This window comes from Colias eurytheme, chromosome 22, assembly GCF_061535395.1.
Source record: "Colias eurytheme isolate Ceu_HAF_F1 chromosome 22, ilColEury1 Martin Lab GWU primary, whole genome shotgun sequence".
In the NCBI taxonomy this organism is placed as follows: domain Eukaryota; kingdom Metazoa; phylum Arthropoda; class Insecta; order Lepidoptera; family Pieridae; genus Colias; species Colias eurytheme.
The window spans coordinates 5253880-5398058 of NC_143001.1; the positions used below are offsets into that span (position 1 = coordinate 5253880).

The window sequence follows — 144179 nt, forward strand, 5'->3', positions numbered from 1 at the left end:
ATAGGTATAAGATAAATCATGAAATCTTGGGTGTAAATATAAATGTCAAGTGTGTAATTAATTGATTAGATAGTATTTTTCTTATTTTTGTGTGCACGTAGAAATAAAAAATCTCTGTAAATTAGTCCGTCTTTATCGATGTGCGGTCATTGATTTGTACTTGTATCTATTGAGATCTACTTATTAGAATTACTGTATAATTTTCCGCATTCCCTTAGTCGTATATAGTGTATGGGACGACAAAAGAGACTATCTTATGTGCACAACTGTTTAAAATTCAAGTCAATAAGTCACTGCTGGCAATCGTGCGCTATTGTATGGAAAATATGTTAATTATATACAGGTGAAAATAGACTTTAATGTCTTGTAAATTGTCCCAAATTACTGTGACAAGGTTTATGTTTATTAACAAGTGTATGTTCAGGGTTATACTTTCCGCTGCATTTGGTCTATTTCAACTTTCAATTCACGAATTCGGTTTGATCTCAATGTTGTTACTGTTCCGTCTTAGAATTCTAGTACTTAACTATATATGTATTTGATTACGTAAAAAGTTTTTTTCACTAGCTACTAACTAATCTGTTTTAGACATATCAAATTTTCTAAGACCAATTTTATCCCAAACTAGTTTATATCAATTTTAAGTTATAAGCTTTGTTTTTCTGAGGAATGCAAACATATTGAATTTGCGTATATTTTTACGAAGATAATACCACTCATAATACGAATTAGGTATTTTTCTTGTCTCACACAAAATAAACAATGAAATCAGTAACCAACTTGTAATTGTTAGTTACTTTATGTAATAAATAAATGAATAACTAAAGCAGAAATACTATGAAATAATAATAGAATAAATTTAAATTATATTAGCAATTCCTCTCCCCATTTTCATGCAGAATTTTGATAAACAGCAACTCCGTCTTGACATAATCGTGCACTGCTTTGCCGCGCTTTCGACATCCAATCACAAGTTAGTATGGCAGCGGCTGTCAAGTTGTGCGCGTGATTTTAAAATATGTTGCGCAGAACGACAAACGTTAATAAAATATCGTGAACTTTTACAGTCTTTCGTCAAATAATAAGTGAAGTGTTGTGATTTGTGTTTAAGTAATTAAATCTTAGGTAATTTTAATTTTAATTTTTATTGTTTTAAGATAAACTTTAGGTATGCTCATATCTCGATTCAAGAAAAGACTTCGTTTCGACATACCCGTAAACTAGCTTTTGGTGATAACACAATATGTGTTACTAAGTTTGCAAAACTCAGAACATTGTAGGATAAAGACGAAACTATTTCAAAGAAAATGTAGAGTTTTTGCTCTCATAAAAATTAATAATTTTGAATTACAATTTCAATGCTGTAACTTTATAAAATTTATTGTATTGAATACATAAAAGTTTCTGTAATAGCTAGGTATAATATTATTATTATGGTTTAATATTATTTACAATGGAACAAAACCGCAAATAGGCTTTCATCTGAAAATTTGGGTCAAACCACTAGATTTATAAAATTACCTGTCTAGGCTCTAAGCTCTTTCATAAATCGTTTATAGTATTATTTAAATTCTGAATGAAGAAATTTATAAGCTTCTGTAATAGCCTAACTAGTTACCATTTAAATATATACTTACCTATTTATCAAAAGTAAGTTTATCTGGTAGCAGGTAGAGCCTACAAGGTAGGCTCTACGCTTTATGATACTATGTGAGTTGTGACCTAAGTAGGTAATCATTTAATTGAACACATTTTTAAATTAATCGAAATGATTTATTGATATTATATTAACATGACTCTACATTCTTGTCTCTTTTAAATATAAAAATTATAACACAAAAAAAACGCAATGAAAACCCCGTAGTTTTTAAGAACTTCCACTATAAAGAACCAAATTTTAAGTAATTTCAACAAAAAAGATATCAATGAGATATAGCTACTATATTTACGTCAATTTCTTGTGATACCAATTTTCAAAGTCATTAAAACACCCCATAATTACTGATCATTAAATGACGAGCAGTGGCGGCCTTAGGGGGTGGCGAACGGGGCAATCGCCCGGGGCCTCGCTCTTGCAGGGGCCTCGCGCAACAAGCAACAGCCCACCCAAGCAAATTTAAAAAAATGAAAATGTGTGCGTGTACTGAGTATGTTCATGCGTGTGTATGAAGGAAACGACGATATTATCTCGGTGCTGAAATACATAATAGAAAACAAATTAACTGAAGTTTACCCCACTATCGAAATAGTCCTGAGAATTATTGCCACCACACCTGTGATAGTTGCGTCTGCTGAAAGGAGTTTTTCGAGGCTTAAAATTATTAAAGCATATTTGAGGAATTCGATGACACAAGATCGGCTTTCAGCCCTTGCTATTCTTTCAATCGAAAGTGACGTAGCTCATTCGTTGGATTATTGTGCTTGAATTAAAGATTTTAGCCTTAGGAAAAGCCGCAAACGTCAATTTTAAAATTTATCATCTCTGTATTTGTTAAATTGTATAAATATGTATTTGTATAAATATACAGGGTGTCCCAAAAAGAAGTGATATACTGAAGCTAGGAGGTAGAGGACCTAGAGGGCTATCCGAATCATCCCCATGTATGTTATGCGATTTTTCGTATTTTCGGAGTTATGACATTTTTTTCAATTTTTCATCTATCGCTGAGTACGATGAGATTTTTATTTATGGTGACGTCAATTATTGCGAAAGATGCTTGATTTTTTTTGTGTGCTAAGCTGAAAGATAGGCCAATTCAGTATGGCAACATTTACTATCGTTAGATCTTTGAATGGAATAAAAAAAGAATTAAATTCCAAGAAAGATAAAATTACCCAGTATGTTCACCACTTCAAGGGCCCGTAAAAAAATAAAATCACATAAAAAAAGTTTTCCGTTTGGCTTTTAAAAACTTGCTCTATCTATCAGGTAGCTACCCTGAAAATTTAATTTTATTATTCAGAAGGCTTCAATCGAAAAATTGAAATCTAAATTTGGTAAGTGCAAAAATTGAATTAACATGATGATTAATAAAAACAAATAAAAAACCAATGAAAAGGTGTTTAATTACCAGAAATTTTTAAAATGACGCCGCTGTTGCTCAGTGCAAGTGCGACATCACCGTAAAAAGTTGTCTTTTAAATGTCTGAATGCCCTTTTATCGTTTCTAATGGTTTCTTCTGCTACTATGAATTTCCGGGTTATTTCGTCCAAATTGTGGCAGTCTCTCGTCTTTGTAGTATCCCCACGGAAAAAAATCAATAGGGTTTATGTCCGGGGACCGTGGAGGCCAGGCTAAAGGGCAAAGATAACTTGAAAGATGGATTGGTCGTTGCAGCCTGCGCATGCGCCGGTGACGCCTGCCTTAAAGCCTGGCCTCCACGGTCCCTCTACCTAAACCCCATTGATTTGTATCAATGGGGATACCAAAAAGACCTCGGCTACTTGAGAGAATGCCACAATTTGGAAGAAATAACCCGGAAATAATAAAAATGATAAAAGGGCATTCAGACATTTAAAAGACAACTTTTTACGGTGATGTCGCACTTGCATTGAGCAACAGCGGGATTATTTAAAAAAAATCTGGTAATTAAACACCTATTTATTGGTTTTAATGATCATCATGTTAATAAAATTTTTGCACTTACCATATTTAGATTTCAATTTTTCGATTGAAGCCTTCTGAATAATAAAATGAAATTTTCAGGGTAGCTACCTGATAGATAGAGCAAGTTTTTAAAAGCCAAATGGAAAACTTTTTTTATGTGACTTTATTTTTTTATGGGCCCTTGAAGTTGTGAACATACTGGGTAATTTCATATTTCTTGGCATTTAATTCTTTTTTTATTCCATTCGAAGATCTAACGATAGTAAATGTTACCATACTGAATTGGCCTCTCTTTCAGCTTAGCACACATAAAAAATCAAGCATCTAGCGCAATAATTCACGTCACCATAAATAAAAATCTCATCGTACTCAGCGATAGATGAAAAATTGGAAAAATGTCATAACTCCGAAAATACGAAAAATCGCATAACATACATGGGGGTGATTCGGATAGCCCTCTAGGTCCTCTACCTCCCAGCTTCCGTTCATCACTACTTTTTGGGACACCCTGTATAAATATTTTAAAACTCAAATTTTATTCATTTGTATAACTTTATCATTTCTCCTCAAATATGACAAATACCTAAACCAAACAACCAGACCTACTTTCGCATCACATAGTTACATTTCACAAAGAGCAAAGGGCCTCGCAAAGGGCCTGCCGCCCGGAGCCTCGCAATGGGTAAGGCCGCCGCTGATGACGAGGTATATTTTCTACTTACTTATGTATTTTTAACCGAGTTTTTTGCGCATCTAATTCTTATTACAACTTATAGCTTCTTGGAAACCTTCAACGAACCAAAATAAAAACAAAAGGCTGAAATCTTATGTTTTATATTATGTTGGAAAAATTAATCTACCTGCTCATCACATTTGGGCTTTAAATATCTACTAATATGTACTTTAGTTTTGTTCGGTTTAACACGTTGATGTAAGAAACCACTGCTTCGAATTGAAAATTTGTTTTTCTATCGAATAGCTAGGCAGCCATTTACCTCGGAAGGTAGAGCCAAAATCATTAACTCAGAAAAATTTTGCAAAAATGGTATATTCCCTTGCAGAGACGAAGTTGCGTGGTCAGCTTGTATAAAACTGTAAAAGAATTGTTACATACTGTATTTACTATATAAGCGGAGTGAATCGGTAAATACTAAATATACAGTGAGTTGTTACAATGTGGAATGTCGAGCAATCATGATTTATTATCTTTACCGCAAGAATCGAACGCAGGTATTAACTAATAATGGATTCACCCGTGAAATATCCTTATTACATGACTAGACTAGCTGTGTACATGGTTTTACCTGCGAACAAAACCGTGAGTAATTTTTATCCCCTATTTGATATTTTCCTTTGGGGTTTGGTATTTGGAAAAAAAAACGTGTTAGCCGAGCACACGCGTCAGAAGTGGAATTTCTTTGGCAAGTTTTAAATTGCCAAAGCAGTTGACGTGACGATGAAGTGAAATGTGACGGTATTACCATGACACGACCTCGAAATTTTACTCTCAACTCGCCTGAAAAACTTTTACTCCAAAAATTATAAAGTAGGTACATAGGAGGTGTGTAATATTCCCTGTGTTCAGTGTATATTAATTTGACCATATTTTGACATAGCTTCTCAAAATTTTTCATTCAAATCAATGATTTGGTTAAACATATATGTATAAATACCGTCAGTTACTAGATTTTTAAATTATCTTTTTTACCAACAAATTTTTATGTTCTTTAGCAAACTTAAGCAACACTTCCCATGTACTTGAACATTCTCTTTCATTAAGAATTATTAACACAAAAATATCAAACGTAATATAAATTAACTAGTTAAGTACGAATATTAGGTAATATTCGTAACTATAAAAAAATAATTTATTGCTTTGAAATTCATATACAAGAATAGTTGTTCTGTGCTTATGTGCACATTGCGAAACTTCTAATATCCAGGATAAAGCGTATTAGAATAAATTAAAGACCATTAAACTCGGTTTCATTTCTGTTACCGGTTACTTATACTTAATTCAATTATAATTACTAGGCCGTAAAATTATATATTATAACGTATGTAAAAACATTTCATAAATATGGCTAGCTTTAGGCTCTAGCTTTTCTCTGCATACGATATATAGATAAATAAGTATAATCACAGACTAATAATAATATACTACGTATACAAGTATAATGGACCAAATTTTCTTGTAATTTTTGGCAACACAAACATCTTGAAGCTCATTTGATTTTACTCTATTTCATTCAAAGACTAATATGTAAAAAAATACTATCACAAGACTAGGTACCTACATATTTACTGAGTATCATCTAGCTATATTTTTATTCTAGACTGTCTATGTAGATAATAATATATAATAATTGATATAAGATAACGATAGTCAATAGTTGCCTGCTATTAACCAACCTTATATTTAGCAAAGAGAATTAATAAAAATGCTTTGGAACACAAAACCTTTTAAACGTTCATTTAATTGAAGTATTAATGAGCTTCATAAAACCTAACACCATTGTATTCACGTATCTTAATTAATTCAAATAAGAAAGAAAGAAATGATCGGAACCAAACGATTGTTCGTATTTTTTGCAGTGTGAGAGTTCGATTTTATAATGAACTAGGAAATTTTCTCGTAGGTGGCCAATTGAGAAAGTAATTTTGTTTTGTTTTATGGCATCGGCATTTCTATGATTCTAAAACTCAGTTCTTGAACAAAATACTATGAATGTATCTAAAAATTATAAGAAATAGTCATAATATAAGACTTAATAGGGTCTATTATATATTTTTTGTTTATTATTGTTATATTTTGCTTGTTACAAAATTTGATAACAATGTATTTCTGCAAGGTCACTATCGTACCTAATACCCTCGATAGTTATGACATAACTTAGTTTGCATATTAAAATATAACGACTTGTATTTACACTATACATGATTTTCAACATAAGCTAGCCTATGCAAACTAAAATAGCTTTCTTGTGGAGATAATATTCTTTAAATTGAAAAATAATACAGAGAAAATTAATACAATAGTAGTGTTCAAGCAGCTTTACAAACCTTTCAATTAGACTCCTTTAGAAGCGCTTTTGAGTTGTCATATTTAGAAGCTAGAAAAGAGTAACCACGAATTCTGAAAACAGTGTAAAGAGAAGTATCAGCAAAACACTTATTCATTTGATATCTCATCAACATTATACAATTTTTCTGCTTATTATTAGTCGATAATATTCCCTAAATTAACCTTCTAACACACTGCTCATACGGTTAGAATAATTATACACCTTCACTTGATGTGTCCTTTTGATTCGTCACTGCCTTCACTTCGCACCTGTAAAAAACCATAACGAAGACATCACTATAATTGAAAAACATTTAATATTTACATAACAAGTTACATAAACAATCATTGTTTGACCTGAGAATGTTCGGCATTGAGCAAAACAGACGAAATGAGGGTAATTCGTTCGTGTTAGTTTGTAGGTCGTGGAATGTTTTAGCATTTACCAGTAAATACTATGTAAAGCGATTTCTTTGAATTAGTTTACAACTAGATGGTTAAGTGCAGGATTTCGAAGAACTATATGATCTTAAAAGAGCAGAGATTGTATGTTCTATGGCTCGAATTTTTAAAGTGAGTTAAATAGTCTCTATTGAAGCTTTTAGAAGAGATAATGGCAGCAGTATGGCATTGTTAATTACAAAAGTCATTATTCTTTCTATAACAAATTAACACTTTCTTTCCATTTATCCTATTAATGTAATAATGCCGAAAGTTTGTGATGTGTGTTATATCAAAATTTCCAAATCGGGTTTTACGCTAAGACATTTTTACTTGGATTAACTATACTCGAAAGAAGTCGCGTGCAGCAGTTGAAGTGAACCTTAAATTTTGTCTAAATATAATATAACCTATACTAATCGGTACCTATATATAAGATTATGAAAACATCGCGTGGTTTGTGTTGTGTAATTTATTATGAGTTCGAGTACCTATTTATATACAAAGCGTTTAATCACATATCTCTCCTTGAACCGATGTATTAATATTCAAAGGTTTTTATTTTAATGATTGTTTTGTTATGAATCGATGATTCATTATAAATGAATGGTGTTAATGATTCAGAGATATTAATTTGCGTCAAACGATACCCAAAGCCAGGGATGGCTGTTAAGTTGAAATAGTATATCAAATTATGGTCCTATTAAATCCCAGATAGGTAGTTAAGTCTCCTTTGATCTTCCAGACCAGAGCTTTTAAGGTACTTTTCTCCACTGTTTAATCGAATAAATTAATTCTCGGGTCTTTTTAGTAACAACTTAAAATTAAAGAGGAATCTCAGACGGCAGACCACATTATACCTTTGCTTTCTGTCTCATGGTCTGAGGTCTCTATTTGGCTAAAATATCCATATTATTGATACTTATGAACGAACAGTCTTTTTAATCTATAGATCTATACATAACTTCAGTCTCCACCTTTCTAATTGTGTCCTCAAATATGAGACAACACATCTGTGACTAATCTTTGCGGATGCTTATGGATATTTGTCGTTATACGCTTACCAACTTCCTCGTCTTTACCTTCTAAACGTTCTTATTATAGCTATCTCTAGCACATATTAGAAAATACTTGACTCTAGTAGGCTGTTGAGGCAAGAAGTTAAATACCTATCTAACTATAACAATTTAGTAATCTGTGCCTATGGCATTTTTCGTCTTGCTCATTGTGTATTTTATTATGTTGTTTTCTTAGGAAATGTGCTTTTTTAAATTGTACTTTATTCTATAACTTTCTTTATTTTGTCCGTATCTAATCAACTAAATATTAAAAAAACACAACTGAAATATAGTAGTGTCACCACACACCCATATCAACAAAAATTTTAGGATCTAGATTACATTTGTCCACCTGAATAAATGTGTTAACAAATAATCAAATAGCATACATATACGAATTCGTAAAAAAAACTAGTTTCTCTAGTTTTGCAAGACAAATTATTTAGTTAGTCAACCCGTGGGTCGAATGACCCTTTTTTCCTACCGTTTGTGAAATACTTAAGGTCATATTGCAGATATTTATCCATAACTAAACATATAATAAAATCGTAGGAAAGTCTAAACTGTATATTGAATATATTTTTAAAAGAACACTTGGGGCGTGATATCGAGGCCATAAATATAGAATTTTTGTCTGTTTGTTTGTCCGGGCTAAACTAAAAAAGTTCTGCATGAATTTTATTAAAATTTTCTATGAATATAACTAACAGCTGGTCGGGTCAACATATAGGTTATAATATATCATCACACAAGGCCGATAGGAGCGGAGCAATGCGGGTAAAACCGCGGGACCTAGTAAGACTTAAGAGTCAATAAAATATGTGTGTTTACTATAATTTCTACGTAAGTCAAGCAAAGTGGAATGCAAGCCTATCCTTGAATGATTTCATTTCTGATTTAGCTACATTGGTATTTAAACTTTCAAGAAACGTTATGTAGGAAGCACAGATCACAGAAACTAAAGGGTAAGAAGTTTGTGTTTCTCAGAACTTAAATACCTACCTAAGTGATTTTCCTTGTTGTAATGGTATACTTCATACATCATTTATATTATGTGATCATAATAAGTTGATGAAGATGTCAAGCAATTATTGATTAAAAAATATGAAGGGATCTCTATCTATGAGGCCATAAGGGAATTATTTTATTATCCATATTAGCATGATATTAGGGCGTAGCTGGTTGTCTTCTACCTATTTTATTTAATTTTGCCTCGGTGCCTCCATGTATGTATCGATTTCTAATTTATATGATACCTACATGTAAAGTATACGTATGGCTATCGTTTTAAAATATTATAATAATTATTATTCACATACCTACATGGATTTTATTTTTAGATTCATATGTCTATAAATAAACTATGAGAATCACATTATGTATCGGGGTATCTTAGGTATGCAATATTTTTCTGGTTTTATTTTTCAATGGAACGAACCAAAGACCGGTATTCCATGCAATGCCCTTATTCGCATATGAGTATAAATATTTTTATGAGGTTGTTAACTTTTATGTTTTTTACGCATGCGTAGTTTCTTTTTTTTCATATGCGTAGGTATCGTAGAAGCCAACGTAGAAGGCAGAAGCATATTATCACAGACTAATAATAATATAGGTACTAGATATTATGGTACTGTTTGCTTACGTTCTTAGTTTAGACTATTGTATTCTAGTAGGTAATATGTACTATTACTAATAACATTGTAAAGCTGAAGTGTTTGTTTGTTTGAACGCGCTTATCTCGGGAACTACTGGTCCGATTTGAAAATTTTTTTCGGTGTTAGATAGCCCATTTATCCCATATATATATTAGCCCATATATATAGAAGGCTATACGCTATATATCATCTCGCTAAGACGAACAGGAGCGGAGCACATGTCTAATATACAGAACTTAATATGTTAACAATTGCTTTCGTCCTTTCTATACTAAAACACTTTATTTTACGAAATACACATTGGACATTCAACAAACGATAAAAGTCCATTTTTTATTGTTATTTCATCGAGAATTGCATTGATTTCGTAAACATATTAAGACAAGCAACATGCATTATACATGTACATACATATGTAAATTTCTCGAGGCAATGTACACAGTATTTGCATACACTGCTATCTATAACGCTACATGCCCGCATATGCTATCTTGATATCGATAATATTACGGTTTCTAAATTATAACCAGCGTATTATGTTGCCACTGCTGGAACACAGGTCTCTTACGAGGGTGCAGGTGCAGGTCCACCTCGCTGGCCAGTTGTGGATAGGCAGATATCACATGTCTTCGAATTTTGGATTCGTATTTCGTTGACACGTCACATCGGTTTCCTCAAGATGTTTTCCTTCACCTCTCACGTGAGTAGATAAATTGAAAATTTATCAGTTTATTTCCTGCACGCTTGGCCTGGGGCTGGAACCCAAAACTTATCGATTTGAAGTCCGAGGTCCTCACGACTGAGCCACCACTATACGTGAATGACGAGAGAAATATAATTAAAATGAACGCATCTAAAATTATTTTATGTTAGTTTTTTTTTTTTTTTGTGTGTGGTGTCTCTCAAGGTTAGCCAGAAGGGCTTCTACATTTTAACGCGGACGCGGGGGTGAACTGAAGGTTCACCCTGGTAGCGACATGCACAAGGGCGTCCCCCCTTGACGGGGACCACGAACCTCGGCTTGAGCTGTCGCTCTCAATGGAGCCAGAAGGGCCCTTATCGGACGGGTTATGTTAGTAGGTAGTATAACTATATATAGGACTTAATTTGCTACTACGTGCGAACCTTTCGAATAATCTTCAATAATAGGCGTGAAATAAGAATTCGGATAAATAAGACACTTAATATTATAGGCATATTTTAATAAGAAACTACTGTTACCCGTGAATAATCGAAAAGCAACACTACCGCTATATAATACATGGATAGACTTAGTATAAATTATTTTGATCTCGAAATAACCTGTAATTACGTGTTGTTTGAATCTTATAAACCCCTCTCATTTTCTTTGGATGTACCTATTTCGTATGGCTTGAGATTACTCGCGCTCGTTATTTTGAATGTCATTTTTCCATCCTTACCTTCTGCACGGTCATATAAGATAGTACCTGATGCCTGATGGCTGATGCCCCCGCATAATTAAGGTAATCAAAAAAGACGATTAGGAATAGGATTAGATCCAAGAGATTGCAGATGTAGTACACTACTTTTAAACGCCGATTTAAAAGATGAGCTTCCTCAATGCAAATGTGTTCCTATTCCACCAGTACAATTATAACAGCAGTCAGGAAGTAATTAATAAATAAGTAACAATTAAAGAACGCCATTCAAGAAAATAAATATAAACTGAAATGTATCGTGATAAAACGTAACGAGATTCGAAAGAGAAACAAGAACTGTTATTTAACGTTGATTTCTTCCGTGTGTTGCGTTCAACAGAATATAATCAATTCGCTGGTATGTTACATTTATCTGTAGTTTACCTAATTAAAAGTGTAATTGGAGCGGGACAGAAAAGCTACTTTGTTGGTTTGTAGCAAAATCATGCCCTTACCAGGACTTCTTTTAATTTTGCAGATAGGTAGATACGTATAATACTTACCTTTTAGGTAATTTTTAATGAACACTTTAATTTTAGCATCGGGCTTTTTATTGCAATCAAAATACGTCACCTTAATCCCAGATATTTAATCAACAATACTTAATTGTAACTACTAAATTTTGTCTTAATTCTAAAATGCAAACCAAGGAAACTCTCTGTAGATAGGTAGAGCCTGAAATAGATATAATGCCGGATAAATCGGTGTCAAATGTATCAACAGCTGTTAGAATCAAAACAGTATTAATAACAGCTATAAAACCATAACCCACACATAACCAAAAGCAAGAACCATCACCATCGCCTAATTCTAATCATGCTCCCGACTCCATAATAATTCAATCACGTACGCAGTATGCCATAGCGACTACGGAAGTATGTCTAACTGTAAAGCATACGTTTTTGTAAACTGTGTGTCACAAATGGGGGTTTGTACCTTGTATCCAGGTTAGGTTGAAAGTGTTTTAATGTTTTTTACGGTAACCTATTAAAAACTCGAATTTCTATTACCCGAATCTTAAAATCCCGAAAACGGTTGTTAGAACTTTTAAAAGACAGATGTTATGAATGACAACTTTTTAAAATTCCTTTTTTAATTTCCCAGATGAATCAATTTCCAGATACACCAAAACCAGATTTTTAAAAAGTATTTTTTTGTTTCCCGTATTCTCATAATCCAGATATAGTTATACCAGATTCTCAGAATACTTTTTTTTGTTTCCCATCGTACCATTTTCCAAATAAACTATTACCAACTTTTCATAATCTTTTTATTTGGTTCCCATATAATCGTATAGCAGATAAACTATTGCCAGATTTTCATAATCTCTTTATTTGGTTCCCATACAATCGTGATTATACCTTTTACTATTGCCTGAAAATAAACATTACCAGTAAGTAAATTGTTTTACTTGCCCATTATAGAAAGGTTTAAGTGTCAAATTCGACTCAGTAGGTTAGGTTAGGTTTGAACTGTGACCTCCCATGCCAGAACCGACTCGCTATTGTTTCACTTGCCCATTACAGAAAGGTTTAAGTGTCAAATTCGACTCAGTAGGTTAGGTTAGGTTTGAACTGTGACCTCCCATGCACGAGCCGAGCGAGCGAAGCGAGCGTGCCGCGGCAGCGGCCGGCGAGTGCCAGAACCGACTCGCTATTGTTTCACTTGCCCATTACAGAAAGGTTTAAGTGTCAAATTCGACTCAGTAGGTTAGGTTAGGTTTGAACTGTGACCTCCCATGCACGAGCCGAGCGAGCGAAGCGAGCGTGCCGCGGCAGCGGCCGGCGAGTGCCAGAACCGACTCGCTATTGTTTCACTTGCCCATTACAGAAAGGTTTAAGTGTCAAATTCGACTCAGTAGGTTAGGTTAGGTTTGAACTGTGACCTCCCATGCACGAGCCGAGCGAGCGAAGCGAGCGTGCCGCGGCAGCGGCCGGCGAGTGCCAGAACCGACTCGCTATTGTTTCACTTGCCCATTACAGAAAGGTTAAAGTGTTAAAATCTATTCAGAAGGTTAGGTTAGGTTCGTGCTGCGACCCCCTGGAAGGATTTCGTTTTTCTGGATATCATTTATTTGAATTTCAAAAATCTGGACATTGTTTGTCTGGATATCAATCAACTGTATTTCAAAAATTTGTGTTTTAAAAATCTGGCTTTCGTGCATATGGATTACGGTCATCTGGATTTTGTGCATTTAGATTTCGTATGTCTGGAACTCATTCGTCTGGATTGTAAAACGTCGTACAAATGAAGAAATGGGCAAATGAAATTCGGAGTTGCGATTATATGGCAAACAAAACTTCGAAATTTTAAAATTCGGGGTTATGAAAAAATGTCCAAACGTTTTCTGGATTATGATATTCGGAATATTAAAATTCGAGATTAAGATAGGTAACCGTTTTTTACATGATGGTATTGAAAGCGAAGTCATGAGACTTGTATTTGTATGCCACTCTTAAGTACATGTAGCTGACGTATTTTTCTCTTACGAAATAATTAAAACTCGATCGAAAATGTTTATAAAGCAATAATGATAAAAAAATCAATCAAAATACTAAAATAATTTTACCTAGTAGGTACGTATCTCTAGTCTCTTCATCTAATGAACAAATCCTCCAAAAAGTGGATTTTCTATCGCGCACCCTACTAGTAAAGTAAACATATAGTGAAGACCATTGTACTTATTTAATTAATTTATTTATTCATTGGATTTAATAAATTTTTAATTTTTAATAAAGTCAGAAGTCAGACTAGCTTTACTAATTTTTAAATGTAACATGACCGTGACCCGTAATCAAAATATCAAAATGTTAATCTTCCTAATAATCTACGTTATTCGAGCAGACTTAAAAACACCATGCAGTATATATTATCTGTGCTTAAACCTATAATAGTACTTACAGCTAAGTGGTAACCGTTTCCTAGTTTGCTTTACGAGGAAGTAATATTGAGAAAGTAAACGATTGAACTTGTAGCTTTTACTCTCTACATTAGGTAAGTATTCTTTGTCTCAAATAGGCAATTATCCGTTTACAGTTTAGTTCAGAAATGCTATGAATACTAATAAGATGCTTTTTCGTGTTGTGTAACTTTTTGAAATGGCACACAAATAAAAATACATACTTAAGAAATATGGACATATGGAAATTCCGAGATAGACAGACTGCTTTTAAGTTTTAAGGATGAAAACTTAACTTGAAGATATGGTAATAGTACCTAGATACTCGTATAATATTATGTTATTATCTTTGGTAATGGGATAGTAAATATGTATTAAGGCTTGTATACATTTTGCAATTCGTCTTATAGACGCTGAGTTAGATGTTATGGTGTTACCTAATGATGTTCTTTGTCCATAATATTCTAACATACAGATAGGAATAAAAACATATGGTTATAATATGTATTTCTTTTTCATCATAACATTATTTTGATAATCCTACTTTAAACTGCGGAAACAATGAAATTAACATTGACCGAATTTTCAAGGTGGATTTGCCGGTGTTCAGATTGACATGCCAAATTTTAACGGACCTTCAAGGTTACTAAAATATACTTGGTACTAGGAAAATTAAATATTTTTTCTAACATGTTTTTTTAACGTTTAATGTGTACTTTGAGTGACGATTTGTTTTATTATGAAAACGGGACTTTCAAAACTTGATTATAATATTCTTAGAATAAACTAACTTCTAGAATCTAGGATATCTCCTATTTATTTTCAACTTCTTAAAATCCGAAAGATTATATCTTATATACGTAACTGGTATTTGTATGTTTGCTGCTCTTCACGTAAAAAGGATTGAATCGATTATCTGATAAGGAAATAGGTTGAAGCTTGAAATGAGACTTTATTTACAACTAGAACCACGAACAATTTCACAGGCTGAAAATGAGTAACCATAATGTCCTTAGTACGTAGTAGTTTAAGGTCCTATCATATACAGTAGGTGCTATCATATCATATACCTATCATAATATATTTAGGTAGGTTTCTACTGTCTATGCTATCTAATAAATATGAGTACCTAGCTGTGAGATGTCTATAGCCTACTATCTAAAACTACCTTCTCCAATCTTGTCAATTATCTTAACTGTATTTTATACCTACTTACGTTTTGGTATAATTATTAATTCGCTAAAAATGCATTCATTCATATATTCCTCTTAGTTTTGTTTCCCAGCATTCCGGTTATCTTCGCCCTTGAGAATAGTGTCCACATAAAATGGTTTATTTTTGCTTTTCTTGCACTGACTTAACAGGTTCATGAGTGCTCGAAGACGGTATTGTAACTGTAAGAAAACATTGTTAAAGTATCGTTTACATATTAAAAATATTAGGACCTATAAGTCTATAAGCAAAAACAAGTAAAAAAAAAATACTAATTATGTGTCTAAGCTAAGAAATAATCAAAGTATTTTTCAACGAATTCGATCGCAAACTAATTCCTTGCTTGAATGCCGATTATGACCATTTAATTTCTAGACTTTTCTGACTGATTTCTCTCACACTCATCACACTTGTACAAACATACCTACTCATTCCACACTCAGTTATATACAAAGTAGGTTATTTTTAACCGTCGGTAATAATAAATAGGTTAAGTATGCATTTCTGTTATAATAGAGTCGACCACACTTATTTTAAGGTAAAAACACGTCAAAGTAACATTAAAAAAAGTAGGTAAAGATAGTATTGAACTTCATAGTAATTTTATACTAAACACATTGTAGTAAATTTTTTTCTTAGTAAATAGCTGTAAAACAAAAAGCTAACGTCTTCATTCTCACACGTTAATAACACGCATCTAATTATATCATCGCGCCAAGTAAACTGTTTTGTAATAGATTAATTGATACAGATTTGCATAAATACCACAGCAATTGCTAACAATGTAAAACATTCACATACTTAGTTCCCATGTCAGGGCTTTTGCATGGAGTCATTGACGAGGAAGAACTATAGGCAAATTGTAGGGGTTATTAACATTGATGGGTTAGAGGCATCGATCTATAATGTAGAAAGTCTATAGACTATGGAAGCCTTCAAGACAAGAGCGTTTGTCATTAAAAGGCCGGCAAAGCACCTGTAATACCACCAGGCACCACCAGTGTTATTAGTGTTTAAGGACGGTGGTGACCACTTAATATAAGGAACCACCTTACAGGGAGATATGCATGCTATGCCATAGTACTGGATTTGATAACTTTCTTGGATCACTTTCTCCAAAATCTTTTAGCCTGATTATTTAGAAGTCTGATAGATTTGCGACGTGACCGTGACCTATCCATCTATCAAAGACACTCTACAATTGTTTAATTTAACAACTTATAGCATATTAATATCAAAATTGATTAAAATCTGACCTAATTAGATAGTGAATAAACAAAAAAAATTGTTTCATTAACTATTAACTCTACATTCCCACTGAAAACCATTCAACTTGTCTAGTTTCGAAACGCATTAACAAACAAGTTTTTTTGATCACTTGTTGCGTGTTTTATTTTGCAAACATAATTCGGAACATTGTCAAAGAATTGTATCAAGTTAAGTTTTTATAATTGAATGTTCATTAGTGATACAAGAATAGCAGCAGTTGCCTACGCTTAAACGTATTAACGAACACGTTTGTTGCAGGTATCGCAAACAGCGAACTCAATATAAAATAACTACTACTACGACCTTACCTACATATAACTAAAACTTTCAACTTTGACATCTTCTTTTCTATCCTTATCGAAAAGATGTAGATTGGAAACGATAGAACCGAAACAAAGTCCAGTAAAAAAGCAAGTGTTTTAAGTCCATGCATTGAAGGAAAATCTTTGATAGATAAGAAACTGAAAAATCAAGACGAAACAACATCAAGAACGTGATACATATCTAAGTACATGAATTGACGAATCCTGGCTTCAATAACTAACTAGAAAACCAAGGAATAAATGCAATGGATAGTATTGTCATCAATCATTAGCTGCATACAGTTGTGAATGAAGAAATAGCCAAAATGTCTACTAGTAATGATCTAAGTGATGTTGAAGAGATGCCTAAACTCCGTATGAAGCCTGCTGTAAACAGTATATTCTGTTGTAGTGTGACTGCCGCCTCTGGCTTCATTGCTGCGTATGCTCTTGTAAGTATAACACTTGATAATTAATTTGACTAGTTGTTGGTTTTGCTCATGAGGTAAAGGAAATTCCGATGGGAATTTGATATTTAACTGCGTAAAATAGTAGCCACTCACTATCTATCACTTTCTAGCCTCCCGTCTACCTCCAGACATAAAAGAAAGAAAGAAAATATAAAGCAAGAAAATACGTTATATGCAATAATAATTAATACAGTTGAAAAACTAAACTCATGAAATTAATGTATTGCCACTGATCCTTGATAAGTGTAAACTGTCTGTTATAAGTGGGTCAAAATCGAGTCTAAAGAAGTCGGTTAAACCTACAGATGAAGCTAATAAAAGCGTGTTTAAAAATAATTAGAGATCCAGAAATAAATTATTAACAAAAAAAATCGCCGCACATAACCCAGCATGTTTAAATTTGATCTTCAAACCTACTATCACAGCTCACTATACTACTATCAAACAATGTGTGAAATAGAAGGGGCCTAGCCGGTCCACTAAGGCCAAGTTATCTCACGGCATGACGAAACCAGCTACTGGGTCGGTATGCATTGAGTCGTAATGGATAATGAATTAATGTAGTTACTTGCATTATGTTCATTTCTAGGTTAGCGACTTGGCTGGGTAGATGTAGTTTTAATTGTTGAGTTTAATAAGATGTTGGCAATGATTAATTAGATTTTAATAGATGTTTTCTTAATTATGTAAAACGTCTCGTTTACGTCGTTTATAATTTTTACAGTCTTTAAAATAGGAGGATGTTTCTGAACGTTGACTGATGTCGTTTATGAACCGATTCGTAAGGTGATCATGATAAGGAAAGCAGGATCAACAATTCTAACAATAGAAAAATAATTTATTATGTATTATTTTTTCTAAATATAGAAAATCATGTCAAGTGGAAGTCGGTGACCAAATCAAGAAAAAAAATATAATTTGAAGTCTCGACCTCGAGGCTCGACCGGAGATATTATGTAAAATTACAACTTTAACTTTAGCTTCCTTTTTATGATGTCGCAGTTGCCAGTCGGTGACATAATACGTAGAAAATCAATTAGATAGACAGATTGCAAAAATCCTTTGTCTTTAATTTAAGAAAGTCATGTGTAAAAAAATGACCTTTGCCCTTTAAAAAAACATTGCAAAAGTGCAGTATTTCTCAACTTCACTATTTATCAATAGTTAAACGTATCATGTATTTTGGTACAAGATATATCACTTTGAAAGTGTTATATGTTGTGTTATGTAACATTTGTGTCAAAAGCTCTTAACCGGTTTATTTGGAACCGATTCTGAGGTCCACTTATGAATAGTGTTAATGTTAAATGAGTCATCTGATAAGCAATACAATGAGATGAGGCGTAGCAAACTTTTTTTGTTATAGTACACTTTTTGTTACAACCACACACACAAACACATATCTGTATTCTGTAGTACTCGGTCGTGTACAAAGTAACTAGTAAGTTCAAATACACATACACATACATACAGTCAAAATATTATCTGCGTGTACCGTTAATAGGAAACGTTGAGTTAGTTCACTTGTATCATAATCATTTATTAAGATAATATCTTCTAATATCTTCTTATTCACTTAATTTTGATAATTGATCAATAGTAGCTGAATAGTGGTAAAAAACGTTGCAAAACCGGAAAAAAAATCATTTTTGCTGCATGTTTTTTTTTCAATAAGCTAAATTAACATGCTATGACTAATAATTTATTTATTTTAATTAAATTTCCAGGTGTCCTACGCAATAGCTTTGATCTACGAAATAGTATGGGTGGTGGAGTCACAAAGCGGGCTGCCCATAGCATCCGCTCTTCTTATGATATGTTACTGCGTGGTTATCGCTGCTACAGTTGTTTTGGTGCATGGACTTATATCTGTAAGTATTAAATCTTGATAGAAAGGATGTGACGTAATGAATAGATAATATGGTAGCTGCAGGTAGAGGACGATGTGGCAGTTAAGAAAAATATATTTTGTGTATCGTAAGTCTCAGAATTCGAGATATTGGACATTTTCGAAAATTAAAAATAATTACACTCCACACTATAATACGTTTTCCTGTGTTAATCTTTTTCTTCTTTGTTCTATACTGTACTGTACTGTACTGGTCATTCATATTCTCATTGATTGGTCGATGTTTCCAGAAAAACAATACGTATCTATTGGCGTGGTTGATATCTGTCATCTTGGTGCTGATACCGGAGTGCGCTCTAGTCTTCTATATGTCGATCAGTCATTGGGTAAGTATTAGGTACTTATCTTTTTTCCTTCTTTTTTTTATTAAAACTTTGGCATAAAGAATATATCTATGTAAAGAAATTCTTACTGAGGATCTTTTGTTAATACTACACTTCCGTCCATAAAATGGGGTGCTACAAAAAGTGCATTGAGCAACTATTTAAGAGTAAAGTTATTTAAAAATCTACGTGTTATCTCGGTTTTAAAAGTATATATTTGAGCACATTTGGACTATCCGTTGTAATGAAATAATAATATTTACCATCATCATCAGCCTTGGGCTTCCACCATGCTGGTCAAGTGCGTATTGGCAGATTTCTCATTTCACATGTCGTTTTCTCACGATATTTTCCTTCACCGTTTAAAATAATATAATTTTTCCATTTCAGGGTCTTCAAGGTGTATACGGAGGAGCGGAATTAGCGTGTTATGTCGCTCGATTACCTGCCATAGTGTGCGGTGTGGTGTTGGTACAATCTGCGTACGCGCTGCGAGAAGCCAGGTAAATTACTATCACTACCATCAGTATAAAACAAAGTCGCTGTCTGTCCGTAACGGATTTTTTTTCATTCTGTTTTCGCGAATGGATAGCGTGGTTCTAGGTTTAAGTATATAATTTGTTAAGTTTTAGAAAATATAGGCGACGCCGTTCGTGAAAAACTTATGAATAAAATTTTCAGAAACATTGATGTAGGTACTATAAATAACTTGACTCACAATTGCTTATTATAAAGTCGTCCAAATATCCTATCGGCATTGTATAAAACAATTCATTAAATTTAACACCTTAATTCCAGGCAGTTAAGTTCAAAGTCAAGCGCTAGATATGAAGCACAATTGGGTAAAATGTTTATTTTGATTTTCAGGAAAGCAGAATATGGTACAGGTATGGGAGTGGGTGGTAGCGAATTCGACGCCAGCCATTACATTCCTGAACCTACGCCTGCTTTCACTAATGAAGGATTTATGCCTGATAATGGTGGGTGGACATTTTTTGTACTTATTTATTTTTATTGGTGCAATAAAAAAAAATAATTATTCACAAACCATATACCTAAACATATTTTTTTGATTACAATTACCAAGCTTCTAATCAAGCTTACTTTTTTGAGTATTGTAAAAGCCGAAATACGTTAAGGATAACAATAAGTTCGAATCGAATGATCATCAATTTTTTCTCATTTTAAACACATCTTTATGCAATGATATTTTATACTCGAACACAATGCATTATTTTTTAAATTACAGGCAAATCCGGCTCAATGCCTGACCTCAGGCGCCATCTAGCGTCCCGCCAATCGCACATGGGCTACATGATGGCCCAACCTCCACCAGCGTATTGGCAGCACTTGGCCGATCGGCAATACGCGGTCAGCCTCCGACTCCCCAAACATTACCCACCACCACAAGCATTTGGCACATGGGTTGGCCCACGCACTGGCCCATATGACAAACGTCGGCACTCCATAGTTGGCGCTTTTGACGAATACCCGACGAAATATGACTATGACGATAGAATGGAGTGTAAAAGTGAGATATCTTACCCGTATAGACAATATTATGACCCTAGAATGTTTCCTCCAGACTATGAAAGATATTATCAAGCTCAAGACGCGTATGGTGTTAATTTATTAAGACATGATCCTTATCATTTTAATAATAGAGATAGAGATAGGTCGTTCTATGCTGTGAGAAACAGTCATACATCTGTTGGTAATGAATCTGATGATCTGACTAAATATAAGGACGTTGCTTTATAAGAAATAAAATCTATTTTTGATGGATGACTTCGTCTAAAATAATAAACATTGTACATAATAAACGTTGTGTTGTTGAATGAAACAAGCATGTATTGGAATAAAGTATTCATTTGAATTTTGAATGTAGAGGCTCAACTAAACTGTATTTTTACAATTTTTGATAACCAATGTTTGTGTTTTCACTATGCAACATTACTACATGGTGGGTGGATATGCGTGGAATTCGTCGTCATTTCGACAGTTAAGTACAAACACAACTCTTAAAAACAACTGAATACGCATTACGTCAAGTAAAAAGTTTTTTTTTAATTTTGTTAAAACAAGAGTTCTTTTTAGGGTTCCGTACCTCAAAAGGAAAAAAACGGAACCCTTATAGGATCACTTTGTTGTCCGTCCGTCCGTCTGTCAAGACCCTTTTTCTCAGGAACGCGTGGAGGTATGAAGCTGAAATTTATATCAATTACTCAGGTCTACTGTCCCTTGAAGCTGTGAAAAAATCAAACTTCTAAGCCAACGCAATCAAAAGATACAGCCGTTTATGCCGCAAATTTTCGACACTTGCAAGGGAATCAAAACCTACAGGGTGCTTCCCGTGAACTCAGAATCTTGAAATTTGGTACGAAGCAACGTCTTATAGCATAGATAAAGGAAAAATTACGAAAACCATAAATTTTTAGTTACATCACATAATATATTTACTTACTACCCATTTCCTCATAAACGCGTAGAGGTATTAAATTGAAATTCATACCAAATACTCAGGTCTATAATACCTTTAAGCTGTAACAAAATCAACTTTGTAAACCTTGCAGGTTTGTACGGAACCCTCGGTGCGCGAGTCCGACTCGCACTTGGCCGGTTTTTTATTTAATTTTGTTACACAAATCTTCTTATATATAAAAATGAATCGCAAAATGTGTTGGTAAGCGCATAACTCGAGAACGGCTGAACCGATTTCGATAATTCTTTTTTTATTATATTCCTTGAAGAACGAGGATGGTTCTTATGTAGAGAAAACGTAAACATGTACCACGGGCGAAGCCGGGGCGGACCGCTAGTATTTTAATAAATATTTTAACATCACAACACATTCTGGGAAGACAAAATACTATAACCAAACCTTAAAAAAATGTAAAACGATAAAATACCATGACTAAAATCGAAATATCCCACCAAAACAGTGAGGAACGGTTTAAAAATTTCCGATTGGTTATATTATAATTATCGATGGACAAATAATAGCCCAAAAGCTCTCTTTAGTTATATCATATTTGATAAATTAATTAAAATTGCATAGATGAGCGAAGATACATTTGAAATATTGACTAATTCCAGAGTATTTAAAAAAATGGAACAGTCACAGTACCATAGATAATTAAAGATCTCTTATCTATGGCTATTACATCTGTAATAGTGTGTAGTTACGTGTAGACTTTAACATTGTAAGATATTTAGTATGTAACATTAGTTATTTAAAACATTCCGTCCAGTGTTGTGACTACATTTAACTGTAATGGTGCTTTTCAATTTTATAGTTAAGTGATACAAAGTTTTATTAAAAGATGTCGGCGAGAACTAAACTCAATTTAGTTATCAATTCAGTCTACTAATTCAATCAGTATTAACAATTCTCTGGTTGCGTAAAAATAATAAGGATGGAATATTCATTGTTTGTTTCTTAGTTTCTTGTCATTACAAGAAAGACAGAGACAACTCAATTATGATATGAATAAATAGACATCCTGTTTTATAATTTACTTTACAAAGAGAGTCTCGGTACCTACCCTCTGTTTTTTTTCTACTGACTGACGCGACAAAATATCTTCAAATGCAAATCCCATGTACACAGGCAGATAAGATACCTTGATTTTCTGTATCGTCGTTTAGTCCTAGTACAGCTAGAATAACTAGAATGCAACTAAATTGAGTTAAGTGTTGCTAGAAAACGCATAAAAGTACCAAACCTTTGTTAAGGTGTAGAATAAGATTTTATAACCTTTATTATAACATAAATAATGTAAATATACATAAAACTAGGATAGAACGAAATACAAGACATAATTTGCACAATGAATTTAAAATTTGATGCAGGTTATGTTTTGTTAAAATTTTCATAAATGGAGAACAATATGAAAAATCCTTATAATAATATAGTCTCAAGCATAATAATTTGAAGCAGGTTTTCAGAGGATTTCACAGAAAATTAATAGCCTATACCGGCTTTGTAGTACTTATGTAATAAGTTAATAGTGACAAGTTTGTATTTCTGATGATATTATTCTCTGTTTACGAATATTAAAGTAAACAATTATATATATTTAGTTACGTAATTTAGTTAAGTTACCTAACAACCAAAGTATTGTTATATTTCACATAAAATTTTCAGTCACTACTTAAGGATGCAAATAATAAAATATTTTTTATAAATAGGTACCTACCTATGTGTTTTATTTCATTTTTTATATTTCCGTTACCTAATTCCTACTCCAGTAATATATAAAAATAAAGTTTTTTTTATACAATGAAAATATAGGAAATAATAATTTCAGTAGAACGCCCATTATCCGAATCAATTGGAATCGGGGAACGGGGTCAATTCGGATAATTGAAAATTCGGATAACTGGGTCTGGAGTCTGGACTCTGTACATAATAAAAAAACGAAGTGTCGCGCATAGAATAAGCTTTATTAAGCGCAAACATAACAAAATTTGCTTAGTTATAATTGTTTATATTAAGTACCTACGCTTAACTAGGAGCGATTCCGTTAATCGGCGTTCGGATAATCGGCGTTCTACTGTATAAGCTTAAAAATTTAAAATACATCACTACATGCTTAGTATAAAACAAAGTCGCTTTTTCTGTCCCTATGACCCTATGCTTAAAGCTGAAACGTCATCGCAACGGATTTTGATGTAGTTTTTTTTAAAAGATAGATTGATTCAAGAAGGTTTTACGGCCGCTTTCAATATTCGATCGTGAATCTTAGATTTCTATTGATCCAGATTTTATCCGATCCGTCGATTGATGTTGAATCTGCATTTCAATAAGCCGATCTCGTCTCCAAATCCATTAGAAAAAAGGGATTGGTCATAAATTTGCGCCCTCCTTAACGTTTTGTTTTACGCATTTGCAGTAAAAGAACATCAGCAATTGTTAATGAGTAAAATGGTGTTTGCTTTCTTATAGCTAATCTATTTTATGTATAATCACAAGAAATTGCATACACAGTAATAATAATAATTGATTGCAAAGTTGCAGCGGTAAAGTACTATAACGTTAACGTTAGATTAGTAACATACGTTTTGTTGAAGAGGAACGGAACGTCAGTCAATCGCAAACGTCAGTCAGTCAGTTTGACATTGGCAAAATTAACTTAAATTATATTATTATAGTCTCAAGTTTGTTTGTTCCTTGGAAAGAAGAAAGTTAAATAAAAAATGGAGTCAGAGGCAGAAACTGTAAGTAAATAATTATACTAAATATACGTGCAATAAACATTCACGTCCACAAATGTATAATTTTCTATGTAAAAGATAAACGCGTGGCGCGGTATTTCGCGCCATTTCGTACAAAACTTACTAAGTTTTATTTTATTTGTTTGTAGAGTAAAACTAAACCTCTTTCGAAGGAAGAGACGAAAGGGCTGCTCTCCTTAATTGAGGGGAGCAAGATATTGTATAACAAGAAGACCAATGCCACCAGTAATAAAATGAAGATAGAAGAATGGACACGGATTGCAGGGGTCTTCAATGCAAATATAGGCACCTGTCGCCGTACACCACAACAACTGCGTCTTAAGTGGGAAAACTTGAAAAAGAATTCGCGAAAGCGCATTGGTCTCATGCGGATGGAACGGATAAAGGTAAATTAAGTTTAAAATAGATAAACCCTAAAAATACAAAACTTGGACTAGCCTTGCCTGCTTGTTAGTCTAATAACTAGACTAGTGGTTGTAAGCGACTGCTGAGCATGAGGTATTAGTCAGTATTTTCAGGTTGGGCAGTGTTTTTAAGTTTTAACATTAGGAATTTCTCAGTAGCTGCCCGGAGTCTGGATATGTGCCCGGTAGATGGCAATAGGCTTGCCTTAAAACATAACTGGCAAAATGTGGGTGTGCCAGGGTGTGCTACCGCTGCTCAACCTGTTGGGGAATACAGGGCATGATGTTATGTTATATTTTACTTATAGTTAAGTAGGTACTGTAAATGGTAGTCCAGAACATGTTGATGAGGAATTTTTTTAAATATATATTGATTAATGATTATGTCAAATTATGTTCCAGACTGGAGGTGGGCCACCAGGGTACTTTCCTCCAGATGAGATCCTGGACAGGGTAGCAGCATTACTGGGCAGCACTGGAGAGGGTCTCACAGTGAGGTTTGGTGGTGATGCTGAGCCCCAACTTATTGGTGATAGTGATGGTGATGGGAGTGTTGGGACAGCTTATATTGTGCCAGCTGATCATCCAATGCTATTGATTGACACTCCATTGCCTGTGGAAAATCCTACGCCGTCCATGGATTATACATCTGTGTCCATGGGCAATGAAGTGCCAGCCAATGGCATTGGGGATGAGTTGGTGTCGCTGGGTACGCCCAATATCCATTCCATTGAAAAAAGGAATTTCAAAACTAGTGGTAATATCCTATTACATAATAATAATGTGATACTTTGCATGTTTGTTACACAATAATGCTTTATTGGCTCAACCAATATGGATAAAATTTTGGCACACAGGTAGACTATGACCTGGAACATATATGTTAGGTACCTACATGAAGATTGTGAAGATGAATAAACATTAAAGTTTGTGAGGATGGATATTTGATACTTTTCCATGCAAAAACTACTAAAAGAATTTTGATGAAATTTTAAACATTATGTTTTCCTATATTTAATGCATTTTTGTTTTACAGGTGGTGTTAAGCGGAAGCTACTGAAGCCAGACAACGGGTGTCAAGCTCGAAACAAGGCATTGGCAGAGTATTATAACATTAAAAAACAAATGTTAGAAACTAAAATGAGAGAGAAGAATGAAACTTTATTATTACAGAATAAAAACTTAACACTAGTAAATGAAAAATTAGAGTTAGAAAATGAAAAATTAAAATTAGAAATAAGGAAGCTGAAGGGTGAGGATTTTTAAAATTATATAATTTCGTGTAAATATATTTTATGTAGGTATGTAACTAAATAAACTATTTTGAAAAATTAATGTTTTATTGAAATTATCATTGTTTAATAATTTGAAGCTAATAAAAGGTATGATAATAAAGACAAAATGTTAATGATAAAAATCTAATCAAAGGAATTTACAAATTATCTCAAGACAGACTATTCATATTTTTGTAAAATAAATAGGTAGGTAATAAGTTTTAAAAATAATTAGAAATCAGTCCTTGTCTATTTCTGATATCATTTTCAATACTGTCCGAATTCTCTGATATCACAGTAGTTTCATTATCGTCTGGCATTTCTACTTCAGGGGGTACTTCTTCAATGTTATAATTTCTGCAGATATTGTGAAGAACAGCTGTAGCAATTATAACTGTTTGTATGTTATATAATGACAACCGCATGGTCAAGGATATTACTGGGAAGCGACGTTTCCAGACTCCAAATGTCCTAAACAAACAAATACATTTTTTTATAAACTTGGTTAATAAAAAGTAAATGAATAGGTAGGTACTTAATTTTTATAATCTCTAGTATAGTGAAAACTTTATAAAATGGTGATTTTACCTTTCAATTGTGTTTCTAGTTTTTATCTGGGCCTCATTGTAGTTTATTTCCTGGGCAGTTGCTGGGTTTAACAAAGGTGTGAGCAAGTAAGGCCGGTTTGGATAGGCACTGTCCCCGAGCAACCAGCGATTTCCTAGAATACCATCTTCACACTGGGCTGTAATAAGAGTTAGATACATTAGAAATTCATATTATTTTAAATGTTAATAACATTTAAAAGGGCAATAAACCCAATATTACTTACCTTTTAATACTGACTGATTAAAAATTGTAGCATCATGAGCAGAACCAGGCCACCGAGCAACAACATTCATTAATTTAAGGTCTGCATCACAAACGGCTTGGACATTGATTGAAAAGTATCCTTTCCTATTTCTATATTCCTCTCCTATTGTTGAACCTGAAATACATAATATTTTATTTTATTTGTTGTAGCAAATGTATGGCAACTTTCTAAACAAATAGTAATTAAGTAAATTGCAAATTTTTTATTGATAACAAATCAGTACTTGTATACCTACATGGAGACTGAATGTGTACATGTGTACAGTCAATAGCACCACATACTCTAGGAAATTGAGCTATGTTATAAAATTTATCTGTAGTTCTAGAATGCAGAAAAATATATTTGTTATACAATCTAGCGATAGCAGCAGATATATCTGCCACTATTCTACAAGCTGATGATAAGGATACTCCAGCAAAGTCGGCCACTGAATTAAGCATTGTACCCAATGCATAAAATCGAAGTGCCAATAAAAGTTGATGCAATGGTGGTATACCATTATTCCTGAAAATGATAGGTACTTTAGTTATGTATCCAATTTTTAGGTTATGTTTATATACATTTTGAAGCAATTTGAGCAAACAAATAAATTTCTTACCGTCTTGATTTCACTTTGATATAGGGCATTATTTCATTAAAGACAGATTCTACTGAGGCTTTGTTCATTCTGAATCTGAATGTAAACTCTGCGTCAGTTAAACTTGCCATGAAGTTTATTCGTCGAAAAGTTTTTGAGGACACAGCTCTCTCTTGTTCGCTGTCGCTACTATCCCAATCCGACAGCTGAGCTAATAATTCAAGATCACTATCACTATCACTTGAAAATATTTCCATTTTCACGCCTTTTATCAATACAATCGGTCAAAATTGGAGGATCACAAATAAAGATCTATAACGTTCAAAAATCGATTTGTCAAAATCAGAGATCGGTTAAAGAAAACACCATACTCTCACTTTCATACAAATACCAATCTAAAAACCCGATCGGCCCTCCCAAAGATGGATTGAAAAAAAAGATCGAGTTAGCGATCCATCGATCGGTTATTGAAATACTAAAAGTAGAAAATGGATTGAAATATCAATCTCGACCAGCAAATTAGGGATTGAGATTCAATATAGAAAGCGGCCGTTAGTATAAAGGTAATTTAGACAAAGCGGGCGAAGCCGCGGGCGGAAAGCTACTAATATATAAGCATGTCTGAAGTCAGCTAATTAGCAGAGTTGCATTTAGTAGGTGGTTACGTTGCGTTGCTAACTCTTCGGCTAATGGTTGAAATGCTGGTTTAAATTAATGATTTATAATAATTTATATACTATCTTTGTCTCACTAAGGAGTACGTGAATACGTAAGTAGGAAAAAATAAACGATTTTGAGTTTTTGCATACAGACAGACGGACATACGCGGCGGAGAACTTTTGTTTTAGGTAGGTATAGGCACGTATAGGTAATATGTATCTCTTCAACACACTTCCTTTCTTTAATATTATGTACACCTAATCTTACTTATATACATATATTTTTTTTTAATTAATGAATATTTACCATGTTTTTGCTGACGTTATAAATTTTGGAAAAACTTGCATAGTCTTATTAATAATTAATTCTTATGTTAATAATTGTAACAAAGGACGGATGAATGTCTCCTTTAACACAGGTTTTTTTCCTAGCATAGGAGACATTGTTCAAAATGTCACAATAAATGTACCTACCACTTAATAAAGTAATTATATTTGTCTATTGTGTTGTAACCATGTTTGATTGCAAATAAATGATTTGATTTGATTTGTATAACAGTTCGCGAAGTTACCCCTGAAACAGGGGTAAGTATACTGGAATACTGGCGAATACTGTTTCGGAACTATAATTCACGAACTCTCGTTAGAGAGTAGTATATTCTTTGTTCACGAAATTAAGAAAAAAGGTAGGTATCTAGCTAGTGACATTTCATATACCTAACAAACTGCTTTTCTTTTTTCCGCTTTCGATTCGAAAACTCAAACAATGTTAAACTGAAGTCAACACTCACCCGTTTTATTATTAAGTATATTTCTTTACTTTTATCAAATAATTGATAACTTTCACTCCATAAATTCGACAAAACCACGAATGAAAATGTGAAGTACACCGCTATCACAAGAACAAGCCATCTTCTTAGATCTTTTTACATAAACACAAACACCGTTAATGTTATACAAGCTAAATTTTCAGTTACTTAAAATTAAATAAAGATTATGGAACCACAGAGCAAGTAATATAGTATATGGAACCAATATAGAATATTCAAAGTTTTAAATATATAAAATGGCGGTATAAATTATAAAATAAAATTGAACTTATTTGAATTTTGAACAGACCAGTGGGCAGTGACCACAGATTAGTAATTAGTTACTCCGGGACAGACTTAGATTATACACCTATAGATGTAACCATGGCGTGGCCGCACTTGAAACAGAAATAGAATTTTGTGGTGTTGCCTAATAAGTTGGCAGTTCCCACATATTAGGTAAAAAATATTATGAATCTTACTTGATCGCGAACAGACTTTATAAATACCTGTAAGTACTTCGCAAACTAAAAATTCTGAATTTGCATATTTTAAATGCTAGCTTCAATAATGTAACTCTTATGTCGTAGTCGTACGAAATACTTTAATAAAACCTCCGTAAGGTAGGTAAGGAGAATTGTATGAACATCATTGACCACGTACTACGTACTAGAGAGGGCATCGCTTTTAAACTACATATTTGTAACACGAGTTAGAGTCAATCGTCTCGGACCATTTTTTTTTGTTACATTGATTGGTTTTAATTGATAATTTTATTCATATTTTTTTAATAAGTATTAAGAGGCAGAATATCTACAAAGTGTATGACTCACTAGCCGGCCCGCTTCGCCGCGCTTGTTGCACAGATTTTGTTCGTGGTGTCCTCTCTTTAATAATACTTCAATGATAGACATCTATCGACCGACACGACATAAAACACACACGACACGTTCAATGATGAAATAAAACCAGTCTATAACATAAACATGTTTATTATTTATTACTAAGTTGAAAATTGCTGTACTGTACAAGCTGTACTTATTTCATTGTACAAACAATGAAATAAGTACAGCTTGGTAAAAAAGAGTAGAAAACCGGAAGTCACTACTGTCCTCTCGTTACCAACACTTTGAATGATTTATTTTTAATTTATTTTATTTTTATACAGTAATGAATCATCATCAAAATGAATGGAACAAATTTTTGAATATTTTGTTGGCAGCCAATTTTCTCGTCCAGTGGCATCCAGCCATTTCTTTTTATCAATATTGGATGGAAACCTGAAAAAAGAAGATTTTATTCGCATGTTACGAAAGTTTATCTTTATTGAGTAATAAGTTAAATAAACTACAATAAAGCCCTTAAATAAATGTAACTAAAATTAAAGTTTACGTACAGAAGAATTAATTTCCTCTCAATAAAAATATTATACTATTATACTACTAGCTTTTACCCGCGACTTCATCCGCGTGTTAATCCAGGTAATAAACTACTCATGTGCAAAATATCATTGAAATCCATCCAGACGTTATTGCGTGATTGAGTAACAAACAAACATCCAAACCCTCGAATTTATAATATAAGTAGGATGAGTACCTACCATGATAAACAAACCCAACAATCATAATCTTTAATTATAATCATAATCTTTATTTTCTCTTCACAAAACAAGACCTCGAATCGTATGTATGTACTGACAATAAAGAAATATGATTTATTTGGGTAAATTAAAGTAGCCATTATGGCAGCCCTGAACCGTTCATCGTTAATCGTTATTTTATTTTAAGATAGTGAAAACACGTATCACAACTCAATATTCTTGGCATCACATCACTGAATTCATCACAAAACATCATAATCGGTGATCATCTGGCGTTGTAATAACGAAAGAAATGATAATTTCGCCTACTTACGTGTGAAATGTTATTCCTTCAATTTTTCGCTCACTCCGGCTTTTACAACCCAAAACACTGCAACCCACCATCGCACGTACACTAAATATTCTGTATTATCCAATTTTTATACGCAATAAACACTGTAAATTCACACAATCACAGAAAAATCCAAAAGACGCCAAGTTTGTTTGTCACAATCTGTTCTTGCCAAACAATAAAACCGGTCATGTCGACAAAGACAAAAACTATATATTCTGTCCTGTTTCTTTGCATGGGTTTGACAATTAACGATCTCGCTCTTTCAAGGAAGGTCATTTTAGTGGTTACATCTATAGGTGTATAATCTAAGGGGACAGAGTAAGTAGAGATATCGCCACGAAAGAAGACTCGTAGAAGCGGCGCTGTCGGCGCATAAAATAATATTGACAATAATAATTATTTCAAACTTAAAATGAGAGCTGGGTTAATTTATTTAAAATAATATATGAAAACAGTTATGTATATTGAAAGTTTCAATTAATTTGCACTTTTAGTCCAGTTGATATATAAATGATAGTGAGTGAAATGGTATTTTGAGCGTAACTAATAAACATTTATCAGGCCCATGTTGAAAAATTTATGGGTCATTTGAACCACCAGGTGACCTATCTAGAACGATCTAAGAGCATAAAATAATAAGATTCAGCACTATGACGTCACTTGTAAGCTAAAGTCCAACTGAGTGCCTTTTTTTGGCTTTTTTCACTGACCCATAAATTTTCCAACATGGGCCTCTAGTCTATAAAACTTACGGATCGCGTCCAAAATGAGATACTGCACTCAAAAACACAAATAATCGATGTAGCTCATAAAGCTGCTGCACTAAAATGGAACGAATCCTTCGAATGTCGGAGGAGTTGTGGGCGAAAATTACCACTTTGTTAAAGATCAGGAAAAAGGCTGCGTGGCAGGCCCAATAAGATGGCGGGACGAGCTCGACTCTCATTAACTAGATTGGAGCAAAATTGCTCAAAATAGGGAAAGATGGATTGAGGGAAGAGAGGTCTTTGCCCAGCAGTGGGACAACCATGGCTCATAAAACTAATAATAACATGCTTCATTTTTATTTCACACTTTTATTATATTTTTTAATTTTACACAATTTCATCTATTATTAATATATAAAATAATTTGAAAATTTTATATTATGCAATTAAAAAAAACTGTTTTATATTTCAATAGTTTTAAAAAGTAAGATTTTTTTTATTATCAGATTTTTAACGACTGGTAACACCAAATTTCGGCATTTTTATTTCGATGTCATGTCATGTCAATCAAAATTTTGGAAGTGAAGTCGTCGACATTTCAGAAAAGTTACAAAGTTTTTGATGAGTTAAACTAACTTTTAAAAGTTGATAAAAATGTGTTAAATTAATTTTAAACAATAAGTATCGTGACTAGAATGTGTGAAAAAAGTTTTTAATAAGTTGTGGTGTGTACTAAGTTGTATAACTGTTTATTATTTTGTGTAGGTGGCTATCTATGTGGATCAGTTTGTTCTAATGTGAAAGTGTATTTTCGCATAAAATTTAGATCCCATTGTTCAAAACTTTCCGGGTGACTGTTAAGAAAATGTGCCAGTGCCTTGCGTAAGACGTCGTCAGGACTCGTAATGCATTGTGCGTGGTAAAACTTTTTAAAACTTCTCGAAACAAATCAAGTAAGTGTAACCGAATATTTTCACGTTTTGTAAATAAACATTATCACAAACTGTGTTTGTGTAACTTTTGTGTTAGCATTGACATAATAATGAGTGTGTAATATTTAAATTTTAAATATTGCATAGTTATAACAACTATTTATGTTTCGATTGTCATACGTTATGTACTAGTTTGTTGACAATGAAACGTTTATTTTTACAGAAAAATTATTTGACTTTGAGATACCTATCGTTATTTATTATTAAATATTCATTTACATTAGTAATCCTAGAAATATACATCAGTTCCTTTAGAGTATAAGACAAACTATCATAATTTGGGATCAGAATCAATAAAGCAATAAGATTAATTAAATAATTATTAAAATATATTAAATTTTATTGTGATAGTTATACAGCGTCAAATAATAGTAAATATGATTTTAATAGCTTAAGTTTAACTTCATTCTTCGTACCTTGATATATTTTTTTTTGTTGAGGATTATGAATAAAAGTTGTTTGTAATTAAATAATTTTTGAGTATAAATTAATGAGCTAGTTTATATAGAATTAATTTCATAAAAAGATATCAGGAAATACAGTTTGTTCCTGTTAAGTTCCTGTTCTCATAGGATTTTCGGGATACAATCCACATTCTTTTTTGATTCAATGGTTTACGTATAAAGAAGAGACAGGCAGACATTTTATAATTTGTAAAAGTAAATAGTTATTAGATTTAAAATTTAAATGTAATTTAATTAGATTATGTATTTATTTCAGATAGAAAAATGAATGTGCCATCGCTAGATAATGTTCGCCTGCTGTCATCTGGTAAGAAGCTTACAGTAGTTATAATTTATTTTTATTGGTGTATATTTTATAGAAGTAATCGAACAAGGCTTAAATTCGTTATCCTTCCATCTCAATATTACGTTGCTGAAGAAATTTCTGTATTATTAGTATAGATATATTTTAATAACTTAATTTTTTTTAATTTTACAAAAATTGACAGTTTTTTTATTTGAATTTATGTTAATTTATAAAAACCTGCTTACTTTTGTAAATATGTGTAATATATTATGTTTATCTAAAATTGATATATATATCCAAGTAAATTAATCTAAATAAAAAAATTACATTTCTATAATCTGGATTACTGGTCTTAAAAAATAAATTACGAAATGCACTTAAAATGCATAATTACCAAACAAAATTCTTAAGGCTGATTAACCTTATCACATGTTGATACCTATATACTTGAATGTGTTCTTGTAATGATAAAAAAGGTATTTCGAGAATGCTTCTGTTCATTGTTTGAGTAAGTTGATGTCAATATTATTATAGATAAAAATCTACTATGACTAATTATTGATTTTAGATTTGTATTTGTATGTTTTTGATTGAAATCAAGATGTTTTTTAGATAGTATATGATTATGTATGGGAAAAGACACTACAAATATTTACATAACATCATACATGCACTAACTGCAGTACTTTAGACGAAATGACATCACTGTAATATCTCTACTTTCATATCTTAATTAGACATTGTTATAGTACTGTTTTAGTATATTTTTTGTTCTGCCTTTCTTTAGTAAAGAAGTTCAAAGCACTAAAGATATTTATTTTTGATGTGGGCCTAAATTCAATGCAATATATATTGAGATTTGATTTAGAGTCGGCAATCGGAATATTAGGTATTTCTATGTTATATATCATTTTTACATTTTATTCAAATATTTTTTTAACCGGAACTATTGAAAACCCCATTTATTTCTATAATCAATCTGTGATATTATCAGTAGTTTTGTTAATAAATACATAAATATCAATGGTAATTTTATAAATAACAATGTGATTTTGCCTTTTATTATGATAATTATTACATTAGAAGTATGGTTTTAAATAATCTCGTTATGGCTGCTTTATTTGCTTTTGATTTTATGAATAATTTTGTATATACAATTTACTTATAGTTTTCATGTCACATGTGTTTTATGTGAAAATTGGATTCACAACTTTTGTCTGTTTTAAACTGCTAATTAATTTTTTAATAAAATGATATAAAAGAATTTGAAATTGCGATGTTTGTTACCCAATCGCACTAGAAAAATTTAACGTATCTGGATGAGTTTGTCTGCAAAGATAGATTACACCTCGCCTTATTTTAACCAGTTATCTAAGGAAGTGAATAATATTAGCTGAATCATGTTTAGAGATAAAAGTAGCAGATTAAAAATGTATATTGAATTTATATATCACCCTGTCAATCGCCTTGTATGTGGCAAAAGTTAAAAAAAAAAGAATCTATAGGCAATTTGAATTCATTATGGTTGAGTAAATGCAAATAATTAGGTGATCAGTGCTTTGCTAAAGAATTTTTAGATTTGACTCTACCGGAAATCGAACCAAACTCCACTTGCTTCTACCCTCACACGTTCAATTCAATTCAATTTTTTCGAAGGGTGGCAATTTCGTTTGAGCACTACCCTCATACGTTGTTCATTAAACCAGTAATCTCTTGTGATCTGAAATCAAACAGCACAACCCTAACGTAATATTCGTCATTATTCTGGCTCGATGCACCCTACCCTCCCAATTTAGGGAGGCAGTTATTTACTTCGGCATATACGTTAATATAGTTACGATATACAAGTTCATGTATCTAGTACATTGCGCGGAAGTGCACTCGATAACTCATAAACTGCAATGCTGCGCATATTGGAACGATCGATCAAGGGTAGCGTCCCTTTTGATATACCCGTATACCTAATTATGACCACCCCTAGTCTAGACTTAAAATTTGACATACCTTGCTGTATAACCGAACATGGCCACCCCTAGAGTTGCAACTGACCAGACTTTAAATTTTATTAACTTGAGTTTTCCAATGTGTTGTAAAAAGGTGATATAAATTTTGCCTGCATCACGTAAAACACAAGTTTATACACAAGTAAATAATTCGCAATGACTGTTTGATACGACTGAATATGATTTTTTAAGAACTACCTTCATTGAATTTGAAAAATGTTTGAAATAATTCTTAACGTCTTTATGTAATGTTGCCATCACGTCTATTCTTGTTGCGATTTTTTATGTTTATCAGAAGATATTTAAGTAAAAGATTGACTGTAGTAGCGATAATACGTTTTATTATTAAATTATTATCTTATCTCTTTAATTCTTAAAGAAAAGTATTGTTTCGAGTTTTCATATTGGATTCGAGAGATGCGAAAATATAAAAAATACAAATTTAGCGGCAGTCATAACAAAGCCAATATTATTTTCACATCATCGAAGGGGTGTCGAATGGGGAGTAGTACATAGCGTATTCAAATCGTTGTGAATATTTCATTAGCTTATATAGGTTCCCCATCCAGAGCGTCTAGCCAGAGTTTCTAGCTATACTGAGGTTCTATTCAGCCCGTAGCGGCTTGGGCGGATCAATATCGCGCAGGCGCCATCACCGAGCCCTGCACAAAGGGAAGGCGGCTGCCTCTCCGAGCAGGTCGCGCCGAACTAAAAATTGAAACAAATATCCAAAACGCCTTCCAAATTTAAATAAAACCGGTTAAAATACTTTTTAATCAAACCGCGATGTGCCATTGACAATAAATTTCGAATTTCGCGAAGAGGTCGGATATGTGCGCGACATTGGGTCGAAAAAAAAAGTGGCACAAAGGACTGATATTAGATTAGTTGGCTGAGAAAATGTGAACAACCGGGTCTCGGTATGTATACAGTACTTGTAGAGTTTACTTGTTGCGCTTTCTTTAGATGTGCCCGCTGGGTTACGTAAGGCGACATTTTATATGGTCCACGGTGCAGCGTAAAATGGTGATGGCAGGAGCCGGCCAGATTTAGCTTAGTCATCCGCGATGTTTGGTAACATGTATGTATCTTTCAAGAGCGTATTTAATAGAAATTGATATAATGATTATTGACTTTTTTATATAAATTATGTGTATAAATGGCGTTTTTTTTTGCAAATTACATACTTGTGTTATATTATATAATATATATATATATATATATATATTATATAATATAACACAAGTATGTAATTTGCAAAAAAAAACGCCATATATATATATATATATATATATATATATATATATATATATTATTTTGTAATTGATAGTAAAAAATAGTTCTTATTATTTTATGTTATCATTTCTTAGCCATAAATAAAAAATTTAAATTTTAAATTTGGCAATGAATACAAAATGGAGGTACGGCAGCCGATTTGTAATGGATGCCATGTTGATATAAGTAGTTATCATTTATTGATTATAAATGATGTAAGTCTAGTTGGATAAAAACTTCTTATTGATTATACTTTTGTACATGTTTAAATATTGATTGATTGATTATTTTTAACAAAGTGCGTATTACTTAGCTATGAAAAGAGAAAAGTACCTGCGTAATTGAAATTTCATGTGATAAAATATTTCTGGAAGATTCTATCTGGTAGTATATTGCACGCCTCATAAGCGAAGCGTTGAGGTGGGTACTACTGTCACTTCGCGCAAAACATCTGATTTTTCAAACTTAAAATGTCTTTATGTATCAAACATTGCACTTGTAAGATAATACATACACACACATATTAAGAAAAAACACTATTTTTAACGTTCATGATATTTTTGATGTCATTTTTGTTATTTAAACTAGTTAAAAAACAGTTTAAAAAAGTTCTGTCTTGGACGTCCGTGTGTCTGTATGTGCGGATCCTTTTTCTTGTTAACACGATAGCGACCGAAATACTTTACTAATCGAGTCTTTTTTTTTCTCTTACGCTTGAGTATGCTCAGGAATAGAACCCTTTCATTTTTCAGGGTCTGATTCGATGTGGTTTAATTGTTATTAAATAAACAAAAATAATAATTAATAAATATTTATTTAAAAAAAATTATGAGGCGTGCACTTTTGGATTTTCCAAATTATTTGTTACTAGCCTCGCCACGCGGCTCCGTCTGCCGTCATAGCTGTTGGCCTTGGTATAATATAACTTTTTAATGGTTATTGGTTATAAATTTTCTACATCAGTTTATAAGTTTGCCATTGCATATATATCTTTACTCTTCTTATTTAACTTTTTCTTAATTTTGACGTTCGGCTATTTTTTCTAAATTAATTTAAGTACATGTCTCTAAAATTGGTTTTAGTTGTACCAACCAATACAAAATTCGACTTAATACATTTATTTTTGTCTAAAAGGGTCTCAGTTAATGGCGTATCATTAAAACACTATTAAATATCGTTTTATGAACAATGACTCATGTCGGCCTTATATGTATTCCCTTATGTACTTTTGTTCGATATAAATAAATAAACAATTATATCAGATTTTAAATGTACTTGATAAGGGATAAAAACTACAATAACGATCGATCTAAGTACATTATTTAAACAAATGGCAAAAAAATAATAATGAATAGGTACCAAATATAAGATACTAATAGTTTACTGAAGAAAAGCGTAGCTACAGTAAACTAGTTTTCCGATAACTATACATCTGGTAGTTGTTTTACTATCTCCATTGTTTATAAAAAGTAAAGAACCCAAAAACTCTGAAAAATAACTAGTTTCAGTAAAGATCCTGCTGGAATTAGCAATTCAATAATTTATTAAAAATGCTACCCATGACCATAATATTATCTTTGTGTTAAAATATTTATTAAACACCATTTCAATTGAAATGAAACGCATTTCGGATAGTAGCAGTTTATTAATCCCAAACTTTAATAAAATTGTTACTTTTACGATCGTAAAAAATATGCATTAATTCGTGTCTCCCTTTTATCGTACCGTTTATACTCCACTAGCTTCCCATCCGCGGCTTCGCACGTGTGGTCAAAGGGATTCCCCATAGGGATGAGATGTATCGACGCGGTAAAAATTATTTCATTGAATGCGAGGTAGATGAAATCGTGAAATCGAAATGAATCCGTTTCCGCGTGAAATATGATAAAACACTTTTTTTTTGCGTTTTTTGAAGTGAAACTTCTTTATCGGGGTTGGAAAAAAAATTAGTGTAACATTTTTTCGTTACGCGTGACATTTTCCGCTACGCGCCATCTTTTTCTTCTCCCTACCACGCGTGATTCGACGTATTTCTGTAAAGTTGCATATAGTAAATTATTTTTTGAAAAATAAGGTCATAAAGAAGTGTCACTTCTTACGTGTGTGTACACGCACACATTTTTTTATAAGTAAGGATAGGGATGTGTTTATTCCTTTTCGAATTATAAAAAACTATCAATTGAAGAAGATATGTGGAAGCTGTCTACTGAACATAAATAGTATAATTAAAATGTAACATCATAATCCGATCGCTGTGTGCGCATTGCACAGTTTTGAAACCCAATAACGTTAGATCGTGTGTCGAGATACATTTAGTTCCCATAAGAAAAACCTCGCATTGTACAACCGAGGTGATTATGAGATATTTTCGACAAAAAAGAGTATTAATGGATTGCTCAATTTGTTCTACATGAACCAAATGTATGGATAAACGGTTGTAAATTGAGGAAAACGATGAAATTGCGATTTTAATTTGATTTATCGGTGTTATTTGTAGGGTTGTCAAAGACTCAGCAGTCGCGAAGTAATTTAGATTAATACGTACAAAAAATGTGACACATAATATAATGTTTTTGTATACTGAAATATTGACTAACTATAAGAGAAAATTCAAGCAACATTTCATTCAGATAAATATTCGGGATGTTTTATCTTGTTGACATGGGGTGGACAAGATGGCGGACGGAAGGCGTTGCATCCCTCGGTTATTTGAATAGCTCTGATTTATATGATTTATTGAGTTAACTCATAACGTTAAGTTATCGAAATCTATTATGAATTCAAAGGAAGTTTATATTCATGTTTCTTTTCTTATACCATGATACTGTAGTCGCTATTCAAGGAAGATATTTACGCATATAAGTTCATTTTGTAATGAGAGCTCAATATTTAATAGAATGCTAAACCATTCGCTGAAATAAATGCGGGGTTGTACGTCGTATCTTAATGAAACAAAATGTCTTGATAACATTTTTTACGTTCATATCATTAAGTAATAAGCAGCCCTAATACCTAGCATAATATTATGCGCTATGACCCAGCAAAACTATTTGGAAACAAATCATCGAGACAAGGCACAAAATATACAACTAATCAGGTATTAATCGTTTTTATAAGTGAGCTTTGTAGAGTGTCAGCTCCGGAAGCTCATATCCTTTACTTTCTTCGTATCCTGTAACTCCATCCTATATGAGAATTTATTCGTATAGCGTGACAATAACTTTGGAAATATTACGGTATCAGGTGACACACATGTTCATTATATTTCTACCATACATGACTTCACTGAATAGTTAGAAAACAAAGTCGCTTCTCGTTGCCTGTGTCGCTATGTATGAAAATAACGTACCTGATTTGATGTGATTTTTTACTAGACTTTACTAGATTTTTTGCAAGAGGAAGGTTTTAGTATATAATTTGTTAAGTTATATTATAAACAACGCTGTCTAAGCCACGAGTGGAAAGGTAGGATAAGAATAAATAATGTTAGATAATGTAGTTGATCAGGTATATTGCAGTGTCTTATTTATATCGCCTAGTGTGAGGTTTAAATATAACTCAAATGGTGTTAAGCCTTTAACATAGTTGATGTCACATAATGTGGATATAGGAGGCTTTAAATAACCTTTCGCCGTCACGCAAGTGGCTTGTAAACTGCTGAGTTTACTACACCTTACCACAGATTACTAACTGTTATACATGGCCATAGATAGGCGGTAATATTCTGGGAAGGAATTTCAGAAAGTCAATAATATCTTTCCCATTTTTATGATAATTAATGGCAGCTTCTCAATCTTAGTATCCTACTATCCTACTTATATTTTAAATGCGAAATTTTATCCCTATGTGTGGTCTGTTACTTTTCCTGCGAAAACCAATTGACAGATTTGTAGTTCACGTATACGACAATAAAATACTTGCTTTTGCCGCAGGTGTATTCACGTGCCACGGCTAGAAAACTAAAAAATAACGTATCAAGCTTCTGTATTATATTCTTATCTTTGTACACAAATGGAACAGCATTGAAAACATTTGAAAAGGCAATATGGAAATAAAACCGTCGACTCGAAGCGTAATACAAAGGTCCTCATAAATGCTGACAGCTATTTCATTTCCATCAGCGCTGCGCGAACGTCAGAGGCTTCCTCGTGCCTCGATTGTTGAATGTAACGAGGGCTCAAATGTCCGGGTGATGCGAGTGTGCGAATTGTGAACTGACATGAAATAATATGAACTGAAAGCAATGTTATTTTATTATGTGGAGCATAATAAGTCTTGTATATGTGGACCTGATATGTCAAGTTTGTTTGGCCTATTGTAAAAGGCTGCTAAGGTTTGATTGTAGCGAAAGACCTATAATTATTTTTTGTTCAGCTAATAATGAACTATAAATAAATGAAAACATTGCTCTTCCATTCTTTTATTTGATAGAAGGTAAGAATAAAGGTACTGACATAACAATCGCGTAATTTTTCAACAGTTTAGAGAAAAGGGAAAAATCTTATCTTACTACTTAGTTTCGAGTGTAAATAGAAGACGTAGAGTAAATTCATTGTGTTCTTAGGCTTAACATTACTTTTATTTCATTTACAAGCAAGCTTTCCCTAACGTTAAAGCGCAAGTTTTACAAAGCCATAATCCACATCCCCTTCATCCCCATTAGTTTTTACATCCGATGTTGCCTTGACCAAAAAAGTAGGTCAGCAGATGATTACATTTCCTGCAGTCAGGGCAGTTTTATGTCTTTGTTCCTGTGAATTTTTAATATTCAATTTACGGAGGTTTTCGGTACTGGGTTTAGAGCTTATGTTGTAAATTGAATTGGCTTTACATTGATTAAGGGATGGTGTTGCTGGATTTTTTTCTAAGATACTGATTATTGACGATTTTCATTGATGACGTATTTGGTTGTTAGTGATTTCAACCATATTATTAATTTTCTCATTATTAGCTCTGCTCTTTTTTAGTTTCTCTCTCATCAGAATGTTTGCATTGATCTCTTGAGGTTCGGAGCACTGTATCTATAACTGGACATATTTCTTTGGAAGCGATATAATCCCTTAAATTAGTAAATACTAAATGGACACTTACCTCTAACTTTCAATAAAATGTTTTATAGATTACCATACTACCTCTTTAAAGTTATTTACTAGCTGTATAGAAAGTGATATAGATTTATAGACAGAATCTTAACCAAAGTGGGTATACATCGTAATTAGATTACATCGATCAGGTCAATAGGGCTCGATCGCGAGGTCGGCCTTATCGGAAAACTTGGCTTAATTGAATACGTTATTTACTTAGATAAAGGTCGGTTTGTTTTGGTAATTAATAACCGTACCGTTTATAGGAGATTGAGGAACGATTTGGCGAGATTGTGGCCAAGCGCTTCCCTATCTACAATAAAAAAAGGAACGATTTAGTCGTAGGTTTTGGATATTAGAGTTTTGAAAATGACTGAAGTCTGATATAATAGTCCTCTTATTTTCTAAAAAGTGGTATAAGTTTATGGTATGGAAACTAGAGAACTCAATTAATGACTATCTTACACAATATTGTTTTGATGGTAATCGAACCTCTTCATCTATCGTCGTGGGCTATCGTCAGCGTCCTGCGCTACCAGTTCGTAAATAGAATATCTGGTCTACTAATTGTTAGTTTATAGCCATTGTTCTTAATACGCAAAGCATATTTAAATGCAATTACATATCTGACACTATTTTCAGCGATAAAAAGTATTTGTGTACTTTTTATTGCCCTAACGAAATGCGGGTCACATTATGCATGTGTTATATCGTTTGTATGAGCATCGAGTGCAATTTAAAAGAGCTTGTGTAGTTCATTAATATTAACGATCGAATATGCGACGACCTATATTTTAAAAATTTCAGTTAATTGTCTTCATTATTTACCTCCTCTTGGATTTTAAGACTGCTGAAACGGATTCTAAACAAGATTCAACCTAGTTAAGATTTAATCGTGTTTAAAAATTCTTAAGTCTTTATTAAGTAGGTATAGATACTCACTTAAACACGATTATAATTTAATTTTCTCTATGTAAATTACAAATAGATACCTTGAAATAAGAATTGGCTTAATAATTATGCACTAGCTACAACTACGAGAGCTAGATGATTCAAAATTAAATTAGAATGTGAACTTCTGACCTCTTTTCAATAAAATGCAGACAATTAATAAATATTTTAGTCTCTGCTTGGATTAAGGTTTAATTCTGATTTACATGACATGAATTGTGGTTAGTGAAAACTTTATTAGAATTGGACCCAATTCATTTGTAATCATCGATATGCAGTTTTAAATTTAAAAGAATATAGAAAAATTTATGAGGCAGATGTTGATGCAAATTAATGGCATCAAATCAAGTGAGACAAGGCTAATGTTAATGTTAGTTTTGTAATGTTACATTTTGTTTAACATGTATTTTGTTCCGAGATAAATAATAAAGTATAGACGTTGTGTCATCGAAAATTTAAAAAAAAGTTCTTCGTTACCCTTTGATGTGCATTTTAATGCATTAATGTTCATATCAAGCTGTATAATTTCTTAATCGTTCATAATTAATTTTATAATTGCTTCGTTACTTTTAATGATTACCGCTATCAAAACAACAAACATACATTAATAATCTGCTGTAAGTAATAAATAAAATTGATCGTAAGCCGCGAATAAATCGACAACAACGTAAATAACAAATGAGGAACAAATGGAATGATACGCAAAGTTTTCCGCGGCAAACTATAGACGCTATAGATCCGCCATTTTCTGAACGGCACGTGTTTACACGTAATGGCGGACGGGACTCGCTCGCCGGATATTGGAAATGTTACGGGGTTGAACTGAACGTTATTTGATAAGTTTTTATTTGTTTGAAGTATATTGTAAGTATGCTTATGTGAATCAATAGCAGATATTTGAAATCACTGCAAACAAGCTGGAGATAAGAGATAGATGCCCATTTTGTCCCAGATTGCTTGATATCTTATTAGAAAATAGGGAGATAAAGATTTTGCGGGTTTTGTAAGTTGTTTTAAGAGGACATATTAATATGTATAAAATGAAAAGATAGTTGGAAAAATATATAATTTCTAGGTACTGTGTTATTGATTTAAGAGTTTTCATAATTTATAAGTCTATCGTGTTTCCGTTTGTGTTTTCATCGATTATAGTGTTAGGTTTGTTTTGATTTGTAAACGACCTACTGTCTACCATTACGGTAATGGTAGACAGTAGGTCGTTTATTCATTTTTAAAATATCAACATTATCCTCTCCAAAACGTTTTGAGGCAAAGAAAATACCAGAAACATTAAAACGGGAACCAACACCTGTACCTACTAATAATATTATCTAACGTATATACATTGTTATTGCAGACGAGGGCGGTGGTAGCTCCGACAGTCGATCGGACAGCAGTGAAGACGAAGTCACGGAGCACGTGACAGCTACACCACCTCCCATCATGGCTGCGGCTAGAGCACAGGTGAGGAATAATAGAGGAGCTTATAATCAAGGAGGACAGGTAGACTTAATATGTGGACAGTTTTATTTTGACAAGTTTAGGAGTTTAGCGATTATTTTAGTAGTAATTTAATTTCAACACGAAACCATTCTTTTATGTTGCTTTAGGAATTAAATTTCAATATATTCTGACCGTGGATAATTTGCTGGTGCTGAATTGTAACTGAGATGATTTGATAAATTGATTTCAGTCCTATATCTTATCAATTATAATGCCGGTAACTAAGCATAGATGACAGTCTCGTACCGTTAATTTTCCTAATTACTTCTCATCAAAATGCGGTTAGCACCTAAATGTTTTTAGCTCTAAGATTAGGTTAAGTTTTTGATTGAATAAACGAATTTGAATTGAGTAAACTTCGAATTCCATTCAAGTAGACTACTTGATCACAATAATAATGGCATTGAATTCCTTTATTTCTGTTTTCGTTGTTTAGTTATTAATACACCTAATCTTAACATGCGATTATCCTGAACTTTTGCCAAAGATTAATCAAAACACTCTCCTTTTTCGCTCCATAAAACACCTCAAGATTAATGTTCACATTAAGTGTTGAGTGTCAGACTGTCGCGTTAAGATTGATTGCGGGAGTGCTCAGAATTCGGGAGTGGACTGATAATGTAACGAGGGACTACACCCTCATTAGTTATCCGGTGAATTAGGTCGAGACGGAGTTGCCATTTAGGTAGTCTGGCCGGCCATTTGATTTTATTTACTTGCTCTGTTTATTGATGTGGGTCTGATTCGGGTAGGTTTCTAAGATAATATATTTGAAAAGTCGAATGTTTATATGATTAGCGTACCGGTATTTAAGTATTAGGTTGTACATTGGATAATTTGTAAGATTCAGAAAATTAAGCTCACTGGAGACTTATGCAAAATTTGAGCAGTCAGTAGTAGTCATTCAAAATATATGTATTTTATTGGCAGCTTCGTTGTTTTAAATTCTTATACTGCACAACAGATAGTCGGTACTATTTCTTTTCAGTGATGTTAATTGTTAGATTTTCCGAATGCCACCAATAACACTGTCATATATTAACAGCTTATAAAAAACTAGTAACTTACTTTTCCACTACAGTCTTCCCGATTACTATTCTAAGTATTTTTGTCCCAGGTGCCCACCATAAGTGTGACTCCGCACAGTCCAGGCGTACTAGACGACAGTTTGCAGCAATTACGTCGCTTGCATGCAGCCGTGCAGCGGATGAGAGCAGCGCCTTTGCCGTTATTGGTAAGTTTAGTTGAGACTAACTTGATTCCATGGTTTTGCTCGTGTGGTATCCGGATAGAAAGGTAGCCTGTGCTTATGTACGTTTATAATAGCTGGATAAAGTGACTTCACTCGCATGGTACCAGGATAGAAAGAAGCCTATGTGCTTATCCAGACTATAATCAATGTCTGTACCAAATTTTATAAAGATCCGATAAGCTATTTTTGCGTGAAAGCGTAACAAACATGCAAATTCTGTGTTTATAATTTATGTATGAATAATTTGTAGTTCGATTGAACTGAAGCCCTTGTAACACTGTTGTTGTGAAACGTATGTACTAAATTTAAAATTATGGTTCAGATTATACTTATAATAATTGACATAGAGATAAATTACAATAAACAGAATATCCATTTATTTTGGTTGTTCAGTTATCAATACCACGACTTTTAAGCCTGAGAACACCTATAGCAATATAATGCAAAATTTATCGAATTCGTTAAATATCATATAATTTTTATCCTTTAGCAACATACACAAGGATAATACAATTTTAAATCCTACACCCATATGTATAAGGTATAAATTCCGCAGGCAACAGGCACCAGTAGGCTGAGTACGTCGTGCCCGTCACTGACCAAAGATGGCGTCGTTGAAACTGAATGTTCGTCGCCTACGCATTTGGATTTCTACCCGCAGAGTAGGAAGGGCAGTGGTAAGTGTATATATGTATTTTTTTTGTTCGAAAATTGCTATTTTATTAGATTTTTGGAGCACCTAATTTCGCTATGGACTACATATTATTTAAATGATAAGATTTAGGTTTTAAATTATTTTAACATTCAGGCTGTGTTTAATAAACTTTAAGAGCTCATTGCATATTTAAATTGTAAAAATAAATCTTTTAGAATAATTTAATTATCTTATCAACGATTAAAAAAAAACTATTCTCACACTATCAATAAATAAAATCTGCCACTGACCAAGTGCCGTTTCATTTATTTTTTTACAGATATAACACTTTAATCATGTATTATATTAATTTGTTTTAAATGCTTTTATCAAGTTATTTTAAGTAATGTTATGATCACAAATTGTGAATTTTAAAATAAAAACACTTCCAGGGGAATCTCGACAATGGATTTCATGGGAGCGTCGTGATGAAGGTAGACGCAGTTCTTGGGCGGCGCTCGAACCGGCACCGCCTTGTGAACAACGACATAGAGGGTGAGTGTTTTATATGTATTGTAACAATATAAACGACCGGGGAAGTTATTTTTTGACGTGACAACGTCTTATAATTCGAGAAAGCCGGCTGCACGCACGAAAAAACATGACTCATGCGGCGTTACCTCGCTCTGAGGCGTTCCATGTAAGGCTTGAAGTGCGAGCGAGAGCGCGGAACGAGCGACAAAGAAGCACAATTGGACGTTGTCACGTTCAACTATCGTCAGTAAACCGACTTTATAGACAACCAATTTTTTATATAAACATTTGAACACGTTTAGTTTATATTTATTTGTCTAACGAGATATTCGTTAATTGTATGGTACGAAGATAGATGAAGAGATATTATAAATAGAAAAAATCTTTTTGGTTCCTTGTTTGTATAGATTTAGTCGTAAAATTGGACCAATTTTGAACATTATTTTCCTATTAGAAAGCTCCTTAACGAATAACACTTAATTTTTAATTCCGGGCCCAATTAGTTTTGTATGAAATATGATTATTACTAGCAAGGGTGGTGATGCTCTTTCTAAAACTACAAGAAAAAGTGCTCTAGCACGTATTGTTGTCTTTTCTTGCAGTTTCAAAGTATGAAGCAATTATGTATTTGTTTCTATTTTATACTGAATCGTTATATAATATATACAGTGGTGGACGTTTAATTAGAAACACGTAACACGATGAAGTAGTCATCAAATTTATTTAAATTTGTGTATTAATGTATTAGAAATTAAGTATTATTTCATATGTAATAGAACACCCGTTTATCTAGTTTTATAAGAAATTGCTTAATTTTTATCAAACGTCAGCTTAAATTAATAAAATTAAACAACTTTAAGTGAAGTCTGATTTCTGAGTATTTTCAGTCTGGACAACAAATTAGAAACATCATGGTTCGAGTGTTCCAAAGTCAAAACCTGTTGAAATGCCGCCAATATTTTTTTCTTCTACAAATATTTGCACCGTTTTTTAAACATTCCATCTAAAAGTTTCTGAAAATTAATTTGCTTTGCAGTATAAATGGGTAAAAGTAAGATTTGTGACCCATCAACAAGAAAAGTAATTTTAAGTTTACATTTTGACAAAAACTGGAGTTACAGGAAAATTGAAAATAATTTAGAGTGTTCGATAAAAAGATATTCAATGCTACAGTTTATTTAAAAGAGCATGGTACTTCTGATTAAGTGCCTAAAAAAGCTCGACCATGAATAACCACTGCTCGCGAGCATAGGCAAATAATTCTTTTCGCAAAGATGGATCCATTTAAAGGTTCCAATTCTATTAGGAAATATGTTTTTGCAAACGTGTTAAAATCTCATATAATCTAAGCCACGACGTTGTTAAGCCGTTGTTGTCTATAAAGATTATAACAATCTAAAAACAACCCCATACGTGCCCATACTATAATAAATTTTTCCTCCGCTATGCTGAACTGTTTATTTATTATCTAAGGCCCGGTTAACTGAACAACGCGCGTATCCTTTGCCATCAGAATTGATTAAATTAATTTTAGTTTGGTCCCAAAATAAAACTTTTTCACTGGCGGACTGTCCACGAGCAATATTTCTTAGTAAATGTAAATCGTTGTTGTCGCTGTACTGCCTAGTAAGAAGCTGTACTTTCCTGGGGGCTCTCCCAAAAAATTTTGCCTCGACTTACCGCCTGCGAACCGATCTCATCGACACATTGCGAGGTTCATCTTTGGAAAAAACTAATTTTATAATAGAAATTTGAACTTTTAAATGGATCCATCTTTGCCAAAAGAATCATTTGCCTATCCTCGCGAGCAGTGGTTTTTCATGGTCGAGCTTTCTAGGCACTTGATCGGAAGTAGCTTGCTTTTTTAAATAAAATATATCATTGAATATGTTTTTATTGAACACTCTAAATGATTTGCAATTTTCCTGTAACTCCAGTTTTTGTCAAAATGTAAACTTAAAATTACTTTTCTTGTTGATCACACATCTTACTTTTACCCATTTATACTGCAAAGCAAATTAATTTTAAGAAACTTTTAGATAGAATGTTTAGAAAACGGTGCAAATATTTGTAGAATAAAAAAATATTGGCGGCATTTCAACAGGTTTTGACTTTGGAACACTCGAACCATGATGTTTCTAATTTGTTGTCCAGACTGAAAATACTCAGAAATCAGACTTCACTTAAAGTTGTTTAATTTTATTAATTTAAGCTGACGTTTGATAAAAATTAAGCATTTTCTTATAAAACTAGATAAACGGGTGTTCTATTACATATGAAATAATACTTTATCTCTAATACGTTAATACATAAATGTTAAATGAATTTGATGACTACTTCATCGAGTTACGTGTTTCTAATTAAACGTCCACCACTGTATGTATATAGATACCATAACTCAAGCGAAAGCTTAGTATGGGATCATATCGTGCCGTGTGTGAAAATTGTCCTGAAATATTTATTTATTTTCAGTGCGCTTAATGGGCACAGTGCGTCTCTATCATCTATGGAGTCGGAGGGCGAAGTGCCAAGACCAGTACGGCATTCTACACACTCGTTGAATGACAACGATCTCGCTGTTAGTATTGTTTTTAATGATATGTATTATATTATAATTAATAATCTTGTGAAATAAATATTATGTTTAGACATGTATTTCTCAGATTAGGTTTTGAGGGTAGTTTAAAAACGTCATTTTTTTCGTTAAATATATGCTATGAAATTTTGAATATGTAATAAAAGTACTTAAGGGCGAAATGCTATTGAAATGCCAAATATCAAAAAAGTATGATTTATATTTTTGTAACTTATATACGACCGTGATAGCAAATAGTATAAAAGCAAACAGTAGGTACAATGTACTATTTTAATTGATAAATTATATTTATTAAAATGTATCATTAAACATAAAAATCCCCTCCCACTAACAGAAAGAGTTCGAAAAAGTAACGGCCGCTCTACGCGGCGCTACGACGGCTCTACCATCGAGCACCAGTTCCCGCTTACTGGCGCGGCTCCCGCTACAGAAGAGCGTCTCTACGCCGAGCATCGTAGCGGCCGTGCAGCCGCCGCAGGCCCCGCCCGCGCCCAATGTGTGAGTCACACACACACACACACAGCCAATACAGACACATTTACACGCACACAAGCACATACATAGTACATACAGACGTATAGGGACACTGGGTGTACACACACAGAGATAGGTAGAGTTGATACGCACACGCACGCACACGAACATATACGTGAAAATACATAATATGTACATACAGATGCACAAGGATACTGGTAGCACACACACGCACATATAAATTTGGATATGAATAGCGTGCGCACACATACATATAAATGTTGATGTGTAAATGACGACACGCCCATACATACAGCCCATGCATATGAAGGGATAGTAACGGATGGAACATGCCCAATTGCCCACACACACATGAACAAGTACATACAGTGGTGGACGTTTAATTAGAAACACGTAACAGATGAAGTAGTCATCAAATTTATTTACATTTGTGTATTAACGTATTAGAGATTAAGCATTATTTCATATGAAATAGAACACCCGTTTATCTAGTTTTATAAGAAATTGCTTAATTTTAATCAAACGTTAGCTTAAATTAATAAAATTAAACAACTTTAAGTGAAGTCTGATTTCCGACTATTTTCAGTCTGGACAACAAATTAGAAACAGCATGGTTCGAGTGTTCCAAAGTCAAAACCTGTTGAAATGCCGCCAATATTTTTATCTTCTACAAATATTTGCACCGTTTTTTAAACATACCATCTAAAAGTTTCTGAAAATTAATTTACTTTGCAGTATAAATGGGTAAAAGTAAGATTTGTGACCCATTAACAAGAAAAATAATTTAAAGTTTACATTTTGACAAAAATTGGAGTTACAGTAAAATTGCAAATCATTTAGAGTGTTCGATAAAAAGATATTCAATGCTACAGTTTATTTAAAACAGCATGGTACTTCTGATCAAGTGCCTAAAAAAGCTCGACCATGAAAAACCACTGCTCGCGAGCATAGGCAAATAATTCTTTTCGCAAAGATGGATCCATTTAAAGGTTCCAATTGTATTAGGAAATATGTTTTTGCAAACGTGTTAAAATCTCATACAATCTAAGCCACGACGTTGTAAAGCCGTTGTTGTCTATAAAGATTATAACAATCTAAAAACAACCCCATTAGTGCCCATACTATAATGTTTCCTCCGCCATGCTGAAGCCTGAACTGTTTATTTATTATCTAAGGCCTGGTTAACTGAACGACGAGCCTTTAAAGATGGCAATTGCCATCAGAATTGATTAAATGAATTTTAGTATCGTCCAAAAATAAAACTTTTTCACTGGCGGACTGTCCACGAGCAATATTTCTTAGTAAATGAAAATCGTTGTTGTCGCTGTACTGCCTAGTAAGAACCTGCACTTTCCTGGCGTCTCTCCCAAAAATTTTTGCCTCGACTTACCGCCTGCAAATTGATTTCATCGACACATTGCGAGGTTCATCTTTGGAAAAAACTAATTTTATAATAGAATTTCAACTTTTAAATGGAACCATCTTTGCCAAAAGAATCATTTGCCTATCCTCGCGAGCAGTGGTTTTTCATGGTCGAGCTTTTCTAGGCACTTGATCAGAACTTTTAAATAAACTATAGCATTGAATATATTTTTATCGAATACTCTAAATGATTTGCAATTTTCCTGTAACTCTAGTTTTTGTCAAAATGTAAACTTAAAATTATTTTTCTTGTTAATGGGTCACCAATCTTACTTTTACCCATTTTTACTGCAAAGTTAATGAATTTTCAGAAACTTTTAGACAGAATGTTTAAAAAACGGTGCAAATATTTGTAGAAGAAAAAAATATAGGCGGCATTTCAACAGGTTTTAACTTTGGAACACTCAAACCATGCTGTTTCTAATTTGTTGTCCAGACTGAAAATAGTCGGAAATCAGACTTCACTTAAAGTTGTTTAATTTTATTAATTTAAGCTTATGTTTGATTCAAATTAAGCAATTTCTTATAAAACTAGATAAACGGGTGTTCTATTACATATGAAATAATCCTTAATCTCTAATACGTTAATACACAAATGTTAAATAAATTTGATGAATACTTCATCGTGTTACGTGTTTCTAATTAAACGTCCACCACTGTATACGCGCAGATACATAATACATACAGACGCACAAATATACTGGTAGCACACACACGCACATAAAGATAGGGATATAGACACACCAATGCATATGATTAGATAGTTTTGGACGGAACATGCACTTACAACACACATTCACAGATTTAATATATATGTGAAGATATACAAACGGTACATACATAAACGCACTGATAATGCTCATGCCAACACATAATTATACTGTCTTTTAACGTAACACAATGATTTAGATTTTTTTGATTTTTAAACAAATGAGTAAGCATCAATCTGTGAAAAATATACACATTACACAAACACAGGGTATTTCAATTTTTAGCAAATTTTCTAATATCAAAATTTTCTGTGAACAACTGAATTTAAAAAGAATATATTTACCAGATTTCATGATTTTTTTCATAAGCATAAAAATTTACATTTAAAATACAGCTGCTTAAAAATTATAGCATGTTTAGAGAATTTGTTTTTTGATATCAATAAATAAAATGCATGTTCGTATAAATGTTGTGAGCGCACATAACGCTTTGGCAATTTTGTTTACGCAGCACAGTGTAACCAGTTTAAATACTATAACTGGTCTGTTTTTGTTTGTTTGTTTGTTTTGTCTGCACCATGGGGTTGTTTGTGAGTTGCCAAGTGAATAATTTACTAGTACTTTTTATACTATTGCATTCGAATTTATTGTTTTTGAAATTATATATAGTCCACGTAGATAAATATATTTAGGCAGATATTTATTGCTAGTTATATTTTTATGATTACTATTAAATTCATATTTTTTGTTTATACCCGTGTATAAATGATTTGTTTTACTCTTCAATCAATAGATTAATAAAAAGAGATTTGACTGACTCTTTGGTACAGTGGTTGACGCGTGAGCGTAGCACCGAGGGGTCCTGGGTTCGATTCCCGGTGGAGACGAAGAAAAAAAAATGTCTTGGTCTGGCAGGACACAGAAGGCTGATCACCTACTTGTCCCTAAATAAAATCGATCAGTGAAACAGATGTAGGTATAATGCATCTGCCCCTTACCCCACTTGGGGACATGGGACTTCACTTTAAAATCAAAATTTTCAAAAGCACAAAACCAATAAAAAAGAAACAACTGCTATATCAGTCTTTAGCAATTAGTTAAAAAATATAAAACACCCGGCACTCACAAACCGCCCCGCCTATACCCGTCCCGCTCGGTGCCAGCCTCTCCGCGGGAGGTGCGAGCGAGACGGAAAGCGACGAAGATGCGTCCACCGCTACTGTTGGAGCGACGCAATTGACTGGACGAAGAAACAACACGCATCAAGAGCATCTGGGATTGCATAGATTGGCGTTTTTGGAGCAGTAAGTAGTACAAGTGCTGTAGCATCGCGCTTGTCAAGTTTTTTGGTGCAGGGTACTACAGTACAGGATACTTTTAAACGGTGTTCGCGTGGTACATGGAGAAAGAAGTGCAGTGGTTTGTAGCAGTTCGCTGGTAAAGGTAATCGATAAAAATTAAAACTGATAATTTACAAAAATAAGACTCGGATATAAAAGTTCCTTAACAAGCTAGTCAACGGAGTTTCTACTATAAATTCATTAGTAAATAAGAAAGAAAATTTTCAAAAGTATAATGAATGTAGGCAATGTGCAAATCTCCGGTTTCTAGTTCAAGCAAAGGTTAGTTGTTAATCCATTTGAAGAGATCTAATCTACAGGGCAAATGTGCAGCTCCAAACTGTAAGTAAAATGAACACATTTTCTAGTAGCGGGAATATGTATAAGATAATGAAATATTTATTTTTCAAATAATTGGACAATAAAATTATTCTGCACCTTAGGTAAAGTGTTAAAGGTTTATTTTTCTTTGATCATGTTTTATCACAGTTAGCGATTAAATAAATAATTTTTGGTATTAAATAAAAGCAAAAATGTTTTTTTTTTGTTCAAATTTGGCATGCTTTTGAGCTTTGCTTAGTGTGGTTTCGTCTATTTATATTATATTCGTTATAATAAAGCTTAGTTTTGAAGTTTTATTAAATATTTTGTTATTAAATGATTTTTTATACAGGGCGGCCTACGACCACCATGCTGAAAAACGACGGAAGCGAGGCAGTTTATTCTTCAGGAAGAAAAAGGTAAGGTTAAAATATACTGAAAGTTCTAAAGGGAATGAAATAAACATTAACTGATTTAATTATTCAACGTGAATGAAATGAATGAATGAAATGAACGTGTAGTTTAGTTCTCTATTGTTGTTGAAGTAATTTACAGTTTAGACTAAGTTATTTACAAATTACAAATATTAAGATTTTATTCAGATGCTTTGGTTAAACCGTAAAGTTTAACAGATAGACAGACTTTTGCATTTATAAAATTACTGTCGATTAAAAATTACAATATCCCGAGACAAATTCCATACATAAATCAATAAAAATAATAAATAACAAGAAAACTCCCACATATATTTCAAATTCAAATTATTTATTGCATACCAATACATTTTTACATACATATTAGCAATCTTAACCCATTGAGCCCCGAACGGCCGGATCGGTCCACGACACAATAGATTTTCTATTGTGTCTGTGATTCCGGGGCCTGAGTTATTAAGGAGGTATTGCAATACAATTATTTAGGTCATGCTATATTTAAATCACATACATTTAGATTTAACAATAATCAGTTTAAAAAATATTAAAATATTTCATTTCCTATATAAATAATTAAAATGGCAATAAATCGCAGGATAAATCTCGCAAAGCGGCTCACGTGTGGCAGGCGGCGGTGGCCGGCGGGCACTGCGACTGGTGTCAACGGGAAGTTGCCGACAAGCCTGCGTTGTACTGTGATAGTGAGTTTTTTTTTAATTTTGAAGGTTTTTTTTTGAAGTGAAACTTCTTTAGCGGCGTTGGGTATAAAATCTTAAACTCGCGTCAGGACACGTGACATGATCGAAAAAGCGTAAGACGGATGGATACATGCTCAACGTTAATAATCAAGTTTTCACTTCTACCGGCACTCCCGGAGTGCAACCCGTCTTTTTTTTTTATTTTTAAACTTTTTCGAGCTCTTCTTATCTCTATCTCTATTATTTTTCTATTTCTTTTTGAAGTGAAACTTCTTTTGGCGCGTTGAGAGTAAAATTTCAACGTCGGATCATGGCAATATCGTCACGTCATGGAGTAAGGCGACGATTGAGAGGCGTATGTTTGAATCATGCCAAGGAAGTTTCACTTCTGACACATGTGCTCGGCACACAGGCTATTTTTTTCCAAATAAGGTAAATAAGGTGTACTATTGATCGCCGATATAATTAACCGTCCTTGTTCAGTGAATGTGGTTGTTTGTGTGTGTGTGTGTTCTATCCCACTAAAGTATCTTTATCTGAATCAAACTATGTAACTACTTCTCAAAAATATGATAAAAAAAGGTACATTTTCTGCCTCCTAGTTACTTGCCTCTCAATTGGACAAGTGTTTAGTTAAAATATCAGTTAAATCACATGAATTTATCATTTAAAATGAAATTAAGGAACATGCAAATTCCTCGAATAGCATAATTATAATTGCATTTTCCACAGATTGTACAATGACGGTGCATCAAAACATATGCAAAGATTATATTGTGGAGTGCAATAAACCTAAATCATCAAAGGTATGTTTTGCCTATATAATTTGTATAAACAATTTAAGATAATTTTTTAATAGGTATTGTTCCGATATGGCAGAATAACAATGAAAAAATTGTAGTCTGTATAGACATACATGAATATTCAGTTATTTATTTTTTGGTTTTAAATTAAGAACTGTATTGAAAAAATATGTAATTTATTTATTTTTATTGAAAAGCTCTTATATATTTTAGACGACGGTAGGAAAATCTCTAAGTGCCAGCAGCGGAAAAAGCAGCAAACGAAGTTCCGTTTCCGGCCAATCACAGAACTCGAATAGGTGAGTGCCACAGATTATAAATTATATCCAATTATTATTATTATTATATACCATATAACATGTAAATAAAAGTTCCTTTTTGTAATTTATTCGAGATTGTCAATAATTTGAGTACAATTTTAAATTTATTATATTATTATATGGCATATGTTTTGCTGCTTTATTTTTTCATTGCAAGGATTATAGCTGGACGCCTAAAGGACGTCGCCATTTTTTGCTATTAAAAGCAAATTTAAAATTTATTTGCGTGCCTATCGCAGATATGGTGAAGTTATCGAATTTCAATATTATATAGGTGATGTTCTTTTTAAATTTGTCGTTGAAACGTGATTTTGTTATAAGAAGATACACAAGTATGTTCAGATATTTATAATGGTCAATCATTTTTTTTTCCTTCAACATTTGATTATGAGTTTTGTTAAAAGGTACTTCTGTTTTCGCTTTTTGCGAGATTTCTTTGAGGAATACATAAAAAATTGTTGAAGTGAATTCAGAAGTAACATTTTAAAAACTCATTTTTGATACGGAGCTATATATTATTATTGTATTTTGCTTTTTATTGTTTTGTCTTCCTTTCTTAGTTACGCCTTCTTTGAGTTGGATTTTTGCTTTTGTTTTTTGGAAGCTGTGTTTCCTCGTTTTCATTTTTTGGTTCTATTTATTTCTCCTGGTGATTGAATGTCTTCTTATAAGGGAATCAATTTGGATAGATTGAGGTGTATACATTTTGATATCTTAGATAGAAGCATAATCAAGATGAAAATTATTTTAAACACTTTATATTGTCTGAAAAACTATTTTTTAAGATTTAATAAATAAATTCTTCGTTATGATTAGCAGTTAGCAAAATGATTTTATGTTTGCAAAATCTAATACTTACGAAGCATAATTTTTAACCAAAATGCATCATGCATTTTAAATTATTCTGTAAATAATGGCAAGTATACTTAATTTTATAATTATGCTTTTAAATACACTTGTGCGTTAAAAATACTTCAAAATTGACCAAAAATATACTTATAATCGAGAGAAGATACAGAAATAGACATATTAAGATCGAATTTATTTGTCACCAAAACAGAAGAATACCTTAATTTTTTTACAAAATTTCTAATTAAAACTTTTCAATTCGATACAAAACGCACATCTCAATCTATCCAACCGAACTCTAACGTCAAACGTTCGCGCAGCAAGAAGAGCGGCTGCTACTCGCCGTGGCGGCGCGTTGCCACCAAACTGGGCGTGCAGTAAGTCTTACGTATCGAACGCATACATACATCTGTCATGTGTCATCGTCCACTTATAGATATACTGTTTTTTGGTGTCATGTTGAAAGAGTTCATTCAAAGCACGTTTAAAGTTAGGCAAAAAAAAATGTGAATAGGCTTGAAAAATAGGCATTGACAAGGGTTTAAATAAATTTTGGCAATTTTTCATTTAGGTAACGGACAATAAATTGTGCATACCTATTGAATATGACCTTACAGACTAACATAAAGTAATTTTAAAACTTAATCTAAGAACAATAACGAAAGGGTCGATTCTGGTATATTGGAAATTAAACTGAAATGGGTATAAATACTTGAATAAATACTTGAAGTAAAAGGTATAGAATCTTAGGGGTGTTTTAGTGTAGAATAATGAGTACGGACACTTTAAGTATCAATCTTCAGGCTATATTTTTAGCGCAGATTAAAATGTATTATCAATAATTGGTGCATAGTTTAGGTATTTTAATGTGACTGATAAATGCGATCAGTCAATTTTGTAACAGAAAAGTTTGAACAAGAAGTAAACAAAGTTTAGCCTTTTTTCTAAGATATAAAAACTAATGAGTATAAAAATAATTTAACTTTAAATGTAAAGTTAACGTTAAGATATAAAAAAAGTAACTATTAACACCTATCACACAAACATTATCAATATCTATACGTGGATAATCACACCATCGTCTTGACCTATCTCTTCCGTCATTGACGTTCTCATCTCTCGCAGGTTATTGTTAGGTTGACGTTGATTTATTGTTTATGTTCTTAGTCTTTGTTGCTGAATTGGTGGTTTTAGAATTGTTCAAAGATTTTCTTGATTAGTTGATAGTCCAGTTTCTGTTTGGGAAATAACTGTATAGGTTTATAGCAAGGCTTTTGGTATGGTTTATACTGGGATTCATTTAAATAGATTTTTTACTATTTGTTTTCGTATAGCGTTTACATATGAACTTATTTTTATCAAAAAATTTAAGTAGTTTTACTTTGGACACAGCGAATTAAAATAATCGCAGTGAACTGTAATGTTGGTGTTCCTCAAGGAACAGTATTTTGCCCGTTACCTTTGCTTTAATTTGCCTGCAATAATATTTTATGCCTTTCGATATCTTGAAAGTTTTGTGAAGTCATTCTGAAACCACAAAAAACATTAATAGATTTAAGTCGTTTTCTCCATCATAGTCATATCGAATTCAAAACTTTCCTCTTTTTCGATCATCTTCAAGCCTTACTTGTGTATCTTTCTATTTCTGAAGGTAGTTTGTTGAAACTTCTTTAAAAAGTCGTTGTTGTAGTAAGTGTTGAAGTCTTGATGGTATTTTGTTGATGTTATTGTATTTGTTGTTTCGTTTTTGTTTTTTGATTTTCGTTTATTTTATTTTGATGACAGAAAATCCAGATTAAGTTTGCGGAGTCTCAAGTTTTATGTGACTAATGAAGAATGTGTTATTATATAAGTGTTGTTTTTTTATTGATTGTGTATGAATATAAATAATTTTAAAATATAATCGAGTGTTTTGCCTCAACTACTTTCGAATATATTCGAAAAAAAAAAAAATATTGTTAAAGTTGCAGCGTCTGAAAAATAGATTATTCTTGTGAACGATGAGAAAGGCAATTTTTATCAATAATTGTTACGATCAATATTTAATTATTTTGTGAATGATAAATTTTGCATGATTTTTTTTAATGGTGTCTTGTGAGCATCTTTCAATGCTTCTTATTATTATTTAGGCTTTGCTACAAATTACGAATCTTATAGTATTGTATTGGTTTGTCTTGTAAATCTTGAAAAACCTCTTGTTTCATTGATATCATTTGTCGAGTCGGCTGTTATTTGCCCCTGTCTGCAAATTTCAATAGATTTTGATAACGACATATATTTACAACTACCTTCTTTTATGATTAAAGTAATTTCAGCTTCTATCTTTAAATTGTGTTTAGCTTCTTTCACGGAATAATCAAGTACTTTAAAATTAGTAAATGGAGTGGTTAATATATATGTCGTTATTCGTCTCCAATTAATTTTATTTTGATTCTCATAGCCATACCTACTCTTTCAGCACAAGTATTTACAATGACGAAAAGGACGGCTCTGATCATAAACACGATCAAAGCAAGTGAGTACTTTCATATTTATCATTTTTATTTTATTTATTGTAGATATTCTTGTAGTATTGATATTATACAGGGTAAAAAAATATTTTTTTTAAGCTATTGCATAGATTCTATCGCGGGCCTTGAGCGCGGGGACCGAATCCAGAAATTGCGTAACGAAAAACCTCACGCTCCCCACGGGGACGGGCGCGGAGGTGTGGCTTGAAGGCATAGCATGCAATAGCTTTACCGCGGCAGTCCCCGAGTGTCACACGTCTTTTTTTGAATATTGTATATAACACTAGAAATATACATTTTACCCTGTATTCAATTGAAACGCATTTGTGAATGTGTGCTTTTATATCCCTAGCTTCCACAGTAGTTTCAACTCATTGTACGTACATTTTGTGACTTTAACTTTTTGGATATTATTGTTATAATTCAATATTTGAAAAGATGATAACTATAAATAAAATTTACATGATTTGATTAGAATGTTGTTAAGTTATAACATGTTTTAGACGTATTTTGTTACATGAGATTACTGAAGGATTAGCCTTTGCCTTTAGATTTAGATTCGATTTTTTTTTAATTCTCAATGCAGTATAGTGGTCTATCTATCACAACGTGAAAAATTCTTTGTAATTTAATAGAAGATGCTTAGATTACTTAAATTACGATTAATAATATTGATATTCAGAATTAGCAATAAAATTCTACTGTTTGCGACACTGATTTAGCCTAAAAAACTATTTTACTCAATTTATAATAATATTTAGGTGCATCAGACTGCACTATACGTACGTATGTACGCAATTGCGTGCCAAAAATTGCGTGCTCTAGTTAAATCGAATTATTTACTAAACCACAAATAAAATTTTAGTGCATCAGACGACGGTGTCACAGAATGGCCTGAAGTGTATATAACACCAGACCAATTGGGCGAAGAGGCGATACTTTTGGGTCTGGGCGCGGCTGAACCGGAGACCTGGGCGGCTGGTGCGCCTAAGGGATTGGCTAAGTGAGTGTTTTTAGAATTAAAGTTAAAATATTGTTGTTTTTGTGATTTTTGAAATGAAAACTTCTTAAGCAGCGTTGGGTATAAAATCTTAAACTCGCGTCAGGACACGTGACCTGATCGAAAAAGCGTAAGACGGATGGATATCAAACATGCTCAACGTTAATAATCAAGTTTTCACTTCTGCCGGCACTCCCGGAGTGCAACCCGTCTTTTTGTTGAAGTAACTGGTTGTTGTATTGGCACAGAATACATAATAGTAGCTAAACGCTACAGAACGGACACTCCGCCTCCCGCCAAAATTAAACTTACCTCACCCCCGCGCGATCAGACATAAAATGGGCCATATTTTTCTGCAAGGACGATACGCAACGAAGATTGACAACATTAATCAAATTGACTTAAAGTAATTTTATTATTTTGGATTTGTGATTATCGTTTTTCGTAGAAAATGGTTAGATATTGTGCTGTTTACGGATGTATTTCGTCAGAAAAACAAGAATTTTTTTTACGCTAGTCACAAATGTGCCAACCATAAAGCGTTAACACACACATTTGCAGTCTCTACGGTGTGACTGTCAAAACGATCATTTTGTATGGAGTGTCCGGGGTGTGGTATTGGATAACTGAAATATTTTGTTTATAATTGGGTTTCTAGGTTTAAAAAAGAAACAGTATGTGTTTGGAATTCCAAAAACTAATTTTAATATTTAATTTCATCAATTCAAAATTACGTCCCTTAATTATTTACCCTTGTTGACGACATTTTTTGTATCTTATTGGTATGCAAACTATCATTTTTAATAACAATATGCAGTCTAATTACTACATTATTTTTACAGGTCGCTCGGAGAGAGGGAAACAAAACGACAGGAACACATTTACGAGTTAATACTAACAGAGAAACATCACTGTTTGACGATACGACTTATGCAAAGGGTGAGTTATTGTACCAAAATCTTGTATTTGTTTGATATTCAAATAATTAAACTTTATTATTTATAAGAAATTTTTTATATAACACTCTTGGCTTTAAAAATATCATATTATGTTTAAACTTAAACATAACCGTTATAAGTTGTGGTCCTTCAAGCCGGATATAACTCATGACAACTAAGTAAATTAAAATATAAAGAAAATCATTAACAATATGACTCTGAATGTATTGGCTTAGATTTTGAATCGTAACTGTAAATAAAACCTACATAGATTATTATAAGTACTGTTTTTTTAAAATATATGAATGAAGTTTGTGACAATAAAAATTATTGTCACTACTGCTAGGTATCATGTTAGGAATGTTTAGCAGAAATTCTTCTTATATTTTCCAATGTTACTATACTTGCTGATTGTATTTTCCTATGCGAACGTGTCTACTTATATTTTCCAATGTGTCTTTACTTGCTGATTGGAATTTTCCGATGCGAACGTGTCTAAATATTGTTTTTTCAATTATTTCCATAGATGTTCGTGGAAGGCATGACCCGCCTAACCGGCATATCGGACTCGCAAGTGTCCCGTATGTTCCCGCGTCTTGACGAACTATGGCACTTGCACGCGGCGTTGCTTGGCCGCTTGAGGGCGAGACAGCGGGCGGCGCCGCGTGTCAACACTATAGCGGACATTCTTGCTGAAGCCTTCGCGTGCGACCATAGAGCGCTGAAAGCTGCTTATGGTGAGTTTTTTGGTATTTTTAGCGTTTTTTGGGGATTTTTTCTTTTTTTCGTCGCTGTAAGGGGCAAACGGTTGCTTCTCCAAAAAATGTAGATGAAATACGTATAATAAAATTTTAATGTGAATATCTTGTGCGAATTTGTTGGAATACTTTGAATTGGTTAAAATATAAAGTCACTCGTAGTTATAAATGCTTTGCGAATTTCTTTAATTTCGAAATCTAACAAACGAGACATCTATGTGTTGACTGCTGCATGTATTACACCACGCTTAATACATAACTTTTAAATTAAATAAATTGCATATTTATGCCAACTATCAAACATTAAATATAGCCTTAGTAAGCAATGCACAGTTTGTGTATTTGTATCACTCGACAACTGGAACTGGCTAAGTATTGGCCTCGAGAGACCATTTATGTATTGGCTGTAACCAAAGTGTTAAAAGTTTATCTTTTTTATTATGTAGTGGCAAAAGATTTCGGTGAGAACCTCTTTTATATTATGACGTATGTGCAACAAATTTAGGAATTGTTAATGACAATAGTGGCCTTTAAGGACCAAATATCTAGGTATCGGAATCACGTAAGTACTAAAGTTTTATCTTTTAAACTATATAATAACACACTGATATTTATGGGCGCCTCGATTTATAAATTAGGAAATGTGTGAAAATAATTTCGAGTACATTATTATTTTTCCTGTAGTACGTAAGGGTATAAATAGTATTAACAACTAACAAATATTATTATTATTAAAAAAAAATCGACGAATTCAGAACATCTAACACCTCATGCTATACTTAAAGGCTAATTATTGTATTTATATTTTAACCAAATGACGCATCTGTCCATCCATACTTCATCCAATTTCCTTTCATTCTTTCATCCCTCTGCACATCCATTCACAAAGGTTTTCAAGCACAGAAGAGCTCGTGTGTGTTTGTGCCTTCTTACATGTTCCAGATGCAAAAAAAAACATCTAGAACATGTTTGAAGGAGTTAACACTTTTCAACATGGTGGTGGTTTGAGTATAATAATAACAAAACTAACATAATGCTTTTATGGTGAGGATATTAATGTACCTGTAATTGTAAATATAATTTATAGGAGAAGAAGAGCTCGTGTGTGTTTGTGCCTTCTTACATGTTCCAGATGCAAGAAAACATCTAGAACATGTTCGAAGGAGCTAACGCTTTCTCAACGTGGTGGCTTGGGTATAAAATAACATTATAATGCTTTAATGGTGTAAATCTTTATGTACATGTAACTGTAAACGTAATATATAGTGAAGAAGAGCTCCTGTGTGTTAGTGCCTTCTTACATGTTCCAGATGCAAAAAACATCTAGAACATGTTCGAAGGAGCTAATGCCTTATCATCGTGGTGGCTTGGGTATTATAAGGACAAAACTAACATAGTGCTTTTATGGTGTGAAGTTTTATGTAAATTAACATGCAAATATAGTGTATAGGTGAAGAAGAGCTCGCGTGTGTTTGTGCCTTCTTACATGTTCCAGATGCAAAAAAAAAACATCTAGAACATGTTTGAAGGAGTTAACACTTTTCAACATGGTGGTTTTGGTATAAAAAAAACAATATAATGCTTTTATGGCGTAAATCTTTATGTACATGTAACTACATAAACGTTATATATAGTGAAAAAGACCTTGTGTGTGTTAGTGCCTTCTTACATGTTCCAGATGCAATAAACATCTAGAACATGTTCGAAGGAGCTAACGCCTTATCATCGTGGTGGTGGCTTGAGTATAATAATAAGAAGAAAACTAACATATTGTAATGCTTTTATGGTGTAGATTTTATATTCATGTATAATAGTGAAGAAGAGCTCGTGTGTGTTTGTGCCTTCTTACATGTTCCAGATGCAAAAAACATCTAGAACATGTTCGAAGGAGCTAACGCATTATCATCGTGGTGGTGGCTAGAGTATAATAATAAGAAGAAAACTAACATATTGTAATGCTTTTATGGTGTAGATTTTATATTCATGTATTCATGTATAATAGTGAAGAAGAGCTCGTGTGTGTTTGTGCCTTCTTACATGTTCCAGATGCAAAAAACATCTAGAACATGTTCGAAGGAGCTAACGCTTACTCAACGTGGTGGTGATTTGGGTATAATAAGAACAATACTAATATATTTTAATGTTTTATCGTGTATATCTTTATATTCATGTATAATTAATATATGTAGTGAAGAAGATCTCATGTGTGTTTGTGCCTTCTTACATGTTCCAGATGCAAGAAAACATCTAGAACATGTTCGAAGGAGCTAACGCATTATCATCGTGGTCGTGGCTTGAGTATAATAATAAGAATAAAACTAACATATTGTAATGCTTTTATGGTGTAGATTTTATATTCATGTATAATAGTGAAGAAGAGCTCGTGTGTGTTTGTGCCTTCTTACATGTTCCAGATGCAAAAAACATCTAGAACATGTTCGAAGGAGCTAACGCATTATCATCGTGGTGGTGGCTTGAGTATAATAATAAGAAAAAAACTAACGTATTGTAATGCTTTTATGGTGTAGATTTTATATTCATGTATTCATGTATAATAGTGAAGAAGAGCTCGTGTGTGTTTGTGCCTTCTTACATGTTCCAGATGCAAAAACATCTAGAACATGTTCGAAGGAGCTAACGCCTTCTCAACGTGGTGGTGGTTTGAGAATAATAAGAAGAAAACTAACATATTGTCATGCTTTTATGGTTTGGATTTTATATTCATGTATAATAATATATAGTGAAGAAACGCTCGTGTGTGTTTGTGCCTTCTTACATGTTCCAGATGCAAAAAACATCTAGAACATATTTGAAGGAGCTAACACTTTCAACATGGTGATGGTTTGGCTGCAATTAGAACTAAAGTAACATGTTGTAATGCTTTTCTTTATAATGGGGATCTTTATATTCATGTATAATATATAGTGAAGAAGAACTCGCGTGTGTTTGTGCCTTCTTACATGTTCCAGATGCAAGAAAACATCTAGAACATGTTCGAAGGAGCTTACGCCTTATCATCGTGGTGGCTTGCGTATTATAAGGACAAAACTAACATAGTGCTTTTATAGTGTAGATCTTTATGTACATTAACATGTAAAAACAGTAAATAGGTGAAGAAGAGTTCGTGTGTGTTTGTGCCTTCTTACATGTTCCAGATGCAAAAAACATCTAGAACATGTTCGAAGGAGCTAACGCTTTTCAACATGGTGGTGGTTTGGGTACAAAGTAACATATTATAATGCTTTTATGGTGTGATTCTTTATGTTCATCTTAATGTGAATATAATATATTATATGCGAAGAAGCCCTCGTGTGCGTTTGTGTCTTCTTACATGTTCCAGATGCAAACAAGCATCTAGAACATGTTTGAAGGAGCTAACGCTTTCATAACGTGATCGTGGTTTGGCTACAATAAGAACAATACTAACATATTGAAATGTTTTATCGTGTGGATATTCATGTATAATTAATATATGTAATGAAGAAGATCTCATGTGTGTTTGTGCCTTCTTACATGTTCCAGATGCAAGAAAACATCTAGAACATGTTCGAAGGAGCTAACGCTTTCTCAACGTGGTGGTGGCTTGAGTATAATAATAAGAATAAAACTAACATATTGTAATGCTTTTATGGTGCAGATTTTATATTCATGTATAATAGTGAAGAAGAGCTCGTGTGTGTTTGTGCCTTCTTACATGTTCCAGATGCAAAAAACATCTAGAACATGTTCGAAGGAGCTAACGCATTATCATCGTGGTGGTGGCTAGAGTATAATAATAAGAAGAAAACTAACATATTGTAATGCTTTTATGGTGTAGATTTTATATTCATGTATTCATGTATAATAGTGAAGAAGAGCTCGTGTGTGTTTGTGCCTTCTTACATGTTCCAGATGCAAAAAACATCTAGAACATGTTCGAAGGAGCTAACGCTTACTCAACGTGGTGGTGATTTGGGTATAATAAGAACAATACTAATATATTTTAATGTTTTATCGTGTATATCTTTATATTCATGTATAATTAATATATGTAGTGAAGAAGATCTCATGTGTGTTTGTGCCTTCTTACATGTTCCAGATGCAAGAAAACATCTAGAACATGTTCGAAGGAGCTAACTCATTATCATCGTGGTGGTGGCTTGAGTATAATAATAAGAAAAAAACTAACGTATTGTAATGCTTTTATGGTGTAGATTTTATATTCATGTATAATAGTGAAGAAGAGCTCGTGTGTGTTTGTGCCTTCTTACATGTTCCAGATGCAAAAAACATCTAGAACATGTTCGAAGGAGCTAACGCATTATCATCGTGGTGGTGGCTAGAGTATAATAATAAGAAGAAAACTAACATATTGTAATGCTTTTATGGTGTAGATTTTATATTCATGTATTCATGTATAATAGTGAAGAAGAGCTCGTGTGTGTTTGTGCCTTCTTACATGTTCCAGATGCAAAAAACATCTAGAACATGTTCGAAGGAGCTAACGCTTACTCAACGTGGTGGTGATTTGGGTATAATAAGAACAATACTAATATATTTTAATGTTTTATCGTGTATATCTTTATATTCATGTATAATTAATATATGTAGTGAAGAAGATCTCATGTGTGTTTGTGCCTTCTTACATGTTCCAGATGCAAGAAAACATCTAGAACATGTTCGAAGGAGCTAACTCATTATCATCGTGGTGGTGGCTTGAGTATAATAATAAGAAAAAAACTAACGTATTGTAATGCTTTTATGGTGTAGATTTTATATTCATGTATTCATGTATAATAGTGAAGAAGAGCTCGTGTGTGTTTGTGCCTTCTTACATGTTCCAGATGCAAAAAACATCTAGAACATGTTCGAAGGAGCTAACGCTTACTCAACGTGGTGGTGATTTGGGTATAATAAGAACAATACTAATATATTTTAATGTTTTATCGTGTATATCTTTATATTCATGTATAATTAATATATGTAGTGAAGAAGAGCTCGTGTGTGTTTGTGCCTTCTTACATGTTCCAGATGCAAAAACATCTAGAACATGTTCGAAGGAGCTAACGCCTTCTCAACGTGGTGGTGGTTTGAGAACAATAAGAAGAAAACTAACATATTGTCATGCTTTTATGGTTTGGATTTTATATTCATGTATAATAATATATAGTGAAGAAACGCTCGTGTGTGTTTGTGCCTTCTTACATGTTCCAGATGCAAAAAACATCTAGAACATGTTCGAAGGAGCTAACGCCATCTCAACGTGGTGGTTGGTGACTTGGCTTATTGGGAAGAATTAACTTGTCTTGTTTTATGGTGATTGGGTGTTTGTATAGTGGATATGTCTGGATTTAAAATATATGTGTTAATGCTATTACGTCGATACTGACATTGAGCTTTGTTTATTTTAGGACTATATACTGTAATATGAATATTGTAAATATTATCTTTCACTGTTTCTGGTTTTTATTCTACTCTTTAGAAATAAGTCATTTTATCCTTATATTTTTTATCATTTAATTCATTGTTTCGACCTTTTTGACGTATTGTGGTTACCATATGCTCCATACTATCACAACTATCTACGACGTGAAAATATATGTAATGAAGAGGAGCCCATATGTGCTTGTGCGGTATTACATGTTACAGGGGTCGTGATGTCGTTACATACTCGGCATCTGGTATGAGTTTGTAAAACGACATCGCGGCTCCCGGAATGTGTAGAGAAAAACTAAGCGCTTTCCTTTCGAAGACACAGTGCATACTTCGCTTTTTTTCAAACATAATAGAGGGATTTAATTCCACAGTATAGTTTAGTGATATCTGATTTCCAATAATATGTTTTTACTTTCATCAATTTCATGTGTTATTTGCTTAGTTTTAAGTAGAATTTAAAGACTATGCGAATGCAAATTGCGAATTTATTGTTATGTCTATTGTTTCCTAATGGTGTAATAACTCACACAGACACAATAGAAAATCTAATGTGTCGTGGACCGATCGGGCCGTTCGGGGCTCAATGGGTTAATTTAAAAATGAATATATCGCGATTGTATATTTATGCATTATGTATGTATTGCGAAGTGTAATAGGTAGTCTATTAAATCCATAATTAACGAATTCTCTCGTTACCCAGGTGAATTCTGCTCAAGACATCGCGACGCAGTGGAGGTGTTCAAAGAGTGTTGCGCGCGGGAGCCGAAACTCGCGAGATTTATACGGAAGTGCCAACAGAATCCGCTGCTTAGGAAAAAGGTATTTTATAGTTGTTATAGGAAGTTTTGATATTTAAGGCAGATCCTTGAAGATCAGAATGATATTAAGCTATTGCATAGCTTCTATCGCGAGCCTTGAGCGCGGGGACCGAATCCAGAAATTGCGTAACGAAAAACCTCACGCTCCCCACGGGGACGGGCGCGGAGGTGTGGCTTGAAGGCATAGCATGCAATAGCTTTACCGCGGCAGTCCCCGAGTGACACACGTCTTTTTTACGGGATTTCTAGCTATCCTTAACTGTTGTTATTAATATCCTTTACTTCAGGGACCTTAACGTCCTTAAATTTATATAATATGAATTTTCCAGTCAGTTCAATTCACGGCGTAAACTGTCTGGTAATATAAGGTCATAATACGGCCCCTGATCTTTAATCACCTTCTTAAGACAGTGCCTATAAACTATGAGCTTATTATTTTATTAAATAGTTCAATATTTTACTCATAACATTATGAAATTTTAAGATTGTACTATTGCTAATGTAAATTTGATATTTGAGTCATCATTAATTACTGGTTATAATTATCAACTGGAAGTTGCCAAGGGAAATTTTCCTTTACCCATAATTTATGAATATGAAATGATTCGCTTTTTCTAACATAATATTCCATATTTTATATACAGGGTGTACCAGAATGCGTGTTATTCGTGGCGCAGCGGCTAACAAAGTATCCATTGCTATTGGAACCGCTGTTGAAAACTGCGGGTGAAGATCTCACGGAGCGGGAGTTGTTGCAAAAAGCGCTTTGTGGTGTTAAGGTAAGGTTCATTTTCCTTTGTCTATGCTGTAATAATAGCAAATAATACTAAATAGCAATATGTGTCGTGCAATTTGAATTTAAAAGCATTGTAATAGAAGCTAATTTGAAATGAACACGAAAATAGTACCCTTAAATTTCATATTCACTTAGGTTCTACCAGCAACTTAATAAAAAGTTTCTACTACGTCAAATATTCTTGAAGTTTTAAAATTGAAGACATTTAACGGATTTTCAACGCGATTTATTCATTTTATATTTTATTATTTTTAAATGGATATTAGTTACTCTGTAAAATCAAGCTACACAATTTCATCAAAATGCTCACAATTTTTTTTAAACTGAACTTGATAAACTCTATAGTCTTGTGCAGTTACGATGTCACTATGAATTCTAAAAAAATTATAATTTTCTTATTAAAATATTTATTCATTCTTACAGGAAATATTAGTAGACGTTGATAACCAAGTGGCTGCCAAAGAAAGGGAAGATAGAAAATTGGAAATTTATCACAAGATAGATGCGAAATCGTTTGCCAACTTCCGAGGACGGAAATTTAAAAAGAGCGACATTTTACAAGGCAATAGGAGTCTTAAGTGAGTGTGGTTGTAATAGAGTAGACATTTCTGACACTTAGTTTTGTAAAATAATGCCTAACAATAAAAAAAAAAATAAGTTAAGATTTGAAAGAAGAAATTTCAAAAGTATTTTTGACTTTCTGGACTTGTATGGTTTCAAACAATCAAACAAACAAAACAAAAATACTTTATTGTGCACCAACAAATAAAATGGTTTCATTTTATTGCTAAAATTTTGGTGCTGCTCTTAGATAAATAAAATCAATAACAATATTAAAAATTTAGTGGCTTGATATTTAACGCACTGTACATTTAAATTTAATAAATATTTCTCTATTCTATCTTAACAAACTGTGTGAAAAGCGTACATTTAAATGTTTTTGACTCCAAACCATTACGAAATACAATGTACATACGAATAAATAATAATTCAAATTTATTTGCTCTACAGATTCGAAGGTGTGGCAACCCTTATGCAGGGGAGGAGCAAAATGCAAACGTTGCTTGTGATCGTCCTTACTGATGTTCTGTTCTTTCTGCATGATAATAACAATAAATATACCTTCTTTACGCCTGATAATAAGGTGAGGACTTAATATTATATACAAATAACTTAATAAGCTAAGGTTAAACTTGTGAATATTATATAGCGTGATTCATTTTTGATTTTCAAGTTGGTTAAAGTTAAACAGGTGGTTGTAAAGTTACATGTTATATTTTTTTGTATGATGAGCGGCATATTTGAATCTGTCACTTACAGCAGCTCCATGGAATAAAATAAAATCTACACGAATAAAATAAAAGGACAGACTAGTAAACGACATATTAAAAATATGTTAATGTTATAGAAATAGAGTTGAGATCTATTCTAGTATATTTTTTCACAATAAAAAATATATTGTATAATCTCGCGTTGCATTCACAATTGATAGTAGGGAAAGAAAATAGTAATAGTTCAGTATTTCCGGTAGTTTTTGTGTGAAAAAATTACAAACATACATAAAAAAACCTTCTATATAAAAAAAATGTGTGCGTGTACTAGTGTACACACTTAAGAAGTGAAACTTCTTTATGACCTTATTTTTTTAAAAATAATTTACTATATGCAACTTACAGAAATATGTCGAATCACGCGTGGTAGGGATAAGAAAAAGATGGCGCGTAACGGAAAAATGTCACGCGTAACGAAAAAATGTTACACTAAATTTTTTTCCAACCCCGATAAAGAAGTTTCACTTCAAAAAATCCTCTATATATACTATTAATTATGATTTTTTTTCGTAGACGGGTGTAGTGTCACTATGCAAAGTGTTAGTCCGCGAAAAAGCGGGTGCAGAAGGGCGTGGTCTATACATAATATGCAGCGGGCCCGCTGACCCTGAAATGTTCGAACTGCGAGTTCACCGGCCCAAGGATATCGCCGCTTGGATACATGCTATACGGTAAGTAACTAGTAGATTAGTAGATAAATATCGATTATAAGCATAGATGAATAGGTAGAAGAAATAAAAAGATAGGTAATACTAAGTAACAGTGAACAAGGCACCATTTCGTTTTGTTATAAAATAGCATAATGAAAAAGTAATAAATTTTTCGGAATATGATAACAATAGCATAGTAATTTGATTAGGAAAATATGGTGTTTTTGAGTTCTAAATAAAAAGGTTATTAAAATATAGTGTTGTTAATGTTAGAACGTACACTCAGTCATTTGGAGACAATGCCTTCATACAATTCAATGCCCTAATCATTAACGTGATATTTCCGAAAAATAGAAATTTACTCAAAATTATTTACATTGCATACATACACAAGTTCTCGATATTTTTGTAAACAATTCAAACCTTTTTTAAGACTAGACATTTCTAAAAAATACAGTCAATACTTAACATAAAAACTGTTGATATATTTTACACACAATCCTCAACATAAAAAGACGTGTGGCACTCGGGGACTGCCGCGGTAAAGCTATTGCATGCTATGCCTTCAAGCCACACCTCCGAGCCCGTTTTTTCGTTACGGAATTTCTCGATTCGGTCCCCGCGCTCAAGGCCCGCGATAGAAGCTATGCAATAGCTTAATAAAAAAAATTATTTTTTTCATAAATTTCGCAGGGCGGCAGTACAAAGCTGTCCGGAAGAAGAAGAATGTGAAAGTGGACAACACGTGCCATCCGCGGAGGAAAAACAGCGGTTATTGGACGCTAGGCACGAGAACATAAGACTGATTACTGGTGAGTTTGAACATTTTGTAGTAAAAAGAGACTAGGGTTATTTTATTACAGAAGAAAGTCTTCTTTTGCGTAATAACTCAGGCCCCGGAATCACAGACACAATAGAAAATCTATTGTGTCGTGGACCGATCGGGCCGTTCGGGGCTCAATGGGTTATTTTGCTATAGAAGAAGTTAAGTGTTTGCCAGCAACGGCAGTTAAAAAACCTGTTAGACGTAAGAAGCAGAATTATAAGATTGATTATAGTTTTGCTTGGCAAGCGGGTATGGCAGGTTTGTATTGTTTTTTTTATTAAATTTCCTTGGTAGGAGAATAAATATAAGATAAGAGGAGACTTAGCACAATTTTATCAGTAGATTAATATCGGTCATGAATTTTTATTTAAAAATTTGGATATTTAAAAAAAATATTTGCATTCATTTAGAGCTTTGTTTTTTGCATTTTGGTCCGAATTTTTGCTTAGTATGTAAATGCATTAAAAGCATACCAAATTAACTACTAGAAAAACACAAAGAATCATAATAAATGTGTGCATTCTGTAGGAGTATATTATTTATGTAGATTGAAATAGTATTTTGACAAATATTCTTTGTGATACAGACGAAACACCTCATCGGCACATTGAAGGTGATATTTTTGAGCTTTCCCTTATATTATTGCATGGAAGCATGCATTTGGAAATTGAAATTATACTAAAATTTCTAGTATCTCAATTTCTCTTCCTTCCAGGTCTATTTTTCCTTAAAATAGTTTTAAAAACATCTGTACAAGTACCATTCTTTGTGATTAATGCTATTTTTGTGATGTAATGTAACGACTAGCGTAAAAATGTTAGTTATTTGTTGTTTTGTGGAATGATATGAGTTTTACCTTGATAATGTTTAACTTCTTTCAATGATCCTTAGTAGTGACTATAAATACTATTTGTTACTATTGGAGTATACGTATACGTAGTTAAGCTCAGTAGTATTGTGGATACTAATGGCTAATATACCTCTTATAGGGAATGTTATTCAGTTTTGGACACATGTAAATGTTATGTAAATTTAGTTTTAATGGTTATATTAGTGTCCAAATTTAACACAGACTTTAAATATGGACGAGATCAACCTGATTATTTTTTAAATTATCTACATTGAGAATACTCCTTATACTATCTATATACCCTATATTGCCTATGGTATTTGCAGAATTCTGTCTTTTTATTATAATATTATTAGTTTTTCCCCCAAATTTATATTCAATATCCACATTACTTTCCCTTATTTTTCCCGAAATCTTTTTAATGACTTCTTTATAAGTTAATATTTTGTTATTCTTTTTCAGAGGCATTGCGAACAAAGGACAAAGAACATGCGGTACTGTTAGAAGAGAAAATGGCGTTGCATATGAAGATGTTTGGACATACAGGCGCTTCTACGCTCGAGCTACCTAATACCGGTGAGTTTGTTTGTCATTTCGCAATATTTGGAACGTTTTCACGTCATAATAATGCTAATTAACATTTTGCAATAGAAGAAGATATGACCTATGTTTGCACGTAAAATATAACAAAACGATTGTTGGCTTTTAAAAACAGGTTTAACAAAACATTGAGCGTTATGTTCGAAATAAATAATAAAATTAAAAAAAAAATGCTTATTGTTCGTGTGTTTTTAACTTCTTGTAATAAAATGATGTTATTGATTGACCTAATCGAAGTCATAAAAATGTATTAAATAGTTTCAATTCATTGTAAATCCTTTTTGGTATTGTTTTATCATAATATCATCATCATCCTTGTGGATAAATCTCTATTGCCCAATATAAATATAAATGCACTAATCTACTAATCTCAGGAACTACTGGTCCGATTTGAAAAATTCTTTCGGTGTTAGATAGCCTATTCATCGAGGAATGCTATAGGCTATATAGCATCACGCTAAGAGCATCAGGAGCTAAGCAATGCGGGTGAAACTGCGGAGCTCAGTTAGTTTGTAATAAAATTATGAACATGATGTTATTAATTGAATTTTAAAGCCATAAAAATAGTTTATTAAAAATAACAATTTTACCTTATTATTGATTATAAATAATTTTCGGGTTTGTTTTATCATATTATCATCATCCTTGTGGATAAATCTTTATCTCTATATATTAATCTAGAGATAAAGATTTATCCACAAGGATGATGTGGGAATCCCTATTTTCCTTGGTCACGGCATTACGCGTGAACGGATGAACCGATTTTGATAATTCTTTTTTTATAATTCCTTGAAGGACGAGGATTATCTTATGCAGAGAAAACGTAAACATGTACCACGGGCGAAACTGGGGTGGACTGCTAGTAATTATATAAATACTATCTTGCCGCGCGCGGCTTCGCCCGCTTTGTCTAAAACCTAATAATTTATATACTAAAACCTTCCTCTTGAATCACTCTATCTATAAAAAAAACTGCATCAAAATCTGTTGCGTAGTTTTGAAGATTTAAGCATACAAAGGGACATAGGGACAGAGAAAGTGACTTTGTTTTATACTATGTAGTGATAACAATTTTACCTAATTATTGATTATAAATCATTTTTGGTTTATTTTTTCATATTATCATCATCCTTGTGGAATCTCTATTGCCCAATATAAATAAATAATTAAATATTAATTGGAATCCAGGTGTAACAACAGTATTCCCGGGCGGGCTAGTGTTCCCGGACTACGTGCGTGTGTCCGCACCGACCGCCGACACGCATGCGCTGTGGCAAGAAGTTTGTCGTGTTGTTAAGGTACGATTTTGTTTGTTGAAGTGAAAACTTCTTTAGCGGCGTTGAGCACTTTTTACACGCTTTATTCTTAAACTTCTTTGGGCGCGATTTTGACCCACTTTAAACGGCCCGATTTCGTTACAACTTTGTAAATTTATTGAGGACCGATGACAATACACTAATTTGATAAAATTTTCTATTTTTTGTTCGGTTTTCTATAAAAAGCGTGTTTTTTTAGTTTTATTAAACTATTATTATTCTGTAATGGGTATAAAATCTTAAACTCGCGTCAGGACACGTGACCTGATCGAAAAAGCGTAAGACGGATACCATTCCAAAATATCAAACATGCTCAACGTTAATAATCAAGTTTTCACTTCTGCCGGCACTCCCCCAGTGCAACCCGTCTTTTTTTTTGTAGATTTTTTGATTGATATGTTGTGTGAATATTGATTACTTAATAGTTAATACATTGTGATTTATTGCAAGTCAAAATAATGAGAATTTTATTTCGAAAAGGTGTCTAGAAATGAGTATACATCATGTCAATTGAAATAAATGTATAATTAACTGCAATGTGTAATCATAAATTCAATTCTTGAAGTTAAAACATATATTAACTTTCACATTATTTGATTATGTTGCGTTGCAATAATAATGTACTTAGTTTAGATCAACTATTTACTTTCTTTTGTTTCGTTTTGACTTCGGTTTTGGCTATATCCTTGTTATATTTTTATCTTATAGTTTCTCGATTGCATTTAAGAGCTTTAAAACTATTCTTCTAGGACGCGCTCGAAGTATGCAACGCGTACAGTACGTACACTCCAATAAACGCCGGTGGCATTAGTGTCGGACGCAGTACGAGTTCCGCGGGCGAGAGACACTCGCTAGCGTACGAGAGTCCCGCACTACCGAGACGTGCCGATACTTTCGCGGGATTTGATAAACATCGAGCCGGTTAGTATGAAAACAGGGGGTTTTATAGGATATTTTTAAGGGGGCGCATAAAGCAAAATAACCAATCTTCTATTAGATGATACGTGTAATATGCAAGACCAAATCTAAAAAATAAAATATATATCAAACTAGATGATATGTTCAACGATTCTGTTTAATCAAAAACATAAAATATTAAAATTTACTCGATAAAAAAAAATCACTAAGTTAGCTCTAATTTTCACACTTTTACGTTTTCTACTTAACATGGTAATACTTATTATGATTTTTTTTTTCATAAACAATTATATTAAAACATTTGCAAGATATTTGTCAGAGCATTTTGTGTAATTACTTTTAGTTTTGGTTTTATCTGCGATAAACCACTTTTGGCGCTCTTTTTTTCTCGAGATAAACGTTTGATTTTGTCACGATAAAAGTGGTTTATCGCAGAAAAAAAACGTAAAAGTGTGAAAATTAGAGCTAACTTGGTGATTTTTTTTTATCGAGTAAATTTTAATATTTTATGTTTTTGATTAAACAGAATCGTTGAACATATCATCTAGTTTGATATATATTTTATTTTTTAGATTTGGTCTTGCATATTACACGTATCATCTAATAGAAGATTGGTTATTTTGCTTTATGCGCCCCCTTAAGGAGGCTTTGACCAATCTGTTAAGGGCTTGGTCTAGTAGTGCAAACAAATGCATCCTGTCATCCTATATGTAAATAATACAAATGTACTAAGGGAAAGTTGCTCCACTTAATTTTAAAAAATTAAATCATTCGTATAATTTAATATTCGTAATAAGTACCAAAAATGACAATTTGAAACAATTTTCGTGAAAATTACACCGGGTGATTTTTTTATCAGTACACAAAATTTGCGAATACTTTCTATTGATATCTTCAACTTCATGTTTATATAACTGATCAACTTTTACAAAGAAATTTGGACGAAATATAAAAAATTTGGAAAATCCAAAAGTGCACGCCTCATAATTTTTTTTAATAATTATTTATTAATTATTATTTTTGTTTATTTAATAACAATTAAACCACATCGAATCAGACCCTGAAAAATGAAAGGGTTTTATTCCTGAGCATACTCAAGCGTAAGAGAAAAAAAAAGACTCGATTAGTAAAGTATTTCGGTCGCTATCGTGTTAACAAGAAAATCCTCCGCACATACAGACACACGGACGTCCAAGACAGAACTTTTTTAAACTGTTTTTTAACTAGTTTAAATAACAAAAATGACATCAAAAATATCATGAATGTTAAAAATAGTGTTTTTTCTTAATATGTGTGTGTATGTATTATCTTACAAGTGCAATGTATGATACATAAAGACATTTTAAGTTTGAAAAATCAGATGTTTTGTGCGAAGTGACAGTAGTACCCACCTCAACGCTTCGCTTATGAGGCGTGCAAAAAATAAGCTTTCCATACAAAATGCATAACTCTATACATTTTTTTCGACCTAAGTTTCTTAGTGAAAGTTGTTCAGTTTTACTAATAAAACGGATAAACAAATTTTGTATTTAATAAAAAAAATGTAATGTTTGTGTTAAAAAATTATAAAATAGAAAAATACGCAAATGAAAACAAAAGATATTTATTACTGACTAGCTTCCGCCCGCGACTCCGTCCGCGCGGATGTCAGTCTTCGCGTCTTCTACAGATTTATTATATTATGTATAATATATAGATTTATATTGATAAACCTAATAAATCTTTTGCTAGCATTCTGATGCTTTATCGGTTGCACTGGATTTATCTCTTTTTTTCAATCGCTTGAATGATATAGGATGAGTCCTTGATGGGCATCGAATGCTGAAGTCTCGAATCAATCAATTCTGACAGTAGGCAGTTTATGTAAAATCTTGATAATGGTCCATCATTTTATTTTGCCTAAACGTTACATACTTTTTTATATATTCTATTTTTAACGAATGATTCACTCCAGTCCAAACAGCAAATAAGCAGACTTCTGCTTCTGCAACGTTTAGTTGTCCCTGAATTTGGAAAAAATAGTCATGATTCTTATCTATGACAAAAGTTTTATTTTTTGCATTGTATTTCAAATATTAAATTTTTTTTAACCGCATCTTCCGCATTCATGTCTTTTGCCGGAATTAGACATTTAACTTCTACTAGTCCCATTTTCCCTTTTTGATATGGGAGTGTATAAAGTAAATTTTTTAGATATTTCTCGTTATACTTTTAAAAAGTTATTATTGTCATTTTGCTCATTAGGTAAAGTAATTTCGATATCAGTTTTAAGTTTTTTGATACCTGCAATAACGTCATAATCGCCTGCACATACTTATCGATTACACCCTGTATACAATCCACCATCCACATTCATAATGTTTTCCTGTCCTCCTCTCCTTTACGCTGTTCACCGATACATTTTAAATGAGTAAATCTGCTACCACTGAAGGATGTTTCATTGTGATCAGCAAATTTTCACCACTGTTGTCGATTATTTGTTTTTCATTTTTAATCAGCAATTGGGAATCATCAGTTTTGTTTTTTGCAGATTGGTGATGTACCCTAACAATACGTCGAAAAGGGAAAGCATCAACGAATTATCGTTTTCGTCCTCTTTTTTTATTCTTCGCGTCTCTGTTACTTCTGTTTGTTTAGTTCTCAACCCCACTGAATTTTGATGATGTGATGATAATCCATTCGTTTTAATATTGGTACTTAGAGTTGGTAGACTAAACTAGAAATGGTGGACAAAATTTGTCAGCGCGTCTGTAAGATCAGAATATAAAACCAACATCCTGTATTTAAGTTACAAAATTATTATTAATAATCAAACAACATGCCGCTACGTTGAAAATGACTAGAAGAAAAAATTAAAACACCTCGGATCAATTTTGGAGTAAACAAATCATTTTCCCCGTATGGGGATTTCCCCGGATGAACTTGGGAAGTTCAAGTTCTCAATACAAGTTTATATTATATTTCGTATTTCTCAAACGAAAAATAAACATTTTTGGAACTTCAAAAAAATTATATTATAAGAAAATTTATGAGCTTACTTTAGTTTTAAAGAAATATACATCCCTTTACTGACACCCCGTAAAATAAAGAAATTGTTGCCAATCACCTTTGCAATCTATTTGGTTTCATTAACTTTATGTTCGAAGATAATTTTTTTTATAGTAGTTACACGCGTATTTTTTTCGTTTATTTTCCATATCGAAATCAAATGTTTAAAAATACGAATATTTGCACGAAACTAAGATAAAAATAATCAATTAACAAAAATATTAAATTTAATGAAGTAGAGCAACTTTCACTTCGGTATGAAGGAAAATCGAGCGTAGAGCACACGTCAGAACGCTCCGGCCCAAGGAGCGCGACTAAAGAAATTCGCTAGGATTTTTCCTTATTATTTTAAATATTTTTTTAATATTTAAAGAATTATCAAAATTCAAAAAAAAAATTTTTTAAAGGATTAATACTCATTGGTCTTCAACCAACTCGAATAAATTAATGGAAAAAATAACTTTTAGCAGTATTTATCAATCGATTTTGTGAGGCAAAAAATGGGAAATTTAATGAATTTATAACGTTCTAATTAAGAAAATCATAAGTTTTTCGGCAATTGTATTCAGCAGTTTTTAATAACGACTATATAAGGATAATAATGCGCTGATCAGATTGTGTAAATTGTAATCGGTTGCAACGTAGTGAGTGCACAAACTTAGCTCGAAATGATTTTGGGGGAAAGAGACTTATCTTGAAGGCCTGATTAAGGTAACATAAAGTATTTTTATAAATGTGAAAAAATTCACGCGCATTGCGTATATAACACTAATTGATAAACAAGAAAAAAAAATTCAGTTTATCATTTCATTAGCCGGGAAAAAATTGTCAAATAACTTGTTGAAAACGCAATTTTGCTAGACTGCAGCCTTAAGTATGGGAAAAGGGCTTTTTTTCTGTGTCGAAATTTTTTTTAAATTCATACCAAAAGACGATCCTGACACTTGTCGGCCGCTGCCGCGACACTTTCGTTCCTCGCTTTACTATTCTTACACAAAAAACTAAAGTCTTAAGATAAAATAAACTTTTTTTTGAAGTGAAACTTATTATGGCGCGTTGAGAGAAAAATTTCAACGTCGCGGAATGTCAATACAATCACGTCATGGAATAAAGTGATGATTTTGATATCTTTGAATTTTGCCAAAGAAGTTTCACTTCTGGCACGTGTGCTCGACACACACGCTCTTTTTTTTCGTATCTCGAATTTCGCCATTTGTTCTCCTTATAATTATTATTTTAATAGTTCACCACCTAATTTAAACTTTACTTATATAATAATCCAAGACGTTTCAACTAATAGGTGTGCGTGCATCAACCGACACGCCTACGGAGGGCGAAGGCGAAGGCGAAGCGAAGGCGGACGGCGCGAGGGAAGCGGCGCTAAAGCTGCAGCACGCTATATACACGCTCACTTGTATCGTGTGGCAGCAGCTCACTACTATACATAGGTGAGGAAATTAAACGAAAAATAAAATGAAATAAAAATCTGGAAAGTTACAGTACAATTCATAATTCTTTATAAACATGGTATAACAATGTTACATTTGTTTTAGTTACAGTAAGTACAGCATGTTTAGCCGTTATTCTAAAACAGCATGCAAATTTTTACTTATTACAAAGAATATTTGTCAATTTATTGATCTTATATATAAAATTCCCGTGTCATAATGTTAGTTACCTATTCAATTCAGCTATTTCAACATGTGTTTTCCAATCTAAACGTTGATCGTTAAGTCCAAGAAATTTTAGGTCATCTGTTGCTACTTATTTCGAAATTTCAATATATTAAATTGCATATTTATTAAATTGTAGATACATTGATTTATTTAAATTAATTTTTAGATAAATAAAAGTGAGCCATTCGATAATTTTGTCAACAGTTACATTAATCTCATTAACATGGTCCTTTAGCGTATTATTTTTCTTTCCAGATGTCACAATTATTGATATATCGTCAGCATATAAAATAGCCTTATGATTTGTTACATTCAGAATATCATTAATATATAGAACGAAAAGGATAGGGCCTAGAATGCTGCCCTGTGGAACGCCATAATTTGAATATTTGTATTCCGAGTTATAAGTTACAACTTCGTTCATTTTGTTAATGTTAGAAATCATAACACATTGCTGTCTGTTACGTAGATAAGAAGCTAACCAATGTTGGACCTCTTATACCATAATTTTCTAACTTTTTTAGTAAACATTGGTGTGATACAAAATCAAATGCTTTTGCTAAGTCCAAGAAAAGTCCTGTAGTTATTTTATTTTTATTGATACTATGTAGAATTGTATTGATTAGGGAATGTAATGCGAGAACCGTGTATTTATCTTTTTGAAATGCAAATTGTTCCTGTCTTATAATGTTAAATTTATCACAGAAGCTTATTAAACATTTGTACATACATTTTTCAAAAATGTTAAATAATGGTTTGATAATAGATATTTTTAGTCTTTCAGGAAAAATTCCTTCATAAAATGGGAGTGTTTGATGTAATTTTTTCGGATATTTCCCGTTTTATTTTTAAAAAGTTATTATTGTCAGTTTACTCATTAGGTAAAGGGCTTTCGATATCGGTTTAAAGTTTTTTTATATCTGCAATAGTTACGGAATAATCGCCTGCGCACACTTAACGATTACACCCGGTATATTGGGGTCTTGACAATTTAACATTTTTATTGGAAAAGATAATAGTTGTGCAGTCTCGTGGTCAGAAAGGTGAAGAGGTAGTACTGACGCCGAAGCGTGTTACTTACTATATGATCAATACATGCGGTATTGCGAGTGGTAACGTTTATAGGCATTGTAAAATTATTATAATTGTGGCATAAGAATTTGAAGTCGTCACTTATTTTACCTTTCTTAAGCGTATTTATTTTAGTATATCCAGCTAGAATTATTTTTGTTTAAGAATTAAATTTTTTACTAAAATATTAATTATATGGTTTCTCAGTTTTGTTGTTTGGCAAAAACAATTTATTTTGGCTAGAATTCTTAAAATTATCGATTCGTAGGTATCATTATTCCAATTACAAGTGTTATTTACGTTCAAAATAAAAGAAAAGAAAATGAAGAATAGTGTTGGCCCTAAAGCACAACCTTGCGGAACACCGAATGTGAACTTCTAGTCTACACCAAGCTTATTGTTATTATTGTAGATATTGGGTTCTATGGTTAATATATTTGGAAACCAGTTTTTTGTTAATTCGCCATTTTCCTGCCAAAATTGATGTATTAAGTTTGGAAACAGTATAAAAGGCTGTTTGCAAATCAAAAAGTTAATAAGTTTTTATTTCTTGCGATTTAAAAAGTATGTCCTACTTCCTACTAATCTATAGTTTAATATTATAAAGCTGAAGATTTCGTTTGTTTGTTTGTTTGAACGCGTTAATCTCGGGAACTACTACTACAATTTGAAAAATTCTTTCGGTGTTAGATAGCCCATTCATTGAAGAAGGCTATCGGCTATATATATATCATCTCGCTAAGACCAACAGGAGCGGAGCCACGCGGGTAAAGCCACGAAGCGCAAGTTTGTGAGGATAGTTGGATGTTTGTAATTCTTACACGCAAATACAACTGAACTGATTATCATGAAATTTGTTATGTAGGTAGCTGAAGACCCAGAATAAGACATAGACAAATATTTATCCCGGAAATACCTCAAGAACGGGAATAACGTGGGTTTTACATTGAAGCCGCGGGCGGAAATCTAGTCTATCTACACTAATATTATAAAGAAGAAAACTTTGTTTGTTTGTTTGATTGTAATGAATAGGCTCATAAACTACTGGACCGATTTTCAAAATTCTTTCACCATTCGAAAGCTACATTATCCACGAGTAATATAGGATAGGTTTTATCCCGGAAATTCCACGGGAACGGGAACTATGCGAGTTTTTCTTTGAAACTGCGGGCGGAAAGCTAGTAATATATAAATCGTGTGTCAGCCTGGAGGCGCAGGTGTGCGCGTGGCGCTCGAGCGGCGGCAGCGCGGCGCGCTCGCACGACGCGCAGCTGGAGGAGCTGCGCCACGCGCAGGCGCGCCTCACCGCCGAGCGCGCCGCCTGGGAGGCGCAGCGGGCCAGCGACCGGCACGCGCTGGCGCAAGGTGCTGTATACTGTACTAGCGGGTATACACACACCACAGATACGCGGATATACACACACCGCAGATACGCGGATATACACACACCGCAGATACGCGGATATACACACACCACAGATACGCGGATATACACACACCGCAGATACGGGGATACACACACACCACAGATACGCGGATACACACACACCACAGATACGCGGATACACACACATCACAGATACGCGGATACACACACATCACAGATACGCGGATACACACACATCACAGATACGCGGATACACACACATCACAGATACGCGGATACACACACATCACAGATACGCGGATACACACACATCACAGATACGCGGATACACACACATCACAGATACGCGGATACACACACATCACAGATACGCGGATACACACACATCACAGATACGCGGATACACACACATCACAGATACGCGGATATACACACACCGCAGATACGCGGATATACACACACCACAGATACGCGGATACACACACATTACAGTTATGTGGATACACACACATCACAGATACGCAGATACACAAACATCACAGATACGCAGATACACACACATCACAGATACGCAGATACACACACATCACAGATACGCAGATACACACACATCACAGATACGCAGATACACACACATCACAGATACGCAGATACACACACATCACAGATACGCAGATACACACACATCACAGGTATGCGCGTACGTTTACACACGCATGGCGCGGCATATGCACAGGTAAAAACTTGTACGCGGCTCCACCGTCTTCCACGCACAAAACGTGATACATGCGTACAATGAAATGCGCACACGTAATCGTCGAAATTTTAATGGAAAAAAAATTTCCTCAATTACCAATAATTTAACCACACCCCGGACACTCCATACAAAATTATCGTTTTGACAGTCACACTGTAGAGACTGCAAATGTGTGTGTTAACGATTTATGGTTGGCACATTTGTGACTAGCGTAAAAAAAAATTCGCGTTTTTCTGATGAAATACATCCGTAAACAGCACAATATCTAACCATTTTCTACGAAAAACGATAATCACAAATCCAAAATAATAAAATTACTTTAAGTCAATATGATTAATGTTGTCAATCTTCGTTGCGTATCGTCCTTGCAGAAAAATATGGCTCATTTTAATCACGATCGTGCGGGGTGAGGTGAGTTTAATTTTGGCGGGAGGCGGAGAGTGTCCGTTCTGTAGCGTTTAGCTACTATTATGTATTCTGTGATTTAACGTAAAAAATTTTAAATTTCGCAGAAAAACGACAACTGCAATCAATGCGGCAGGAGTTGGAGGAGCAACAGAAAGACGTGGAGCAACAACGCGAGAGGCTCTACAGGCGATTGGAGAGGCTACAGCAACATGGTAAATTGTTTATTTCATCATCATTGACGTATTTTTTTTTTTTTGATTGGACAATTTTCACACACGGCACAGTCTGATCCCATAATAAGCTTTCGCTTGTGTTATGGAAACCAGATGGCTGATAAACATACATACATAATTTTTAAATAAATACTTATATAGATAATTAACACCCAGACACAGAGCAAACATCTATGTTCATCACACAAATATTTGCCCCGGGTGGGAATCGAACACACGACATAGTTGGTCTTTTAAAAACATGTCAATATTACAATTTAATTTTACATAATATGTAACTTATATCTAACTACATAATATATCATAATATGCCATTTCGTTGTCTCTTTTACCAATAATGTATTAATTTATTTACTTTTAGGTGGTTCACAAGAAGAAATAGCAAGTGTTGGCACATTATCTCCAGATTCTAGTGTCAGTGATACGAACAGACGGAAGGAACCTAAGTGGCGAAGTGAGTACATAATATTTAATATTATACGTTATATTTTGTAATATTTAACGCATGAACAGTTTTCTAAATACTTTGGATAAAATATGGTCCCATAGTTGAATTTGGTCTGGAGTTGAGTCACTTCAAACACAAAAAATGAATTCGATCTATAAACAATTTAAATATTAAATTTTCATAGATGAAGCTAGACTGACCGGTTGGCTTGGTTGGTAGTGGCCCTGCCTTCCAAGCCAGAGGTCGTGGGTTCGATTCCCACCCGGGGCAAATATTTGTGTGATGAACATTGATGTTTGCTCTGTGTCTGGGTGTTAATTATTTGAATAAGTATTTATTTAAAATTATATATGTATGTTTATCAGCCATCTAGTTTCCATAACACAAGCGAAAGCTTAGTATGGGATCAGATCGTGCCGTGTGTGAAAATTGTCCTGAATATTTATTTATTTATTTATAGATACCAGAGGCTCTACGGGTTCAGAGTCAGGTGCGAGTGTGTGCAGTGCTCGAGGCAATCCCCTACCGCCTCCACAACTATTGTCCGCTCAGAACGAAACAAGGGCTATTGTGAGGGCTCCTGTACAGGTAAATTTTTGATGTGACAACGTCTTATAATTCGATAGAGCCGGCTGCACGCACGAAAAAACATGACTCATGCGGCGTTACCTTGAAGCTTACGGCTTGAAGTGCAAGCGAGAGCGCGGAACGAGCGACAAAGAAGCACAATCGGACGTTGTCACGTTCAACTATCGTCAGTAAACCGACTTTACAGACAACCATTTTTTTTTTGTAAGTAGTTTATTGCAGTTCACATGTTTTTAATTTAACACTACATTAAGTACTAAATAATCTCCTAAATAAGGAATCTTTTCTCCTAAAAGTCAGATTGAATTTAGAAAATTCAGTTTAGGTAATGAACAACGGCAATGTAAGGGAAATGTTAAGTCATCTGTACAGGTAAATGTTTTATTTTGGTGGTAGTTTATTAAGTTTTAAATGTAGTGTTAAATGGACAAATAAAATTTTTGGAAAAGTCATTTTTGTGGTTTTCGGAAGCTTTTAGGGCATAATTCAGTTTAGGAAATTGAGCAAGGGCTATAAGGTACAGGGTACACAGTACAATTTAATGTTGTATTTTAACAAAAAAATTGTATTTAAACGTGTAATTATCGATCTTTTTAGCAAATGGTCAAACAACAATTGCCATTGAAACTAGCGAGTGGCAAATCACAACAACCGCCGCCCGGATACCACCGATTGCATGAGTCTCCCAGCGATGTAAGTATTAGTATAGAAATGTAGTTTTTTGATGTGAAAACTTCTTTAGCGGCGTTGAGCACTTTTTCTGTAATGGGTATAAAATCTTAAACTCGCGTCAGGACACGTGACCTGATCGAAAAAGCGTAAGACGAATGGATATCAAACATGCTCAACGTTAATAATCAAGTTTTCACTTCTGCCGGCACTCCCGGAGTGCAACCCGTCTTTTTTTTTTATTCTAGAACATATTTGAATAGTCTTTGATGTCTTTTTCTCATAAGGATGTGAGTTAGTTTATTTAGTACTCATGCTAGCCTAGTAGTTAATATTCAAGTTATAAGCTGGTCTAAGTAATATTTCAAGTATGTTTCAATTTGTTAGTTAGTGCAAGTGAGTTAGGTATTTTTAGTGCTAGGTAATAATAGGTTATTTTTTTTGGAGTCTGTATCGAATGCTTAGGTTTCTTAATTATATTTTCATAATATTCGATTGCCTGTTTTAGGTATAGACATTCGACATAAGTGACATGAGTAGAGTGTTATCAATATATTTTTAGCATGGATACGTTTTCACTGAAAGTTTTTCGTATTTTTGTAGTAATATATAAATTAAATAATTCCAAATCATATTTTATTAAAATACATGTTTTTTCATTACAAATTCATTAAAATTAATGCTATGGTCATTTTGACATCGAAAAATTATAATTTTTAGTAGGTATTTTGGTATTTCCATTGTCATGATTTCATCAAATAGTTATAAACAGATCAAATGGTTGGTTTTTCAGGACGTCGAGTATCCTAATGTTTTTTAGGAAAAGTATTTTTATTTCTGTAAGTAAATTATGGTACATTATTGTATTGGTGTATTTTTTTTTCGAAATTGTATGAAATATGTTGCAGTAGATGGTGTTTATTATTTTTATAGCTTTTTATTTTATTTTAAAACAACCATTTTATCTGTTCGGCTTTTGTGGCACGCTTTTTTGGTTCGAGCGGTGTTTTATTTGATTGTTGTATGAGGATTTTGATCTACGATAATTTTGGTAATAAAATTTGCATATTTTGGCGTTGTTGTGTTTAGTTTGATTTAACGAATGTCATCGGATTCAAGCATTCATATAAATTATGTTTATATTCATATAAAACCATTTTTAATGGAAAATAATCGATTTGTTTATTTTAAAAATATGCATGAGTGTTTTACTGTCTTTCTTCTAGCATCATTTATCTATGATGAATTAAATGTATAATAGCCATTAAAAGTATTGCGCCTGAACTTCATTTTCGAGTTGTACCGCTAATATTCTTTCGACAAATTACAATTATTTACATGGAAAAGAAAATAACAATCTTTTCTTTTCCAATATTTTTTTTGGTAAAATAACATCATATTACATAATATGATATCAAGTTTCACTAAATCGTGAATATCATAGAATGGAATTAAGAAACATTGCTTTGTTGCATAGGAAAATCTTTATTTTGCATTATCTATCAAGATTTTAACGTAAAACTAATAAAATTTTCAGCACAACCAAGGTCTAGTAATACAACACACACGCACGGGAAGCTCGCCGGCGCAGATGCCTTCCCAACAGCCTGCTAATAACAAGGCTACAAGGTGAATATACGTAATGATATTGACTTGACTGACCGGTTGGCTTGGTTGGTAGTGGCCCTGCCTTCCAAGCCAGAGGTCGTGGGTTCGATTCCCACCCGGGGCAAATATTTGTGTGATGAATAGTAAAAAAATATGTAAAGTGTTATCTGTTTCACAAATAGTGTTTTATCAAAATTTGAAATCATTTCCACAATAGCTTGGTAAATATAGTCATATTGTATTATGAAAGTAAGTTTTAGTATAAATCATATTTACGTGAATGAGTTTTGGTTATACATTAATATAACCATAAACCACATTCATAAATATCACTAACTAGCGGTCCGCCCCGGCTTCGCCCGGTAAAAGGTACCCTATGTTCTTTCTCAGGGTCTAAAGATTATCTGTGCCAAATTTCATCAAAATCGGTTCAGTAGTTTATGCGTGAAAACCATACATACATACATACAAACCTTTCCTCGTTATAATATTAGTATAGATAGTATAGATTGAACTTTCCCTTGTTTCAGAACGAACACGTACCCCAAGCTGCCGGACAAGTTCCGAGTCCGTTCCCCCGACCCTCCCCTCTCCAACCCCCAACAAATCCCCCCCACTCCCACACAAATACCCCAAATCCCACAAATTCCCCCACAAATCACCCCAGAGGAGGAGGTCATATATTTCTGACACACCGAAATAAGAAATAGTAATACAAGATCCTGAGGATGTCGATTGTTTTAGTATATAGACTGGGATATACTAAATAGTGTACTACTAAAAATGGTTAAAATGGTTAAAAATGGTCAAAAAAACATGTTAAAGTACTAAATAATAAATATGAGATTTAGTACTAATTCGTATTATGCATACTGGAAATAAATGTGACCCTAAATGTATTGGAAAGGAAATAAGGATTGCTATTTTCCCTAAATTGTATTGGTAGGTTTGAAAATCTATTTAATAAAGAATTAAAAGCAATAAATGCCACAATAGTGAGAAAAAAACAATAAACGACTACCAAAAGCTAACAGTTTTTGTTGAATAAAGCTTAAAAAATTGTTTTCAATTTTTTATTGTTGATAAGTCAATTTTAACCAATGTTGCTAAAATGTAAAAATGTGATCCTTATTTTCTTCTTAGTATATTATGCTCGATAAATACTTGAATATTACAGACTATGATGCTTTCCGTATGTGGATTAAGCGCAAAGCACTTAACTTCATAACTTAGTGTCAGTTTCATTGCCAAAATTAGGCGTAAAACACTTACTATTATAATATAGCGTGTCGAAAGGACTAAATTTCAAGTAACTTTAGTTACTGCTCAATATTGAGTTGGACTCACGTGTCCAAATTATTAGAGATATTCTAAAAATACGGTGAAATACATTTTTTTTTTCTATAAAGTAAAAAATAATTATAAAAGCATACAACATGCAAAGTATAGTTATTGAAAATATATGGGATAATGCCATCTCCTACAACTTAAAACGAAAGAAAGAGACAAATAATATTTCTCTAGATTCTTTACATGACGTTACAAAAATCAATTAATTTTATTCGTGATATCTCAAACATTCCTTGTTGATCTCTTGAAAGTATTTTTTTTTATCTTTTCTTTATAAAATTATAAATTTAATCTGTATTAATAATTCTGTGATCGACTGGCAACTATTTTTTATCTATGGTCGCGATAAAACGCGGGAAAATGTTTGGCAGCTTTTTAATTTTTTTTATTATATAATCGAATCGGTAGCTCAAACTTTAACGAGACATTTTACTGAAAATAAATTATAAGAAATCATGAGAATGAAAAGTAACCTTTATTACATACACGATAAGGACGAAAATCGAATAACGACTCTTGTTATAAATTAATTTAGATGTGTCTAACATTTAGCGTAGAAGTTATTGTTACAACATGTTTTAACTTGTAAATAAATACTTGTTGAATGAAGTTTGACGTAGAATATAATAATAAGCTAAAATAATCAATAAATTATATGACCGAATTAAAATACGGAGTTAGGTAAATACTTCAGTAGTAAATTGCCAAATTGCATTTTATTTAATAATAATAATGTTCGGTACAAATTGACCATATCTTCGTTTTTTACTATATTCCAATTTTATCACATTTTACCGTTATTACTTCACCATTTTATCTGAAAATTACTTAAATAATCATATAATATACTGATATTTAGATACAATTAGTGCACGTTTTCCTGAGAATTGAGTGAACAGAGCTATATTTTTAAATAGATCACAATATTTAAATTACATATTTTTCACAGATATTCTAACAAATATATTTATGAGCTTAATACTACCTTAATAATTTTCATGGCCTTTTAAAACAGTTAATAGTTAAAAATATCAATGTTAGCTTAATATGAATTATAATAATTTAAATTCATGAATATATTTATACATTTATCAAATGTGGAAATACGCAAACTGCTAAATTTCTTCGTTAATAAAAAAACACATTTGTTATGTAGCTATTTCTTATTGGAACTGTCGGTACGAGCGGTGGGTTCTTCGTGTATTTTTTTAACCAATGTAAGAAATTTTAACCAACTAATGTGATAAATGTTAACCAATTAATGTTAGAAAAATTTAGCCAAATAATGTCAGAGATTTTAGCCAACCAATGCATGGCATTTTCGCCACAGAATTATTGTCTAAAACAGGTTAGATTAATTCATCGAACTATTAAAGTTATATTATCAATAAACGCAACTAATTGTACATTCCTTCGATACATGATAATTTAATGCTCAAAAGAAAGAAATTTAAATTTGCTTTGATGGTCGTCAACGAAATAGCCAACTTGATCATGTCTAATTCTTTCTCTAACGAAGAATAAAATAGTTTTGAAATACTGTTACTAAACTCAACGCTCGTACCGATAATTTCATCATGTTATCTATGTACATATGTTATTAAAATTTAAATGTTATCCACGTTTCAAGTTACGAGATTCTAAATGAGATTGGCAATTGCATGTTAAGTGTGTGATTGCCCTATGATTTCTAATTAATCACAAGGACCAGACCAATAAGGAATTGGCTCGTATAAATTGTATGGATTATAACATACAATTGCTAGTCTTATGCATTTATTACGCGTTTGCACATAATTTAAAAACAGAACGAATACAGATTAATAAAAAAATCACGTTTTTCTTTTTAAAATGACAAGTGACGGAAAAAATGGCGCCAAAACGTAAGTGTCAAAGTTTTTAGGTTATGTGCAAATGGCGCTTGTTTAGCTCACTTAGTATATTGTTGTTACATGAACCTACAAGACTATGTAACTATTTTTCGTGCATTTACTGTAATCCTTTTTACTATTAGGTCTTTTGAAGAGGTGATATTTTAAAACTATTGTCTTTTTCGGGACACTTTCTCTGTATATATATTAATGTTGATGTTTGAATATTAGGTAGATATATTTTAATATTGGATAACACTTAGGTAACTCTAATGCAATGACACCTAACATCTCTTGCTTTACTTTCATACTGACTAACTTGTTGCAAACTTTGTACAAGTTAATAGTATCGTATGATGGATGAAATGTTAACATCATGACAATAAATAAAATCTATTTTTCCGATGTAATAAAAAACGTATATCGGATTAAACGTCTGTTTAAAGATACATATTTTTTTGCAAAATTATAAATATATTACAAGCAATTATATCTTCGTATATGGCAATAAATAAAATAGTTATAATTGTAATGCATTTATGTATTTTGTTCTTGAAAGTTTATTATAGTGTATAAAATTATTAAGCATAATAAATATTGCATTTAAATGTGAGAGAGTATATTTTTGGGTAGATGAGGGAATCGAGGATTGGTAACAAGCTAAGGGATATATATTTCTTAAAAGATAATCTTGAAGATATTATATTTTCTAGTTAATTGACGGTCCCTTCAATTAATACTAATAAGATTTTTTTTCCAACATCCATATGCAACTATGTGTTTGTGATAATGAAGGCATTTTATGTCACTTAAGACAGTACAAAATCAATTTGAGTTATTTCTACACATTCGTCTGTATCCCCTTTTTTTGTTTAGAGTATTTTAGTTTTAATTAGATCAAGATAAGTCAATAGTCAAATATTTTGTCATCGGGAGAATCACAGTATTTTGACGTTTAATTTTGTAGGTTAATATTATATTTAGTGAGACATTACTTACTTAGGTTTAAGGAATTAAGTTTCGTGGCAATATTTAATGGATATGTAAGCTTTAATTGAATATTTATTTCGAACCTACTACGTATTCCCTCCAAAATTTATTTTTTATCTGTGGCAACGACAATACTGTCATGTATTGCTCAATTGTGCTCACTTATTCCTTAGCAATCGATTGATATTACAATTTTGTATAGATTTAATTATTGTTAACGTATCATTTTCACTTCCAATTTATTTGTCATGATCTGTGAGGGCTTTGCCCGTATGTATTTAGAATAGATGAATGAAATAAACATTTACTTAGAATTATGACTGTCTTTTATTTACATCTTTCCTATTTCTTTCTTTTAAAGCCAATACTGCACACACAATACAAAACAATGTTCATTGTAAATGAATAAATGTTTTACGAATCGACTGTTGATCGAAGCGACTGTGTTTTAGTAAGTTATTTTCATGAGATAGGTACACTTCTTTCCAATAAATCGGTAGGTAACATATTATTATTGTCTTCAGTAAAACATTGATAAACACCATATTATTCAACGGCAATGTTGGTTTGAACGTGCTAATCTCGGGAACTACTGGTCCGATTTGAAAAATTCTTTCGGTGTTAGACAGCTCATTTATCGAGGAAGGCTATAGGCTATATATGTATATAATGACGCTACAACCAACAGGAGTGGAGCCACGGGCGTGAAACCGCGCGGAGCAGCTAGTATAATATAGGTAAATTGAGAAGTGATTACTGTGTATGCCATATAAAAATTTATAATAAAAATTATTTTCCTTAACATTAAGTATTTGAATTAATTTATTTTGTGGTGCGCAATAATAGCCAAAGGTAGGTGAGTGAAAGAATAAACCGTGTTAAATACAAAACGAACTTTATTGTTTCAATAACAAAAAGCACTAATTAAACAACATTTCGACAACTCTTAGGACTAGATTATTTGATATCTTACTGCTTACAGGCTAGGTACATGGTGCATCTTAATTCTTAACATAGTACTTGTATACTATCTTTACCGTGAATAATTATCAAATAGATATAACTACGAATTTTATTTTAAATTCGATATGGTATTGTTTTAGGATATTTTACTCAGTCCTTTTTGAAACTAATAATGCTTAATTAATGTTTTCAACTCTTCATACTCACATCAAGAGAAAATGACGGGTTTTCGAGTAAATTGAATAAACAGGGTGTAATCGTTAAGTGTGCACAAGCGATTACACATTCCGTAACTATTGCAGATATCAAAAAACTTTAAACTGATATCGAAAGTACCTACTTAACCTTATGAGTAAAATGGCCATAATAATTTTTTTAAAATAAAACGTGAACGTAAACGTTTTTAAATTTAAAAGTGAAAATTTGATGTTTGAAAATGGATGTTACAATGAAATGAGATCATGTTATCAATTTTTTTAAATTAACCTTTTCATCTCAACATTATTGGTTTAACAAATTTTGGACTAACTGGCTGTGTTCCTAATTGACAATATAATATTATGATGTAACAAGTTGTCACTATTATCTTTCTTTATGTTCATAGCAAACACATTCAGTTCCTACTTTTATTTCCTTTCTCTTACACCATTTTAATTTAATTTGTGGTTATTTATACTCATGATTATATCATGTCTAAACACAATAGCACATCAAATTCATTGTTTTGATACCAATAGAAAGCAGTCTCATAATATTCAAGCAAGAGTAATAATAATTCTCGTAAAAGGCACATTCTATTCTAATACTAAGCTAAATTCATACAGTGCGAGAAAGATTATTATTTTACGGAACTATTTAACTATAAATGCTGATTAAATTCACTTTTGGAAGAATCAACTAGTCCTTATTTTTCTATAATGTGAGTTTGATTTTATAAATTTTTAATAACAAAATTTTTTTGTGAATTTATTGTAGAGGCAAGCAGCAAGGAGAAACATCTCCTAAACACAGGTTGCCCAGTAACCTAGCTAGGGAAACATTGGCTTGTATAAATTGTTTTAGTAGCCTTTTTATATTTATATACTTTCACATCAATATTAATTGTATATTGTAATAAATTGTAATTGTATGTATGTAAACAAGTAATCAATTTTATTCCAAGTGCTATGCTTCCTGTAAAAAATCTATTAGTAACAAAAGTTATGACTTAATAATATTAACTAATTAATAAGAAAAATTAACAGTTTAGAGTTATCAGGCATAGCTGCTCATCGGGTCCTTGTATTAATACTTTATCTTAAAAGTAATAATACAACCAATATATCTACAGCATATCTCTAACATTATCATTGTTATTCTTCTCCCAGATTTGTCCTGACGTATACAATCTGTATATTTTATCACTAACTAATCTATCGCTAAATTTCATCATGGCACCTTCGAATTTGTGTTGGAATATCTGCATTTCACTCTCATTGTAACCATTTATGTTAAATTTCTTAGGATCGCTGCAAGTCATATATTTATGGGTAGCTAGCATATCCAATGTTATGCTCTTTACATTTGTTGTTATATTGAAAATGTCCTCAAAAGATATCATGGTATCCAAATTCCGTATGACAATCTGTGTTTTTTCTATTGGAACATTGTAATAATGCGTTTTTTTCATTATTTCCGGGTAACCCATATCTATATTGTCATCGTCATTTTGATTCAAACAGAATATGAGGCTTTCAACCTTTGAAGATCTTATTGTTAGCATAGGATCATAGTCTCTTAATAAAGCTTGGAGAGATGTATGAACTCTTGGTACTAGAAATTCATCCCACGATAAAACTGCAACATGACTGACTTTATTCACTTCCTCCTTATCAAATCTAAAGTGCCTGAATAAGCAGTCCAATTCAATTGCATTTCGCACTATGTCGTACGACTTAGAGAAAATAAAAGGGTAGTTCAATGGATAGAATTGAATGTTCCATTGAGTAATATCGTTTGGGAAAAGATTTAGTCGCCTTATCACGTCTTCAGATATCATGCTGTCATAGATTGTGAAATAGTCGACACCTACCATGTGGTGAAAGACTAAGAACTCTATAAATGCATCTCTTGATACAATAGGTATTTGATTTGGTATCACACAGATCGCTGGAACAACGGTATTAACAAATCTAATGTTACTTCTTTCTCGCACTTTTCTTTTTGTATTCACTCGAATTAATCTGTTTATTGGTGCATGTATAGGGTTAATATTATAATCGTTTATGAAAAAACTTACTCCTTTCGGCTTACCAAAGTTTTTATTCATTGAGCATTCAAAGACATACAGTCTAAAGTTATTTATAGGTTCAGATACAATTTTGTAAGTGAACCTGCCAGATTTTGGTTTCGATTCGTTCTCCAGCCAAATATAGCATCTAAAGTTTGGTGATACATGCGCTTTTCCTATAACGATTGTGTCAACAACGTGAGCGTGTTGTGGGGTAAGCTCTTCATACTTTTGATAAGAACGAAGGAATGATGAATAGGAATAAAAGTTTTCATCGATCTCCTGAAATAAAGGCGGCGTCTCCTTTACTTCCATTGACGAATTCCTCAATATCTCTGACAGCATCGTAGCATTGAAACCGGGACCGCAGAACTCAATCTCAGATAAACCGGGTTTTCCGAATATGTTTAATACTTCTAGCACATATCGCAGTTTATAATATTCATGACGGTACATAAGCAGAGTCACTATGCTGAGAAAACAAACCACAAACAGGATTAGTTGGTAATATTTCCTCATGATGCCGACTGTCGATAATTTGCGATGAGTCTTCATTTATACAGGACCATTGAATAATTTCTTTTTAATTGCACATTGAAATGAGTCTATGTAGGTATATATTCTGCAATGTTCTAATACAGTTTGATAAAAATTTCACAGAAAACACACCTATTTTATATTTTTACTTCTTGAAAACCTCAACAACTCATTCGGTTTTGATAGCTGACAACAGCTGACAATTTTGACAGACTACAGAGTGACACAATGACCCTCTTTGTCTTTGACAACATTCGGACGCATTCAGTATTCACAAATTTTTAATGAATTGCCAATAATATAATACCTAGTAAGCTAGTATGCATTTGAATGTGCATTTGTATTTATTAGAGAAAGAGGTAAGAGCGGGTAAGAGGTATACTAAGTATTTAAAGGCTTTATTGCTTTGCGATTAAATCGCCCTTATCACATTATTTTTTATATTATTTATTAAAAAATACTACATTCTATGCCTTTCTATGCATTAAAAGGACACAGCTTTATTCTTAGCCTCTTAGGCTTTAATAATATAGCTAAAAATATTTGTGTTATTTATTTCATACTGTTTTATACACTATAGTATTTGTTGGTAAAATAGCAACCTGGGGACAGACAGACGGTCAGTGACTTTTCAGTAATAGCACAGACTAATAATAATATACTACGTATACAAGCTAGTAATAAGGTCCCGATTTACCCTTTCGGTACGGAACCCGAAAACAAACATTAATAAAAACTAATGTTATATTCAGAGATTCTATACGCGACTATATTCACCTATTATTGTGGATGCCATCCTGTAATTTATTGAAATAATAGTAACCTACACTACATAAATGGCTAAACAATTTGGCCGATAATGCATCCGTCTTTATTGAGATCTATTCCATACAATAATTTCTTGCTATGTCCAATGCACTATACAATTTAGTGCCGTTTTCAATGCACTAACATTCCTTTCTACAGCTAAGTTACTGTGGAATTAATGACTGAAAATACAAGGCGTTAATAATTAAGAAAAATGAAAGGGTTTCATTGCTTTCACTCGACATAATATTATGGCATGATAGAACTTGATTCCGATACAGTGTTATTAAAACTTGATTTTTTAATTATACATAATATCTCTGGAAGTATATTACGAGAAACAAACACATCATTACGCAAACCCTTTCAACTTCTTCTAAAATGATATAATATGTATTTATAAAGTACTAGCGGTCCGCCCCGGCTTCGCCCGTGGTACATGTTTACGTTTTCTCTACATAAGAACCATCCTCGTACTTCAAGGAATATAATAAAAAAAGAATTATCGAAATCGGTTCAGCCGTTCTCGAGTTATGCGCTTACCAACACATGTTGCGATTCATTTTTATATATAAGACTAGCGGTCCGCCCCGGCTTCGCCCGTGGTACATAATATTTACGTTTTCTCTACATAAGAACCATCCTCGTACTTCAAGGAATATAATAAAAAAAGATTTATCGAAATCGGTTCAGCCGTTCTCGAGTTATGCGCTTACCAACACATTTTGCGATTCATTTTTATATATAAGATTTATAAATATCAAAGCATGTTTAAGTTACTGTCAACTTTCCGTCTTCTCTAGGTACCTACGTTTATTTCAAAAATAATTAATTTCATTATTTTTTTCTTCTTTCACATATTATAGACGAAAAGTCGCACATCTACAACGGCTCTGTTTCTGCTAACTCTATTTTTTTCTTTTATATAGTTATAAGAACTAAGAAGGAAATAGAAGGCGCAAAAGTTAGGTAAGGTGAACTTAAAAGATAACATCATTTTACTTTTACTGTAATGACTGGGTAAAATTATAAGTTATCTAGTTTATCGTAACAATCTCCTTTATCTTTATTCTTTATTATAACAAACCGTTTCAAAATATGGTGATAATTATTGCAAGAGATACAATCTTTGAACGCTTGTTGTGATTAAGCAATTTGTTCAAGTTATTATAATAACCATAATTAAAATTTATTATCAAAATTAGATGTTTTGATAACAACTCTTTGAACGAAATGTAGAGTGTACTACTTACCTGAGTTTTTTTGAAGAGAAGTGGTGGCTCTTCTTCTTTTTTTGCCTATGGAGTGGTGGCTCAATAGATAAAGCTTCTGAAAAAATTAGGAAATAAAATAAGATATTATTATCTAATCTTTTAATCTACCAACTCGCATTGGATCAAATAATATGGGCGAATGATTGATATCTATAGACAACTAGCAAACCGGGCGAACTCCGTTTCGCCACCAGAGACACCTTTTCTATGTTATAAACCTCACGGACCCCGAGACCTTTCCAACGAATGCAAAACCGTGTAAATCGGTTCGTGCGTTCTGGAGTTATAGCGTCAGGAAGGAAAACCCGACTTATTTTTATATAGTAGATTAGGTACGTTTTATTGAACCTGATTTGTCTCCGCTAATACGAACTATCTACTAGAAGAAAAAATGTTTGTTTGACTTTCTTTTACGTCGCCAAAGAGCGATGTTATATTATGATTTTTGTGTCTGAGGATTGTTAGAGCTTACAATATAATGGTAGTTTTTCTTTTTACCCCGGTCATCTCATTTTGATAGAAATATCTATTAAGATGCGTATCCTTCTAAATATTTTAAGAAACCGAAGTCCGTATAGGACGGTATTACACACAAAGTAGTAGAGTAGAAATATCATAGAAAATAATATCTATATTCTAAGATAATATTATGTAGTAGGTACCTAATAAAACTGTTATTTTCTGTTGCGGGGGAAGTCGCGGGTTACAGCTAGTATTTCATAATGCAGGATCATTTGGTAGTCATGTAGTTTGATGTATAACCATCCGGAGCGTAAGAATCTAGTTTGAACGTGATTAAATGAAAATGAAAGTGAAATCTCAAAGGAATGTACTGCACTATTACGATTAATGCACAAATGTAATGATTTTTGTTAAAGGTGGATGCTAATGGGCTGGAGAATTGCAAATGTCTGTTTAGATCTTACTTACATAATAATGAAATAGCTGTGTTATTTTCTTGTGTTTGATTTTACATTCCACGGAATTATTATAAAGTAGCTATGCTCCACGGTTTCACCCGCAGTGCTCCGCTGCCTTTGGTCTTAGCGTGATGATATATTGCCTATAGCCTTCCTCGATAAATGGGCTATCTAACACCGAAATAATTTTTCAAATCGGACCAGTAGTTCCTGAGATTAGCGTGTTCAAACAAACAAACTAATTAGTATAGATTAAAAAAAATTAAGAGTTCCAGTTTTCGCCTACGTTGACGTCTTAATTATAAATGAATTAAGTAATTTAATTATGACCGTAATACCCAATTTCATTTTTATAAACATTGTTTCTTTTCTGAAAATATATTTTTAGGTACTTAATGAATTAAACTATTATTTTTATTGTTTCTAGTCAAGATGCAAATGTACAAACGTAATAGTTTACCCGTAACTTATTACTAATGTGTATACGAGTACGATTCCACTAGGAAGTGAATCTATACCCATAATTAAAGTCAAATAAACTATATTTATGTGCAATCAAACTGTTAACTTGTCTTGAGCGATATAAGCTTAAATATAGATAAAATACTTTTAGTGTTCTACTAAATCTATAACAATAATAAAATTGGGGGTGTCTGTTTGTGATATTGAAATAACCACTTTTTACCAAATGCATATATACACTGTAGGTACCTACACATACTAAAATAGGAATTTTTTAAATTTATTGTCTGTGTTTGTTCCGGTTAATCACGGGAACAGCTGGACCGATTTGGACGGGACTTTCACTGAAAGATATCTGGGTGTAATTTAGGCTAAACTTTGATTTGATATTTTATAACGATTAGGAACGCGGGTTTTCACCCACGGGACGCAGCTAGTAATAAATATGTACCTACCTAAGTATATTAGATGTTAACTGGTATAGGTAATTTTCTTTTCATCAAATATTTTTAATTGTTTCTAAAATAAAATAAAATATATCTAAAAGGTATTACAATAGGTACATATTATATTCACTAATCACTATCCGCTCGGCCCTGCTCGACCCAGGTTGACCCATTGGGCATTGTCACGGGCAGACCCGAAGGTGAAAGCTAGCTAGGAGCTTTTGTATTATCTTATATATAAAAATGAATCGCAAAATGTGTTGGTAAGCGCATAACTGGAGAACGGCTGAACCGATTTCGATAATTCTTTTTTTATTATATTCCTTGAAGTACGAGGATGGTTTTTATGTAGAGAAAACGTAAATATGTACCACGGGCGAAGCCGGGGCGGACCGCTAGTCTTATATATAAAAATGAATCGCAAAATGTGTTGGTAAGCGCATAACTCGAGAACGGGTCGACCGATTTTGATAATTATTTTTTTATTATATTCCTTGAAGTACGAAGATGGTTTTTATGTAGAGATAACGTAAATATGTACCACGGGCGAAGCCGGGGCGGACCGCTAGTTCTGGTATATAAATCACATAGCCAATTTCATCAAAATCCATTTAATAGTTTTTGTGGTAATTATAAAATTAGTACCGATACATTTTTGGGTAAAACTGTATATAAGTAAAACAAAACATAATTATTGCTTTTTTGGCACTAGGCGTTATTTTAATCACATTCTGAGTAACTAATAACTACCTTTGTGTTGAATAGAACTTTCTCTGAGAGTTCCTTTTTTACTTTTAATCGGCTTCATTGTTTATCTTGTATTAAAAGCCGCCATTTGATTATATAGTCAATCTCATTCCATTCCCAAAGAATAGATAAATTAATATTTAAAAAAACACGAGCCATTCGTTATTTTCATTAAATACATGATTGGAAAACCTTTAGTGCTCGTGTTTGATAAAATATTTTAAAATTTTGATCTTAGATTTTAAGCCTGAAAATAAAAAACAAAAACGGGTTGCACTCCGGGAGTGCGGGCAGAAGTGAAAACTTGATTATTAACGTTGAGCATGTTTGATATTTTGGAATGGTACGGTATCCGTCTTACGCTTTTTCGATCAGGTCACGTGTCCTGACGCGAGTTTAAGATTTTATACCCAACGCCGCTAAAGAAGTTTTCACTTCAATAATAATTATATAATTCACAAACATTTTTCATGATTAACACGTTCGCTGCGAAACAGGGCTTGAAACACCCTGTCCGTGTCTCGTCGTTATAGCGGTAGGAAAAAACTTAAACTTCTCTGTCGTGCGGGAGGCATAACTGCCATCAAAGTGATATCTATATATCTGAGATGTGCTATTGATTCCTAGTTCAATGGTATACCGACCTTAATACCGGGTTTCTTAGACCTCGTGCCGCACTGAACAAATAAAAATTCTAACACAGTGCGGAACGAGGTTGCGAACACCTCGTACCACCGTGCACCTCGTACCGCACCCTAAGCTAGCTTCACGCGGTTAGTGTTGTGCAACGCATTCGAGACTATTTGTGGAACAACTTATTGAAGCTTTTACAAAGAAGGACTTGAATGTGGATACAGGTACCTAATTTTCAAACTACTCGTTATAATAAATATCGTTAATAGAAACGTGAATGTGACATGTTGAGTAACTTTCTTCAAATAGGTTGATAATCATGATTACTATTAGTGTGTTTGTTCATTGAATCAACTAGCGGCAAATCCAAAACACCCGGCAATCGGTGTATGGCTCATCAAAATTTAACTCTTGCCCAAGTCAACAAGCCAACAAACAAGGCAAATCATCTCTTAAAGGGATCAAAGAAGAGGAGATGTGTAGGATGTTACGAAAAACTCCGCATCTTCTTAACAAGTCGTGAGGCCGACAAAAAAAGTAAAGGAAATTCTCACAGAATGCACTGGTTGCAAACAATATTCTGGTTTGGCCTGTTTTAATAAAAAACATCCATAAGTTTGATAAATAAATATAATTAAATAAAATCGATATTTCTTTTCCCATCACTAAATTATATGAAAAACTGCTATTGTTCAGTGCGGTATGGGGTACATCAGACCCCACATTTTATTTTACCCATAGAATCTAAACTAACTAATCTAACCACGGGCGGCGGTAGATTTAGGTTAATGAACTCATTGTTAATAATAATCACGACAAAAGCCGCACACTTTGTCTTATTTGGCGCCAAAAAAAGGATTTTGGTCTCCTACGGGCGGTGGGGTTTAATATGCCTCGTGCCGCCACAATCTCTGGTATAGGACAAGGTTTAAAACGACCCGTAACGCAGTAATGGAAAGTACAGATATATCTGTGCCGCAGCGAACGTGTTAAACCATCAAGATGGTCATTCAAAAATGAAAAATGTCTTGTCTTGACAAGAAATATTTAACATCAGTCTCCCCGTGATCAAGCTCGCTGCAAAGTGTGCGAAACGTCCGTCAGGATAATTTGGGGATAACAATATTATAATGATCACGCTTAAAATCCATTAAAATTTGTAATGTATTAATTTTATTATTTAAGGCTATTTGTAACTACATATAGCATAAATGCATTATTTGTTAACGGGTTTCCTAAGTCATGGATGATTGACGAGCTATCAGCTATCAGCTACGTTTAGTAATGCTTCGTTTGTCACGCATCAAATGTTTACAATCTCACTGACCCAATAAACGTTACTCTATCCGAATATCTTTATTGGGATATGAAAATAATTTACAACCTATAATCAGAGCTACCTAATAATAATAAAATAAAACCATTATTAAAATCGGCCAAGGCGCTTCGGAGGACTTTGGTCATAGAAATCTAAATAACAATGTTATTTGGATTTCTATGACTTTGGTTCATGATATCATATTTTTGTCTGTTTATGCTTATCTGAATTTTATAATGTTTTAATTATTCCAATAAAAAAAATACTGGGATTTTCCATTGGATGTGGTTAGGAAGCAAACTCAGCAAACTAGAAATCGGAAGTTGTTTCTGTGCTCATTGAATAAGCTGTCGACTTGCTATGTTATGAACATGCATGGACTAAGAGTAGTTGAACTTCTATATTTTTTTTCACACCATATTTTACTCATGTTTGTCAAATATGATGTATTTTATACAAAATATTATGTCTGTTAAATGTTCCTTTAATATACACAGATAATTTGCATAGGACCACCATGGTCCCAGGGGAAGGGTCCTGTTAGACTAGCTTTGCCCCGGACCTCACTCGCGTGGTTTACAGATCAATGTCTTTTTGTTTTAAATTATCATTATAGTATAAAAAAGTCACTTTTCGCCGTTTGTGTGTCTGTATGCTAAGATTTTCAAAACTAAGGAACAGATTTTTTTAATAGAGTCATTCTCGAGGAAGGTGCGGACTGCGGTGCGTAAACAAAGCGGACGGAGCCGCGGGTGGAAAGCTAGTAATTTATAATATAACAAGAAGGTTTATATTATTTTTACTGATATTATAAAAATCTGTGATAAAAATAGATTCTACAGATTAAACAATGGTATTACAGATATCATATTGTTTAGATTTCGAAATAAAGCACACCATTCACGAGTTCCACTTTTATTTAGGTACTTTTAAATTAACTACCTACATAGTACATAATCATAAAATTTATGATGTAACACTAATATAGTTGATCCTTATAGATGATATAATAATATCAGACCATTCAGATGGTACTGTTTTTACTAAGTTTTATTTTATCAATCCTTCGTATAAAAATTATCGACCACATTTAATCGATATGAAAAGCTTGGTTCCTGAATCAATTAACAAACAGATGAAACAGTCGAATCGTTTTGTTTCATACGAACAAATTACCATATTCTTACCATGTTTATGTTTGATTAATTTCTCTGTTTGTGCTACGTATTTGCAAAAATTAAACTGTATGTTGGAAATGAAAATAATTTATGCTCTTCGTGTTTGCGTTGAGATGAAGTGAATGTTGTTGTGCACTGAATATCTTATATATGTAGGTACTTACATATTTAACACGATTTAATTTTTGTTAATGATTGTAATTATATAAATAAAACTTATGCAATCAGATTGACAGCACGAGCAGTTTGTAAGGAGGGAGCTTCCGACATTTACCTACTGTTTTTACCTAATGATAAAGAAGTGTTGTAAAAACAATGCGCTTGTAAAATTTATTATATTGATGCAATAATTATATCGCCGTTAAAATGAGGTAGGTAGTGAATTAGGTACCTATGATTATTATAATCATGTTAACGTCTGAATCATTCAGAGTAATTGTTCATAAAAAAGAAAATGTATTTTTTTTATCAAAAAAATTGAGCACATACAGATTACCTATAACACGCTTTGAAATCGATTTAAAATTGTTAGTATTTGAAAAGTCAAAGCTTCTACTTTTATATCACTGTTGATTCAATTTCTTGCTATTTTGTTCACCAAAGTATTTCTTTTGGAAGTCAGCTATATAGGTACCTATTTATGGAAATTTAAAAAAATGTTTTAATCGTCACTAAGCTCATTTATTTTAAAGTGGAAATCCACAAGCAATCAAAAAAATAAAACATTCAATATCATAATCTTAATCATAATATCTATAGGCTTAATTCTATAGATTTTTATCTCTATAAAATCGTATGACATAATAATAATCTGCGGTTTTTGACACATCCGACGTATGAAATAACATACCGTAAAAAATAGAAAGGTTGCCTAAATTACATTCACATTTTTCTTAAATTTTTCCATACTTTCATGTTAATCTGTTCAGTAGCACAGATTACTCAATTTTTTACGTTAATTACCTAATTATTAGTTTTAAGAAACATAAAATTACTTAAAGATAATTTTGCTCAAATTATCTTTTCATACTTATAGGGAATTTCGAAATAAGTATTATTTCATCAGGTTTGATATTAATAGCTGTTTCTTTTATATTTTCAAAAGTGAAAAGCTGAATAGTTTGTTTGAATGTGCTAATCTTGGGAACTACTAGACCGATTTAAAAAAACTTCACTCACCGTTGGATTTGTTTGTGATCTTTGAGTGGACGGGCGATGCTGGGGCGATCCGCTGGTAACATAGAATTTTAAATAATATCTATTGCAATTGTTGATGTGCATGATAAAATTATTAAAGAAAATATTATTTTGTTAGTACCTATATCATGGCAACTGCATCAGTGTGGCCTAATTCCTGAGGAAACACGCACGTCTTTTTTTAAATATAGGACATATTTTACATTAATACCTGCATCAATTTTTATTCAATAACAGCTTTTACAGGTCCAGTTACAAAGTATATTCTTTGAAGGTATTTCTTTAACATTAATAATTACCTAAATTTTATAAAAAATTCGGGCCTCTACTTTGACTACGAAAAAGTTTATTCACGTAGAGCCAGGGCGAGCTAGTAATTTAGAGAAATGTAAACAATTTTGTGGATATGGTGCAGTAGTATTAGTTCTGTTATTAACTAATAAAATATAAGATCCATCTTATAACCAATTAACAGTCTTCTTACTTCCCATTTAAAAAAAGATCATTAAATTATGTTTTATTCTCTGGGAAGTTCTTGTGAGGATTTATGTTTCTTCTGTATTTACTTGTAAAGTAGGAATAAGCTTATTTGGCATTAAAAGTAAAGATAGGATTACGTTTGTATGTATTACAAAATCTTTAAGAATTTTCCATTGACTTACTTTACTTATGACTTGTAGGTACCTACCCGGTTTTTTGTACATACTTATCTATTTTTCTTATAAACTTTTTAAACCACTACCGTTCTATGTTTTAATCATTATTGTTAAAAGGCTAGATACAATTTAATATAAATCCTGTATTGTACAAGTTCCTAAATTTTCAACCCACCAATAAATCGTACAGGTCATTGAACCCGCCCCAGATTGCATAGTGCATAACTATCAATTGCATTAATTGTTCACAAACAATATTTACACTAACATAATATTGGCACACTTTTACCTTTTCAAAAATCATACCGTACAAAAAAAGTTAATTGGAAAAAAGTTTGTAGTAGCCGCTCTAAAATGAATCTGCAGCCTTTCTCAGTTCCTACCTTCACTTCCTGACTGTATAAAAAGTTAGTGCATCTGTGGTACCGCAACACAACGATAGAGTCGTGAGATCATTTAAGTCTATCGACATGAAGACATTTGTAAGTTTAAGTTTTTAATTTATAATCTGTAATTATAAACACATTATCTGTGCTCTGAGTTTTGTGCGCGCGTTTTTACTTTAAATTTGACGGTTCTGTTGTCCAAAGTGAATATTCTTTATTTTTTGGTTAAAATGTGATTCGTGAAAAAAATGTGATATTTTGTGAGTGAAGAAACAAAAATAAAGGTTTAGGACAACACGGTTCATTGTCATGAATTTAATTAAAATAATTACGCGCAATAAAAATGAAAATTAGCGGGAATTTTTTTTGTGAAATCAAGGGCGGTCCTACCCTGGAATTGACGCTTAACGTTGAAAGCGCGCTCTGGAAAAAAAGAAAATAATTAATAGTGACAAATAATAAGCATAATATAAAAAAGTCGTACAATTTTATACAAAATAACAATCTTGGTTGGTCTCTTGTCCGCAAAGATGGATCAGTAAAATAGAAGTCAAAAGCATCTATCCCATATCCTAATACAAAATGAATTCTATGTTCCCGAATCTCCTAGTGGGGTATGGGGTAAGGGGTAGATGCATTTCACATCTGTTTCTCTGATCGATTTTCTTTAGGGATAAGTAAGTGATCAGCCTTCTGTGTCCTGTCAGACTAAGATATTTTTCATTCATTTTCGTTAAGAATTTAATTCATATTTCGATTGCAAAGTTCCCGATCTATTGTTCGAATAATGTTATATTATTAGCAGATTATTATGTCTTTTTTGGGCAGACATTCATATAATTACGAATATATAGGCAGTATTCAATTATTTCAAACTGCAAATGATAAACAATAGTATAATTTTGCACTAGTAACGAAAAGTAGAGCTATTGTTATAAATAAATAGTTTTCCAAAATTGGAAATAAACAATTGAATTTCTCATAATAAAACAATAGACGAATTATAGAACTTGCGCAATAAATGCTATTATGATAAATCTGTCTCGCAAAAAACAATTGTTTTGACAGCTAATGGTCTATTGTTAGGCACTTTCTAACTTCTAGATAATCTGTAAATACATACGACAGGTGACAAATTAGGGTTGTCACTTAGAACGTTTATAAAACTGGCAAACAATATATTATTTTATTTATCTATCTATCTTTTAGAACTGTTGTCTATAAGGGTAAAATAATTAATGAATAATTAAATAGAGCCTCTACAAAGCGCTTTAACAAGAAATAAGAGCTGATATCATATAATAGGACATATCAAAGAAAGCTCAAAACTCAATCGTTTATTTATTCAATTAGACTTCTTCTTTACTCACTTTTGAATCGTCATACCATATTTTTAACATTTACCACCGATTGCAAGCTCTATATTATAAACTTGACTCACTTATGCTCTTCATAATATTATGTTAATTATTTACATTCTTAAAGCATGAACATTAAACAATAAACATCCTTTCGCAAAATTTTCCTATCTTATAATTATTATTAACTAACAAAAATAAGCCAAGCAAGTAGCGCTATAACTCTGTACTTACAAATGACTTAATGAGTCATTAGCAAGCCGTCACCTCATATCGCCGTACAAAACCAGTGCAGTGGAAAATAGCCTATATTTCTTTTTGTATAAGGGTGAGAATTCTGTAAAATAATATACGAGTTCTAAGCGAACATTTGTGTTCACATTAGCGGAGCTCTGGGCTGATGAGAGTAGGTATTAGTATTCATGCAGGCGATTCCATGTTCGATAACTAGTTCATTAAACATCAGATGCTAATGTGTTTGTTACATAATATCCCTATTTGTGGTATTTATAAGGAAAAGAGGTGGGAAATGGGATTGTATCCGTAAGGAAATTGATATTCTATATGGTATAGAAGAGTGATCAAATAATGAGTTTATTTCATTATCCTGATTATTTATCAAAAGCCAAATAAATATTGCGTCATTTAACCCAAAAATAATATTAATTTATAACTTTTAACGTTTATTTATTTTCTGCTATCAGAAAGCCTCTTTGATATGATTTTTCATAATTTGAATAATATTTATTAATAATTGTTCAGTTCCGTAATCGTTCTCATAAATTATGTTAATAGTCAGCAAGGATCTCTATATCGCTACTTTCCACAAAATAAATTATTATAATATAACATGTTAGTTTCAATTCTTAGTAAAACGGCAAACCAATTTCTTATCAAAGCATTCTCGTGTATTTTTTCCCGGTTTCACGATAAAAACAGTAGGAAAAACGTCGATACAATACCAAAAGAGCGTTCAAAGCCTGAAGTCGATATAACTATTACAAGGCTCGTTTACTTCTAGCCAGTGGAATAGGTATTACCCCACAATTCAATTTATGCCTATTTACTTCGACATCCAGGCTTGTTACAATGGTATCGATAATTTACTATAGTAAAGTATTTTTGATATTTTTATACATTTTTACGATTTATGCATAGGTACATATTAATTACATACATATTTGTACAATTGAACTAAATATTATATCGTTTACGATAGCTTAGCTTTATTAGTCGAATCACTATTATAAGCAATTTTATAATCAACACACACTTTAAAAAGTGCTTTACGATTAAAAATTCAACCATTAACTAAAAAGTACAAAAATGTGGATATAAAGCGCGAATAAGACGTGTCTCTTTCAACCATATTTTAGAGATATCACGTTGAAATTTTCATTTTGAGAAGTGTATGCAGTGCATAATTTTCAGTTGAAAAATGGTTAGTTTCCTTAGGGATAGAAGAAACTTGAATGTTGGTGTAACGAGTTTAAAATTGCTCAGCGGCTTGCCTTAGATTTTCAAGACTTTAAAATTTAGCATCTCTGGGTTATGATAGTGCTAAATTTATGACCTCGAGCCTGCTGCCTTATATTTTATTTATGCTTATTCACATAGTTTTTGCATATTCTATGGAAAAAGTGATATTATGAGGTTAAAATAGTTCTACCCTTTTTACTACTACGCTTTTTGTTTGTTTCAAAATTTTAACTAAATGTTGAATGTCACAAGTTTTTGGATTAATGTTTTATTTATTTAATTTTAAATTATGTTGTACATTTCAATGATTGATGGTGTAATGAACAGATATGAATAAATGCATAAGAAGAAAGTTTTATTTATAGTTTATATCAATTCAATTTATTAAAGTATCGATATATCATGAACATCACTAGTTATTCGTTTCAGTGGCTCATATATAAATCTTTTTCATGTTTGCGACTTGCGAATCGAATATTCTATGTTAGGCGATTATATGCTACTCATATTATTTTCGTAATAGGTTTTGCGAATTAGAAATGTAATATTAACATAAATAAAATTATATGTGCGGAAGTTAATTGGATACACGCGTGTTTATATTACAATATGGTTTCTTAGAATTACGACTGTGTTATGAAATAATTAAATTATTGAAAAATATAGGGTTATACATGTTAAAGCGTGGTTGTATTACGTAATTAAATACTGATATAATACTTTTTAGACATCTTGACTCGACCAAAGTCGGTACAAGAATGACTCGCAACTGCAGAGTGCAGACGACCGTTATTTATAGGACGATTATTTGAGTGGCGTGACTGTGTGAGTCAGTGCAGGTGTTATTTGTGTTGTTTTGATCGTTATTTTGAATATGACATGTAATATTATTATTATTTGATAATTAAATGATTATTAATACTTTTATCCATTTGATTATTATTAAAATAATTATTTAAGTTCGTCAATTGATTTACTTTTAAAATATAATTTTATCTTTAAATTAAACGCGCTAACACGGCCATTCTGAAAAAAGCTCGTGCTCTGAGCGGTAATTCAAAACTCAAAATGTTTTAAGTACATAATATTCAAATTATTTGTTTCTTTGTCCAGTTGTCAGACTAAACCACTGTCTGGATTCATATTGACAAGTGACAATCAGGTTATTATTATTTTCCGCCCAGTTGTAAGACTAAGTCGCAGAAAACCCGTACAGACAAGTGGCATTCGATTCTATTATTATCTGCCCAGTTGCCAGCCTAAGTCACAGAAGACCCGAACAGACAAGTGGCATCTTATTATATTATTTGCCCAGTTGTAAGACTAAGTCACAGAAGACCCGTACAGACAAGTGGCATTCAATTGTATTATTATCTGCCCAGTTGTCAGACTAAGTCACAGAAGACCCGTACAGACAAGTGGCATTCGATTGTATTATTATCTGCCCAGTTGTCAGACTAAGTCACAGAAGACCCGTACAGACAAGTGGCAGTCGGTTATCATAATTAGTTTCCATTACCGCTAACACGGTCATCTAAATTTGGCTTTGGTACTATTCTTACACGTACATAGGACACAATAGTAGTCTAGCAATTGCTTGTACTTTTCGCTTCATAGCAACCATTGTCGAGTATTATTGTGATTTATATAGGATTCGATAGCTCAACGAGTTTTTCCAGCTGCGAACAGCGGCTTCTGTATCTCATCTGTATCTCAACTCTCAAGTGATAACCATAAGTCCTGGAACATAAAAGTTAAAACACAAGTTATATCCGGCTTGGCCATAGTAAAACAATAACACAAAACGTCATCGTACGTTCATTTGAAATGAGTACGGTAATTTATCTCGTGATGTCAGAACACAATGTATTATAACACAAACATAACCGCTCGGCCAAACTGACCTTATAAAACACCATCACATCCACACGATGAATTCAAACTCAAATATTGATTTATTCAACTGGAATTCGCTTAGAAGCGTTTTTCAATCGTCAAAATACAGAAAAATAATAATTTACCACCACAATAACTTACACTGGGCGCCATCGAAGGCACCACATTGGATCCAAATTCCATGGGATCTAAAACTTATTATTTGCGACATAAGCACGTCATTCGCTTACCACAATTATTAAAGGCTCAAATATCCTGGACAACCGCCCGGATTGCACATCACATTATAATATTGATGAATTACATTACCGTTACAATATTCCACACCACAAACATTTACTTCACACAACGCATAAGAAAACACACATTGTGCGAGTTCTTTCATCCCTGTTTACTTGAAGTCAATTCAATCCAATTTTTCGTAGATTGAAGTCCACAGTGGTATACTGTCATGATGGTGACAGTGACAGTTGCACACTGTCACGTAGTATGATGGAAGAATTTGTGCCAGCCTGCCAGGATTCCGAGTAAGGGCTGGTTCATCTTCTACTTCTGATGTTAAAGCGTGGTTGTATTACGTAATTAAATACTGATATAATACTTTTTAGACATCTTGACTCGACCAAAGTCGGTACAAGAATGACTCGCAACTGCAGAGTGCAGACGACCGTTATTTATAGGACGATTATTTGAGTGGCGTGACTGTGTGAGTCAGTGCAGGTGTTATTTGTGTTGTTTTGATCGTTATTTTGAATATGACATGTAATATTATTATTATTTGATAATTAAATGATTATTAATACTTTTATCCATTTGATTATTATTAAAATAATTATTTAAGTTCGTCAATTGATTTACTTTTAAAATATAATTTTATCTTTAAATTAAACGCGCTAACATACATAAAAAAGCCTATATGTTTAGACTCTTAAGTTTTAAGTATTTTCCATTTCAAATTTCTTCGTGGTTTGACCGTGGAAGAGTAATAGATAGACAGACTATCGCATTCATAATATTAGGATATTTATCGAGATGAGAATGAAATTTGTAGTTAATATATTTTAACACTTCAAATAAAAAATTTGAAAATTTTACAACATTGTTAAAAGCAAAGATAGAGGGGATTCTTCTGGTAAAAAATGCTTTAATCACAAAAATGACTTAGTAACAGTTAACCCAGTTGTTTTTGTAATTTTGAACGTTAAACATCTTAACTATTTTTTGTTATAATTTGGTAATTCTGTAATTAATACAGCGCCATAGACTGTGGAAACTTTTTAGTCTCGTAACAGGCTTGTTCGCCTCTCACATAAAAACAATGAAATTTTTTTCACTAGGAAGTTTGTCAGCATCCGGAGTTATTAAAAGATGTCACTTCACACTTGCAATTGAAATAATTAGCCATTCTTTTATCAAATACATATTATAAAGGCGAAAGTTTGTAAGGATGTATGGATGTATGGATGTATGGATGTATGGATGTATGGATGTATGGATGTATGGATGTATGGATGTATGGATGTATGGATGTATGGATGTTTGTTACTCTTTCACGTAAAAACTACTGAACCGATTACAATGAAATTTAGCACACATATAGAGGGTAACTTGGATTAACACATAGGATAGTTTTTATCCCGGAAATCCCATGGGAACGGGAACTATGCGGGTTTTCCTTTGCAAACGCGGGCGAAGCCGCGGGCGGAAATCTAGTTATTATATAAGCTTTATAAAAATGTTTAAGGCTCTGTTTCTGCTGTTATCGTACGTTAGAATTCAAAACTTTCGATAAAAAGCAAAGCTTTCGATAAATGCATATTATTGTTAAAATTGTTATAAGATAGAACTTATTTCATGTATGGAGGTGGGCGTTGGCATCCGTGCCACAGCTCTTATGCTTTTACGGACGTCCGCGTCGTCGTAATTTGAGTTTATGCTAAACTAGCGGTCCGCCCCGGCTTCGCCCGTGGTACATATTTAAGTTTTCTCTACATAAAAACCATCCTCGTACTTCAAGGAATATAATAAAAAAAGAATTATCGAAATCGGTTCAGCCGTTCTCGAGTTATGCGCTTACCAACACATTTTGCGATTCATTTTTATATATATACTAGCGGTCCGCCCCGGCTTCGCCCGTGGTACATATTTACGTTTTCTCTACATAAAAACCATCCTCGTACTTCAAGGAATATAATAAAAAAAGAATTATCGAAATCGGTTCAGCCGTTCTCGAGTTATGCGCTTACCAACACATTTTGCGATTCATTTTTATATATAAGAAGACTAGCGGTCCGCCCCGGCTTCGCCCGTGGTACATATTTACGTTTTCTCTACATAAAAACCATCCTCGTACTTCAAGGAATATAATAAAAAAAGAATTATCGAAATCGGTTCAGCCGTTCTCAAGTTATGCGCTTACCAACACATTTTGCGATTCATTTTTATATATAAGAAGAAGAAGATTAGTTTTAATGTTCCAAATAAAGAATTTTTGAAATTTTGAAATAAAAGGGCCGATTTTGATTATTAATTTGTCTCGATTTAACGTACAAATTGATATTACTTAGGTATTTAGGACATTTCTGAAAATATCTATTAATTAAAGTGCTATTAGAATTAATTCTTTCAAACAAGCGCGAATACGAAGGTTTTCTTTTCTAACAATCTTCAATATGTAGAAAAATACTTCTTCCATTATTTTTATACTAAGTATCTAAGTCAATCATATGTTTGCCATCAACGTTAAAACTATTCATAGCTTTCAAAATCAGCATAGGTAATGATACCAGTAATGTTTACTCGACTCTTTATTTCCGGTGATTACCTACAGACTAAATCTGGACGTCCATACTATTTAGTAGTTATATAATTTAACCAGAACCTGTTCCATAAGCGGTAGAAAGGCGACCATTCACTTGTCCAGTCACACAGGTGTGCTTTTACTGTCTCCTTGGATTAATGGATAACATTGAGAAGGGTTTGATGAAATGGGCTCAATTAAAATTAAAATATAAAACAACTTTTTATTTTAAATGAGCATCTGTTTACACGTTAATTTTGACAGTATTCATTCGTAAAAGAACCGGGGTTGTTGAGCTGAAAGTTGCCTCTTAAATGTGACTCCGCCTCAGCCTAATTTGTCAGGGATGAAAAAAAAGGCAAAAATTAACTAAGCTAAGGCACTATCCTTCAACTGGTGATAGTTTTCTAAATCGATTGATATTAGCTTTTTTTTTTACAGTAGATACCTTTTTGGTAGAGCAAAGAAGTCATCCCTCTATATTGTACCTATTAGGTAATACTTAACTAAAGACGACAAAATTTATGTCTTGCAAGAAGTGTAAATAGGTACTAGTATAGGAAACGGTGTTAGAGCATGCTTAAGTGATTACGCTAGGCATTAGTTACATGTCTAATCAGGATTGAAGCTTCCGATCCATTAAGGCTATGTAAATAAAGGTAAGTATAGGAAATGTCTTAATGATTGCTCTTATTTTCACTGCCAAGAATAAAACAAAGTCGCATTTCGCTGTAGGTATGTATGCGTAGATCTTTAAAACTATGCTACGGATTTTGATGAGGTTTTTGTAATAGATAGATGGTTTAAGATGAAGGTTTACTAATAAGAATCATACATCAGCGTTTACCGTGCAAAACCGGGGTGGATCACTTGTCTAATATAAAACAATATACATACATATTATATACATTTTACCACAATAATGTTGTAAAGGTAAGCTAGAATGTAACAGTGAATTTATGGTTAACTAGCTTTCCGCCCGCGGCTTCACCCGCGTTTTCAAAGAAAAACCCGTTCCCGTAGGATTTCCGGGATAAAACCTATCCTATGTCCTTTCTCGGGTATCAAAATATCTCCATACCAAATTTCATGCAAATTGGTTCAGTAGTTAAGGCGTGATTGAGTAACAGACAGACAGACAGAGTAACTTTCGCATTTATAATATTAGTATGGATTGTTCTAGATAGAAAGCTTATATCAATTATTCGATTGTAGACAGAAAATTATCTCCTATCTAAAAGGGAAAGGGACTTTTACTCGATATTAATCAATTTGACTACAACCTATTTATTATAATAAACGTGTTAGATTCATTATTTATAACTCTAGTTCCGCTGAACGTATTTTAATGATTTGATTTTGTGACCTCTTGCATTAGGACAATAACTACAGCAATAACATAGAATCTCTTTTTATTCGAAGTTGGTTAAAAATACGACAACTCAGGCGAATCCAGAGCAAACAGCTAGCTTAAGCTATTATGTTAGTATTCTATATAATATGTATTAGAGATTCTATTCAAAGTAACCGCATTACACAATTTTTACTTCTAATTCGGTCGAGGAAGTGGGCCAAAAAGCAAAAACCCAAAATTCACGCTCGACTTAGCTCTTACGTCGTACTATAGTTATTTATGTAATACTAACTAATAGCTCAATGGATCAGTGAGCAATATTTTGATACACCGAAATACGATCAAAGTAATTGTCGTATTACGGGTTATTTCTCGAACATTCTGGAGCTTTGAAAATTTATTTTTGAATACTAATTTTCTCGGTGTAAGAAAGGTTTTGATATGACTGTTATTTTTAAACTTGTTCTTATTCTGAAATAAGATATCACTGTATTCATGATATTTGTTTTAAAGAAGAAAGAACGATTTTTATTATTTTAAATGATAAAACTCGATAAAACGTGCGATATAGTTCATCGACTTCTGTATTCCTGGAAATTGGCCTCGTCAGAAAGCTTATTTTTTCCTGAAAATGAAACATTATAAATATCATATAAAAAGTCTTTTTAATAATATCAACGTTTATATTTATTTTAACATTCACATAAAATACTAACATCAAAAAATTTAAATGATCTTTCTACGATTGCGAGTAAAACTAAAAAGCTCGAACCAAATTAAAACGCTTTGAGTGAATCATATATGTATCAGTTACGAATATTCAAGTGAATGCGAGTGAAAGGCAATTTACTTTTTGTACAAACAAAATGCTCTTATTTAACGGTGTTCACATAATCTGTGGTCGTAATGACATAATTAAGTGTTTTATTTTGTGCACCTGTTTTGTAGGGTTGTCAGTTTTTGAATTAATATCAGGGATGGCAAATAAATTGTTTTATTGATTAATTTGTATATTATATTCTTTTATCTCTTAACTTATACAGTAACTAATCAGTTAACGGATAAAAGAACTTAAAATATGGAACATAAGCATTAAAATATAATTTTCGTGTTTATTTTAAACTTGAAATCGAACATATTATTATCTAGAAATATATAAATTAGATACATTCGTGATTCAGTGATTGTATTTTAACAAACTTTTGAATAGAAATAATATAGTGATATTTCGAAATTATGTAACTAAATCACATTCCAAACTAAAGGGTTTTACAATACGCAAAACTATATCGGATAGAACCAACAGTCATAAACTGCTCCGAAAACTTTTAAATAATATTTTATCACTCCTATCTGCACTCACCAAGCGAATTTGTAATTTCCACACGATTTTTCAGCATTTTCATACGTCGTATATTTAAAAACTTTTATAAAACTGTAACTTTTATCAACTGGCATTTTAATGCTATCCATTTTAAAGCGGGTTATCCAAAGTTTTTGGGGTATAATTTTCAATCCTGTGCATAGTAAGGATTTAAGTAGACTCATTAAAGAAAGTTCGCTTCGAACCCGATTAAAGAAGTTGTAACTCCAATTCTCGTACTTACTGTTTTAATTCTTTTTTATGTGCAAACTGGTTTACCTGAACCAAGTTTTGTTGTTGTATAACTGTATCAACAACATGCATAATATAAAATTTTACATAAATATCTATTAGAACTACTACTACTAATTAATTATTATAGACGGCATGTAGTGATTGTCATTTATTATTCGTTAACCTATATTTAGTTAATCACATAGAAGAGAATATCTCAATAGACTTTTTAGTAAATGAATAGTCCAAAATGATTACTAACCAGACGATCTTCTTTCCAGATATTGTTGGCGTTCGCCGTGGCGGCATGCAGGGCTAGTTTTGAAGGATACGACAATGGCGGGGGACACGGCCAAGGCGATAACGGCGGTTACCAATATTCCGCACCCTTGGTCAGCAACGGTGGCCACGACTTCTCAGGCGGACAAGCAGACTTCAGCGGTCACGGACAAGACTTCTCCGGCGGTCACGGTCAAGACTTTTCTGGCGGTCACGGTCAAGACTTTTCCGGCGGACATGGGCAAGGAAATGACTACACTCTAGCTCTAGCACAAGGACAGGATTATGGTCACGGGCAACAGGGATTTGATTTAGGCGGTCACGGTCAAAGCTTCGACATCGGACACGGTCCAGTATTGAATAATTTTGTTGGCGGAGATTCCTATTTACAAGCGGCTCATGATTTGGGAAACCAATTCGACGGGCATCAAGGTGATGTGAGCGGACCCGAACATCAAGAAGGCCACGGCGGTGATGGTAACGGTCACGGTCAAGGATTTATTCTAGAAGATGGCGGTCAAGAATACGGACACGGAGGCCACGATTTCAGCAACGTAGAAGCTATTCCTGTTGGTGAACACGTTGATGAAGAACATCCCGTCGAAGTGCCAAACTACAAGCACGTCACTGTACCCATTCATAGGCCACTGCACGTAAATGTACCCAAACCTATTCTTATTGGAGTGCCGCAGCCTTATCCAGTCAAAGTTCCCGTACACAAGCCTGTAGCTGTGCCGGTGGAGACTGAAATTTCTATTCCCATTGAAAAGGTTGTTCCGTACCCAGTTGTGAAACACGTACCCTACCCCGTTGAGAAGCATGTACCCATCAGAGTAGAGAAGACTGTACATGTTCATGTACCCCAACCTTACCCCGTTAAGATCCCCGTATATAAAACAATCCATCATCATAAAGGTCACCATTGACTCAGATGATACTGCCATGCGTTGTAAATATTGTTTTAATCCTTAATTTTAAGTCATTTTCAACTGTCTTCATGTTGTAGTTGATTTATTTATTTTGTTAAGTTTGTTGACTGTTTGTTGTTGTTATATTGTGTTGTTGTATCGTGTTTAATAAACTTTGTTACATGTTGTTGTTTTATATCTCATTTTTATTTCACACTAGCCGCTCCGCGCGGTTTCACGCCCGTGGCTCCTCTCCTGTTGGTCGTAGCGTGTTGGTATATAGCCTATAGCCTTCCTTGATAAATGAGCTATCTTATACCGAAAGAATTTTTCAAATCGGAATCGCAGTAGTTCCCGAGATTAGCGCGTTCAAACAAACAAACAAACTCTTCAGCTTCATAATATTAGTATAGATGAATACCACAATAGTTAATATAAGGACATCAAAGGTAAACAAGTTATAATATATTATTATATAAACTAAAGCAATGCTGCAATACACATAAGAAAGAAATTTAAACTCATAAGTCATAACATAGGTTTCAATTTATGGCAGATGAAAGTTTCTACGCACAACGATAATTTTTATGTAAATTCTTTGGTGAACACCCACACTTTTTGTTTTTAATATCTAAACACATAAAAATTAATCTCAGCACCTGAACTTAGGGTTGCTACTTCAATATTTTAGCTTTATACTCCATTCACCTTTGTATATTACTATTGTTTGTATTCGGGTATCTCTATTTTGATATTCCTGTCTATAAAATGGCTTTTCAAACATTTATGACAAGTATAAAAGTTAATAGAACCTTAAAATAGTTAGAAACAGTGTTGGAAAAGGTATTTTTATAATTTTTATGCGTGATAATATGGATTTTAAATATGAATAACTTGCTTTCGATAATACAGGGTCGACAATTTAAGCTTCAAATCACTACCTATATAATATAAAACGTTGCTTCCCGCTGTCAGTCTGTCCCTCTGTACCTAGTTTAGATTTTTAAATCTTCACAACAGATTTTTCGTTGGTTGGATGTTAGTTTTTTTTTGTGGCTTTTTTTTGTGGCTTTTAAAAAACCGTGGTTTTCGAGTCAAGTTTTAGAATATAGACCTTAATAAAATAATAATATAACTACTTAGGTAGTAAAATAATAATAATTTCCTAATTATTAATTTACAGTGCAATCAATGTAAAAAACAGTCATTATTAATTATTACGTGTTGCAAGAACTACACAATCATTATTTTTTCGAAGAACCCTACAAAAATGCGTATTTCATAGAATTCATTTCAAATGTGCATTTCACGTACCTCATGATTCCATATAAACGCGTCAATTGACTTTTACATAAAGAAGTTTAATTATAATATTTTTCAGCACTTGTATGAAAATTTCATTTCCACCATATTCTACGCATTCGCCAAGAAAATTGTAATAATCTTGAAGCGCCTGTGTTTTATCTCACTTATTATATAAGTTCACAGGCGTTTTTGTTCAGCACAAATCTGAATTTTATTTCAACATAGGATTATAATAATGTAGGATCATTTTTCATTTCACTTGTAACGAATTATTTTAATACTTATGTGAATATGTAGATCATTATTTTATATGTAAATTGTGTCTTTTGTTTGAACTCTATAATGATGTATTATTTTACTATTACTTCTTTTATAAAGTAACAACAGACATTATATACCTACCTACATATAAGTTATTGTTATTGTAGAGAAACCTCTAGTAACAGATAATGAGATAAATGTCATAAAATAAATAATCTATACTAAATACTAATATTAAAAAGCTACAGAGTTTGTTTGTTTGAACGCGCTAATCCCGGGAACTACTAGTTCGATTTGAAAAATTCTTTCAGTGTTAGATAGCCCATTTATCGAGGAAGGCTATAGGCTATATATCATCACGCTAAGACCAACAGGAGCAGAGAGCTTCGGGTAAAACTGCGGAGCACAGCTAGTATACAATAAGATAAGTTGTAACAATGGTTGTTAGTCTTTTTGTTGGACTAAATGATTAATAAATCATTTAGTCCAGTAATCTTGGGTAAAATCATACGCACTATAATATAGATTCTAAAAACGCTTACAAAATGGTTGTTTTTTATTCAAATAAATGATAAAGATCATATTATTAGGTATATTATGCTTCGTCAACTCTGTTTAGGAATGTTTGTGTTCATGTTTGTTCTCGTTAGGAATTAAATAATTGAATGTCACTGACCAATAAGGTTTGAAGCAAGGAGGAATCCTAAAGTTTCTTACCTACAGTAAAAGCCGAAATAGCCAATAAATAGCCAATAGTCAATAAGTCTTTAGTCTTTTCTGTTTGACTTCTTATTTTTTCCTTTCTATAAGGGAATTACATACGGGTCTCCGATTACGTTGGTAACGTACGAATCTTATAAATTTTTTACATACAAATAAAGTAAATACATTGAGCGGATCCCATTTGCAATGAATATTCGGATCTCGCGTTAACGAAAATATAAACAGTAATGCGATATAACATTGCTTTTATCAGGGAAAACATCATGAAGATTGTTATTTATTTTGACTCGCAGTCTAGGGTGGCTATGTTTTCGTAGGAATTATGGCTAGATAAAAGATATTTAACAAACAAATTAATATTCTTTAACTACCATTGCGCCTGTGGCTTCGATCGCGTGCATTTCATGTTACAATCAGTTTCATTCCCTATTTGACTCAATTTTTGCAACAATATTAACAATATTATTTCTCAAGGCCAAACATGTATTTGCAGATTCCACATGTCGTAGAAATATATTTGGAAGCTAAGATCATCACGAAGTATTCATTCATTGAATTAGAGCAACTGTGCTGTGAATAATTTTCAGATTAAAAGTATTTTCATATTCGTTTTGGTTATAGAATTTGAACTTACATCGAAGATGGAAGCTTTTATCACTTATTCGTGAAAGCTCATATTATCATGAAAGCTCATTATCATTGTTAGTTCGTACGAATATGTCAAGCAATCCTACTTATTACTACTATAAAGGCGAAAGTTTGTAAGTATGGATGTATGGTTGTTTGTTACTCTTTCACGCAAATACTACTGAACCGATTACATTGAAATTAAGCACACATATAGAGGGAGGAGATTAACACATAGGATAGGTTTTATCCCGGAAATCCCACGGGAACGGGAACTATGCGGGTTTTTCTTTGAAAACGCGGGCGAAGCCGCGGGCGGAAAGCTAGTGTAATATAACTATAATTTAATTGCTTAACGGGCCATAGTCTGTACAATTAGTCGGTATTTATCGACAAACGATTATTAATCGATTATGTTTAAAATTACAATGAGTGAAAAAAAATATATATAATGTGTAAAATACATTCAGAAACATTTTAAGTCAGAGGTGAAACTTTCTTGCTTATTTTAAAGTCAATGGAAAATTACCTACTATTATTTTATTCTGTGGAACTATCCTCAAAATATAAAACTCATAGTCACCGTCATAGGATAATTCTTATTTGTACGAGATTCGCACGCTTAAGCTACACAGCTTCAAAGGCGTATTTATTGGTCGTGTTTGCAGTTTATTGAATTATTTATAGTTTTCTGAGTTAACAGCGATGTATGGAGATACTGTTATTGAGGACGTATGTTTTGATTTGATGCACTGATATCTGGGTATTTTGTATGTGATCTTTCTTTCAACTTCCTAGTCTATGTAATAATTTAGAAACTATGAAGGTATCTGTGGTTATACTGTACGAGTGGTAGTTTCTATTGAGGTAATTTGCTCGACTTGAACTTGAAGGCGTAAAGAATATCATAGCGAAGGTATAAAACGGTATTAGAATGAAGAAGAATATAATTGTTTGTTATGATTTATATTATTACTTACTTTGATTACTGGACTTAAGAAAATCTTTTAATATTTAGAAAGCTAGATTCTTATAGTCCAACTAAGGCTTTCCTAATATAGGTAATTTTAAGCAGTTATTTCTTTGTATTATAAAAAAATTGTAAAGTTCTTTGTAAAACGTGTTTAAACGATGTTTATTGCAGTCATTTTCAGATCCCCGTTTGTCTACTGGTATCGGAAATGAATGAGCTAAAATAAACGAAATTTCCTTACTCATGAAACATTGAAATTAATTAATTTCATTGCGTTTCACGCGACAAAGATATCGAGTACTTACATTAATTATTATTTATTGTTTCAGTCTGTGTTGGAAGCGATGTTTTTGTTTGTTCTTATATTATACAGATAGGTACATAATAATATCTCTTGTATCTATTTATGTAATTGTTCTCTTAATTGAATGTTGTTTGTTGTCTTCAATTATTTATAGATTTATCATGCATTGTTCAAAATATGATAATTTCAATGTATTTTAATCGAATCGAAACGAATAACACGGGAATTTTTTTATTAGTAAAAGTTTGATGTTAAGTATTAGTAAAAGTTTAGTTTGCTTGTTATTACGTACCTACATTTAAATTATAAAATTGTTTCGTAGATATCCTTTTTTATATATTTTCTCATGAAATTATAATTTTCTCAAATAATCCCTATCCAAGTTCGATATAATTTTGACTAAGATGTGTATCTAGGCATTAGATATGTCAAGCTTGGCTAGACATAATTACTGAGCCGTGTATAGCTTAACCGCAGACTAAAGCGCGTCACACACGGTGAAGATAGTATAATATGATACTGTTATATTTTATATTACAGTATCTTAACGCATCCGGTATCAGCGTTCGGACCATCATTTTTCTTTTTGTCATTGCGTACTAAGACTCCTGTAGAACCGCCATCCTGTTACAAATGACGCGAAATTTTGTGGGTCATTTGTAACAGGATGGCGGTTCTACAGGAGTCTTAGTACGCAATGACAAAAAGAAAAATGATGGTTCGAACGCTGATACCGGATACCTTAAGATACTGTGATATAAAATATTACAGTATCTTAAGATAAAATATTATAGTATCTTCACCGTGTGTGACGCGCTTAATACATGTCTAGATATTATAGTGTTTCTGTAAGTAAATCTGAACTAATAATTCTATAGATTGACTTCTTTAGAAGAGCTTATAATTTTACAGAAGATAGTAATTATTTATTAGATACTAGAGGTGTAAAATTAAGTTTTTATAAAGCTAATGCGGGAACAAACTCTAGTATTTGGAATTTTCAAAATTGTAAGTACAATGTTAGTTAAAAACAATTAAACAAATGAAAAACTAATATTAAACAGATATACCTACGTACATATTCACAGAAAATGTGAAAAGCTGTTGAGGTAAGAGGTAAGAATATAAGGAAACTTTCGTAAAATTTAAATTCATCATTGTTATATTCAAATTTATAGCCATTTTTCCGGTCACAAAGTATTTCAATGCATACAACATAAATTATATATATTTTAGATGTATCACGCACCGTGTTAGCCAGCTCGCCCTAAATATAATAAAAGCAGGCTCCATATTATTCAGAATCACGGCTTTTCATGCACGTATTAGAATTGCTGTTGAGTCCATGTTAAATGTAACCCTACCCTTATATTTTGTTTTAAATCCATACTAATATTATAAAGCAGAAGTGTTTGTTTGAACGCGCTAATCTCAGGAACTACCTACTAGTCCGATTTGAAAAATTATTTCGGTGTTAGATAGCCCGTTTAACAAGAAAGGCGATTTAGACTATCCTAACGCTAAGAACAATAGGAGCAGAGCAATGCGGGTAAAACCGCGGGGTACAGCTAGAAACAAAAAGATTCGTCACGTGTATACTCACAGGTTTCCTCCTTCGTTATTGGGAAAGTCAGTAAAAAATATTTTTTTAAGCTATTGCATAGCTTCTATCGCGGGCCTTGAGCGCGGGGACCGAATCGAGAAATTCCGTAACGAAAAATCCTCACGCTTCCCACTCCGACGGGCTCGGAGGTGTGGCTTGAAGGCATGCGGCAGTCCCCGAGCACACCCCGAGTGCCACACGTCTTTTTTTGTTTATTTTACGCTACAGCCTATGTCTTATGGCTTATCTTTATGCTTACATTTTAGCGTTTACTAACAATGAGACCAGCTCGGAGTTTCTTCGTATTATTTAGAAAATACGGCTTTTAAGGTGAAAACGTGTAAGGCGTGTAATTTATAGTATGGGGTATAATTCTGAATGTTTTTTGTGTGTTTGTTCCGCTTTGTAGCTGGAATGGTAAAACAGATTATTTTTATAGGATCACAACCTCTTTAAAGTATAGTAAGTAGGTAGTAGAAGTAGGTAAGTAGAAGTAATCATTCTGCACCTTTACTCTTGCTATACTGGAAGAATAAGGTATATATAAGACCTACATGATATACATCAGAATTCCAGTTCATAGATAAACCACTTATTAATTTATATCCAATCAATTTGACAGTAGTAAATATAAGATTACTTATTATCTACATAAGGGCTGATTTTTCAATCTTTGGTTAAAATTTATTCGTCGAATAATGTAGGTATAAAACTACCATTTTAAAAACGTATTCTAATTGCCCGTATTTGACAGTTTACGTGACATTTTAATATTATCGTGTAATACTTTAACCAGGCATTGAAAAATCAGCCCTAAAACTAATAAACAACTAAAACTAGCCCGCACTTTTCTTGCAAATCTCACATATTATGTACCGTTACATTTCTGCAATTTCCTTCATACTCACAATACAAATTCCTTTCAGCGCTCCTCATTGCATGTTCAAGCGATAAAACCGCCAAAATTGCTCGTACGAGGTTTAAGATACAATATGAAGTCATGCTGTAGGTATACGTGCCCCTGTGGATGTTGTAAAGACTGTAACAGACGAGTCGCGTTTTAGAGCAATTTATGGTATTATTTTCATAAAGTATGGAAGTATGAACTAACTTGCATGGTTGGAGGATCATTTATCTTGATTATTTTGATCGATCGTCTTGAAACATTAAATAAAAGTTCCAAAATTCATCACTATGGCGTCAGATTTGAACATTTGCCTACTCTCTATAAAATTATCATCAGTGCAGTCCATTTCCATTTTATATTTCACGGAGAGTTACCTGCTCTAGATAGGTAGATACGTATGCTCTATGTGCGACATCTTTAAATCTTTCAAATTATTATAATGCCTTTTAATGACAATACAAACTTTTAACAACACTAAATTAAGCGTAAGAAACCTTCCATGTAATAGTGTCACCAAGTAATAAGTTTCGGATATTTCCAAACTGATAACAATTTATGAAATAATAGACCTCCTTTTAAAAACGCTTACCGTCTGAAAAGCCCTTACAGATATTATGTTGAAAGCCCATAACTAACTATAATAACTGCTATAAATATTCCTCTTTCGATTACACTGCATATATTCGTGTGTGTTGTCACGATCTATGCAATTTACATATTAAACTATAAACTAGATATCATAAGATTATTTATAGTCATCGACTATTGTTTTATTAATTTATGTGTTTGTAGCGATAATGAATCATTGTTAATTAAGTTAGAAATTTATTTCTTCAGAATTTAAACTCATTTTCAAATACTAAACTTTTGTATTACCGTACCTAAGCTTTTACATAAGCTTATGTCAATTATTTTTATATGGACTAAATATAAAATTTGTATTCATGGGCGATATGATTATTTTGTAATGTGGACTCATATAATTTAGTTTTAGTTCTTACTTTTTATCGTGATAGAGAAGAAATATAAAGAGAAATAAATTAATATTAGAATTATCACAAGACGTAATGTAGTTAACTGTGTTAAAAAATTAGTACCTACCTAAACCGTATTTGAATTAAATCTGTTGATTCGCTACATCCTAATTAGTGCTAAGATGCGAATCTGTATTCAAGTAAGCAAGGATTTAGTGAAACTAATGAGCGTGATTTAATTAAGCGTCTTAGATCTACATGCATAAGGTTCAAAGTTAGTTTTTAGTTTAGTTGCGGGTACGAAGTTTAGGCTGTAATGCTTACGAAAGTTTGTTTGTTATTAATTTCTGCAGGAATAGTTGAACCAATATTTAGTCGATGTGGGAAGCATATATATTATAGAAAGTTTACAACTAAGCTAGCAAATATTTTTACTTATTTTAAGTATAGTTATTGCAGGATAAATAAATACCAGTACAAAGCTGAACTCATAGCGCATAGATACACAAAGTTTCGGAACCTCGTTTATACAATACCGCTAGGATCCGCCCCAGCTTCGCCTGTGGTACATAAATAATCCAATAGCACTTAGGGATCACGTACAAATCCAACGGTGAAAGATGTTTTGTAATCGGTCCAGTAGTTCCTAAAATTAAAGCGTTTTAACAACCAAACAAGCATTCATCTTTTTATAATAATTACTACAGAAAAGAGTCAGTATACAAAGGGATGTAGTAGTAAGAAATTTTCCAATCCCTTTTTCTAATCAAGGAGTTAATGTCTTTCACCATGCTGTTCACGTTTCCACACAAAAAAAGACGGGTTGCACTCCGGGAGTGCCGGCAGAAGTGAAAACTTGATTATTAACGTTGAGCATGTTTGATATTTTGGAATGGTATCCGTCTTAACGCTTTTTCGATCAGGTCACGTGTCCTGACGCGAGTTTAAGATTTTATACCCATTACAGAAAAAGTGCTCAACGCCGCTAAAGAATTTTTCACTTCAAAAATAACCTATTAATTCTGCTCTATAAACAAAAGACAATGGACGCTAAAACTAATAATCTGGGTTATATAAAGGTAATAAAGTAGGTCGGTATAAAATCCGAGAATATGCGAAGTCATTTGTCGATTTTAAAACTGAAGAATTTTATTGGCCAGCAAGCACTGGACCGATTTTCTGACTTAAAATGGAAATATCACGACAGCTGTATGCAAATGCAGTGGACTGTTTAAATTCGGCTGATTCCCGTGTTTTAGATTTAATTTATATGGCAATTATGAAGTGCTGTTTTGAATCAAATCCAGATTTATATGAATATCATGTTCTATGCGATTATTATTAAGGAGAAATTGTGTTGCGCTTATTACGGTTTTACGCAAAAATTTAAATAATTAATAGCGTGAATTATAAATTATAAGTCCTAAGACGTCTTTGGTAGTGCCACTATTATTTATTTTTTATTTTATGGAAAATACAAAAAGATCACAGCTAAGTAAGTTTTCTAAAAAAAAAGATTATTTTTTATGTGTTTCATTATATTTGGTGGCTCTTGTTTATAATATCGTGATTGGTGTTACAATATTAATTACGATTTGCTCTATCATTTTGCTTTTGTTGGTTAAAAAAATCTTTAGTGTTTATAGTCTCAATAGTTTATGCCTTACTGAAATTGATACTAGATGTCGCTATGTAATACGTTCAGAAATTTTAACCACTAAATATAGTTCAATTTATTAAAATTTTAGAATACCAACGAAAATGCTTATTTAAGGACACTGTTTTATTTAAATTTAGGGCTTGTATTTTGAATTAGAAATAATTTTGAAATAATAGTGTTTTTGTACTTATTATTATTAACTAGCTGTGCCCGCGACTTCGTCCGCGTGGAATAGTGACTGCATAGTAGTTACTACTTAACACACAATTATTGAGTAAACACGTCTTGAAACACGTACTACCATAAACAACTAAATTATAAGTACTTACATATTAATTTACAGTTAAGAAATAAAAAAAATAATAACACAAAATAACTGTTAGTAAAATTAAAACTAAACTGAGCTATGTTAACTTTGTTACAGAAGAGTTCAAAATTTCCAGGGTGTGGCTATCCTCTCGCTCCCATGTCCCCCTCTTCTTTCACAGCCTTTCAACCCTTCCCTTTCCATCCCTAATAAATGGCAGAACCGATTTTGATGTAAATAATATTATCTAATTGTACCTATATGTACACGTCATATCCTATCGTTTGATGCTCCATTTGGTTTATTTATCTAACCACTGTCACCCCTAAAGTGCCCTATATGTAATAAACGGATGAACCGATTTCGATAAAACATTACTAATTGTAATTCACCCGTTATGCACATTCATTTGATATATCACTTAGGAAGGTACTATCACAATATTTGACAGCATTCGTTTCTTTCATTCCCACTTATACCTATACAGTAAAGTAAAAAAAGTAGTCAAATTTTATCAAAATCGGTTCATCCATTTATTTGATATAGAAGGTATAAAAGTGGTAGATAATAAAAAAAGTGAATTTTGACTCAAGTGACATATGAAATGAAAGGGCATGACGTGTAAAGTATAATTAGACATATTTAATCAAAATCGGTTCATCCATTTACTATACCTATATACAGGGTGTAATCGTTAAGTGTGCACAGGCGATTTTTCCGTAAGTATTACAGATAACAAAAAACTTTAAACTGATATCGAAAGTACTTAACCTAATGAGTAAAATGGCCGTAATAAATTTTTAAAAATAAATCGAGAAATATCAAAAAAATTATCTTTAAACCCTCCCATACATTAAGTATGAAATATGAATATCCCGTATACATTTAATATGAAAGATTTTTAGCTTTCTTTTTCTTTTTTGGTTTTCTGCTTTAATGCGAAGTAGTAGTTTTTGCGAAGTAGCAAATTTGAAGTGGAATTTTCCACGCTTTTTCCGGACATTTTCACGCATTTTCCGGATATTTTCCGGGGATTTTCCGAGCATTTTCCGGGCATTTTCCAGGCATTTTTCGGACATTTCCCTGACATAGCCTGTAAATGTCTGGATATTGGAAACTGGAAATGCTCGGAAAATCCCCGGAAAATGTCTGGAAAATCCCGGAAAATGCCAGGAAATGTACAAAAAAGTCTGGAAAACATCCGGAAAATCCCCGGGAAATGCTCGGAAAATCCCCGGAAAAAGCCTGGGAAATTCCCGGAAAATAACCGGAAAATGCCTGGGAAATGCTCGGAATATGCGTGGAAATTTCCGGAAAAACCGTGGAAAATGCCAGGAAAATATCCGGAAAATGCGTGAGAATGTCCGGAAAATATCCGGTAAATGCGTGAAAATGTCCGGAAAATATCCGGAAAATGCCTGGAAAATCCCCGGAAAATGCCTGAGAAATGTCCGGAAAATGCCTGGGAAATGCGTGGAAAATCCCCGGAAAATGCCAGGGAAATGTCCGGAAAATGTCTGGGAAACATCCGGAAAATCCCCGGGAAATGCTCGGAAAATCCCCGGAAAATGCCTAAGAAATTCCCGGAAAATGCCTGGGAAATTCCCGGAAAATGTCTGGAAAATCCCGGAAAATAACCGGAAAATGCCAGGGAAATGTCTGGAAAATAACCGGAAAATGCCAGGGAAATGTCTGGAAAATATCCGGAAAATGCGTGGAAATGTCCGGAAAAAGCCTGGAAAATGTCGAGAAAATGTTCGGAAAATCCCCGGAAAATATCCGGAAAATGCGTGAAAATGTCCGGAAAAAGCGTGGAAAATGCCACTTCAAATTTGCGAAGTAATTAAAGCAGAAAACCAAAAAAGAAAAAGAAAGCTAAAATCTTTCATATTAAATGTATACGGGATATTCATATTTCATACTTAATGTATGGGAGGGTTTAAAGATAATTTTTTTGATATTTCTCGATTTATTTTTAAAAATTTATTACGGCCATTTTACTCATTAGGTTAAGTACTTTCGATATCAGTTTAAAGTTTTTTGTTATCTGTAATACTGACGGAAAAATCGACTGTGCACACTTAACGATTACACCCTGTATATAGGTATAGTAAATGGATGAACCGATTTTGATTAAATATGTCTAATTATACTTTACACGTCATGCCCTTTCATTTCATATGTCACTTGAGTCAAAATTCACTTTTTTTATTATCTACCACTTTTATACCTATATCAAATAAATGGATGAACCGATTTTGGTAAAATTTGACTTATTTTTACTGATAGGTCGTTCACTTTCATTTAATATATCACTAAAGTATATTCGACAACTTTAGTTATTTTCATTCCCACTTTTACCCCTATATACCTAGTTACAATAAATGGATGAACCGATTTTGAAACAGTTTATTTAAGAACCACCGTCGGAAAATATGCTGCCTAACAAAAAAACATCATCTAATTCGGATTACCTGCTAGCGAGCTACGGTGGCACAAACACACACACACACAGCGGTCAAATACTTATCACCCATATTTTTGCATCGGGGGTTAAAAATATAATATAATACGACATAATTTAAAGGACATTTTATGTATAAAATTTACCTAGAAATACCCCTCCCCCCTACTACCTCAGCTTACCCCCCCCACCCTTGGGGACTTTCGATATGATCACTTGGACATAACTGTAGCGTATAACAGATAACTTTCGTTTTATCTATATTATTTTCACTGTATGTGTATTGTGTACCATAGAATGCCTTTGCAAATGTTCCCCGTGAGTACTTAAATGGTCATAACTTTTTTATTTATGAACCGATTGACATGAAATAAACATTAAATGTTAAATGAAGATTACCACAATATATTAGTGAAAACCGCATCGAAATCGGATAAGCCGTTTCTGAGATTAGCGTGTTCAAACATACAGACAAACAGACAAACGGACAAACGGACAAACAGACAAACAGACAAAAAAAATTTTAACGACAGTTTTGGGTTTGGGATCGATTTAGTAAAAACCCCTGCTAATTTTTTTTTACATATTTTCATTGTACAGACACCACTTTTCTAGAATTTTATTATATCTATTGATGATGATGATTGATTGATGATGATGTATTGAATATTGATTGACCACGCGCAAGGTTACTAATTTCCACTACATCCTCACGCAAATCGTCAATTTTTATGAACATTGAATCTGTAAATAAAAAAAAATCAAAAGATAAGTGTACCTACCTAATTTTAATAAAAAGCTACTAACAAATAAAGTTTTATCAAGAACTAAAGTGACCTTCTTTGGGCGTATAATATAGTCTTGTAAAAGTTATACATGATAAAAATAAAATTTCATCATTTTCTTATTTTGTCATAACTTTAACTAATTAAAAACATGAGTCTAACTATATAATTATAATAAACAATAAATATAAAAGCTACAACTTAACTTTTGTGGGAACGCAAGAAGGCGAAAATTAAAAAAAAGCCGAAGATTTTTAAAAATGTAACCAATGAACACAATCACTGTTATCTACTATTACCCAAAGAGAATACAAATACTACGTCTATTATCTATATAACTGTAACTCACATCAAATAATAAACATCTACCCTCACTTATAAAAATTTAGTATATTCACATGAAATATAAGCGCACCTGAAATTTACTCTGGGAAGATATGAATTATTTATTTAACTTAAAAAAAAAAAAAACAAACTCACCAACATCATAATATTTAAATTATGAATTTCCAAGGAGCGTTAATATTATGTAAATTGATTTAATTTTAATGAAATCTCATAGATGGCGCTGTTTTAAATTTGTCTTTATACTACTAAGATTCATTATACTGTTTCTCTGCCAAAATTACCTAAATGATGTAGTTTTTATAGTGTAAAGGTAGACAATAGCATGGCTTACTCAAAAACAACATTTAAACATGAGTCTTTATATTGTACGCTGTCGTAGTACACGGAATACGTAAGAAAAATAAAGGTTCACAGCTCCTCCCCCGAAGGTGATAGCATGATAATATGTATGTAACAGCCTGACCCGACCTGTTAGTAATATTCATGCAAAATTTGAAGTAAATCCGTGCAGTACTTTCTGAGATTAGCCTGGACAAACATACAGACAAACAGACAAACAGACAAACAGACAAACAGACAAAAATTCTAAAAACTATGTTTTTGGCTTCTATATCGATTATAGATCATGGATTATGTATTCTTTTAAAAAAATATTCAATGTACAGTTTTGACTTTCCTACGATTTTATTATATGTATAGATTATAATACCGTTTGAAATAATAGTGTTTTTAAGAACTACCAAGTGGTATAATAAATCCGGTAGGGAAACTTTTGTGACACACTTTTAGGTGTTTTCGGGACGTTTCAAGTAATTTGTATCCGCGAAACCTCGAAATATGAGCGCAAATTAGGCAAACGGAACGAAATTGTCCTTGTTTAGGGTTGTGAATGTTGTGATATTATTTCTTACGTTTTGGTATTCTGTTTCTTCATATTATTTGGTTAGATTGATAACGTTTTATTATGATAGCATTGTTTTTCTTTTTTGTTTGGTTTTAAAAGAAGATGGTATTAATAAAATATAGCCGTTGTGCTAATGCAGATTGCAATCTATCATTGAACCAAATTTACAGATGAATCTATACATATAATAAAATCGTAGGAAAGTCAAAACTGTACATTGAATATTTTTTTAAAAGAATACATAATCCATGATCTATAATCGATATAGAAGCCAAAAACATAGTTTTTAGAATTTTTGTCTGTTTGTCTGTTTGTCTGTTTGTCTGTATGTTTGTCCAGGCTAATCTCAGAAAGTACTGCACGGATTTACTTCAAATTTTGCATGAATATTACTAACAGGTCGGGTCAGGCTGTTACATACATATTATCATGCTATCACCTTCGGGGGAGGAGCTGTGAACCTTTATTTTTCTTACGTATTCCGTGTACTACGACAGCGTACAATATAAAGACTCATGTTTAAATGTTGTTTTTGAGTAAGCCATGCTATTGTCTACCTTTACACTATAAAAACTACATCATTTAAGTAATTTTGGCAGAGAAACAGTATAATGAATCTTAGTAGTATAAAGACAAATTTAAAACAGCGCCATCTATGAGATTTCATTAAAATTAAATCAATTTACATAATATTAACGCTCCTTGGAAATTCATAATTTAAATATTATGATGTTGGTGAGTTTGTTTTTTTTTTTTTTAAGTTAAATAAATAATTCATATCTTCCCAGAGTAAATTTCAGGTGCGCTTATATTTCATGTGAATATACTAAATTTTTATAAGTGAGGGTAGATGTTTATTATTTGATGTGAGTTACAGTTATATAGATAATAGACGTAGTATTTGTATTCTCTTTGGGTAATAGTAGATAACAGTGATTGTGTTCATTGGTTACATTTTTAAAAATCTTCGGCTTTTTTTTAATTTTCGCCTTCTTGCGTTCCCACAAAAGTTAAGTTGTAGCTTTTATATTTATTGTTTATTATAATTATATAGTTAGACTCATGTTTTTAATTAGTTAAAGTTATGACAAAATAAGAAAATGATGAAATTTTATTTTTATCATGTATAACTTTTACAAGACTATATTATACGCCCAAAGAAGGTCACTTTAGTTCTTGATAAAACTTTATTTGTTAGTAGCTTTTTATTAAAATTAGGTAGGTACACTTATCTTTTGATTTTTTTTTATTTACAGATTCAATGTTCATAAAAATTGACGATTTGCGTGAGGATGTAGTGGAAATTAGTAACCTTGCGCGTGGTCAATCAATATTCAATACATCATCATCAATCAATCATCATCATCAATAGATATAATAAAATTCTAGAAAAGTGGTGTCTGTACAATGAAAATATGTAAAAAAAAATTAGCAGGGGTTTTTACTAAATCGATCCCAAACCCAAAACTGTCGTTAAAATTTTTTTTGTCTGTTTGTCTGTTTGTCCGTTTGTCCGTTTGTCTGTTTGTCTGTATGTTTGAACACGCTAATCTCAGAAACGGCTTATCCGATTTCGATGCGGTTTTCACTAATATATTGTGGTAATCTTCATTTAACATTTAATGTTTATTTCATGTCAATCGGTTCATAAATAAAAAAGTTATGACCATTTAAGTACTCACGGGGAACATTTGCAAAGGCATTCTATGGTACACAATACACATACAGTGAAAATAATATAGATAAAACGAAAGTTATCTGTTATACGCTACAGTTATGTCCAAGTGATCATATCGAAAGTCCCCAAGGGTGGGGGGGGTAAGCTGAGGTAGTAGGGGGGAGGGGTATTTCTAGGTAAATTTTATACATAAAATGTCCTTTAAATTATGTCGTATTATATTATATTTTTAACCCCCGATGCAAAAATATGGGTGATAAGTATTTGACCGCTGTGTGTGTGTGTGTTTGTGCCACCGTAGCTCGCTAGCAGGTAATCCGAATTAGATGATGTTTTTTTGTTAGGCAGCATATTTTCCGACGGTGGTTCTTAAATAAACTGTTTCAAAATCGGTTCATCCATTTATTGTAACTAGGTATATAGGGGTAAAAGTGGGAATGAAAATAACTAAAGTTGTCGAATATACTTTAGTGATATATTAAATGAAAGTGAACGACCTATCAGTAAAAATAAGTCAAATTTTACCAAAATCGGTTCATCCATTTATTTGATATAGGTATAAAAGTGGTAGATAATAAAAAAAGTGAATTTTGACTCAAGTGACATATGAAATGAAAGGGCATGACGTGTAAAGTATAATTAGACATATTTAATCAAAATCGGTTCATCCATTTACTATACCTATATACAGGGTGTAATCGTTAAGTGTGCACAGTCGATTTTTCCGTCAGTATTACAGATAACAAAAAACTTTAAACTGATATCGAAAGTACTTAACCTAATGAGTAAAATGGCCGTAATAAATTTTTAAAAATAAATCGAGAAATATCAAAAAAATTATCTTTAAACCCTCCCATACATTAAGTATGAAATATGAATATCCCGTATACATTTAATATGAAAGATTTTAGCTTTCTTTTTCTTTTTTGGTTTTCTGCTTTAATTACTTCGCAAATTTGAAGTGGCATTTTCCACGCTTTTTCCGGACATTTTCACGCATTTTCCGGATATTTTCCGGGGATTTTCCGAACATTTTCTCGACATTTTCCAGGCTTTTTCCGGACATTTCCACGCATTTTCCGGATATTTTCCAGACATTTCCCTGGCATTTTCCGGTTATTTTCCGGTATTTTCCAGACATTTCCCTGGCATTTTCCGGTTATTTTCCGGGATTTTCCAGACATTTTCCGGGAATTTCCCAGGCATTTTCCGGGAATTTCTTAGGCATTTTCCGGGGATTTTCCGAGCATTTCCCGGGGATTTTCCGGATGTTTCCCAGACATTTTCCGGACATTTCCCTGGCATTTTCCGGGGATTTTCCACGCATTTCCCAGGCATTTTCCGGACATTTCTCAGGCATTTTCCGGGGATTTTCCAGGCATTTTCCGGATATTTTCCGGACATTTTCACGCATTTACCGGATATTTTCCGGACATTCTCACGCATTTTCCGGATATTTTCCTGGCATTTTCCACGGTTTTTCCGGAAATTTCCACGCATATTCCGAGCATTTCCCAGGCATTTTCCGGTTATTTTCCGGGAATTTCCCAGGCTTTTTCCGGGGATTTTCCGAGCATTTCCCGGGGATTTTCCGGATGTTTTCCAGACTTTTTTGTACATTTCCTGGCATTTTCCGGGATTTTCCAGACATTTTCCGGGGATTTTCCGAGCATTTCCAGTTTCCAATATCCAGACATTTACAGGCTATGTCAGGGAAATGTCCGAAAAATGCCTGGAAAATGCCCGGAAAATGCTCGGAAAATCCCCGGAAAATATCCGGAAAATGCGTGAAAATGTCCGGAAAAAGCGTGGAAAATTCCACTTCAAATTTGCTACTTCGCAAAAACTACTACTTCGCATTAAAGCAGAAAACCAAAAAAGAAAAAGAAAGCTAAAAATCTTTCATATTAAATGTATACGGGATATTCATATTTCATACTTAATGTATGGGAGGGTTTAAAGATAATTTTTTTGATATTTCTCGATTTATTTTTAAAAATTTATTACGGCCATTTTACTCATTAGGTTAAGTACTTTCGATATCAGTTTAAAGTTTTTTGTTATCTGTAATACTTACGGAAAAATCGCCTGTGCACACTTAACGATTACACCCTGTATATAGGTATAGTAAATGGATGAACCGATTTTGATTAAATATGTCTAATTATACTTTACACGTCATGCCCTTTCATTTCATATGTCACTTGAGTCAAAATTCACTTTTTTTATTATCTACCACTTTTATACCTTCTATATCAAATAAATGGATGAACCGATTTTGATAAAATTTGACTACTTTTTTTACTTTACTGTATAGGTATAAGTGGGAATGAAAGAAACGAATGCTGTCAAATATTGTGATAGTACCTTCCTAAGTGATATATCAAATGAATGTGCATAACGGGTGAATTACAATTAGTAATGTTTTATCGAAATCGGTTCATCCGTTTATTACATATAGGGCACTTTAGGGGTGACAGTGGTTAGATAAATAAACCAAATGGAGCATCAAACGATAGGATATGACGTGTACATATAGGTACAATTAGATAATATTATTTACATCAAAATCGGTTCTGCCATTTATTAGGGATGGAAAGGGAAGGGTTGAAAGGCTGTGAAAGAAGAGGGGGACATGGGAGCGAGAGGATAGCCACACCCTGGAAATTTTGAACTCTTCTGTAACAAAGTTAACATAGCTCAGTTTAGTTTTAATTTTACTAACAGTTATTTTGTGTTATTATTTTTTTTATTTCTTAACTGTAAATTAATATGTAAGTACTTATAATTTAGTTGTTTATGGTAGTACGTGTTTCAAGACGTGTTTACTCAATAATTGTGTGTTAAGTAGTAACTACTATGCAGTCACTATTCCACGCGGACGAAGTCGCGGGCACAGCTAGTTATACATAAAATAGTTTAAGGTTCCATCATCCATGTATAAATACCAAATAAATCTTTTCTAAAAAAAAAGTCACCGACATCTCTGGGAGGAGATACTAAATTGGAACCAAATGACAAGTATTTTCTACTAAACATAAGAAGAATCATTTCAATCGGTTTAAAAACCCACGGATAATATATCGACCAACACCTAAAGAAATATCCTTCTTTATCTTGGAGTTTCGGTTAAAAAGGACTTTTTAATGCAATAGGAGGCAACAGAGCAGACGCGTCATCTGGTGGTAAGTGCTCCACGTCGCCCATATGTACCCACAGTGCCAGAGACATTGTGAGTATTTTGCCGGTCTTTCAGGTAGGAATATGCTATAGGTATGGACTTATTTAATTTCAAGCAATACACAGCCCTAGACCCAAATTCTGCGAGAGAAACTTTTATTTTACGAGCTCTGTGATTCTGTTAATGTGCTTCAACTTTTATAATGAATCCTCAGTCTGGTTATTTAGATAAACATATTTTTGCGGCTTCTAGTTAGGATATCTATTTTGGTTTACAGGAAATGTTTCGTAATTGAGAGATAATGTTTGTTTGTGTGTGTGTGTTATTTTTTTTGTTATGGCGCAAATGTATTATTAGTACACATAATCATTTGTGTTTCTTTTGGCAATCGTTTTTTTTCAAACTCAAGTTCAAAGTTTTTAGAAGAATACAAACAGTTCCTCATGAAATTACTGTACCTACCTATTTTTTTAACTGTACAAGGAATTATTGTTATAGATAGAGAGATTTGCAATTTTGACAACGAAACAAAAATATTATGTAGTTTCAAATATTGAAATCCCTGACCGATCATGGCTCAATATAAAGATTAAAGATATAGGTAGGTAATAGTTGTTGCAGGTAGGTTCTTCATACATTGTTCTTAAAATTAAAATCCACCGTGTTCTTAGACAGTACACTATAATTGCTCACATCTTGTAAACGATAGAGCACGACCTTAGTAGCGGCACGTTAGTCAATGTTACTGGATGAGTTTTATGCAATAGTGAAGCCAGGGAAATTAAATTATTCAACTAGCGGTCCATTCAGCATCGCCCGTGGTACATCTGTACGTTTTCTTTCCATAAGAACCATCTTTGTACTACAAGGAATATTTTAAAAAAGAATTATCGAAATCGTTTCAGCCGCTTTCGAATTTTGCGCTTACTAACTTTTGGTTATTCATGTTTATTACCTAGACTACGCACAAGGAAGTTTAGAAATAGATTATACCAACTATAAATGGTGAATGTGAAGACAAAAAACTAATTCATGTTATGAATTGTACTGTTTAAAGGGCATTATTTTGTAGGATTTTGTTTCGTATTAAATCACAGGATTTATGACATAATAATTTACTAACGCATTAAAATTGGCGCGGCTTATTTACTTTTACAAAATGAACTTTGACTACTTATATACATGGTTGTCAATAATTATTTAAAGTTTAGGTTTACATAAACGTAAAATAATAATAATCCCTGTGCCGTATAAGATATAAGAACTTGTCAAAAAATGCAAATATCCACCAAATTAATTTCACAAGCGTCAACTGTTTTTCTTTTGCATAATGCGAGCGTTTTAGGAGAAGCCAAGAGATAGCGTGCAGGCGAATTAATTAGGCAACTAAAAACTTTGCTCATTTCGGCTAATACCGTGAACAAGATGAAGGGCCAGTAAGTTTAGAAGTTTCTTTCAAATTACTCAAATAATTGCTGGATTTTGGATGACAAATGGATGAAATTCTCGCTGTTTAGACAATTTTCAGATTCATTTGGTTTGTAGGAATGTTTTTAGGGTTGGTTTGGATGATTTATGGAAAGTAATTGAGAGGAAAGATGTGATGTTGTTTGTTTCTATGATGCTTTTTAGTCAAATTGACTTGACTGATTCGGAAGCAACTGTATCTTAGCTTGGAAAGATGACTTAGAAGTTAGAACATCTTAAGGCCTTGTAAGGCGTTTTAACATTTCACTTTAATAAGATATTGATAAGATAACACTGATTGTACAATGAAGAATAAATAAATATCTTTATGAGTAATAGCTATTATTTTTCTTATATTGTGTGCGAAGCCGGAAAAAGCGACTATTTATTATTTTACAAGACAACCGTGATTCACTCTTTATATGTAAGTTGAGTAAATAAAAATTAAAGCCATTGTTTCATTATAAAGAGTGAACATGTGTATAAATAAAGTAATTTATTCCCGCAGCCCCCGGAATCACAGACACAATAGAAAATTTATTGTGTCGTGGCCCGATCGGGCCGTGGCCGGGAACCGTGATTCACTCTTTATATGTAAGTTGAGTAAATAAAAATTAAAGCCATTGTTTCATTATAAAGAGTGAACATGTGTATAAATAAAGTAATTTATTCCCGCAGCCCCCGGAATCACAGACACAATAGAAAATTTTTTGTGTCGTGGCCCGATCGGGCCGCTCGTTGGTCAAGGGGTTATGACGATTGTAATTTATGGCGGACGGCCTTGACGACAACCTGTAATTAGTTAAATAGTAACTGATAATAATGATAAATGATAATACTTATTATGTTGATAAATCTCATAAGATAGACAATATTACAAAATTGAAAATTTCAGTCCCGTCTTTTTGGTAGTTACGGAATGAAAGTTTCATAAAAAAGTAGTTACTATTTCTACACAAAAGTTATTGCTACCTATTACTTATGACTTATTTAAATTTAAGAATAGAGGAGGTCATTTTAATTCTTATTGAACTCAAAGTAGAGGATAAATTAAGTTCCGATGCAAAAGTGGTTAGATAATATCTAATAGATACTGCTCATTTTTGGCAAATAATCAAATTAAGATTAATTACAATATATATATATAAATAAGAACTGGTAGTTACCATGTATGTAGTTACATTACGTAGGTACTCTTATAATTTGTAATAATTATTTGGAATCCTATAAATTTATAAAATCCTTTTCGAATACTTTTCCTTATCTGCATGTGTAGAAGGAAATGTGAAAACAATGGTAACAATAATAAAGTGGCAAAATTTTTCTTTACTTAGTTGTTAATTTTATTGACACAAATCAGTGTCAACATAATCCACAATTTATTTAATTCACGAAGTATAAGTACGAATACAAAGGAAGATTTAACGAGTCTGTCTGCGAGTATGAAAGCCATAACTGCACTTTTAATAATAATTTTAGTTAAGGCAGATGCCGGTCGAATTCTTGTGGTGGTACCAACTCCTTCAGTAAGTCATCAAGTGGTATTCCAACCTCTCACACAAGCATTAGTAGACCGAGGACATGATGTAGTTGTTATAACAACCGAACCATTGTATAAAAACAACGATAGACCACCGAATTTGACAGAAATCGATGTCCGAGATATCTCTTATGAAGTATGGAAAAAGAAGTTCATGACCAACACAGCTATTGGAAAGAAAAAGTACTTGATACAAACTGTGGAACTGTTTGTCGAACAGTTTGCTAAAGCATTTGAAGTACAATTGCAAAGTGATAAAGTTAAGAGACTTGTAAATGGTGAGCTTGGTAATTTTGATCTACTCATTTTGGAAGCATCTGTGCGTCCAGCTTTTATTTTTTCACATATATTCAAAGTACCAGTGATACAAATGAGTACATTTGGTGCTATGTTAAATAGCAATGATATTGTTGGAGCACCTTCACACCCACTTTTATACCCGTGGAATTTACACCAAAGATTGTACAATTTAACTATTTTGGAGAAGGTCCAAGAGCTTGTGAAACATTGGCAAATATATAACATGTATCGAGCTTACGAAAATATCGAAGAAGAAATGTTGAGGAATATTTTGGGACCAAATATACCGTCTTTGCAAGAATTGAGTACGAATGTTCACATGTTGTTTTATAATAGTGATCCAATTTGGTCTGATAGTCAACCTGTGCCTCCAAATGTAGTGTATGTTGGAGGCATTAATAAAAAGCCTGAAAAAGAACTTCCTAAGGTAAGGTAAAAGTATCATTAAATGTTAAACTCATTGAATTGATTGCAAATTGCTGAAATAATTATAATTAACTTTAATTAATTCGGTAGTACTGAAAATATTAAAGAAAATATTTTCGCCTTTCTTTATAATAAAAAGCAGTTTCGAAATGTTAATATAGGGAAATCATTTTTCCAAACAAAACACTATTAAGTGCAGTGTTATATTATTTTTAGGACCTACAATTATATCTGGATTCATCAAAGAATGGAGTCATCTACGTCAGTTTTGGGAACAACGTGAAACCATCACTTCTTCCAAAGGATAAGTTGCAGATATTCAAAAATATATTTTCCGAATTGCCGTACAATATTCTGTGGCGATGGGATACCGATATTCCCGATAAATCTGATAACGTCAAAATTATGCGATGGGTTCCACAAACTGATGTATTGAGTAAGTGGAAATGAAACCTTTGTGTATTGAAAACTGCTTGCTTTATAAAGACATTCTTTTGTTTATTGTTATAGTAAAATTATTTGTACATATCCGATTTGTTTATAGAAGTAGTTGCATTGTTAAGGATACTGTGTATAGATATAAAAACGCAATTTCCTCTTTTAGCGTGACAAACAATTGTTACTTATTATAATTATTTTAGAACTTATACTTATAAAATAACTTATTTTAGGACATCCAAAGGTAAAGCTTTTCATAACTCAAGGAGGTTTACAATCTACTGAAGAAGCGATTAGTGCTGGTGTACCTTTAGTGGGTATACCCATGATTGCTGACCAATGGTACAATGCTGAAAAATATGAGCACTTTAGTATTGGCAAAAAATTGGACATTGAAACGGTAACGGAAGAAGAATTTAGAGCAGCTATTAAATCTGTTCTGGATGATAAAAGGTCTATAATGGTTTCTTAATCGTTAATTTGAAAAAATAATTATATTTCGATGGTATTTTGCTTAAAATGATAACCACATTTTCATTCATCATATTATGTTCTTTTTCCTACTACACTTGTAAAAATCACCAATTTGCATGCAACATAGGACTAGTCAAATACAAATTATAGAATTATGACGATCGATATAAAAACATATAAGCAGTATTTAGTACTTCAACGAACAAAAGATTTACCAAAACAAGAGTAACTTACATTAAATATACTTTTATTTGCAGTTATCGTGATAACGTAGTAAAATTAAGGAATTTAACGAGAGATGAGCCTTGGAGTGCCGTGGATCGCGCCGTGTGGTGGACGGAGTACGTGCTGCGGCACGGAGGGGCGAAGCACCTGCGGGCCGCTGCCGCCAACATGCCCTGGACTCAGTATTATGAGATTGAATTAGTGTTGTCTATCCTGTGTAGTACTATGATCGTTTTAATTATAGTGGTATATGCTATGTTACGATGTATGAAATGTATTTTGAGAACAAATAAAGTTAAAATCTTGTAATGTATGTTGGTACCTAGTGGTTGTTATTTAGTCCTATGATCTTAGTTATAATATGTTAGGTAATAAATAAATTAAAATTATTTACATATAGTTAAAATACTTACGTAGGTACAATCAGTCTTAAGATTTAGGATTTCACCAGAAGGGATCATCTTCATTCAACAATAATGTGATATTATTTCATCGAAGTTTCTATTTTTCTACAAGGATCATATTATTAAGTTATGATGTTTGAAATCGGGTATAAAATAAAAAATTACAAAACATTTACCTAGTTATTAATGTCAGCATATCTTTATCTTTTCTTTCTCATTGCAGGAGGTCCAGAATAACACAATTTTGCAAAATTATGTTAATATACCCCTTATGTAGTTGCACGTAGAGACCTAATTTGCATTTTCATATAACGTCCGAGCTTAAACGAAAATACGATACTCTAGAGAGGTAAGTACTTACTTTTTTTTTTTTTATCTTCTTGCAAGTGACTTCACACAAGAAAGGTGTTGTTGAGCAAGACTAGTTAAGGAAGACCTCTCATTGGTTCAAAATCAAGCATTTTTATAACTCATACCTATATATTATATTATTATGCTGTTTACAGCTTACTGTTAGATGAAGCTTTAGCTTCATCCAAATCCGTCCATTACTTTTTTCGTCAAAAAGTAACAAGCATCCGTCCTCACAAACATTCACATCTATACATACATATAATAAAATCGTAGGAAAGTCAAAACTGTACATTGAATATTTTTTTAAAAGAATACATAATCCATGATCTATAATCGATATAGAAGCCAAAAATATAGTTTTTAGAATTTTTGTCTGTTTGTCTGTTTGTCTGTTTGTCTGTATGTTTGACCGAGCTAATCTCGAAAAGTACTGCATAGATTTACTTCAAATTTTGCATGAATATTCCTAAGAGGTCGGGTGAGGATAGTTTAAACATATTATCATGATATCACCTTCGGGGGAGGAGCTGTGAGCCTTTATTTTTCTTACATATTCCGTGTACTACGACAGCGTACAATCTAAAGACTCATGTTTAAATGTTGGTTTCGAGTAAGCCATGCTATTATCTAGCTTTACAAAATAAAAACTATGTCATTTACGTAATTTGGGCAGAGAAACAGTTAAATGAATTTAGTAGTATAAAGACAAATCTGAAACAGCGCCATCTATGAGATTTCGTAAAAATCAAATCAATTTACATGTTAACACTACTGAAAATACTGTTGAAAATTAATAATTTAAATATAATCATGTTATTTATTTAACTCTTTAACCCATATCTTCCCTTCCCTATAAGGTGCGCTTATATTTCGTGTGAATATACTACATTTTTAAAAGTGAGGGTAGATGTTTATTATTTTAAGTCAAACTAGACACCATTACAATTAATCTAATATTGATTGTGTTCATTGGTTACATTTTTTAAAATCTTCGTGTTTTATAAATTTATAAAGAATAGAAAAAATTCGATCACGAGGCGGGACTCGAACCCACATAATTTCGTGATCGAATGTTTCTATTCTTTATAAATTTATTATTTATAAATTTATATTTATAAAGCATTTGAATGTCATAAAACCAAAAATATCAAATTCAATCTTTGTGTTTTGTGAATTTTCACCATGCGTTCCCACAAAAGGTAAGTTGTTACTTTTATAGGTATTTATTATTTATAATGATAGCAATTCATGTTTTTTAAAGTGAAACTTTTATTACATCGTCTCAAACTTTTTGGTCTGTGTAGCGCATGTCGCGTGACGGTCGAACCGTACGATAATTATCGTACAAATACGATAATTTTGTGCCTAAGTTTCACTTTTACCGTGGTTTCATAAAACCACACAACATTTTTATTGGTTTTATAAAGGTTTTATATTACACTTTTAGAATGAAATAATAAAATGATGAATTCTTTTTGACTTTTACAAGATTTTGAGGTGCGTTGGGAACAGTAGTTTGTTGATAAAATTTTATTTGTAAGTAGCTTTTTTTATAGATTTACAGTTAACTTTTGATTTTTTATTTACAGATTCAATGTTCATAAAATGATATCGCCTTTGGAAGACGATTTCTGCTGACAATTTTACAACACCACTTGAAAATTGATGATTTGATGATGAAGATAGTGGCAGCGAGGATTAAGTGGAAATTAGTAATCATCCGCTTCGTCAATTTTTGACTGAAGTTAATGTCCAACGTATGGTTCAATCATTGGAAGTATCTCGGGTAATTTTGGAGGATATTTTTCAGCCAGCCAACCAACCACATATCAAAGTACTACGTTTAAGTACCGAAAAAAATGTTATTGCCAAATGAAACATAAATTTTGCACTCACAACTGTACAAGTTATGATTTTTATTCTGACTTTGCTGTTATCTGATTATAATATTTATCGTTATGGCTATCGACCGTACTGGGATGAGAGTACATGATATACTCATCATCCAGGATTGCATAGAGCATTTTCACACTGAAAAAGATGTTTTCTTTGAATCGTAGTTGCTTCATTTATTTATTTTTAATCATTTTACATAATATGTTTTATATTTGCCCATTTTCATTATATTTTATAAATAAAATGGAACCAACATAACTTTG

General features: G+C 32.7%; 6 protein-coding genes and 1 long non-coding RNA gene across 8 annotated transcripts; 5 read left to right on the forward strand and 2 right to left on the reverse strand.

The window, feature by feature from the left end:
• Positions 1–961: 961 nt before the first annotated feature.
• Rcd6 (Reduction in Cnn dots 6) lies at positions 962–21421 on the forward strand. Its single transcript, XM_090115100.1, has 7 exons — positions 962–1125; positions 16907–17402; positions 19148–19291; positions 19560–19655; positions 20043–20155; positions 20520–20632; positions 20902–21421. The coding sequence occupies exons 2-7, from the start codon at positions 17277–17279 to the stop codon at positions 21411–21413; spliced, it is 1104 nt and encodes a 367-aa protein (XP_089971226.1). The 5' UTR covers positions 962–1125; positions 16907–17276; the 3' UTR covers positions 21414–21421.
• Positions 21422–24364: 2943 nt separating this feature from the next.
• On the forward strand, positions 24365–26704 carry LOC149898679 (uncharacterized). The gene is made up of 4 exons (XM_090114944.1): positions 24365–24872; positions 25019–25276; positions 25697–26051; positions 26331–26704. The coding sequence occupies exons 1-4, from the start codon at positions 24852–24854 to the stop codon at positions 26558–26560; spliced, it is 864 nt and encodes a 287-aa protein (XP_089971070.1). The 5' UTR covers positions 24365–24851; the 3' UTR covers positions 26561–26704.
• Positions 26705–30657: 3953 nt separating this feature from the next.
• LOC149898680 (uncharacterized) lies at positions 30658–31727 on the reverse strand. The gene is made up of 2 exons (XR_016458037.1): positions 31401–31727; positions 30658–30767 (listed from the first exon to the last, which is right to left on the reverse strand). It is a non-coding gene; the product is annotated as an uncharacterized LOC149898680 (long non-coding RNA).
• A 974-nt stretch (positions 31728–32701) lies between these two features.
• Positions 32702–88628, forward strand: cyst (rho guanine nucleotide exchange factor 18 cysts). 2 transcript variants are annotated; one of them, XM_090115047.1, is made up of 33 exons: positions 32702–33081; positions 33841–33891; positions 44541–44647; positions 45804–45920; positions 46495–46615; positions 47025–47127; positions 49579–49684; positions 50037–50200; positions 54343–54409; positions 55020–55125; positions 55855–55928; positions 56139–56224; positions 59553–59609; positions 60470–60607; positions 61447–61543; positions 62069–62279; positions 68416–68534; positions 69178–69312; positions 69753–69907; positions 70341–70473; positions 71174–71331; positions 72004–72122; positions 73449–73562; positions 74775–74884; positions 75652–75823; positions 80169–80316; positions 82820–82980; positions 84272–84379; positions 84762–84854; positions 85309–85436; positions 86034–86129; positions 87643–87734; positions 88244–88628. In XM_090115047.1, exons 2-33 carry the CDS (start codon positions 33849–33851, stop codon positions 88401–88403), a joined length of 3798 nt encoding a protein of 1265 aa, XP_089971173.1. In that variant the 5' UTR covers positions 32702–33081; positions 33841–33848; the 3' UTR covers positions 88404–88628. The 2 variants fall into 2 exon arrangements, with proteins under 2 accessions (XP_089971173.1, XP_089971172.1); XM_090115046.1 differs by lacking the exons at positions 32702–33081; positions 33841–33891; positions 44541–44647; ... (1 more) ...; positions 46495–46615; positions 47025–47127 and adding an exon at positions 53493–53633.
• Positions 88629–93657: 5029 nt separating this feature from the next.
• LOC149898682 (uncharacterized) lies at positions 93658–95883 on the reverse strand. The gene has a single exon (XM_090114999.1). It carries the CDS (start codon positions 95709–95711, stop codon positions 94212–94214), a length of 1500 nt encoding a protein of 499 aa, XP_089971125.1. The 5' UTR covers positions 95712–95883; the 3' UTR covers positions 93658–94211.
• Positions 95884–105704: 9821 nt separating this feature from the next.
• LOC149898683 (uncharacterized) lies at positions 105705–117584 on the forward strand. Its single transcript, XM_090114938.1, has 2 exons — positions 105705–105813; positions 116483–117584. Exons 1-2 carry the CDS (start codon positions 105802–105804, stop codon positions 117404–117406), a joined length of 936 nt encoding a protein of 311 aa, XP_089971064.1. The 5' UTR covers positions 105705–105801; the 3' UTR covers positions 117407–117584.
• Positions 117585–139301: 21717 nt separating this feature from the next.
• Positions 139302–141903, forward strand: LOC149898684 (UDP-glucosyltransferase 2-like). Its single transcript, XM_090114840.1, has 5 exons — positions 139302–140126; positions 140342–140561; positions 140797–141016; positions 141295–141482; positions 141890–141903. Exons 1-5 carry the CDS (start codon positions 139302–139304, stop codon positions 141901–141903), a joined length of 1467 nt encoding a protein of 488 aa, XP_089970966.1.
• The last annotated feature ends 2276 nt before the right edge of the window (positions 141904–144179 follow it).

Bases quoted from the DNA above. Each gene is read 5' to 3' on its own strand.
- LOC149898679 (XM_090114944.1), top strand. From the start codon at position 24,852: ATGGAGTCAGAGGCAGAAACT. The intron at 24,873-25,018 runs GTAAGTAAATAA...ATTTGTTTGTAG, and splicing joins TGGAGTCAGAGGCAGAAACT to AGTAAAACTAAACCTCTTTC. The intron at 26,052-26,330 runs GTAATATCCTAT...TTTGTTTTACAG, and splicing joins AAGGAATTTCAAAACTAGTG to GTGGTGTTAAGCGGAAGCTA.
- LOC149898684 (XM_090114840.1), top strand. From the start codon at position 139,302: ATGAAAGCCATAACTGCACTTTTAATAATAATTTTAGTTAAGGCAGAT. The intron at 140,562-140,796 runs GTAAGTGGAAAT...AACTTATTTTAG, and splicing joins TCCACAAACTGATGTATTGA to GACATCCAAAGGTAAAGCTT. The intron at 141,017-141,294 runs GTCTATAATGGT...TTTTATTTGCAG, and splicing joins TCTGTTCTGGATGATAAAAG to TTATCGTGATAACGTAGTAA.
- LOC149898682 (XM_090114999.1), bottom strand. From the start codon at position 95,711: ATGAAGACTCATCGCAAATTATCGACAGTCGGCATCATGAGGAAATAT.
- Rcd6 (XM_090115100.1), top strand. From the start codon at position 17,277: ATGTCTACTAGTAATGATCTAAGTGATGTTGAAGAGATGCCTAAACTC. The intron at 20,156-20,519 runs GTAAATTACTAT...TTTGATTTTCAG, and splicing joins TACGCGCTGCGAGAAGCCAG to GAAAGCAGAATATGGTACAG. The intron at 20,633-20,901 runs GTGGGTGGACAT...TTTAAATTACAG, and splicing joins AGGATTTATGCCTGATAATG to GCAAATCCGGCTCAATGCCT.
- cyst (XM_090115047.1), top strand. From the start codon at position 33,849: ATGAATGTGCCATCGCTAGATAATGTTCGCCTGCTGTCATCTG. The intron at 50,201-54,342 runs GTGAGTCACACA...TTTTTTATACAG, and splicing joins GCCCCGCCCGCGCCCAATGT to GGCGGCCTACGACCACCATG. The intron at 61,544-62,068 runs GTGAGTTATTGT...TTATTTCCATAG, and splicing joins CGATACGACTTATGCAAAGG to ATGTTCGTGGAAGGCATGAC.